The sequence below is a fragment of the Eretmochelys imbricata genome, chromosome 4, assembly GCF_965152235.1.
Source record: "Eretmochelys imbricata isolate rEreImb1 chromosome 4, rEreImb1.hap1, whole genome shotgun sequence".
NCBI lineage: Eukaryota > Metazoa > Chordata > Testudines > Cheloniidae > Eretmochelys > Eretmochelys imbricata.
The window spans coordinates 12,626,000-12,736,328 of NC_135575.1; the positions used below are offsets into that span (position 1 = coordinate 12,626,000).

Below are 110,329 nucleotides of genomic sequence, written 5' to 3' on the forward strand. Positions count from 1 at the left end.
TCTATACAGACCTATGCACTAGTTAGAAATATAGCGCTACTCACATCCTTAACAATAGTGTTAGGGTCTGATGGGTCTCTCATGGATTGATCATCAGTAGAGGGATGGTTCCTGCTGGAGTTTCCCATAGGGAGCTCAATTTTCCTAGTCCAGGCACCCCCTTTTTTATAATGTGATTCTGACTATACGTCATTAGCATTTCTGCACATAGCACACTCTGTGGTTAGGGCATGTGTTAGAAAAATGTGATTACCAGGTATCTTGTAAGTAAAATATTACTTTTACTGTTAATTTTTTGCAATATCACCCATTGGTATATCTTTTCCAGTAATCTTAGGGCATCAGGTTATTCTTTGGTCACTTACTTATATCAGCATTCCTTAACTCTATGGCTTACGTGTAGCTAAGCTAAAATCTTGCAGGCCTTAGCCCAGAGGCCTTGCATTTCAACCCCGCTTACTTAGATACCTAATACATGAGAATTCCCTCTACATACTGATCAATCTTAAACTTCTATAATCCTACAATATAACTCTATTTAGCATACAATGATTATATATAACATAACATGTTAGTTAATTATAATATCACACAATTAATGAACAATCAACTAAAATCATTGGCTACACCAGCTAATGCCCCAGAGCAATATTACTTGTGCTTTGCAAAAATCCAGACTCTTTAAAACAACAGGCACGTTCACATTGCTAGAAAGGAACAGCTTGTTTCCTTGCTACCATATAATATTTCGTCATTCATTATCACCCCCCCAACCTGCAACTCCCACCCAGTATTAACTGTCTCCTGGGTTTCCTGCATAATGGAACTCTGCTATTTGATATACTCCTGATTTTATATAGTGTTTCTTAAACAGGCAAGATGGTCCAGCAGTTAGGGTTCTGGCTGAGACTTGGGAGACCTGGGTTTAATTCTCTGCCACACACTTCCTGTGTGATCTCAAGCAACTCACTTAGTCGCTGTTGTGCCTCAGTTCCCTATCTGTAAAATTAGGATAATAGTGCTGTCCTACCTCACAAGGTGTTAGATTGAAAGGTGCTCAGATCCTACGGTAATGAGGTCCATATAAGTATTCAGCTAGAAAATGTGAGTATGGTTTTGTAAGGATTATGGTTTTAGGGTACATTAGATTATGAGGAAATGTATAGAATTCTGACAGTGTGGTGTGTGAGTGGATCAGAAGAATATTTATAATGCATAGAATTTGAATGAGTGATCTGATTGTTATGAAATGTTAATTATATAGTATTGTAGGGGTAGGTAGGCATAGGCACATTTCTCTCATGATGCAAATAGCATGCATTTTAAGTGGTTAATGCAAAATGCTTGGGTTATAATATGTTGAAATGAATCCTTGGAATAGAAGATAGGCTGTTAGAAATGGAATCCTCACAGCATCGTCTTTGTGTCCTGAGTAAAACTTTCAGGAGCATCATGCAGCTAAAACCCAGTTTAAAAATGTTACACTTGTGAAATGAATGTTAGCACTGTGTGTTCCCACCCAGTCTTCATTACTACAAAATCAAGCATTCATGTCAATCAGCTTTCGCCATAGCACAAGGAAAAAGAGTTAATAGACACAAATGGGCTTGTCAGAAATAAGACTGAACTTCAGAACCCAAAGTTGCAATGTATGCAAATGATAAACAGTGTATACAGAAGTGAGCTGTAGCTTACGAAAGCTTATGCTCAAATAAATTGGTTAGTCTCTAAGGTGCCACAAGTACTCCTTTTCTTTTTGCGAATACAGACTAACACGGCTGCTACTCTGAAACCAGTGTATACCTAAATTAATTGATTCTCTTTCTGTTGACCCTGGTGTAAATCAATAGGGCAAATGTTGTAACCATCCTAATTACTTCCTCCTTACTGTTAGCCAGTAAAATCTATGGGGCAGATCCTGGGCTGGTGTAAATCAGGGTAACTCCATTGAAGTCAGTGGGTTAGATTCTCAATGGAGCTATGCTGATCAACACCAGTTAAGGATTTGGCCCAATCTTCTTTTGTTAAAACCACTGATGCAAAATCCCCACAAGGGACCCAGTTTCCTTGTTTTAACTGGACCACAACATTAGCAATTTTATGGAACCTCAGTCAAGCAAAAGCTATCTGGAATGGACAAGATTAAACACATCAAATATATTTTCAGCCTGTAGGAGCTTTAATTACGGAAAGGCAAAGTGATGCTATGGCAGTATAAACTCCGGTAAGATACTCTTGAGCGTCTTTCTCAGTAGAATGTTGTTTGATTAAAAAATTAAATTTAAACTTTTGATATCACCAATAAAGTCTTCTTTTAATCCTGGGCACCTCGGGTATTTTGAGATTCCAGACGAGCAAGGAGAGGCTGGAATGCTGTATTTTTCACATCATTCTTGCAGGCGTAATCTAATCAGAGGACCTTCCTCTAAATCCCAAAGCTTTCACCAGAAAACAACAAAAAATGCCTTCTGTAGGGATAATTCCCCAGGCTCTCCCCTCCACATTGCTCCTGAAAGGATGTGTGGTAAGACCCAGTATCTTTCTCAGAATAACAGATCATATGACATTTCTACCTTTTAGGCACCATATCTCTGCTCCATCTGAAATATGAGACAGAATTTTAGACTGGAAGACTTTAAGGGCCCAATCCAAAATCCACTAACTTGATGGGATTCTTTCCATTGATTTCACTGGGCTTTGGATCAGGCCATAATGGCATGATGAACCAGATTGCCCCTTGAAGTTGTAGCAAATTTAAGGGGTCCCTGTGTTGCTATCATAGTGTTATGTTTCAGTTGGGAAAAACAATTCTTCCATTTCCCAGGGAGGTGAATTGTCAGGCCTGAATACGTAAAACCTGTCTAACAACGTTACAAATGAGCTAGCTTCTTTTTGTCTCTGTCCATCTTTCACTCCATTTTTATGGTGGTAATGCACATATGAAGGAAGTGTTGCAGACCCCAGAGAGAGCAAATTGCAGAGTTTTAAATCCCTGAAAAGCAGATGTATATAATATGTTAGAAGTAGATCTTACCTTGCTCTCTTTGTAGAGGATATCTCTTGCTTTCAGCCTAGCTTCACCTCTCTCCCACATAAACCCAAGTAATTTCAGTTTTATTATTGCTAATTAGCAACTTAAAATATGCTGAATTGTGCAGCCTGGGTTAGAAGAGCAGAAAACCTCTCTAATGTTGAAGGAATTAACCCAGAGTAATCTTAGACTTCCTGCTTGTCTTGTGTTGTTCATTTTTGACCTTTGCACAGTGTTATCAACCCCAGGCATTCAAAAATCATGACTCAGGCCCCCAGAATAATCAGCCTGGCTTTAAAATCATATTTTAAGAAAATTGGAATCTGTCTATTTGCCTTCTGGGTTTTTTTAACATTTTGGGTCCACTCAGAAAATGCTTTCAAGCTATTCCCTACAATCATGAGAGCTAGAAACTTTTTTTAAAAAATGAAAACTGAGAGTACATAACTCCTGGAAATGTCACATATTGCACAACTCATGATAAAACTACAAGAGTTGACAACACTGTACATCCCAAACAGATGTAAAAGGGCGTTTCCCCAATGCAACACTGTGTATTGTAATATCAAAACTAGTGTGGTATTCAGTAACAGCTGCAGGTACCGCCAAGAGAGGGGTCTCAGGAAAGCTACGAGCATTTCCAGTTCAAGCAGGCTGAGTGATTCTTGGACTGGAAGCTACCCCACATGGGGAGAAGTGATACACACACACTCCCGTACACCTCTCTCTCACAGGGAGGGTGACTGACTGACCTGACCCTCCCTGCCTGGTGCTCTCTGTCCTCCATGCCTGGCTGGGCCCCCAGGATGGACCCGCCTCTCCTAGTATCTGGTGCCACATCTTCCCAAGACAACAGGTGGCAGGACGGCGGGGGGGGGGGGGGGGGGCATGCAAAGTCACATGCCCCCTCTTCCCTCCCAGATTTCTGCCAGAGCTCATACCAGAATGTGGCCAGCAGCAGCCTTTCAACACTGTGTGGGAGGGAAGGTATGGGAGCTGCTTCCAGCCACGGGGGGGGGAGGAGTGGGGCAGGGGAGGGATGACCTGCCCATGTCTTTGCAGAGGTCATCTCTTCCCTCACCCTCTGCTCCCCTGGGGCTGGAAGCAGCTGGTCCCTTCCTCCCCCACAGTGTTGAAAGGCAGCTAACACCCACAAGCTGCTGCTGGTCACCGACATAACCCAACCACCTCCTGTCCCCTGGCTACAGCGCAGGTAGGAAGGGGTTAAGCCCTAAGGATGCATTGTGCACCAGGGCCCAGGAAACCTGACTGTAGGGGCTTCATGGAACCCGACTAGAGAGATGGCTCAGCAGGGGAGGGTGCCTAGGGGATGCAGCAGCCCCGCACTCCCTGGAGGCAGGACCCAAGCCGTCGGGGGGGGGGGGAGGGGGTTAAAGGGGTGCTAAGCTAAGTCCCTGCTCGGGGGTGGGGGGCTGCTGTGGAGCCTGCAGGTTCAGGGTGTGAACAGGCTGGATATCGTTTCCCCCGCCACGCCAGAGTTTAGCTGAGGGGCAGAGAGGCTTCCCCAGTGTGCGGAGCTTTGGTACACGCAGGGCTCGGCTCCTCCTGGCCAGCGCCCAGGGCCAGAGGATCTTGGGCTTTCCCAGGGCACCGGCCCAGCCAGAGGCAGTGGGGGAAGAAAGGAGCCTGCTGGCCAGGCTGTTGGTAAACTGAGTACTCCAACTGGGGGCGGATTCTCCGCACAGCACTGGGAGCAGGACATGCCCCACCCAGGGGGATGTAAAGGAGCAGTGGGGCTGGGGAAGGGGCAAAGCAGGGAGAGGACAGCGAGAGGGGGATCACATAAAGGGCCAATAGGTGGGCAGCAGAGGTGACAAGTAAGCGGACTCCGCCTGTTGCCTGCTCACACTCACCCACCACTGCAGCGTGCAGCCCAAGCCAGCTGGAAACTGGGACGGGGCCCTGCTGGCTGAGAGCCGGCATGCAGCAGGGGCTGCGCTGAGGGACCAGCATAGGGAGTGGCCAGCCCCATGTGCTGCAGCTTTGTCCCTCCACCAGCCTTGCACACCCACCCCCATCGTCGGCCACGGGACCCTCCCACTCAATGCTGGTAGGCAGGCAGCTGGCGAGCAGGGATCCGGCCAGCAGCAGGACCCGCAAGTATTGATGTGGGGGAGACAGAAAATATGGGACAGTTTGCCCATATTTAAGAAAAAGGCGGGACACCTGCAGTAAGGCTTAAATATGGGACTGTCCCTTTAAAAACGGGACGTCTGGTCACCCTAAGTCTGAGTATCAGCTGAGCCTGTGTACAGCTGATCAGATCACAATTTTCAAGGGCTTGCGCAGTGCACACAAAATGGATCAGACACACTCCCTTTTCTCCCCAGGTTCCTTAGGTGATCCAGCCCACCTTTCAGAGAAGCAAAAGTAAACAATCTGAATGACAACGCAAACGTATCCCACACTCTCTCGGCCTTTGCAGTATAATACCTGGATATCAGAGGGCTTCCACGGGTTTTACTTCAGGGGAACCCCTGCTCCTTATGTCTTAGAGTTGATCCTTCTGCGAGAGCTCTGAGTTTCTTCAGTCCCAAGTCTCTGTTTTTCCCGCTTTTAGGCCTCAACAAGTTAAGAAACTACTGACTTTTCACTTCCTGGTTCCACCCTGGACTACGTTTAAAGGGCTAATGACTAAATAAAACAAGCTGGTCTCGACATGTTCCCACTTGTCCTTTGGCTCTCAGCTCCCATGAAGTACCTGTAGTTTCTCTGTCAGGTTCTAGCGTGGCATTGTGCGGCATATGTATCTCCTTCATTCAGTCTTGTCAAGGATGTTTTCTTGTGTCCTTTGTGTTGCACACAATCCTGGCCCAGAAGGAAATGAGGAGAGAGGGAATCTGAATAAAGGAGACAGCAGTGGGGACTAAAGAGGGTGGTGTTTCTAAAAGATCAGCTGTAATTCAACCAGAAGTTGCAGCCCTGATGCAGGAGTGACTGGATAGAATTCTACAGGAGGGCCAGACAAGATGAATGTAATATAGTCCCTTCTGGCTTTAAAATCTATGACTCTAGAGCTATGAGATGGAGGGGGGTGACTCTGCTGGAAGGATATTCGCAGACACCCATCAGTGACTTGTGTAAACTCCATACACACAGCTGGCCATGAAATGGCATGAATCTCCCTGGTGATTAGACACATCCTTTGAGAGAATGAGTGCATCCCTCATGAGCCCCCATAGTCTCTGACCCCTGCCATACAAAGGGGGTGGCCTGGGCAGCTTCTCCCAGCAGGTCACAGGGAGGTGAAGAGAGTGAATGGGTTGTATTTAATACAGGTGTGATAAGGCTGAAGATTCTCCTCCACTCCTCTTGGCCCTTAGGCTTGTTTCCAGTGGCTTGTGCTAGTCCTCTCTACTGGGGTGAATTGCACCTGGGCAGTGGATATGCACTACCTGGCAGGAGTGCTTCCCGCAGCTCTTCCCTCCCACCTCCCCCAGTGTCTCTTGAATGTAGGAAGAGCCTGTTCCCACTGAGCAGGAAAACCCTGCTGCGGTCTAGCCTCTCTTTATAGGGACACTCTGTACCAGGAACACTTTACACCGGGCTGCTCTTGAGGTCCAAACAGGGCCCCAAAACATGGGGAGAGAAGTCCCTGAGAAGGCAATGGTCTGTTTACTTGCAGTACATAATGTAGCCACTAGATGTCTCTGCATGCTGAGTAGAGCTCCAGATGGTGGGAACGAGGATTCCCTGTGGCACTTTAGAGACTTAACAAATTTATTTGGGCATAAGCTTTCGTGGAATAAAACCCACTTCATCAGCTGCATGGAGTGGAAAATACAGTAGAGAGGTATAAATACACAGCATATGAAAAGATGGGAGTTGCTTTACCTAGTGTGGGGTCAGTGCTAACGAGCCAATTCAATTAAGGTGGAAGTGGGCTATTCTCAACAGTTGACAAGAAGGGGTGCAAATCACTTTTGTAGTGCTAATGAGGCCAGTGTAATCAAGGTGACCCATTTCAAACAGCTGACAAGAAGGTGTGAGTATCAGCAGGGGAAAATTAGTTTTTGTAGTGACCCATCCACTCCCAGTCTTTATTCAGGCCTAATTTGATGGTGTCCAGTTTGTAAATTAATTCCAGTTCTGCCGTTTCTCGTTGGAATCTGTTTTTGAAGTTTTTTTGTTGAAGAATTGCCACTTTTAAGTCTCTTATTGAGGGTCCAGGCAGATTGAAGTGTTCTCCTACTGGTTTTTGTATGTTATAATTCTTGATGTCAGATTTGTGTCCATTTATTCTTTTGCATAGAGACTGTCCGGTTTGGCCAATGTACACGGCAGAGGGGCATTGCTGGCACATGATGGCATATATCACATTGGTAGATGCGCAGGTGAACAAGCCCCTGATGGTGTGGCTGATGTGGTTAGGTCCTATGATCGCGTCCCTTGAATAGATATGCGGACAGAGTTGGCACCAGGGTTTGTTGCAGGGTTTGGTTTCTGAGTTAGTGTTTTTGTTGCGTGGAGTGTAGTTGCTGGTGAGTATTTGGTTCAGGTTGGGGGGGCTGTCTGGGTGACTGGTACCCAGGAGGCAAAGCTAGGGACAGGCTACCTGACTGACTGTGTCTGTTGTTGTGTTCCTTGGTAGATGCCTGCTGGCTAAGGCAGACTGACTCTGCGTGCTGTGACATGAGAAAGCAGGCTGGGAAAGGGAGAATGGCTCCCAACAAGGGGGGAAGTTTTGCCCAAATCACGATTTACCACAGGCAGGAGTCGCATCGTCATAGCCCTGCCTCCTACTCCCTGGAAACCCTCCTTTCCACAGAGCACAACACCCTTACCTGGAGACACCCTTTGGGGCTGGCTGGAGATCCCACCATCCATACACACACACACCCCATTTCTGGGCACTTCTCAACACAAAGGCTAATCTCAGCTCCTTGAGAGAGAGGCTCAGATTCTAGTCCTTTTCTGCCTCCTGCTAGCCCTGAAAGTGGGACATGGATACAATTGTCGGGGTTGGAAGTGTGTCAATGTGATTCTTCTTGCGGCTGGCAGGCTAGTCTCAGCCATCCTGGACCAGCCTCTGGAAATGCATGTGGACCAAAGTCTGGGTAGCCCACGAAGGGGAGTTCTTAATCCCCCTTGGGGTCACTTAGGTCCCATTGCTAGCTAGCTGTGAATGAACAGCATCTAAGAACAGTTCCCCTCCCTGCCTGGAGCACACATGGCAACGCCTGGGCAGGGGCACTGTAGCAGTTTGCTTTGCTGTGGGACAAAGATGGAGGTGAGGTGCCCACACGCCTGGGATCTCTGTTTGACTCCTCGCCCCCCTGCTGTGTGATTCCTGCTGTGTTCCCTTCCCCTTCAGGGCTTGACAGGAGGAGATATGTGAGCCTGCCAGCTCCTTGCCCCTGGCTCTCTCTGCCTAGACTGACAGCTGCATCTCCAGCTGCACATGCTTCTCAGTCCTGCCAGGTGTCCTCATGGCATGCTCTGGACTTGTGCATAAAGGACGCGATCAAAATATCTGCCCTGGAGCTGTTCCTTTCAATGGCCGAGAGATTTGCAATGTACAGCTCAGATGGGACAGCAGCGAGCCCTGTTGGAGACAGGAGGTGGGTGCCAGCAGCGGGAAGAAATTCTTTAGCTGCCTGGAGAGGCTCATAGCCACTTTAGACATAGACCTCTTTAGACATGAGCCAAAGTCCTGCGGCTTGCGCTGAATGAGGGAGAGCTGGCAAGACTAAGCGTGTCTCGTGCTTCACAAATTGTTGGGCTCTGGAAGGGGACTGCCTGCATTTGCGACTTTGTTTTGTTTTAATATGGGCATTCTTACTAAAGAGAGCACCTGCTGGGGGTGTTTCGTCTTTCCTTGTTTTAGCCAACTCTCCCATTCCAAAACTGAGCCTCTGACCATGGCTCCGAGGTGACACTAACAGGATTTCAGCCTTGTGGCTATCTAGGGCCACAGTGGGAGTTGCTGGGCCCTCCGAACATCTAGCCACTTCAGTTAGGTGGCCAATGGGAGCTGAGCTCTTTGGAAAATTGGACCCAGGGGCTTTAAGAGGGAGACTCCCAAAGTGCCTCACTCCTCTTTGGGCCTTTGAAAATCTCACCCCTAAATGCTGTCTGTAAACTGACAGTGACATACCTATAAACAAAGGAAACAGGTTTATAAAAGGTGACCAGTATGACATTGTAATGGACTCTTTGGCTCCTTTGTGATCTTTAGAGAAGCCCTAACAGGTTTATTAGTTTTGTTTGTGATACCTCCAGACCCCATTGTGCTAGGTGCTGTACAAACACATTGGAAGACACACATCCCTCTCCTGAGAGTTCATAATCTAAGTAGACAAAGGGTGGAAGAAAGAAGGATTGTTTTTACAGAAGGGTCATTGAGGCTCAGAGAGTCTAAGGTCTTGTCTATAAATGAGGAACAGTTTCTAAAAAATTCTAGAACAAGCCTAATAAGTGTTCAAAGCTACTGTGGCTGCAAGAGGCTTGTCTAGGCTTTGCTTTATCTACACTAGGGCTCCCATTGTTGGTGATAGCAACCGTGGAAAATATTTAGAAAGTTCTCCTACTATAGACAAGGCTTAAGAGACTTGCCCAAGGTCACAGGAAGTCTGTGGCAGAGCCTTGACCATATGACCATCCTTTCTAACTGGTTGGTTGGGTTCTTTTTCTTCTTCTTCTTTCTTTTTAACCTGAGGATTGTTAACTGCATGCTTTGCTGGCAGACTCCTTGGAGGTCTGAGAGTATGGTGGAAGGTTTCTCTTCATGAGATATTTCTTATCCTTTATGGAAGAGAGGGGGATGTTGAATCTTCAGTAAAGACCTCTTTCCTCCCAGGTGTGGGTCAGGCATTTCCTCTGGTTCAATATTAATAGCCAAGCAGAACAATCGGACAAAAAATCCCTTCTCCTCCCAAACGTCCAGCTTTCATTCTCCAGTCCAGCCATGTGGTAACCCAGCTCATTCTCTGCTCTCCAAGGCATACATGGTTAAAGTAAAAAACAAGCAGGAGAAAAAAGCCTCTTTCATGCACCAAAACGAATCAGATCAGGGAAATGACCCCTATTTTCCCCCCTTCACAGGTCATTTTAAAGCAGGGGCAGGCAAACTTTGGATCCGGCCCGCGGGATCGCCCCCCGTCGTGCCATAGGCCCCGTGCCGCTCTCAGAAGTGGCGGGCACCACATCCCTGGGGCCCTGGGGGAGGGGCAGAGGGCTCCGTGCGTTGCCATTGCTGCCAGCCACCGCCCCCTGCAGCTCCCATTGGCTGGGAACCGGGAACCGCGGCCTATGGGAGCTTCGGGGGAGGTACTGGAGGCTTGGCAAGGGCAGCACGCAGAGCCCTGTGCGCCTCCCCCCCTCCCCAGGGGTCATGCGGGGACATGGTACCGCTGCCACCCTGGAGTCGCTGTAGGTAAGCGGCGCTGGGCCGGAGCCCGAACCCCTCCTGCACCCAGCCCCCCAACTCCCTGCCCGCACCTTGCACCCCTCCTGCACCCCAACTCCCTGCCCTGAGCCCCCTGCTGCACCCTGCACCCCCATATACCGCTGCCCTGAGACCCCTGCTGCACCCTGCACCCCCGTGCACCCCAACTCCCTGCCCTGAGCCCCCTGCCGCACCCTTCCTGCACCCCAACTCCCTGCCCTGAGCTCCCTCCCGCAGTCCACACCCCTCCTGCACCCCTGCCCTGAGCCCCCTCCTGCACTCTGAACCCCCCTGCATCCCAACCCCCTTCCCTGAGCCCCCTCATACACCCTGCACCCCTCCTCTGCCCCAATCCCTTGCCCTGAGCCAATTCCTGCACACCGCACCCCCTCCCACACCCCGCACTCCCTCTCGCACCCCAACCCCCTGCCCCAGCCCTGCATACAATTTCCCCACACAGATGTGGCCCTCAGCCCAAAAAGTTTGCCCACCCCTGCTTTAAAGTCTTTTTTAATACACAAATACTAGTAGGGTTACCATATTTGGACGTTCAAAAAAGAAGACACTCCACGGGGGGGGGAATTTGCTCGTGCCCCCGACCCCACCCAAACTCCACCCCTTCCCCACCCCCATTCCAACCCCTTCCCCAAAGTCCCCGCCCCAACTCCGACCCTCCCTGTCTCATTGGACCTCTTCCCCAAATCCCCGCCCCGGCCCCGCATCCTCCCCTGAGCGCACCGTGTTCCTCCTCCTCCCCCCCTCCCTCCCAGCCACGCAAAACAACTGTTTTGCAGCGCAAGCGCTGGGAGCTAGGGGGAAAAAGTGGGCACTCTCTCGAGTGATCATTTACTTTCTTTCTCAAACGATCAACATTCACTCTTTTTCTTGAATGATCAACTCTTCTTTGGGGAAAAATAATAATGGCAAAATCCCAGACATTTTTAGATATTTAAAAATTCCTCCCGGATGGTGATTTAAGAACCAAAGAGCCGGACATGTCCGGGAAAATATGGACCTATGGTAACCCTAGATACTAAGGTCTGATAAGTAGCTGTGCATCTGCAGTCATGTATAAAACCTTTGGAAGGTATGAGCCCTATTAGTCTCCAAGAGCATGCAGGAAAGGAAGCGTGGCCTAAAAGAAGACTGTCTAGACAGAACAGCTTCAGAGGGGATCCATAGGTGTTGGCCACCCCAACTCTGCAGTCATCCTTGCAGACTCTGTTCTCGGCTGGTGTGATGTGATGGCCTTAATACTGTACTGATGAGGAAATGTATGGGGGAGATTTCAGGCCTTGACCCTACAAATTGATTGGCCTGAGGAGCCTCCCATTGAGTTCAGTAGACCTGTGCAGGGGTAGGTAGAAAAATCTGATTAAAGAATTGGGACCTAAATCTCACCCATGAGTTGGGAGAGTTTTCAGAGACACATAGGAAACAGAAACCACTTATAACTGGTCATTAAACAGAGCAGTCACCTGCACCTGGCTAACCATTTTTATTGCACGGTGACCTTCCTTTGTATAGGATTCACTGACTGCAGGGATAACAGAATGGAGTGAAACCACTTCTATGTCTTAAGGAAGGGCATTAATTCTTTAATGGAGCTAACCTCCAGTAATAAACCCAGTAAGCAGGAACGGAAACTGCTTTGGCCCACCGTTGTATGGCTGGGCAGTTCTGAAATTGTAAGTGAGCAGCATGCTGTCTTGTTAATCAGAAAATCTGACCAAAGACTAGCAGTATGCAGACCTCACTGTAACAAGGAATTTCAAAATATTGTATTTCCTTTTGATGAAGGTTTCTTTTATACTTGTACCGGATCCCATCGATTGGACTTTTGAAAGATGCAGAGATCTACTTTTGTATGGTATTGTAGTAGCGTCTAGAGGCCCCATTGTGCCAGGTGCTGTACGCATGCATAGTTAGAGACTCCTCTTGCCCTAAAGAAACTTCCCTTCCAACCCTGATAGTCTATGATTTTATGATTCTAGTCTACACGGACCAGACAGATGCAAAGCAGGAGAAAGGGTTATCATTGTCCCCAGGTTATATAGGGGGACCTGAGGCATAGCAAGAGGAAAGGTGATGATGCCTCACCTTTGGGAGTCAGGCATCCGATTCCCATTAAAGTACAGTGAGAGACTTAAAAAGCTCTATCTATTTATCTTATCCAAAAGAAAATTGAGAGGTAACTTGACTAGTGTAGAAGTACCTTCCCAGGGAGAAAATACCGGGTACTAAAGGGTTCTTTAATCTAGAGGAGAAAGGCAGAAAAGACCCAATGGCTGGAAGCACAAGCCAGACAAACTCAAGTTAGAAATGTCACAACTTTTTAACATAGAGGGCAATTAACCATTGGAACCCAGTCTTAAGGGCAGTGGTGGATAAAGGACTGGATACCTTTCTGGAAGAGATGCTGTAGCCAAAAGACAAGTTCTTGGGCTCAGTACAGGGGTAATGCAGTGAAATGTAATGGCCTGTGATATTCAGGGGGTCAGGCTTGATGATTGAATGGGCCATTCTGGCCTTAAACTCTGAATCTAATTCCCCAAGATATTTTTGAAAATCCCATTTTAATTGAATTACCCAGGCTCACACAGCACAGTGAGTCCATCGCAGAGCCATGCATTGAACCCAGATTTCCTGAGTCTCACTCCAGTGTCTTATCCACACGGCTCTCTTTCCTAGCAGACACCTACCACTTGAGCCAAAAGAAAATCTTTGTGTTGCTTCTGGGATAGACTTTATGGCACAATTGAGCAGCTGTTGTTGCATCCAGTGAAGGGCAGTGGTGTGTAGACCCCCCCACACACATTCTCTCTCGCCTCATTACACGGTTAGCCGAGACGATGGGGTTTGTAGAATGCTGTGACATTCAAGTCTACATGCAGTCACTGGAACTGGGAAGCTGGTGGCTCTCTGATATGCGCTAGCTAGCAAGGAAAGGGGCTGCTCCCCTAGTACATCAGAGCACAGGCAACGGCAGGGTCAGAGCTGAGACAAGGCCCTTTCCAAAAGACTGAGTTGCAGGGGAGCACTGAGTGCTCTGATATTTTTAAAACCAGCAACAGGGCTAAAGAGGGTATTGGATCATTGCCACAGTGCATGGAAAGAATGTAAAGTTACTTAAGGCAGAGTGGAGGAATCAGCAGGAGCTTCTCAGTGTAATCGGAGAGGAGGGGTACGCTCCAACAGGCTAATCTAGTTTGGAATGCTTCAAAAATACCTACCCAGCAACTGTGCTTCCCACGTGACGGACAGCGGGCCCCATGCTGCCCACACTTTAGCAAGTGAGTCACCTGACTCGTGGGAGAAGCCTGTTGAAGCTACTGGGGCACTCCACTTGAGTATAGTCACTCACCAGCTGGTGGCATCGGAACCTCTGTTTGTAAATATGGGGAGCTTCCTGGGGGCTCTGGAGAGAGGCTGCAATGAAAACAACCAAGTGCTTGCAGGGAGGACCTCCTGCTCCAGTGTGCAAGCTCTTTGGTTTGGCTTTTTTAACTCCATCATCTAGGAACACCCCAAATGCTGCACCGAGCTAAATGGCAGATTTAAAAGCTGGCAGATGACTGGACTTGCCTTTCTCTTCAGGGTTAAAGGAAACTTCACTTGCAGCTTTGCAAATGTTAAAGTGCCTGGCAGCCACTGCCCCCTCTAGTAGGCAAGTTCAGGTGAAACTGTGTCTGGTGTAGAAATCCCTTCAAAGAAATCACTGCAACCAGCTACTAACAGGACAGGAACTGACCAGGGTTTGAGTAGCAAACGCTGCCCCTGGGCTACAGGGAGGAGGCAACAATGACGTGATGCCCTAAGCCCCGAACTAGAGACACCGGGTATGTCTATGCTTCGAGCTGGAGCTGTCATTCCCAGCTTGAGTAGACCTATCCACACTAGCTCTAGTCGAGCTAGTGCACTAAAAATAGCAGCATATCCATGGCGGTGGGAGGGAGTTGCCCCAGGTACATACCGGTCCGAGACACTAGCCACATACTTGGGGTGCCTGGCTGCTTTCACCACCACTACACTCTGTTGTTAGCACACTACTTCGATCAGAGCTAGCACGGGTATGTCCCTTCAAGCTCCAGCTCGAAGTGTAGACGGACCTATTGTCAGGCGCTGGTGCCTGGAGGGTGTATGTGACTGTGTAGGATACTGTGTAGACACATCACATGGTAACGGGCTGCTTGCCAGTGGCTGCAGCGTGCAGGTCCATCTTCAGTTCTCACGGCTAAAGCCCTGTGAATAACCCTCACAGACAGAACTGGTGACCTCAGATGACCTTTCTTCCTGCCCCTTAGAGGCCCCAAATCCAACAGGAGCACCTCATGGTTTAACTGGGAATTGGTCCTGCTTCGAGCAGGGGGTTGGACTAGATGACCTTCTGGGGTCCCTTCCAACCCTGATATTCTATGATTCTATGATTCTATGGCACGAGTTAGCTGCTCACCAGATCTGTCCTAAGGGTGTGTGTGATAACCTAGGGTAGAGATCTCCCACATCCGTTTTTTCCTGCACTCAGGAACTGAAGGGCCTTTTACCCAGGGTCATGTGCTTTTTTAATGTTTGTACCAATCGGGGCTGGTTTTGCAGGCGCCAGGGAGCGTTTTGTCATGTCTGTGTGGTTCCCCACCATTATCGTGACACTGACACGTGCGGCCTCAGGTCCCCGCCCCTTCCCTGGACTGTACCATCCCCCATGAGCCTCCCCAGTTGTGCGGCTGCCGGACAAGCAGCAGCTCCCTAACCCCTCGGGTCTCGCTGTTTTGTCTGTGTTTGGCTACATGGGCCATTGTTCCAAGGAAGGGCATACGTTCCAAGTACTGGAATATAATGTCAGAGCAGAGGGATGTTTTGCAGTAAGCTACATACTGGGCAGCATGAACACAGCCAGTGTATCTCGCAGTCCATAGGCCAGTGCAGAACAGCTATTTGCTCTGCTAGGGCAGAACCAGGTGCAAGGTACCAGTTCATACCTGCATCAACTTTTCCTAGCAACCCAAGTTCTGGAATCCAGGCCAGGGTTTCAGCCCGTCTCTGTTACATGCTATGAAACTGGTCAAGGAGTATTTTGTGAGCACGGTGGGTCTGGTTAAGCAAGTTTCCATTGAACCATCATTTGCTTAATACCCTTGAACTAATCTGTCCATTGTTTATGTGGACAGATTAGTTCAAGTCCAACATAATACTTAGTGTTAGCTTAACACCTGCAGAGAGCGTGGGATTTAGCTCACTATATACATGTTTTGATTATTATGTGTATTGCACTGAGTCTTGAACTGAGATCACCTCCTCATTGTGCTAGGCACTGTGTACATGCCCACACATACACTCTCACTCTCACACGCTCTCTCTCCCTCCCCACCCAAAAGCTCATAGCCAAAGAGTGGAAGGGGAGACAGAAGGGATGTGACTCACCCATGGCCACGCAGCAGTTGGAAAATCCTGAGCCCCACTTTCAGAATGCCTCTGCTGCTCCCGTTATTCTCAGTGAGGGAGGAAAGGGGAATTCTCCACTCTCCTCAGTGGGAGCTGCTGGGTCCTGAGTCCTCTTGAAAATCTGGCCAGTTCTTTTAGGTGCCTAGAGGCGGGAGCTGAACCCTCTTGAAAATCCATCTATAAATGCACAGGGCCAAACTCCCTGCTGCCGTCACTCCACTGAAGTCAGTGAAGCAAAACCAGCAGAGAATTTGTCCCATTAATATAACTGAATATATAAGCTTTAGAAATGTAAACTACATGATCCTTAATTGAGTTAGGTATAAAACGGCCCATAGCTGACCTGCTTAAACAGTTTAGCTAGAGAGGTCTCTCAGCAATTCAAAGAATCCAAACAGAAGCTGGCAGACAATATTGAAATCACTGAAGGCTCTGGGGAACCTACATTTGGAAACCAGTAACCCCACTATGTTGAGAGAGGAGAGCTCTCAGAACAGCCAGTGAGCTCTGGAATACTATTTTAGATTATGAAATAGCGTGTGTTGTTTTTAGCAAGCACATCTGCCAGGCTAAGCTTGACAGGTGTGAACTGCTGGGATTTAGTTTGTAATTTTCTGCATGCTAACATGGTTCTTGATAGACCATCCAGCAGCCAAGCAGCTTTGCTGGTTTCTAATAAAGCAAAAGTAGGGCAGACTCTTTAGAAATCCTCTCCCATTTTAAAAAAACCTTCCCAGGTGACATTCTGCAGGGTCCTGTCTTCTCCCAGGACTCTCCTGTCAGTGGATGACAGCGCCGTGGTTACTAAGGAAGGTCATGAGGGACTCTTGAAAGGTCTTTACGGGCCTCATCCTGCAAGTGTTCTCTGTGTGTGGCTACAGGGGAGGCCCATGGACGTCAAGTGCCTCACCGCTCAGGATTGGGGCCAAATGTGGTAGAAAAAATACAGGGGGTTGTTAGGGGGCTTATTCCTTCACCCACTTACTTCCCTGGTCCTTCTCACATGAACAGAGAGCAACAATACCTGAAGTCCAAAGGTGCAAACAATTCGATGTTTACTGGGGTGAACTTCCAGCAAGCATGATTCCAGTTTCCTTCCTTAGTATCCTCCTTCCCAGCTCTGACACCACAGAGCCTTAGACCTGTGTCCCTGTTCCCATTCCTGCCCTTAGCCAAACATGATTCCAATTTCCTTACTCCCATTCCCTGTTCCCATTTCCCCCACCCGCATGCCCACCCCCACCCCCACCCCCTCACTTCCTGATTGACTGCAGACTATATAGTAAAACTTGAGTTCTGCTTAGCTATACCTTAACCGATCATTTTCCTGAAATGTAACTAACCAATCCTCACATGATTATGTAACCAATTATATCCCACCACCTTAATTAGTTTACACCCAGCAAAATTAATTATAGGGCAGACAGGAACAATCACAGAACCAGACAGAGATTATACAGACAAACAATAGCAAAGAGGGAACTATAATGACAAGACAATACAGAAGTGAGGATTTCACATCCCAGCTATTGATAAGTGAGTTCTTGCCAGACAGGATGCTATCAAACTAAGTTTCCTTTTACATTTTCTAGGCACTTCCCTTTCTCTGGAGGTGATAGGCACTATCAGGACAGGTTTGTATACCTAACAGCCCAATAGCACCTTCTTTCAATGTGACTAGTTTGGAATGTGAGGATGTGACCATTCACTTCCCAGCTTATGGCTGCCTCTGCTGCTTAGCCAAAGGCCTTAGCCTAAGAACAGGGCCTCAGACTGTCACAGTAAGAGAAGGCCCTTACACTGGCAGACAGTGATTTTGATTCTTTCTTTTATACCTCTATAACTAGCCAAGTGATAAGAATACACCTAAATTCTTAAAGTACAGGCCTTTGCAGACAGGCCTGAATATCTATATCCTAACAGGGGTAACATTTTCAAAAATGCCAACGCCCATTTTTGGACATGACGGGAGCACCAGGAGCCTACGTGTCAGGGAAAAGCAACAGGAGCTGGGTGCTTTTCACAATTTTACCCCAATCTAAAAAATTTTCTCCACATACTTCCTACAGTAACCAGTGTCCTCTCCCACTGCTGACCCAGACCCTAGTCCTGCAAGTACTTACACACCTGCTTAACATGAAGCCTGTGAATATTCTGAGGGCAATCAATGGGACTCTTCAAGTATGTCAATGTTTGCAGAGGGGGAGGGGATCCGGAACATGGAACCATGGAACATAAGGGTTACAAGTGCTGGAGAAATCACCGGGAGCTGCTGGGTGCTTAGCCCTGTTGAAGATCAAGTCACATTAAATATAGGTGCCCCAAGATGGATTTAGGAGCCTAACTCTGGGCCCCAAAGCTTGACCGATAACTCATACAGTGGCTCTCTGGAGATCGCAGGGGATACGTGTTAATTGACCAAACCTCCTTCCCATGTTCTGTTTCTCAGTTTCCTGTGGTTCTCAGGGCTGGTTTTATTGCCAAACTACATGAAGAGGAACCCTGGGAATGAATAGAAAAGCAGGGTCTCTGCACTCCCTGTAACAATTTATTTAATAGCAATACTTCTACTGAAAGACAGGGGGGGCCCGATTTTTCCCCCAGGACATGTGCAATTGCATGCCTAATATTAATGAATGTGCAACTTTGAGAGTGTGTGTGCAAATCAAGTCTTTGCGAGTGGCTGGCTAGCTGGTGAAGCAAAAACCCATTTGTGCACACAAATGCAACTGCTTGCAGTTGTGTACAGCCATTTTTGAAATCTGCGTACCAAGACCAGGGCCCTGGACCTTGCTGCTACAGCAGCACCGTACACATTGTTGAGAGAACATGTGAAACCTCAGGACAGGGAGAAATAGCATGTTTCTGGCACAGTACATTTCACCACAAGGCATTTCACCACAAGCTCCCCCATTCCCTTCTCATCAACAGCAAAGAGCAGCTGAGACCTACCTACCCTTCCCGTAATCCCATGCAAAGGAGAGCAATCCAAAGCACATAGAGATCCCAACACATTCCCTGCTTAGCTCAGCTGCTGGACTGTCTTCCAACTCTTTCCCAACTCCAGGTTCATGCCACTTCCTTCCCTGAGCTCTTGATGTGGCCTGGGGGTTTCTGGGTTGAGGTCAGGAAATGGCAGCAGAGTCAGCTAATTGCACAAAGCATAGCTCTGGGTGGGAGGAGAGGTGGCTTCTGTTGCCAGTGCCGCTGTTGATTCACTGTGTGACCTTGGGTAAATCACTGCACCTCTTGTGAGGCTTCCCAGGGATACCCAAGGCTGGGAGGCAGCTCGCTACCACCTGCCCTTAGTGTGAGGACCCTAGCCTGGGCCTGCCAGGGGTCAGTTTCCTGACTCCACCAGCCACGGGCAACACAAGCACTCCCCTTCAGGCACACAGGCCCTGTTTTGTCTCAACAGGTTAGCGATAGGCACACCCAACCCCTGAGCCCATCAAGCATCTCCCTGGAGTGTGTAGCCCCTGGCCACTAAACATTCGCAGTATTCACAGATTGGCTGCTTCCAAGGAAATGTGTCCCCAGCTTATCAGTTCCGCCTCAGATCCCCGCTCTGCTTAACAGCCAGTACTGGGATGTGATTATAGTGAAATCAGGACACATTTATTTGACAAAGATCAGAGATTCACGTGATAGCAAGTAGTAGTATTGGAAACAAATGGGTATGTATAAAATAAAATCATAACAGGCATTCTAGACCTTGAGTAGATACTTTCATGTCTTACAGAGCACTGTTCACCCAAGTCCCTGCAGTGTTTTACAGCCAGGCGTGGCTCTGAGCCTCTGTTCATGAGAGAAGTCACATGTCAGCTTGCTTCCTCAGGGAAAGATTTATGGTGTCTGTCTGCACCCCGAGCTATATCAGAACAATCCACTGTCCTCATTCATAAACAGGACGCCCCCTGCTGCTTGTTTTTTCCTGTATATTCCTTTTTGTGTAGACTTCACCATCTCTTCACTCAGCCTCTGGCTCAGGATGCAAATAGGCCTATGCAGTGAGGCACACAGTGACCAGACAGGGATGTAAGCATCTGTTACCCCCTGTCTGAAAGGAAGCTGTCTGAGGCATGTCACTGCCTGGTGCCCCTGTCTCAACTCTTAGGCTTTGAGAACATCATTTCTAGTATTGATACGCAACTCCTTAAATATTGCCCATATGTACATTGCACAGTAATCATGATGACCAGTGGGCTACTGGTTCTCGGTAGAGACTTCGCATGCCTCCCTTTGGTGAATCATTAGCTTCTGTTCCTGGCTCTGCCACTGGCCTGCTGGGTGACCTTGAGCAAAGCAAGTCTCTTCACTGCTCCGTGCCTCAGTTTCTGGATAATGATACTGACCTGCTTGGTAAAGTGCTTTGAGATGTACTGATGAAAAGTGTCATGTCCTCATTTGTAAGGAAGAAGGGACTAACATGGGGAACATGTGAAAAACAAATTATTTTATATTTTACTTCAGCACAGAAAAAGGAGAGTCCAGGAGTGTTTAAGGGAGCTTATAATGTTGCAATAAGGACCTAGCTTCTTCCTTCCTGCTAATAGAAAATAATCTGCTTAAACATATCTGATTTAAATGAATAAAGAGGAAGAGTTCCAGAATGTCTGTGGGATTTATGATGAATCTCATTGACTTTCAATGGGTCTTATGCACCTAAATCTCTGAGGAACTTTGGAAAATTTCTCCTGTAACGCCACAGACTCTTGGACCTAGCCGTTTTGGTCCATCTGTTAGAAGGTGTGGTGGGACACTTGTACTATTGCCTGATAGTTACTGACAGCCTCAGAAAGCATGGGCTTTGGGGGGGTAGTTTGGGTGAGTGCCATAATATCCTGTGAAAAATCTCACTGTATTGGAAAAAGCCTGTTGCAGGATTAGGTGTGTTGGAGGGACAAGTAAATAAAAAGCAAACAGACCGCTCCCCTTTGGCTCGCAACACTGTTTATTTCGGTGCGACCCTGGCTTCAGCTGTTGTGATTGGAGCCTTGTCTATTTATACAGTTGCTGGCATCCTGTGTTCATTGATTATATTTTGATGGCAATGCAGACAGGCGTAATAGCAGATTGAGAAAAGGGCTTAGTTTGGATACATGGGGTGAGGTTTTCATGTGCTCTGCCCCCATAATCGAGGCCCGAGCTTCAAAAGGACTCGGCCCCCATTTAGGTACCTATATAAGGGGATTTTGAAAAGAGCACCCAGCAAATCTGGGCCCAATGGCATGTGCTGGGTCTGTCTGGGAATCCTGGCCTTGATCTCCTGGGAGTGGTCTGTAACAAAGGCCGCTTGTGTTACTGTTACCTATTCTCCTGACCAGCACATGCTGTGCTTAGCTCATGGACATTGTGTGTTCCAAATCTCCTGAGTTCCTCCACTAAGTCTGGGGAAACATGTGCTAAATGCTGGCCTGGAAGCCCTGGGGACTCCCCTGTAAAACTGGGGAAGAGTCTGAGTGTTGCCTCTCTGGGCCAATATGCCGTAACGCCCCATTTTCAGGGTGAAGTGTGATGGATCTATGATGCAAAGAGTAGAGGCATACGTAACAATGGTGTTCTCTGCGGAAATACCACGATCGGTACCGTCTCTGAGGCTACACAGTAATGGGGTTTAATAACTGCAATGAGCACCTCTGCTAGTAGGGAATCTCCTTTCTCATTCTGCGAGCCCTGCAGCTCCCTTCCGAAACCTTGCCCCTGCGATCTACTTGCTCAGACCCACCCCCACTGACTTTAATGAGCCCAAATTTTTGCAAGAAATTCTCACAAGCTTTTAGCTGAAAATGTTGGAAATCTCAGCTTTCGTTGCACTCTTGTTTTAGGGCCAGATTTTCAAAAGCTCAGCGCCCGTTCTCACTGGTCTCCTGCTAGCACTGAGCCTTTTTGAAAACCTGGCTGCTTCATGGAGGGGCCTAACCAGGAACTGAACTCCTTAGGCTTGGCTTTGGTCTATAGAGAGCAGCCAGGGAGAGACCTACCCCCTCTCTGCCTCAGATGTTCCATGGTTGTGTGGCTTGTTCCATTTGCATGTAAGGGGAGCAAGAATTCCTTCTCCATGTGCCTTTGCAATGGTGACACTTGCTTTGTTGGTGTGGATGGTGCCATTGCTCCTGGAGTGTTCCTGGCTCATTGTCCTTGACGTGTATCCATGTGTGTGTGGCAGTCAGCCCAAATGGATTGTCACATGCCTTCCCAGAAGCAATGCACCATCTCAGTTTTGCCTAGAGGTGGAGTAGGACACGGCTCGCACAGGACATGCCACGTGCTTTGTTCAGCTCTGCATCTGACTTGTTTGTACTAGTTATTCAGTCACCACTCCAGGCCATTGGGAAAGGAGCCGTGTTTGCTCTGTGGTGTGTAGCACTATGCTTGCCCCATGTTTCTGATTAGTGTGGTAAGCAGAGTAGTGAGTGCCTAGCCAGGGTCAGCAAACAAGTACCCTGCTGCTGCTCTCTCCTCCCATCCCCCGGCCCCTTGGAGAAATCTGGCCTGCGACATCTCACACTGGACTCGGGCCCTTGCCTGAGCTAGAGCTCTAGGCCACTGGATCAGTGTATGTTTATACAAGTCACAGAATATGGTGAATTCTTTCAGCAGTCTTCCTAAATCTTACATTCTTAGGATGGGGCTATTACATGCTTTTGTCACGCAGTCACCAACCATAAATCCCACCCATCAAGATCCAAACTCTACAGCTTTTATATAAATTCAGTGTTTGACAATTAAAAACCACCATTCCACCTGTGACAGACTGAGGCTCTCCTGGGCAAACCTCGTGGAATTTTCATAAACTTTCCTGAATTAGGTTTAATCCCTTTGGGGTCCATTGCATTAAACATGCCATTGTGTAGGTGGTGTTGTATGTAATTCTTCTAGAAGGAGGGGGAAGCTAATGTCATTCCTCCAGTGATCAGCCCTTTGAAGCCACCCCTGGAGAGGTGGGCATGGATTAGTTCACACTGGATTCTCCAGGGACCAGCAGACAAAAAGGGTTTGGGGATAAATAACTCAGGGCCTTCTTCCTGATCCAGCAAATGGACAGGACACCTGGTCCATGAAGTAGCCCAATCCTAAGGTGGGGCTGGAAGGACTGGGCCTACTGAGGCCTAATAAAGACCATGCTAGTTCTGAGCTGAAGCTGTGGTGAACTTGAAACCACAAGGAGACCTCTTGGATGGGGTTTTTAAGGCCTGTTCCTGCCAGAGGCCTGTTAGATCTGTGGTAAGCTCTGGTAAGCTTATTAGCATGCATGTAGGTTCTTTTGTTGTTAATGTTTTCTCTGTAGTGCTTTTACCTTATGAATAAGGTAGGCTTGCATAGGAAGTGCCGTGTGGTACCTTATAATGGTGGGCAATTGCACTTTTGGTCTCTGAATACAAAAGAAGCAGGCCTGCTTAGGCAGTCTCTCTTCCTTGGGATTTCACAGTATAGTCAGGGGACATGAAGCCTGGAAATACCCAGGGCAGAAGGGATTGAGATGCGGGTCTCCGTTCAAGAGCTCAGTGACCCTGAAGCCCAGAGTGGGTGCCCTTGCTAGACCACAGAGCGAGATTACAGGGGCAGTGCTCTTGAAGCATGAAACCATCATGATGGAAACGTTTGTGGCTTCCGCTGAAGGGGAGTTTCCCTAGAGCGCCCTGTTTGAACCAGACAGCAGGGCAGGAGTTGCTGAATACATGGCAGTATTGAGGGGACACCTTAATAATGCATCCACCCATGACGCTTGCGACAGGAGCCCTCACTGGACCAGGCTGTGGTGATTCAAGAGAGAGGTGGGTGTGTGCTGGGATTGCCAGACCAACAGAAATCATGGAAGGGGTTGTTTGCTGTACACAGAGCTTTTATTTGAGCTACTACTATGTGATTGTCCAAATCTATCCAAGAACTCAAGTGGACAAAAACCAACCAGGATCTGAACAAATTGAACAAAGTGTAAGTTCTAGCTGCCCACAGTAAGAAATCTTTAGCACTTGTGCCCTTTCCAGTCATGTCTGACGCAGATGAGTAATGTTCAAAAAATTCACAAGGCAAACAAACTAGGGGCTATTTATCTTTTTATTATAAATTTAGTATGAATGACCAATGGAAAAAGTCATAACAGAGTACCAAGAATGTTTGTCTATCAAAATTTTAGCAGCATTTAAACAGTACTAGGTTCCCATCTCCATCCAAACACTGTCTTCCACCCCCAGAACAGTAACCTCAGCCTGAATGGCATCAAGCCTTCTAGGCTGAGATTTAAGCCACGCTTGTTCCATGTAATCCTCTGCACTGCTGTGACAATCTCAACCTTAACATGGGTATCCACAGACTCTGTTAGTCTCGGGCCGGACTCTCATCCCCGCACAGGTCATGTCTACACCACAATCTGCAGTGTGATTGCAGACTGGCTAAAAACAGCAGGGTAGGCGAGGAATGCAAGTTTGTACCCAGCCTGCACCGAGGCCTATGCCACCATATCTGTCCTGCTACTTTCAGCCATGCTGGTTCAGGCATGTCTGTCCGTGCTGCAGTCCCACCTCAGACTGCCGTGCAGGCCTGCCCTTAGTCACAATGAGCAGCATCTTATTCCACTGAAGAACAAAGGGCTACGTGTGGAGGAGGGTGCTACCCAACATGCAAACCTGGCCCTAGAGTGTTTGTTAGTAACCATAACACAGGCTGACCCGATAGCCTCAATTACACAACTGTACTCCTGAAAGCAATTCATTCATGGGGCAGGGCCCATTATTATTCATTACTTTCTAATCCCCAAGTGCCAGGCACACTTATTACCTACCTACCTTCCTCAATTTCTATGCGTGACTTTAGAGTACTGGCCATGTAATCACCCACCCATTTCTCTGATATTCTGCGGTGGAGAACTACTGGGGAAGGAGAAGATATTTAAGGCTTGATCTTGCTCCTGTTCAGGTTGATGGCAGGACTGAGTTCAGATTTGATAGGGGTGAGGGAAGATGGAAGATGAATATTTAGTGTATTTCAGATTCAAAACATAATTAAGTTAGTTGACTAATCACATGAACAGTAGTGTTAAGCATACAGAATAACGAGAACAAGCATAACTGTAAAATACTTTTTTGCTAGTTACAATCAAACATGAACAGTACTATCCCAGCTTTGCTGGTGATAGCTTAGTGAAAACAATCTTTACTTAGAAGTGAGAACAAACAGGTACACACACAGGTTGACAACAACATAACTCTAGCAAGCTATTTCCCTGCTTCTTTGGTACTTTCTAAACTTTCTTATCCAAAATATATAAGGGAAATGCACCATTAAAAAGTTACTGTTTGTAAGTATTTACAAAAGCAGTTGCCATATAGTATTGTACACAAAGATCAATCTGATATGAACAAAGTTATCTTACGAAAAGCACTTATGCACATGTTTTGTTCCAGTATCTTTTAACTTTAAAAAAATTCATGTTATGCAATCCTGTACCTCGCTTTATCTTATATCAAATAGACAAGAAACATTTCCCAATCCATACTCTTCTTTAAAAGATTAAAAAAATCACCACTGAAATGTTACATTATGTACAAACTTTACTAAATATTAAATTCTAGGCAATATTTTCACCCCACTTATATTATAACTTAGGTACTATTTCCTACTATATGCATATATTTCTTTAATATATAAGAACGGCACCACATTATATCACCATGTCACCAATATGACACATTGTTATATACAGTAGATAAGAAGTTAGATATGGAAGATGAATCCTTGCCGACTAGCATTTCCGTTGGACAGGTTAGCAAAGGCTTTTCTCCTCCCTCTCCTCCCCCCATGGGTGTTTCGTGCAGGAAGTGGCAATTCAGACATAGGGCAGAATCCCATACATCAAGATCGCCATGACTCCAGCACTGAACAAGCCAGCGACAGGAACTGTCACAAACCAGGCCAGAAAGATGTTGCGGAACAGACGCCAGTCAACAGCCTTCTTTGAACGTATCCAGCCGACTGCCACCACTGAACCAACCTTAGGAGTTTGAGAAGAGGGTTAAGGAGATACAAGGTTAACATCAAAAAGCCTCTAAGAGACTCCTATGATCAACCCAATGCCAATCAGCTGATACCCAGCAATGTAAGTAGCCAAGATCATAAAATAATGCAGACTTCAGTGAAGACTAATGCTTTGTTAAAGGAAGGCTGGAATTTAACACTTGCAGGTTGCTGGGGTTAAAAAAAAATGAAGGAAAAACTCACCCAGCAGCTGACTCTTAAATGTCTTTCATAGTATATGCATCAACTTAAAGCCAGCTTAATTAGATTCCGGTATCTCAGTCAAATGGAAATTAACTCTACTCGTATAAATGCAATTCTATGTGCCTCTGCCTTTTTAGGCCCCAATCCTGCAATGATCTCTATTTAGGCAGAGCACTGCACCCACCTAGAGCCTGTTGACTTCCATAGGCCCTGCATGGGCAAAGGGATCTTACTGTGTGGGGCTCGTTGCAGAACTGAGGCCTTAGATCGAGAGCTCTTTGGTGCAAGGACTGAGTTGTCCTTGGTGTTTGCCAAACATCTTGCACATTTTGGGTGCTACTGAAATCTAAAAAATAAAAACCTATGCAGTCTGCCAAGTATGTTTTCTAGTGTAAAACCTGGGCTCCTGTGCCAACCACTAATCACAGCAACTCTCCTTGTATCAAATGTTCATAGCCCTTCCTACAAATGACTAGACCAGCCTCATGATGTGGAGAATTCAATCAGTGTGGACGTCAAGGCAAGAGGGTGTTAACAGAGAAATACCCTTTGAGGAATAGTTAACAGAAGGGTTTGGCAGATCAACTTCTATGTACGTACTACTGTACAGGAGATAGTTTTTTAAGTATTGTAGCAATGGTGGCTTACTTCAGCGAAGTATAACACCACCTATGGGCAGCAACGGACTAGAGGAATGTTTTATTCATCTCAGGAAATATTGCCCAGAGGATTACGGCAGGATTACAAATTAATAACTGGGACATAGAGTTCCTCTGGCCCGAGAAGTAATGCAATTAATGATGTGGCCACTTGAGGACATAAAACATTTATTAGTAGCGGTACGACTCTTATTAGCTGGGAACTGGAAACAGAAAAGGCTTCTCTGTTAGGAAGTGACTTGTGGGGATCTAGCAGTAACTGGTACATTACTGCATCAGAATAAGACTCAGCAAGGGAGACGGTTAAAATCTAACTTCCTTTCACTACATTTTCAGATCAGGAAATTCACCAGCTACAAGTCCACTTTTTTGAGTATGAAATAAATCGTTTGAGATTGAAGTTTCTTGGGGGTGGGAGGAACCTAACCATTTTAAAACAGTTTGTGGAAACAAGTATGCCCGGGAAGTTTTTCTAAATTGTATTTTCTTTCAACTCCTGAAGCAGCATCTTGGGCCTCCTCAGCTGGTATAAAATCTGTGTAACTCCATAGAAGCCAATGTTAAAATAGCAAGAAATCCTTCCAACATGGAAGAAACAAAAATTCCACAGACTGAATTTAATGGTGTTCTTCAACAATTAAAGGGAAAAGTGAGGCTAGCAGGGGAAGAATTGCTGACAGATCTATCAAACGGGGGCATAATTGCCTGAGGAAAGCGCTGAAAGCCCCATTTGTTAGGGCATTTAAAACTAGACACTATAATATGGACAAACGTGCTGTGTCAGAGAGCAGAGCTAGAAGAACTTGCAGCTCTTCTGTCTCTGGCTGCTTGGAGTCTATGGTCATGAAAGCTGCTGGTCAGCTATGTCCAGCACCATGGTATAGGATTAACTGTCTTGCCATATGGGTGAAAGCCTAAAGAATGGATATGAGCTAGGCTAACAGAAGAGCTTGTGGGCATGCTACCATGTTGTGGCTGAGCATCCTTCCTAAAGGAAGGCCCCAATCCCAGTCGCACTGTTATCAACAGGAATCTTTCCACTGAGCGCAAAGTGGAGCTGGATTTGGTCCTAAATGGCATCTTTGCCTGGACTAGACTGAACCACATTAATTTTTTAAAATAAAAACTTCCTTGCATTTAAAGAGGTTTAGTGACATTGGGCAGAGCAAGGTGTTTTAGGAGAGGGTGAAGAGAGACACTTTCCCTGTGGGAATAAATTAAGAGAAGATTTCACCTAATAAGGTCATGAGGGTATAAAAATCTGTTCAAAGAGAAATTTATTAGCTATGTAACATTTAATCTGAATAAACCCATCAGTCACTGATACACTAGTCTGGGGCTGGCAAGTATTGTAGATGGCCCCAGATGGTTTGCAGTTGTCTAGAGGTGGAGCGGCAACCAGCCTAAATAAAGAAAAACACAACAACAGCAGATTTCTGAATAGCCCCTTGGTCCAAAGAAAACTGTGTCTAGAAAGGATTGTGATGATACATTTAGGGCTTCTTTTTGGGGGGGTTATTTATAGCAATTTTTGAGTTTTATGTAGATGTTTGCTTGCATGGGAAGGACAGGCAAGGAAAAAAGAGAGGAGTTGTTGCCTTGTAAATCAGAGATGTGTACATGTGCACTGAGGATGAGATGGATATAGGAGACAGACTTGTTGAAAGTCTCTGGATAAGGATAAAAGGGGTAAAAAACAAGGCTGATGTCATGGTAAGGGTCCACTACAGATCAGCTAACCAGGAACAAAAGGTGCATAAGACTTTTTTTAAACAACTAACAAAATCATCCAACGCACAGGACTTGGTGGTGATGAGGGACTTCAACTACCCAGACATCAGTTAGGAAAATAACGCAGCAGAGCACAGATTATCCAACAAGTTCTTGGAATGTATTGGAGACATTTTTTTATTTCAGAAGGTGAAGAAAGCAACTAGGGGAGAGGCTGTTCTAGATGTGATTTTGGCAAATAGGGAGGAACTGGTTGAGAATTTGAAAGTGGATGGCAGTTTGGCTGCAAGTGATCGTGAAATGATAGAATTCATGATTCTAAGGAATGATAGGAGAGAAAACAGCACAATAAAGATAATGGATTTCAAGAAGGCAGACTTTAGCAAACTCAGGGAATTGGTAGGTAAGATCCCATGGGAAGCAAGTCTAAGGGGAAAAACAGTTCAAGAGAATTGGCAGTTTTTCAAAGAGACATTATTAAGGGCACAACAGCAAACTATTCCACTGTGTAGGAAAGATAGGAAATATGGTTAGAGACCACCCTGGCTTAACCAGGAGATCTTCAATGATCTGAAACTCAAAAAAGAACCCTAAAAAAGTGGAAACTAGGTCAAATTACAAAGGATGAATATAAAAAATCTCCAGCACAATCATGTAGGGACAAAATGAAATTAAACTAGCTAGAGACATAAAGGGTAACAAGAAAACATTCAACATATACAAGCAAGAGGAAGACCAAGGACAGGGTAGGCCCATTACTCAGTGATGGGGGAAAGACAATAACAAAAATGTGGAAATGGCAGAAGTGCTAAATGACTATTTTATTTGTTTTCACTAAAACGTTTAGTAGTGATTGGACATTTAAGATAGTGAATACCAGTGATAATGAGGTAGGATCTGAGGTTATAGAGAAAAAACAAGTTAAAAATTACTTAGACAAGTTAGATGTCTTCAGGTCAGCAGGCCAGATGAAATACATCCTAGGATACTCAAGGAGCTGACTGAGGAGATATCTGAGCCTTTAGCGATTATCTTTGAAAACTCATGGAAGGCGGGAGAGATTCCAGAGGACTGGAAGAAGGCAAATAATGCCAAGCTATAAAAAGGGGAATAAGGATAACCCAGGAGATTATAATCCAGTCATCTTAACTTCAGTACCCAGAAATATACTGGAGCAAATAACCACGCACATCAGTTTGCAAACACCTAGAAAGTAACAAGGTGATAAGTAAAAGTCAGCATGGATTTGTCAAGAACAAATCATGTCAAACCAACCTGATAGCTTTCTTTGGCAGGGTAACAAGCCTTGTGGATGGGGGGAAGGAGTAGATGTGGTATATCTTGACATTAGTAAGGCTTTTGATATTGTCTCTCATGACTGTCTCATAAACAAACCAGGGAAATACAACCTAGATGGAGCTACTACAAGGTGGGTGCATAACTGGTTGGGAATCCATTCCCAGAGAGTAGTTATCAGTGATTCATAGTCAAGCTGGAAGAGCATATCAAATGGGGTCCTACAGGGATCAGTCCTGGGTCTGGGTCTGTTCAATATCTTTGTAAATAATGGCATAGCGAGTACACTTATAAAGTTTTGGACGATACTAAATTGGGAGAGGATAGCAAGTGTTTTGAAGGACAGCATTAAAATTCAAAATGATCTGGACAAACTGCGGAAATGGTCTGAAGTTAACAGGATGAAATTCAATAAAGACAAATGTAAAGTATTCCACTTAGGTAGGAACAATCAATTGCACCCATACAAAATGGGAATGACTGCCTAGGAAGGAGTACTGTGGAAAGGGATTTGTGGGTTATAATGGACTACAAGCTAACTATGAGTCAAGAGTATATCACTGTTGCAAAAAAAGCGAACATCATTCTGCGATGTATTAGCAGGAGTGTTGTAAGCAAGACACAGGAAGTAAATTTTCTGCTCTATTCTGCACTGATAAGGCCTTAGCTGGAGTATTGTGTCCTGTTCTGGGAGCCACATTTCAGGAAAGATTTGGACAAACTGGAGGAAGTCCAGAGGAGAACAACAAAAATGATTTAAAGGTCTAGAAAACATGACCTATGAGGGACGATTGAAAAAACTGGTTTGTTTAGTACTGAGAAGAGAAGACCGAGAGGGGACATGATGACACTTAAGTACATAAAAGGTTGTTACAAGGAGGAGGGAGAAAAATTGTTCTCTTTAACCTCTGAGGATAGGACAAGAAGCAATGGGCTGAAATTGCAGCAAGAGAGGTTTAGGTTGGACATGAGGAAAAACTTCCTAACTGTCAGGATAGTTAAGCACTGGAATAAATTGCCTAGGGAGACTGTGGAATCTCCGTCATTGGAGGTTTTTAAGACCAGGTTAGACAAACATCTGCCAGGAATGGTCTAGTTATTACTTAGTCCTGCCTTGAGTGCACAGGACTGGACTAGTTGATCTACTGAATTCCCTTCCAGTCCTACACTTCTGGGTCTTTCAAGGTTCAAAAATCAGGATCTTTCAAGGCGCTTTGTAAATATTGTAATGAGCAGTATTTGTAAAGTTCCCTAGTACACTTTAATGCAGAACTCTCTCAAACAGCACTACGTTAAAGCACTCCAGTGAACCTTTAGTACGCACCAGCAGGGTCTACATGGACCAATTAATGTGCAACATATTAGTGCACTTTAGAAATCACTCCACCACAGTCCACGTTACTGCTCTGTGTAAACAAGCCCTTAGATACAAGTAAACATGTCTGGTGTTTATTGGATAAAAAACAGGTGTTTTGTCTGGTTTTGATATTGGGGTGTTTTATCAGTTAAAACTTACAATCAGAACCCCTATGTATATTATATATTACAATCAGAACCCCTATGTATATATGTATATTATACATTTCACACAATTTTTGTATCCGCTTGTATTTCCAATCTATGGTGTAAGACTGACATTTCATACAGTAACCTGGTTTAGTGTGTAAGAAAGATGGAACTTCGAGTTTTTTCTTGGAATTTAAAAAGATATCAGCAATGATGGCATTGGTAAAACCAGCTCTAAACATTATGAAAGTTTAGTTTATTAATAATGATTTGATGGATTAAAGATTAGGAAAGCAGTTAAAACTTCAAAAGAGAAAAACTAAAATGATTTGTGGACATTCGATGACAGCTACCTTCAGATTGGTTTCAAACCCATGCAGTTTGCCTTCATATGCTCTGCTTAACTACAGATGTATAGAACAAGTAGTTCTGCATTCAACAGTGGTGCCTGCTAAAATACACACTTCTGTACAGAGGATGTTTATAACACCCATTTGCCATTGCTATTTCAGTGCTGGACAAGCTAATCAAATCTGCCTGTTACGTTCAGTATAAGCTATTCAGAAGCCCCTGTGTGTTAAATCGTAGGCTTCATGGATTAGAATAAATACAGGCTAACTGCTAAAAGCCTAGTTCGAGTAACTTTCTGGCATGTGAACCAATGGCCAAAACCAAAAGTTCCAGGGTCTGCTGCTACAGTTGGCTCCTTGTAGATGGAACCGGCTTGGCTCACAAATGTTATACCTTGGAACAGCTGAAAGGTACCGAATGTTTAGGGGTTAGTGACTAAAGCCACAGGGACTCTGTGCCTTCCTGGATCTCTCCACAGGGACAGGGGTCTGGCCGTTGCAAAACTACAGATTTTTTCCTTTTAAATTTCGGAGCTTCTCACGGAATAGGAATGTTGCATTCCTACTCGCCATAGTTAGCAATTTAAGCTTTTGTCTGAACACTACATGTTGCACGTACATTGTATGAGAGTTCCCTCATGCTTTATTGAGGGTGCTCAACAGAAGACCACTAAACATATGTTAACTTGACTACCTAAGTCTACAATAAGGTGTAAATGTAACATTGTGAACAGTAAACTACACTACTACACTGGTCAGATTCACACTGCCCAAATTAACATTATGATAAGAACCTTAAACTTTCCACCCTTTTGTGCAATTGCTCAGTTCTTTTGAATGTAATCTTTTTTTTGTTGTTTGTGGTCATCAAAATCTATTTGGTGCATAACATAATGAAGGCAAAATGCAATGATCAGCATTTCTCATAATTTGACTGTTCTAGATTGATATTATCACTGCAAACTCCAATACCTTGCAATGAGTGGAGCTTATTGGAATACCCACATTTGAGGCTACAAGTACCGTTAGCGCACACATTACTTCAATGCAAAATCCACTGTGAAGAAATAAAAAAAGATAGATGGAAATGTTGTAGTATAAGAGTTACATGAAGGAAATCCCATGCCATGCACTTATCAAGACAGTGAAGTATGAACGATGGAAGGTGTCATAGCTTCTGAACACGCAGGAATGCTACAGATCTAGGCTCAAATGGCATGATCAAAGGAAAGCACATCAGCTACTTCTACTCCCAACATACCATGAAACTGTTTAATTTTGCTTGTGATCATTCTCTCTTTAGAGCTGTGGATGATATATTTGTGAAGGGTCACTTTGGGCAGAGCCTACCGAGTTCAAACCCCGTATGCTCCTATGCCCCAGTTACAACTGATTCTCAATCTGAAAATCAAAAATGTATTTTTTACAGTAAACTTTTCCAGTTCTACATTGATGAAAATATCTTTTTTTTTTGAAAGAACAGAACTTGGCCATGCCTCAAAATAAATTTGATTTTGCCTTGCAGAAGAGAACTATTTCAGCTTTTTCCTGCATTGAATCATGCCATTGTACAGCGACCTGAGCAGCAAACTTAAAGATGTACAGTCCAGACTGCCATGACTGCAGTCACATGGCAAAAGCATACCTTGCAGTGTGTAGTACTGACAGGAAGTCCAACATTGGAAGCTACCACAACTGTGAACGCCGAAGCCAACTCAATAGTGAATCCACTGCAGGAAGCATAAGAAAACACTTCACAGTCACTCTTTGTATCAGTTTGGACTGACACCATGCAGTGTGCCAATGTCTTACCAGTATCCTCTTCAATTGTTTACTTCCAACTGAATTGGTCATAGAATTACATTGGGAGAACAATGGACTACTGAATAATGGAAACAATACACACTAGTTATCTGCATTAAACTGATTGCACAGCTCACTGCTTCAGGCCGTTTTATTACTCTACAATCCAGTGAATCATGCTTAATTAGTCATTAGGTTAGCGGCAGCAGAGGTCTAGTATGCATTAAAGCAAAAATAAGAGTCAGATTAATATTTTTTAATGTTATGAAGCACATGAGGAAAAGCTAATTTTGTCATTTCCAAATTTCATAGTTTCCCATGTTAATTAGGACAGCAGTGGAATACTTTTGTCAACTAGACCTCTACAATTCAAATTCACACCACATTAAGTTACAGGGATTTTTTTAACAAGGTAAAGGGTCAAATAAGTTACCATTAGAATCAAATCAAAAGCAAACCCAGCAGTCCACACAATTAAAAATAAAACTAGAGCAGCAATTTCTCAAACTAGATCCTATTAGAAATTCAGGCAATCAAATTAGTAATCTTGTACATACCTCGAAGGTGTGATCGGCGTGAGGTCTTTACCCATAGTCTGGATAACTCTTCTACCCCAGACCCAGAGACCTACACAGATCCCAACACCTCCATAAAACAGCAGCCAGACAGGAGTCACAGCTTCTTGCATTACACCTCCTTGTTCATATATAAGCCAGAGAGCTACCAGAGGACCAATTGCATTGCTGAGAAAATAAAATCATTACATCGGAGTTATAAAAACAGAGGCAAGTGCTTTTCAACAAGTCACATTTGTTGTACTCATTTTTCTCCAAAACTGTGTGGCATTATTCTAATCCTACCGCACGAAATAGATTAAAACTTCGTACAATGTCATTTGTAAGGACGACTGCCGTGTGTGACAAATGTGATCAAAGCCAAATTCTGGACTCCCTTGTTGCCTACATTTCACTGTTGATCACTATGGCAGAAATTGACAGAAGTTTCTATTACGCAAATAATTTTCCAGAAATGCTAGATAGTTGGTAACCTTATAGATGTCGCTCCTGGAGCAACTGTTCTTTCTGCTGCAGTGCAGGTATCAAAAGGTGCTCTATCTGGCTGGACAAGTGTCTCCACAATTTTGTTAAAACAGAATTTTAAATTAAATCCATTTCACCAAAGGTGGGGGAGAGAACAGACACAGATTCATAGGCCAGAGGGAATCATTCGATCTTCTAGCCTGATTTTCTACATACCATAGGCCATAGAACAGAGGTGGGCAACTACTGCCTGTGGGCCGGATCCGGCCCCTCCGGGCTTTGGATCTGGCCCACGGGATCGCCCCCCATGGTGCCGAAGGCCCCGTGCCGCTCTCAGAAGCAGCCGGCACCATGTTCCTGGGGCCCGGGGGGGAGGGGGCAAGAGGGCTCCATGTGTTGCCCTTGCCTCCAGGCACCACCCCCTGCAGCTTCCGTTGGCCGGGAACGGGGAACTGCGGCCAATGGGAGGTTCAGGGGAGGTACCTGGAGGCATGGCAAGGGCAGCGCCTGGAGCCCTGTGCCCCCCGCTCCCCCAGGGGCCGTGCAGGGACGTGGTTCCGGCCACTTCCAGGAGTGTTGCGGGGCCAGGGCAGGCATGCAGGGAGCCTGCCCTGGTCCCGGTGTGCACTGCTGCCACCCCAGAGCCACTTTAGGTAAGTGGCACCGGGCCGGAGCCTGAACCCCGTCCCCCAACTCCCTGCCTGCACCTCGCACCCCTCTTGCATCCCAAGCCCCCTCAAGGATTGAACTCACAACCCTGGGTTTAGTAGGCCAATGTTCAAACCACTGAACTATCCCTCCCGCCCAGTGTTGTTCATGTCCATTCCAATATCCACCCTCCTTCTCCTTTGTCGGAGTAGCTGGCAACAAGTAACTGAGGGGGTGGCAGGTTGACCAGGCTCTATACTGAGCGCCATGAAGGCACGACTCCAGGGGGCGCCCAGGGCGGCCCGACGGATGCTGCTATGGGAAAAATCTTCCAGCTGTCATTCAGGTGTGCACATCTGATTGGAATGGACATGAACACCACATCTCGAAGAACAGCAGTTATGAGAAGGTAACCATTTTGGTTTTTTTTTTAAATTAAATCCAATCTTTGAATGCTCAGGGACGGGCAACACTGGGGCATGGCTGGTGTGCCTCTGTACCACATTAAACTCTGGCTGCAACATCAACCTTTTGTGGCCATTTACAGCTATTACAAGGTAAAGCAGCTGTCAGGCTGCTCTGACATGACACCGTGGACCCAGCTCTGCCCAGAAGCTGTGCCAAGGTCAGAGAAGGGCACCAGGGAGCTTGTAAGCCAGCTCTGTACACACCTCTGACTTGCACTCTGAAAGTATCAGCAACACCAGTATGTGCAACATCTTCTCCTTATGCCTTAATGCTGATGAGAAGTGTTGCCCTGCAGCTAATCAAGGCAGAATGACATAAAAGGGGAGAGACCTAACTCTAAATTAAATGCTGCATCTAAACTCTCAACTCAATGCTGTTACTCTGTGGTCTTTAGGGATTTCTTTCAGTGACTTAAGAGTCAGAATTATGGAAGAATATGGTGACATTCAGGGAAAAATCTGCAGTTTCTAGCAACACATCAGAGTTCCTTGATCAGAGTTTACATCTGCTATGTTGGCTGGCTCAAATTTAACATCCGCATTATTCTGTTGATGTTTCATATTTTCTCATTAGGAAAAAAAATGTAGGAATGTGTGAAGCCAGCCTAAAGGAACAGACATTAAATAATTTTAAATATTTCCTCACCAAATACATGTAGAGGGAACATATTTAACATTTTTATGGCTTAAGTTGATCAGAGTGAGTGTGTCATGATTCTGAGGAGAGGAAAGGAAAGACAGAGCAGCACAATAAGGACAGTGGACTTCAAAAGAGCAGACTTTAACAAACAGGGAAGTGGTAGGTAGGATCCAATGGGAAGAAAATCTAAGGGGGAAAAGGAGTTCAGGAGAGCTGGCAGCGTCTCAAGGCACAACAGCAAATTATCCCAGCGTGAACGAAAGATAGGAAAAATAGGAAGAGGGCAATATGGCTCCATCAGGAGCTCTTTAGTGACCAGAAAATCACAAAGGGATCCTTCAGAAAGTGGAAGCAAGGACAAATTGCTAAGGAGGAGTATCAAAGAATAGCAGAAGCATGTAGGAAGAAAATCCGAAGGGCTAAGGCAAAAAATGAGTTCCATAAAAGGCAATAAGAAGAGGTTCTATGAGTACATTAGGAGAAAGAAAAAGACAAAGGAACGTGAGGTTCTCTACTCAGCGGGGAAGGAAAGCCAATCACTGATGACATCAAGAAGTCTGTGGTGTTTAATGCCTATTTTGCTTCAGTCTTCACTAAAAAGTGAAATGGTGATGAGATACTCAATACAATTAACATTAACAACAAGGGGGAAGGAACGCAAGCCAAAATATGGAAAGAATAGGTTCAAGAATATTTAGATAAGTTGGATGTACTCAAATCAGGAGGGCCTGATGAAATTCATCCAAAAATACTTAGTCTTAAGGAACTAGCTGAAGCAATCTTGGAACTGTTAGCAATGATCTTCGAGAACTCATGGAGGACACATGAGGTCTCGGAGGACTGGAGAAGGGCAAACACAGTAGTTAACTTTCAAAGGGGAACAAGGAGGACCTGCTGAATTATAGACCAGGCAGCCTAACTTCGATACCTGGAAAGATACTAGAATAAATTATTAAACAATCGATCTGTAAGCACCTAGAGTAGAACAGGATTATAAGGAATAGCCAGCACAAATTTGTCAAGAACAAACCATACCAAACCAACCTAATTTCCTTCAACAGAGTTACTGGCCTGGTAAATAGGGGAGAAGCAGTAGACATGATAAACACTGATTTTTAGGAAGACTTTTGACATAGTCCTACATGACATTCTCATAACCAAACTCTGGAAGTTTGTGCTAGATGAAATTACTTTAAGTTGCATATACAACTGGTTGAAAGACCATACTGAAATAGTAGCTATCAAGGGTTTGCTGTCAAACTGGGAGGGCATATCTAGTGGAGTTCCACAGGGATCAGTCCTGGATCCAGTACTATTCAATATTTTCATTAAATGACTTGGACAGTGGAGTGGAGAATATGCTTTCAAAATGTGCAGATAACACTAAAATGGGAGAGGCTGCATACACTTTGGAAGACAGGATTAGAATTCAAAATGACAAATTGGAGAATTGGTCTGAATTCTCCAAGATAAATGCAAAATACTTCACTTAGGAAAGAAAAATGAAATGCACAACTACAAAATGGGGAATAACTGGCTAGGTGGTAGTACTGTTGAAAAGGATCTGGGGATTATAGGGGATCACAAATTGAACATAAGTCAACAATGTGATGCAGTTGCAAAAAAGGCTAATATTCTGGGGTGTATTAACAGGAGTGTTGTATGTAACAGATGGGAGGTAATCGTCCCACTTCTTTTGGCACTGGTGAAGCCTTGGCTGGAGTTCTGTGTCCAATTCTGGGTGCCACTGTGACGGTGCTCCTCATAAGGCTTTATGGAAATCTGCTTATGAATATACATGACATAACTGGAATATGTTCCATGCTACGTATGACATGTAACATATCTATGTAAAGGTCATGATCTACTGAATCTATTAGTCCTATTTGCATGCATGTATCATTTTTGTATTTGAAGTTATGAATATTGGCCGTGTACTGGCTTGATTTCTAAATAACCTTAGTAGAGCATTTGGTCAGTTCCTGGAGAAAGGAATTCACAAAGTTAAATGCCCAGTCAAGCAGCACTTAAAGAACAATGCATCTTGGAAGGCTCCAATCCACATAAGAAGTCTTCCTGGAGACAGTCCAGATGCCAGGTGGGCAATGGCTGCTGCCTGTAAAAACTATGAGTCATGCGTGGACATGTGACTGGCCCAGGTGACTCCAGAACTCCATCTTGGAGCTGGACTTTGCATAGGAGAGAGGAGCGGGTCTCCACCCACAAGAAAAAGTCTATTTAAGCCTGTGGGAGACCCCTCCATTTTGTCTTCAGCTGGCTAAGGAGATAGCCTCTTCACCCCCAAGAAGACCTGAAAGAAACTAGAACAAAACACAGTAACTACAGGGGGTGTGAGTGATTGCTGGACCTGGACTAAAAGGAGATTAGTCTGTAAAAGGAATCTTACTGGAACTGGGAGGTTTTGTCTGTATTCAATTTTATTAGACATAGACTTACGGCTTTTATTTTATTTTGCTTGGTAATTCACTTTGTTCTGACTGTTACTACTTGGAACCACTTAAATCCTACTTTCTGTTTAGTAAAATCATTTTTTACTTATTAATTAACCCAGATTTTGTATTAATACTTGGGGGGAGGCGGGCGGGCGCAAACAGCTGTGCATCTCTCTCTATCAGTGTTATAGAGGGCGAACAATTTATGAGTTTACCCTGTATAAACTTTATACAGGGTAAAATGGATTTATTTGGGGTTTGGACCCCATTGGGAGTTGGGCATCTGAGTGTCAAGGACAGGAACATTTCTGTAAGCAGCTTTCAATTGAGCCTACAGCTGTTAGGGGACATGGTTCAGACCTGGGTCTGGGTTTGCAGCAGGCTGGCGGGCCTGGCTCAAACCAGGCAGGACACTGAAGTCCTAAGCTGACTGGGCAGGAAAGCAGGGGCAGAAGTTGTCTTGGCACATCAGGTGGCAACTCCTAGGCGGTTTCTGTGATCCAGCCCGTCAGAGCCACATTTTAGGAAGGATGTGGGGAAACTGGAGAGGGTCCAGAGGAGAGGAACAAAAATGAGAAAAGGTTTAGAAAACTTGACCCTGTGAGGAACGGTTAAAAAACTGGGCATGTTCAGTCTTGAGAAAAGAAAATCAAGAGGGGAGCAGATAACAGTCTTCAAATATGTTTAAGGCTGTTATAAAGAGGACAGTGATCAATGGTCTGCCACGTCCAATGATAGTAGGACAAGAAGTAATTGGTTTAATCTACAGCAAGAGAGATTTACATTAGATATTAGGTAAAACTTTCTAACTATGAGGGTAGTTACTGTACTGGGATCTGTACTGGGCCCAGTCCTATTTAACATGTTCATAAACTATCTGGAAAAAGGGGTAAACAGTGAGGTGGCAAAATTTGCAGATGATACAAAACTACTCAAAATAGTTACATCCCAGACAGACTGCGAAGAGCTACAAAAGGATCTCACAAAACTGGGTGACTGGGCAACAAAATAGCAGATGAAATTTAATGTTGATAAATGCCAAGTAATGCACATTGGAAAACATAATCCTAACTATACATATACAATGATGGGGTCTAAATTAGTTGTTACCATTCAAGCAAGAGATCTTGGAGTCATTGTGGATAGTTCTCGGAAATCATCCACTCAATGTGCAGCGGCAGTCAAAAAAGCGAACAGAATGTTGGGAATCATCAAGAAAGGGATAGATAATAAGACAGAAAATATCCTATTGCCTCTATATAAATCCATGATACACCCACACCTTGAATACTGCGTGCAGATGTGGTCACACCATCTCAAAAATATATATATTGGAATTGGAAAAGGTTCAGAAAAGGGCAACAAAAATTATTAGGATATAGAACGGCTTCCTAAGAGGAGAGATTAATAAGACTGGGACTTTTCAGCTTGCAAAAGAGGCAGCTAAGGGGGGATATGATAGAGGTCTATAAAATCATGAGTAGTATAGAGAAAGTAAATAAGGAAGCGTTATTTATTCCTCATAATACAAGAACAAGGGGCCACCAAATGAAATTCATAGGTAGCAGGTTTAAAATAAACACAAGAAAGTATTTTTTCACGCAACACACTGTCAACCTCTGGAACTCCTTGCCAGAGGGTGTTGTGAAGGCCAATACTATAACGGGGTTCAAAAGGGAGCTAGATAGATTCATGAAAGATAGGTCCATCAATGGCTATCAGCCAGGATAGGCAGGAATGGGGTCCCTTGCCTGTTTGCCAGAAGCTGGAATTGGGTGACAGGGCATGGATCACTTAATGATAACGTGTCTGTTCATTCCCTTTGGGGCACCTGCCATTGGCCACTGTCAGAGGACAGGATACTGGGCTTGATGGACCTTTGGTCTGATCCAGTATGGCCATTCTTACTATGTTCTTATGTTCATATTTTTGAGAAATCAGGTCACATGCTTCATTTAAGTACCTAAAGGTAAAATGAATGCTTTTGGAAATCTGGCCCCAGTGTACAGCTAAGCTGGGGTTCTATGAATGCTGTGTCACAATGCCAAGGCTAAGACCACTAAAGAAAGCATACTAACTGCCTTACCCAAGGAAAATATACTTTACCGATTGTACAGGACTTTCCTTGATATGGTATGTTGCAATAGGACTTGCTAATTGGTACTTCTCTTACCCCAACCCAAGAAAGCACAAAAGGAAAATGACATTGTAATTATCAGTTTCTAATCACATCTAAGTGATTACAAAACGGAAGATAAATAATTTTTAAAAGTCAAATGTAATTCAATAGATTTAAAATCTAACAGGCCACTACTCTCTTTACAAACTGATAATAGTGAGTAGGATTCTGAGAATGCAGAATCCAGGGATTGACAGTTACACTTGTCCTGGGTCCAGGACTGGCTATATTTACTCCTGGCACAGTACCAAAACACACAGCTAGAGCAAGGGACAGGTTTAAGGTCTTAAACTGTACAAGGCAAGCCACCATGGCTAGGAATTAATCATTTATATTGTTTCAAAACTGGAGTCCCAGCTTTCATTGGAATAAAGTATTAGTGCCTGATTCTACCAAAGTTACCGGGAGTGGAGAGTCCTCAGCATCTCCTAGGAAGCACTGAAGCAAAATGAGATCCTTACACTTCACTTCTCAACTCTTTTTCCCATTTACATGGGAGAAGAAAGAGGTGCCCATGATTCTTTGCCACTCCATCTGGCCCTTGGCATGGGTTCATAAGTGTTGGAGTTAGTCTTTTTCTCTTCAAACTTCTTTTGACAGTCTTTCCATCATATCCTCGGGCTTTCACATCCTTTCTGGCTGTCCTCTTCCTTACATGCTCTCTTTGATGGTCTTTCTTTTCCCATTCTTACCATGTGTCCAGCCCACCTCAAACATGCACTCTCCAACCTATCTATTGCTTAGAGTCCCAAGTTCATCTTTCCCCTAATTTCTTCCATGTACCCTCCACTTGCCTGCCATTCTCTTCACTATATTATTTTCTACTACCTGTATCTTCTTCCATCTAAAATGAGGCCCTTACTCTCACTCCATTATTTCATGAGGAATCAAGCTCTAAAATGATGGGAGAAACACTGCCATAAATGGACTTTGCGTACAGGTCAGTATGAATACTTCCATCCCAAGCAAATAACTCCAAGAACTGGCCTGGAGCAGTGATTAGGAAGGAAGTTTCTTTTAGGAATGCATGACAAAAAAAATGAGACATTCCAATTGCATGGTAAATTGTATTACTTTAAAAGTGATTTTACTGTTTGACTTTAAATTGGGTAAAAGAGTCTTAGTGATTTGGAGAAAGGCCCTAGCAGCAGTAAATGGTTTAAATTAGTAAAAACTCTGAAAAATGGAGATAAAAATCTGATTTTTAGAAGCACTACACTGATTGCAGATTTAATTCATTTTAGCTAAACATAAGGTAATTTAAATTAGCAAAAATATTCTAAGATTCCCATAGGCTGACGTGCTTGAAATCTGCAGGATCTTCTAAGGAGTCATTGTGAATGCTTGAGATATGGCTAAGAATGATCAAGTCAACAGGAGCACAAAGGAAATGATTGGAGCCCTGTAGTGGAGGACTGCAAAAATGATTCTGCCGGGAAGGAAGAGTCACTTGATTGAATCACTTACAATTTTTAAACTAAGACTCCATTGCAGTGCCCACAGTTTGTAGGGCCAAATTAAAGTATTTAGGTGTTTAAGTACCAGATTGGCAGGCCCAAACAGGTAAGTAGATGTCTAAATGCACTAATCAGTACCTGCAGTCTTATGGGTGCAGAAACAGATTGAGGGTACGGCCAGGCAGAAAGTCTGGCTTGAAGGATGTAGTGAAAACTGAGCAGTCCCTCCTTTTTATATTGTTACATAATACAGGAACAAAGCATCAATGAAATTAACAGCAGGTAAATTTAGAACAAGTAAATTGTTGGCTTATAGTGATCCGTAAGAGACACACCACTGACACTTAAAAGCTCTGCTAGCAATTGGCCGGAAGAAAGAAAAGACTTCATGAACTGCAGCAGCCAACATGCTTTTTTGTATTAAAATATAGTTTTAATTAAATATACTTTTCACTGGCAAACAGTATCTCTGACTTGAACAAGCCCAGTCCACAATGAAAGGGTTACCTGCTAGTATCACACAACAAACAGGCACGGCAAAATCTGCTGATCCGTGCTTAGTCCTAGAGGAGTCTGGCTGGGAAGGCTGCTGCTAAGCAGGGGCAGAGAGGAGGGGAATCTGACTGTTGTGCCAGCATCTGGCCACAGAGTCTGATAGGGAATCTTGAGGAGAGGACGATGAACAACTTGGTTTCAGTAGGAACAGATACTCACCCCAGTTCCCCTCTGCCTCACACACCAGGGCACTGGAAATAAGACAACCTAATTTCATCTTGCAGCAGCAGAGACAGAGGAGATGATGTCCTAATGAGTCCTGAAAAGGGAAGACTATTATCCCCACTGGACAGATGGGCAACTGAGGTACAGGAAGACTGAGTTGCCACAGCTGACACAGGAAACCCGTTGTGGAGCAGGGAATCTGTCCCCTCCAACACGCCCAGTCCTTGTGGATGAGATGGGAGGAAAGAAAATCTCTCTCATAAATATAAGTCTGAAGGGACCATTCTGGTCGCCTAGTCTGCCCTCGTGTGTAACACATAGGCCATAGGACTTCTCTGAATCAATTCCTGTTTGAACCAGAGCATGCGTCTTTTAGAAAAATGTCCAATCTCATCTGAGGAAATAAGATAATAAGGGACACACTCTTCCCGCCCCACCCCAATGCACACACAGGCGTGATCCCGTAATCTGACTCTATGCAGAACACAGGTCCTAGATTTCATCCAGGAATTCCTGCAGCAAGCCCAGTAATTTGTGGTGAAACTAGAGTATCTCTTTTAGAGACCCCCAAGGGATGGAGAATCCATCACATCCCTGGGGACCTTATCCATAGCCTACTGAATTCAGAGGAAGTCTTTCTATTAATTTCAGTGAGCTTTGGACCAAGCCCTGGTGAGCTGTGCGCCATGCCTCTGATGGTGCCAGAGGATTAGGAAGGTGTCCAATTTGCCAGTGGGTTATTAGATCACTGGGTCCCCCACCAGAAATCAGCTACAGGCAGGGGAACCCCTTTGTGTGGAGAGACAGTACTGGGAGGCTTCTTGGGGACATCCATCAGTTCAGATTCTGAATGCCTAGCTGGATCCCAGATCTCTGCAAGTGCTCCCATCACCGATGGTTAGGTATTTTTAAAATATCACAATATTATATCGCACACAATATCACAGTATTGCGCTCCTGATCATTAAAATCCACAGCTCTCCGGAAGATGCATACAGCCCTCTCTGGTGGCCAGTAGGGCCTCAGCCCTTCCAACTTGTCTGAGGCCAGTTCTCCAAACAACTGTGGCAACTCTGCATGCAGTCACACTCCTGGGCCACATCTTTTTTCCATACTGCCCTTTACATTCTTGTGTTGACCTCTGAGTGGTCCCGTGTGCTCCCCTTGTGCCTGAGTGCTGAGCCAGTGAAACCTGTACATGCCAAACAATTAATTAAGTTTAACAACATTTTTTCCAGAGCTTCTGTTCTAAAGCATTTATCTGGGATTTAAAATTCTTTAGCTTTTATTCAGCACACACGTACCACGTTGTCACATGGCTCCTGGATTGGCTCACAGTTAGTCCCAGGCCCTGGAACAGATCCAGTGTCGTTGCCACAGCACATTTAAGCTTACAGCAGGGAGGTGGCCTGAACAAAACCACCAGCCAAATAAGGTATTATCATCGCTCTCTGCTTCTTTTAATGGGCAGCCACTATTGCTACTATCCCTGTTGATGTCAGCCCAAAGAGGAGCCCAGAGTGCTGCAAATGCCGAAACCTGAGGCAAAAATCAGAGCTATTTACGGTGTTGGTATGATATTCGCATGTGGAAATATGCATCATGAAGGACTGTCAAGGCCAGATTTCCTGGCTCAGCTATCATGGTCGGTGAGTCCATTCTAACTTGGCTTGGGAGGCAATAAACTGATTTAACCTCTTCAAGGCCTGAATCAAAAGTCTCCCCTAGTCTCTTCTGTATCACGGAATGCATGGAACATATCCATATTATTATTTACTGTGCACCAAAAGTCCAATCAACTATGTACAAAGCATGGGAGAACACTGACCTGCAGGGAGTTTACAATACAATCCACATTAGACATCAGTTGTTACAGTCTATATGTAATTATCAATCAGACTGTACATCACTACAATGCACTTAAATAAAATATAAAATAGAGTGAACATCAAACTTCATACAGCTGATAATTTATAACTTTTCCCCTCTTCTTCCCCTTTATCCTCTACCACACTTGAGGGGTCTGTAGGAAAGGGCCTGGTAGAAGAGACTTGGCAAACAATGGGCGTGTGTTCCAGTATAGGGGGAGTCTTGGGGACGGAGGACAAGACAGGAGTGAGAAACCCAGAAAGGGAGCAGGAGGAGATGAACTGTGCAGAGCCTTGAAGGTGTGGATAAAGAGATTAAATTACAACAGAAGGAAAGGGAAGTTAGCTAAGAGGATTCAAAGGGAGAGAGTGAAAGAAAAGCTTTGCAGCTGTATTTGTAAAGGACTGAAAACAGGTAAGTCGAGAAGCTGAAGACAAAAGAAAAAAGGCTGCAGAAGTCAGAATGTGAGAGAGGGCCTAGCCCAGGGTTTGGGTGGTAGGAATAGGCAGATTTTAGAAATGTTGTATAGGCGATAACCTCGAAAAGGCATCAGATGACACAGGGACTACAGTCTCTTAAATGATTTATTTTCTCCAAATCTCTGGATTGCTTTAGAGGACATCTTGAAAAATGAGAGTTCACTACCTTGCTAGAGTGGAAATTCCCGACCTCTGTGGGGCTAACTTGCAAGCCTGAAGGGATGTGGCTTCACAGCTCAATACTCAAGGGGCTGCTTCTTATCTGGGAATCTGAATCACATCCTTCTAAAGTTCACCAAAGATACAGGTCTGCTTTGTCCACGGGAACTGAGGGGGCTGAAGCAGCTTTAACCTTGGCAAGCCGTGCTGGGGGGCTTAACAACAGCCCTTTGGAAACTTGGACTTGTGCTGAGTGTGCTAAAAATAGAAAGATGTCTGCCTCAAAGAGAGACCAAACAGAAGGGTGCCCTTCCCCTGGGGAGACTAAGTGAGAACTGGGAGAGTTCTGTTCTCAGGGAAACTGCAGTTTTAGCAAACGGTGTCGAGCCAGGAAGCAGCAGCGTAGAAATCTCAAGAGAGAATCCACCAGAAACAGTCCACAAGAATTGCCATGCAACAGCCAGCTCATGAGACAAAGGTTCTCTCTAGGGCAGCATACGCTTCACTGGAAAATGCCTCAGCAGCAAGATCACAGGTCCAGAAATTGCCCCACAAGTTATCTTACTCCGGCCCCAAGGAATTGATTCTAATACCTGGCAGAAATGAGCGTGCTCTCCCTTGGATGAGTAGGATGTCGGTCCCAGGGCATTAGCGACACAAGGTAGGGGAGGTAATATCTTTTATTGGACCAACTTCTGTTGGCGAGAAAGACAAGGAGGAAGAAGGCTGGAGGAAGGTGGCATATACAGACTGAATGAGCTGGCTAAGCCTCATAAGTTTCCGACAATATACATAAGCAGTGTCCACCACAAATCCAAAAGAAGAGTGGAAGCGCTGAGCTTCCCCGACAAAAGGCGAACCACACAACAGCACACATCCTACTCATGGCCACTTCCTGCAACCTAGGGGCGCAAGCCACGCAGAGGGAGAAAAGGCTTCCTGATCAGAAGCACCGTGCCAGTAGCCTGTGTGTGTAATACAGCAGCCCAAAAGCTCATTATCCTTTGCACTGCCATGCTGCATGACACATGGGTACCTAATTTCCTGGCCATTATCACTGCTCAGCCTCCATGTGACTCTGCCTTTCTCACATCCCTCCCTTTTTATTTTAAAGGGTTTCTATTCTGGTATTGTCCAGTACAACTCTATATTTACTGCCTAGATCCCACTTTGGTGTCCTATTCCCTCTCCCCTTCCTAAGCCATCCCCTGCTATGCTGCCTTTTTGACTCCTGTCACCTTATTCTACCCTTTTGTCCTGGTTTAAAGCTCTCGCAACCAGTCCCCACCAGTCTAATTCCTAAGAAAGCCTCATTATTGACATTGAGGGGACCTTTTTTCAACATGGGAGGGCGGGGGAGAAAGAAACCAGAAGAGTTGGTGAGATATATACAAGTTTGCCAGTTCTTGCAGTGCTTATCCCAAACACTGCTTGGGATATACTCCTACACTCAGGCCTTGATCCTGCAGCTGACTACACATGGACACAGTCCTGCATTTGCACTGGGTTTCAGTGAAGTCAATGGGGCTCCGCAGAGGTGTAGGGAGGAATATACCCACATGCAGTCAACTGCAGGATCAGCGCCTTAGATTTGGAGTCCAGAGACCCTGAACCATCTTTTTGTGGTGTATACACAGTGCCTAACGTGAAGGAACCCCAAGCCTTTGCTGAAGCCTCCAGGCATCACCACGATACAAATAACACACAATACTGAATTAAGGAAAAATAGGCTAACAAGCAACAGTTAAATAAATGCCTTGCACAAAATTAAGTGAGGTCTGTTTTGTCCTTGCAATTTTATCAGTCAAGAGACCTTGAAATAAACAAAGTATATGAGAAAAATGTGCACACTCTGACCCCTGCTCTGCAGTCTGATATGGATGGGAAGACCCTAGCCTTAATCACTTCAGCATGGGCTGTGTGGGAATAAGGATCCACATCTATGGACATCCTATGTGACATGGAAGAGCAAAATGCACTCCTGGATCATTGCTACAGTAGCAAGTCAGTCTAAAAAAATGAATGTACTATAGTATACGCAGCCAGTTAAAACCACTTAAATATTTGTTTATCTCCCATAACTACATTCCAAAAATATTCTGAAATAGGCAAAGTGGGGCAATAAAGCAGATCCCAGAACAAAGTATGAATCTAGTCAAAATGAACAATTATATGAAGGGATTAAACTATCAAGTGCAACAAGTCAGACTGTAGAGAGTCTGAGCCACGTCTTTTCTCCTACAGAAGTGCAGACTCTGGAGATCATGCTAGCTGAGATACCACTCTACAAGTGGTCTCATTGAAATGAATGGGAGTAAAATGCTATTCCCCATGAATAAAGGTGTCAGAAGAAGACTCAAAGTTTGGTTTTCATGTCAACTCTTTACCGGCCAACACAAACTGTAGCCAGTTTCTAACAGAATGTTTGATCTTCAGAGTGGAGAGAGGTTAATAGTAGGGTGCCCCACAGTTTAGCACTGGAACCAGCATTACTAAGCGGGATATTTTCAAATGCACAAGAGGCAGCAACTCCCTGGTGGGCCCCATTTGCACCTTGGGAAGTCTCCCTCCCACCCCCCGAAGCTTTGGAAGAAGTAGACAGCGAGCTGGTGATGCTGTTTTGGTTAGTAAAATGAGAACAGAGAAATTCTACATGACTTGAACACAATGAATGATTGGGCACCATAATGAAAGATTAACTTCAATCTAAGTACATTGACAAAAATTGTCTAAACTTCTCATTTGCTGATGGGCTCTGATCTCTGAGTAAAAATAGCTCCCGAGGGCAAGGACTGTCTTTGTTTTGCTTGTTTATATGGAATCTAGCACACAACAGGGCCCTGATCTCTGGCAGGGGCCTCCATGTGCTACAGTTCACCAAAACTTGAACGATTTAGCATAGAATAGAAAAGAGGTTACTGTTATGGGGAAAGAAAATATTAATTGAACAGCCCAAGTCTTTAGAAACATTAGCTATATCAATGTAGTAAGATTCTATAGCAAAGCAATTATGTCACAGGGTTTACATACACCCCTTCTGGGTGCCAAATAATTCTCCAAGCACTGAGTTCAATTAAAAAGCACTCAGCTTGTGAGTTCTCACACACTTACCTGACATCATTACCGCCATGGGCAAAAGATCCAAAGCAGGCTGTTAGGATCTGGAGAAAGTGAAAAAGGAGGTGGACCTGAGACGTGTCCTTCTCCTCCTTTTCCTCTTCTACAGAATCTTCTGGGAGTTGGTTAGGATCTGCTAGGTCCGATGCCAACTTCATTTCCACACCACCTTCGTCTGCCTCAATCTCTGCCTCAGCTACAGCATTGCAGTAGCTGGAGTAGCTATCATAGCGAACTCTCTTTTTAGAATAGGCCACTGTGTCTCCCACCAACTTTTCACTGTCTTCTGGGGTTGATGTATCAACTGCCTTGAAGGATGCATGTACTGGCATTCCACAGATGGCAGCTGTGTAACAAGTGTAACTGTTGTTGCGACGCAGTATCTTGTAATTGTTTTCTTGTGAGGGCCTATCGTTGTTTGCCCTGTCCAGATGTATTCTGTGTAGCAAGTCTTTGTACAATCCTGAGTCTTTATGCACTGTGTGATACACCTGGCCATCACTCCTCACATGACCGCCGTCAAAATTAAAAGTGCCATTGGAAACAGGAGATTTCATGGTGGTTTGCGTCATAGAAAAAGCCCTTCCTGTAAAGGCAGATGGTCAGATTTTATTTCTATCATATGAAATATGAAAGTTCTATGCTTAGCAAGACACCAAAACAAGGAGTAAATGGCTGAAGGGACAGCCATCTGCAGTATATGATACAGAAGTTCATCTCGGATACATGAATGCATTGATCAATTTCAAAACAAACCTGGATAACTTTTAAGGGAATGTCTACAGCTGGGAGTATGGATAGTTTTATGGTTAAGGCACTAATCTGTGCCTCAATACATCTTTGCTCAAGTCCCAGATCTCCCACAGACATGCTGTGTGACTTTGGGCAAGTGCCTTAGACTGGAATTTGGGTGCCTAACACAAGGCAACTTTTAAAATTCTACCCATAATCTCTCTATGCCTGAATTACCCATTTCTAAAATGGTAGTAAATACTTCTTTCCAACTCGCCTTTGTTTGGCTTGTCCATTTAGATTGTAAGCATTCCAGGACAGGAACAGTCCTCTGACTATGGGTTTCTTCAGAGTAAGGGGAAAATGTTCAAAAGCACCTAGATGACTTAGAAACCTAACTCCCATTTTTAAAAGTGCCTAAGTCACTTTTGAAAATGGAGATCTAGGTGTGTTTGAAAATTTTACACTAAATAAATAATAAGTGCCATGCAACTTTAGTGGTAGTCAATCATTGGATTTTGGGAGCATTAATTGATCTCCATAAACTGAACCCCAAAGCTTATGAATAAAAGCATATTACTGTGGGCACTCTAAAAGTATTACAAATAAAGTTGTTAACGCTGCCCAGTTAAAAGTTCAGAAATGGATAAGTTAAAGCTGCTAAAGAAATGTTAGTCAACATATTGAATATCCTGTATTTTTTACTTCTATTAACATAATAAACACAGTGACACAGCTATTTTTAGCTATACCGTATGCTTGTCTACACATGTTTACATTAAATGTAGATTACAGGATTCACAGAGTGGCTAAGTTAACATTGCTGAAGACACCTTAACTTTTCCATTTCCTCACTTTGGGGATTTTAACTATTCAACATTAAAATATTGTTGTTTTGTTTTATTTTTAAAAAGGTCTGTAGTGGTTGTATACATTTATGGAGGTAATATATCCAATTAGTTTGTTCTCACAAGATCAAATGATCCACTCTTAATAGTAATTATACAGGTCAGTATAGACACTGCTTCGGTGTCAATGAGAAAAAGAAAAACTCCCAGCTGACTAGCTAATAGGCACCACTCAGCCGAATGTGCCTCTTAATTGTGAAAAACTGCATTTACTTATATGCACTGCACACTTAGGCCATAACCATACCAACTGCACCATGCCGCATGGACAAACCCTTGCATCCATGTAGAGCCCCATCAAAGTCAATGTGGCTCTGTGTGAGCACAGGGATCCATCCACACAAACCAGCTTGCAGAATCAGGGCTTCAAACGAGAGCTTTATTACACGCATAGATACTTTATGTACATGTGGACTTGTAAGTGTGAGTCTTCTAGTGGATATACTCCAAATGGTCATAAATTTGTAAACTCAAGCCCAAATTTTTCCAAAACTAGCTAGAACAGTATACTCTGAATTTCCATGCTAAATTTGAACTTTTATAGTTCAGCTGCTTTCGTACTCTCTGCCTTCTAAAATGTGGTTTTAAGAATAGGAAGTAAGTATTATTAGGAATAGAAGAATATCCTTTTTCAGCTGTATATAAAACTCAAATACTGCTGAACAACATTTCCTCTGTTTTTTAAATCATCTTTGGAAAACTTACCTCAAAAAAGAGAATATTTTCACTAAGTTGTGAGCAAGCAAAAAAATTGCTAACATGAACTGCTGTCGGAAAACATACAAGTGTGTATATAGTGAGAGGATTTGTAAGAAATTTTAAGTTACAAGGAAAATTATACTTAATATAGATGGATGTAACACATGCCCACGACGAAGATAACCCATCAACACAATGGAAAGATAAGACAGTTCACGTTTTCTTACCATATGGCACACGGGGATGGTTTCCATTTGCTATGCTGCTATCTGACACTCCAGCAGCTTCTGTTATTGGGCCAGTGAGGGGAATTGTGCTCTCATCAGTTGCTTTGACTCCAGGAAGCTCTTTAAAAACAGGTGTCTCCTCCTCTTGAATTTTATCAAGACTTTCATCCGATATCCTTGACAAGGCGGCTTCTTTCTTTAACTGGCCTAAGAAAATGCCAGGGTTACAATTCTAAATTGGATGGTTCGGGTTATTCAAACTTATCTATATTACTGCTGGTATTCCTAACAAAATGCCAGTATCATTAAAAATATAAACTCGAATACAGCACCTTGAGTGGTTTGGTTTCTGTTTTGTTAATTAATCTAGACATACATTCTTTCATGGGAATTTATTACTAGCATATTTATCTTAATTTGCCTCTCTGAGAACCATGAAAATGCCTTGTGCCTATCTACAAGTTCACTAGGTGATGTTATTGAAGTCCTCCAATTTACTAATGCAATCTGAAACTTTCTATTTTTTAAACTCTGCAACCCCATTCAGTGGACATCACAAGGTAGTTTTGTTTTAAGTTAAAAACCTATTGTAAAACAAAAAGCCTTGATTAGTTTAACTTTACAGTAAAATAAAAGAAATGGTTTAAATACACTGTGCAAATCCTTTTTCTTTCCTTTAACACCTATATTTTAAAACCTAAAATAGAATATATTCAAGTTCACAAGGGATTTTACACCACTTGCATTTCATCTACCAAATACTTACTTGCTATTTTTCTCTTCATCCATGGACACACAAAAATCCACACTAGAACAGCAAATACTATAGCTATACCAAATGATATTAGGACTATTATCCATATAGGAAGTACCAGTCCTAGCACTGTGAAGAGAAAAGAAGAAGAAAGTTAAAGGTTAAATGTGCAAAAATGTCAGTTCCTTAAAATATTACAGCTTCAGAACTAAAGATAACACACTGCCTACTTCTGCTGCACCTGTAACAAAATTGAACCCCACATCTTGGTAGCCAATAAGCTCTTTCAGCAGGGCTGGAGTTCTGTTTTGATGCGGCAAGCCTGTACAAGGGAAGGGTTAAACCTTTTGAAAAGGGGTCAGTTTGGCCAATTAAGACCTCAATTATGGCAAAAATGAAATTTCACTTATTTAGCAAATGCCATACACTGCGGTCAAGAACGAACTATTTCTCTATGGTTAGAAAGTTACCGTTTGAAGTGGATTTACAAACTATACTGAAAATAAATGCATCGGAACAGGAATTTCACTTGAGAATATTCAGTGCAACTCCTTTATTTACACTGACTAAAAGAATAAAGAAAAGACTCTTAAAAATGTACAGGCTTGAGTGTTACAGATTCTCAGTTGTTGTCAGCCTCAACACTTAGAGATTTGGGGGCCATACTTTCATGAGTATTTTCTTGGGTACTATTTAGGCATGTATATACCGAGATGCAGAAGAAAGTTGGTGTTAAGGTAGTAACACTGGCAAAGTGGGTGTTGTCTCCTCCTCTGGGGATTGTCCACTAGAGAACAGCAGCTTTTTGTTACTGTCACCAAAGGAAGTAACATCATCAGGTCATCTGCACTGCATGCAAAATGTTCTCAGTCCACAGCCTCCTGGTAACCCATGTGAGAGGGATGGTCAGGTTCACCCACGCATCCATAGGTAACCCTGACTCGTGTGGTTGCACAATGGGATATCTGAAGTCCTAAGATGGCATACACAGGTTTTAAGACTTGGTCCTTAGGATTTCTGCAACAATACACATAAGCCCTGCTCCTACTCCCATAGAAGTCAGTGCAAAATTCCAATCAACATCACTGGTGCTGGACCAGTCCCATAATGAGTGCGAACATCAGTATTTTAGCATACATCGAGACATATTGTCCACTACGGTAAATCTTTGCTTTGGACAATAAACCCTGATGCTCACCTCAACATCTGCTTAATAGGCCACCTGAGTGCCTTGCTCACTAAGGTTTCAATCCTGCAATCCTCAATCATGTGAGTAACTCATACTCACATGAGTAGCCTCACTGAAGTCAACAGGGCATCTTGAGCAAGCTCAATTTGATTATGTATTTAGGAGTTGCAGGATCAGGCCCTAAAGAAAGAACGAACTTGGGCCTTGATCTTGCAAACACTTACCTTTGTGTTTATCTTGAAAACTATGGGAACACTCACATGCTTAACTTAAGCACCTGTGTAAGAGCTTACAGAACAGGGGCCTTGGAGTCTGATTACTTATTTTGCTTTGTCTAAAACAGACCTCGCCCTTCATTTATATATTTCAGAAAGCGTGACAGGAAAGGAAGAATGTTAAGATTACTCTTTTGTTTACATTGTTTATCAAGCCACTGCAGAATGCCTGGCTGACATGCTGTGAACCGAACTAGAAAGGAACATTTCTGGTGATCCTTAAACAGCATGTGCACCAATCCAATTACGAGAAGGGAATAGTTACAGTACTATCCATCAATATCCCCTTCAGAATCCCCGGTCCCTTCCATGTACTATCTGAGGCTTGGTCTACACTTAAAAGTTCAGTCAACATAGCTACGTTGGTCAGGACTGTGAAAAACCACACCTCTCACTATTCTGCCCTAGCCCCCTTTGTAGATGCAGCTATGTGGAGGGATGAACGCTTCCATCATATGTAGCCACCATCGTTCAGGGAGATGCTGTTCCTACACTAACGGAAAAACTGCTGTCGGAGTAAGCTGCCTCTACACTACGGGCTCATGCCAACATAGCTAGGGCGACGTAGCACTGCCAGTAGTCTCGTTGTAATATAGACACACCCTCAAAGGAGCTGCCTTAATGCTACACCAGCTGTGGACAGTTTCTTATCTTGAGGGGAAAATAAAGGAAATGAATTTAGATACAATGGGCCAGACCCTCAACAATGTAGCTCCATTGGGTATGCCAGTTTACACCAGCTGAGGATCTGGGCTGCTAACTGCAGTTTTAAAAAGTCTGATCACTCTCACAACAGCCAAGCAGCATTAGAGGGACTGCAGCACTGTGTCCTCGTTGGCAAAACATCCTGAAAGAATCCAAGTGGGCTGGTCCTGTGCCTCCAAGTGACAGAGAAGAGGGCAGCAATGGAGCTAAGGGTAAAAAGATAAAACCCTCTGAACAGACTGCTTGATCTTCAGATTGTCATAAATCTGTATGTTAAAAAACAAGACAACCATTAAGGTTCTGGGAGACTAACGGAGCGAGATCCACGAATCCTTTGCCTGTATTATTTGTTAACGTAAGAATTAAACATGCATTAAGTTTTTATTATTATTCAACAGTGCACATCAGGACCTGTTAGCAAATACAAAATGAATTAATACTAATGCATGGCAGAACAAAGCTTTCCTTCTGGACTTCACATGCAAGAGATTGCACTCACCTGGTGCCCCTGCGTACATGACGGAAAACACATTAATTGCTACTGTAGCAGCATAGAACGCTGGAAGTGCACGAAGACCATTGGGTACAGGGTCTTCCTGCATAATAATGAGTAAAGAGGAAAAGTCACATGGGTTTGTTATGTACACAAGAAACAGGACTAGCAAAGGTTGAGCAAAAAAAATCACCCACCCCCACAATCAGGTGGATGAATCTTCTGGCTTTTCGCCCCCTACTTCCAACCACTGTGTTCCCTACTCTCCAGCCCAGTTACCCTGGGTAGATGCTGAGGAAAAGATTTGTGTCTGTATGATTATTCATAAAACCTACTTTCATAGCAGTGGTGCCTCCAGTCACAAATAGTATAGCAGCTTGGGGAAGGCAGCCACCATAGCAGTTCAATGGTAAGTAATTTAAATTTATTGGTAGCAGTATTGTCTTGTGGATGGCAGTATTGTCTCGTGGACTGCAGTCAGGAGACCTAGGTTCTGTTCCTGGCTTTGTCACTGACCTGTTAAATGGCCTTGGGCAGGTCACTTCATCTCTCTGTGTCTCTATTTACCCTCCCATCCATTTATGTGTCTTGTCTATTTAGACTCTAAGCTCTTTGGGGCAAGGACTCTCTCTCACTATGTGTTTGTACAGAACCTAGCTCAATGGGGCCCTGATCTTGGTAGGGCTCTAGGTATTACTGGTATCACTGCAGTGACCTATTCAGTGATTTCTAAAAACATATTTCTAGCCTCTCTGTTTAAAACCAAGTGTACACTGAATGTTATCATCTGCTGACAAAGGTTTCTGGATGTGCTAAACAGGTAACTGTATTAAATCGGAGTAGCATATTAACAGTCACATGTATAAATGTAGCAGATGAGTGTAACAGTGAAAATTCAAATAAATCCTTGTGTGCCTCACAAGTAATGCTGTTCACTGTAAAGAGCGGCTATTTACCCTACTGTTACAGTTCTTTGAGATGTTGTAGTCATGGGGGTCTCACTGTAGTTTTGCATGTATCTTACATGCACAAGACCAGAGTTTTTTCGAATACCAGGATCTGTTGGGGCTGTGCATGTACACTGTGCCTCCTCATGCCAGGGCATAAAGGGTAGGTCGGCCGAGACTCTCCCTCTCCCTTTAGCAAAGCTTTTGATATGATCTCCCACCGTATTCTTGCCAGCAAGTTAAAAAAGTATGGATTGGATGAATAGGACTATAATGTGGAGAGAAAACTGGCTAGATAGTTGGGCTCAACGGGTAGCGATCAATGGCTCGATGTCTAGTTGGTAGCCGGTATCAAGCGGAGTGCTCCATGGGTCAGTCCTGGCGCCGGTTTTGTTCAACATCTTTATTAATGATCTGGATGATGGGATGGGTTGCACCCTCAGCAAGTTCGCAGATGATACTAAGCTGGGGGGAGCGGTAGATATGCTGGAGGGTAGGGATAGGGGCCAGAGTGACCTAGACAAATTAGAGGATTGGGCCAAAACAAATCTGATGAGGTTCAACAAGGACAAGTGCAGAGTCCTGCACTTAGGATGCAAGAATCCCATGCACCACTACAGACTAGGGACCAACTGGCTAAGCAGCAGTTCTGTAGAAAAGGACCTGGGGATTACAGTGGATGAGAAGCTGGATATGAGTCAACAGTGTGCCCTTGTTGCCAAGAAGGCTAACGGAATATTGGGCTGCATTAGTAGGAGCATTGCCAGCCGATCAAGGGAAGTGATTATTCCCCTCTATTCGGCACTGGTGAGGCCGCATCTGGAGTATTGCATCCAGTTTTGGGGCCCCCACTACAGAAGGGATGTGGACAAATTGGGGAGAGTCCAGCTGAGGGCAACGAAAATGATAAGGGGGCTGGGGCACATGACTTACCAGGAGAGGCTGAGGGAACTGGGGTTATTTAGTCTGCAGAAGAGAAGAGTGAGGAGGGATTTGATAGCAGCCTTCAACTACCTGAAAGGGGGTTCCAAAGAGGATGGAGCTTGGCTGTTCTCAGCGGTGGCAGATGATTGAACAAGGAGCAATGGTCTCAAGTTGCAGTGGGGGAGGTTTAGGTTGGATATCAGGAAACACTATTTCACTAGGAGGGTGGTGAAGCATTGGAATGGCTTCCCTAGAGATGGTGGAATCTCCATCCTTAGAGGTTTTTAAGGCCCGGCTTGACAAAGCCCTGGCTGGGATGACATAGTTGGGGATTGGTCCTGCTTTGAGCAGGGGGTTGGACTAGATGACCTCCTGAGGTCCCTTCCAATCCTGATTTTCTATGATTCTCTGTTCCCTCATGGTTCCTTTGGCAGCTGATGAGTCACAGGTTCCACGCTGACCACAACATCTCAAAGATCCAGAGTTACTCTAGGGCAAGTAACCATTCTCTCTTCTTCGAGTACGTGTCATTGTAGATCCCAGTACAGGTGTCTGGCAAGCAGCATCTACGCTGGATGGTAGGAGTGAGGCGTTCCAGCTGCATCAGTCAAACAGTGGTAGCAGTACTGCTCTCCTGAGCTTGGCACCTGATCTGGCTGTCCTGTCAAAGGCATAATGTTTAAAAGGAGTCAGTGGCTTGCCTGCAGCCTTGCAGATCTCAGAGACTGGAATGTTCCTGTAGCAGGCAGAAGAGGCTGCCTGTGGCCTGGTAGAGTGTGCACTGATGTTCAGAAGGAGAGACTCGCCAGCCATCTGATAGAAGGTAGAAACACACATTGTGATCCATTTGGAGGTTGTCTATCACTAGATGGTTTGGCCTTTTGATGGGTGCCATAAATGGCCACAAATAGGGAGAGAGACAGCCAGAAAGCGTTGGGCCTATTAAGAAAATAGAGCAAAGTTCTGGACACATCCAAAGTATGCAGCTTCTTGTCTGCTAGAGTCTCGTGCAGGATCACAAGTCTTAATGAGCGTAGAGCACAATCTGCTCGCTAAACAGTTCTGCGAGTCCTCAATTGTGGCCTATACCTCCCAGTACCTGGAGCCAGAGTGTTCCATGCACTGTTATTACAGCGACCGCAGACCTGGCCATTTGTGTCGAAGACATCCATAACTGTTTGCAAGGCCACTTTGATCACCAGTTGACCTTCTCAATACATGGATGGTGGACCCCAGTAACCCGAACAGGGCAGTGGCAGCATACCACATGAATAGGCTGGCTCTTAGGACTGGCATTGGACTGGTCAGTACCCAGACAAGGTTGGTGGCAGCTGAGCCTTGTAAGTGAAGCTGGCAGGTCTTTCCATGGCGGTGACCACTGAAGGATAGGCACAAACGTCTGCTCAATGTATGTGACTCTCCTAGGCAGAAGAAACACTGTGTACATCTTTCTGTGGAATCAGACCATTGCAGGATGGACAGGGTTTGAAGCCCGTCGGTTTTGAGTCCACCATGCTAACTAACCTTGTATGGAAGATGGGGGGAAATGTAATGTGGGGGTGCGAAGGAAGGGGGCCTAACCAATAATACTCAGTCCAGATGAGTTGATCTAGATCATGGCAGTTGTATGTGTAAGAATCAGAAGAGTTCTGACTGCTTGTAGAAGGTTTAGCCAAAGCTTAGAATTAGCGGCTTGGATGCTCACCAGGTTCTCTCTCACTGCCAAATGCGAGGGAACTGAGCGGAGGGTCGTGACCATCCCATCCGTTTTACCCTCATATGGGAGCACGAGGAGGCATGCACAGCCCGGACAGACACTGCTATACAAAAACACTCTGGCCTCACACATGAGGCACCTGTCACCAAATGGTGGGATCCAGGCTGACATGCATTTTAATCCCAAAGTTCTCCACATCCCACACAAATGTGGCATCTCCCAACTTTTATTGTGACATTTATTTATATTAGAAATAAAGGATGAAGAAGCTGAGGTTACTGAAGAGTTACTTGTGCCAAAGGAATTAATGCTGCATCTATTTAAATTTCCTGAATGGTTTTTGTTCTCCTCGTTTTGGGTCTGTGTGACATTGCATCCCACATTTGGGCCACAGCAGATTAGAAGATCTGAGGGAGGCAGAAAATGATAAATAAAGGAGCAAATGACTTCAAGCACTGCTGGCTTGCAAACAAATGCAGACAGAGCTTGTAAATTCCATAATGTGGAACTATTTGGTTTATTGCTTCCGGGATGCTGCTGCCCTCACCTCAACTGAAGCCACTGAAACCCAGCTGCCACTGATTGAGGCTTCCTGAGTACCCAGGATAACATACACCAGAAGTCAAAAAAAAGATGTATCAGAAAACCAGAGCTTAGAATTTCACACCTGTTAAACTCTGTTTTGTTACTTGGCACTAGCTAATTCACTGCTATTAAATAAAGGCTATGCTAGTGCTGTCCTGGTTAAGCAGCATTCATTATAATTTATCATCATTGTGCAAAGCCATTTTCAAGGAGATATGCTGATAAAGCACCCATCCCAGTACGTCATGTCCCAGTGAAGTAGTGTATACTAAAATTAATGCTTTAGATTTACATAGCACCCTTTTAACTCCTTGGAAATGTCAACAACCAAATGGTGCATAGCCAGCAGTACAGCAGTCATGACCTCCATGCATTGGAGTGGAGAGTTGCTAGCCCCTTACCTTCTTTAAAATTAAGAATCTAATCAGCAGAAACAGCAGTCCAGACATCAAACCAGATAACAGTGGGGAAATAAACCAAGAGGCAACTGAGGAAAAAAAGATATAACAAACAATAAGTGGTAACATCCCATGTAACTGAGGAAGTTCTGTATTTATCAAACAGGAAAATAACCAATGGACAATGTTTATGTTGATTCTTCTCGCACAGCTGGCATTGTGATTATATAGCTTGGGTGCTCTCCTAGGATTTCCAAAAGCTTTCAGCACTGGCTTACATCAGCTCCCACTGAAGTTGATGGGAGTTTTACTAATGCTAAGCACTTCTGAAAATCTCACTCGGGATTTCCAGAATAACACTGGAATTACAGAAACTGCACCACTCACAAGAATTTCCATTGCTGAATGCTATCGGAATAAGAATCCTGATCTTTGGTTAATCTTTATAGCCCTGAATCCTGAAAGCTGCTCTGGGTGAGCAGACCCCTGTTCCAGTTTGGAGCTCCACTGAATTCACTGGGACTCAGTGCAGGCACAGGGATCTGCCTGTTAGGGGCAACTCACAGGGTCAGGGTCAGGGCCAACATTTATTGCAACAAGTTACAGAATATACTGTGTGATCTGTGTTCTGTCTATGTTTTGACAAGGCAAATAATTTTTTTGCAATTGTCAAAAGTGCTCAGAACTGACCTGGCTCTTCTCCCACTGCAGTCAGGGGTAAAACTCCCACTGCTTTCCCTGGGAGCAGAGTTAAGCCAGTGCTGAATACTTCTGAAAATCCCACCCAAGAGTGCTTACGGTTTGAGATATGTGGTTTTAAGAACAGACTTCTCAGTGTAAAAGTTTTGTGTACACTGATGTTTCACACTTGCCTTTTGGCTATTTTACCTTCAACAAAAATATAAGAACCGAATTTTTTAAAAATTGTAGTTTCAATTAGTCAAATGCCCCTGTGGTTCACTAGTACCGTCTCCCTAAAAACAAACATAGGGCTAGAGTGTGACTTGGACTAAGTGCCCATGCAGAGTAGTAAGAACCCCCTTAAACTCCTACAGGGGCTACCCTAGATCTTGGGACCAGGGGCTCAAGCGTAGGTGGGTGCTGCATGAATGCTTACTCCCTCCTTGGAGCAAGGGTGTGTGTGTGGGGGGGGTGAGGGGCACCGTGGCTCCACCCCTTATTTGCTCGCCAGTGCAGCTGAGCCTGTGTGTGTGTGAGGAGAGAAGAGAAGGGAGATGTCAAAGGTTGCTGCTGGTATCAGCCACCACCAAAAGTACTACCGCTTGGGAGTTAGCAGGGGAGGAACCGTCAGCCCAGGGAGTGCCCCTGAGGAACAAAGTCTCCAAGAGCTACTTCTGGGGTGATGCAGTTTACACACCACCCCTTGCTTTGGACTGTGCCTCAAGTCATTCTCTAGCCCTTAGTGAACATGACACACACATGCCTTCTGAACAACAGGATTTGAGGGGGATAGAAGTTAAATACAGCACATTACAATCATGAAAGAGTATTTCTGTATGCAGTCAGTGCATGATTTTCCACATACCCTCACGCATAAAAGGAAATGTCAATTACCAATCTTGACAAGCTGCATCCACTGAACACCCTGCGTACCGATTGCAACAAGTGAGAATCCAATGGTAGCACCTACTATGCAGTGGGTCCCAGATACTGGGAGTTTCAAGAAAGAGGCAATCAGCTGCCAAACAGCAGAACCTAGAAGTTGAAGGTGGGGGGAAAATATCAGATATAAACAATGATAATAGCACCAACAATAACAACAGTGTACTGCATGGCTCTCTCAACCACATGCTCACATTCCTCTCCTAGGGCTGCCTACTCCCTGCACCCACAATAGAAACTTGAACAAAACATTCTTTATGATGTTCCGTCAGCCTCTAGAAGGACACATTGACATAGCTTACCTCTGAACTTCACATCTCCTTGAGATTCTGTCTTACAAACAGCACTTCCTGACCACTCCAATATTTACGGACCAGGTTTATCTTTAGTTCAAGTTTGTCCTGTTGTCTAGTTCAGGCTAACGGGACATTGGGGTGGCACAGAAGTGTTTTACTACAGTTGTGCTGCTTTTGGGTATCTTTTAACCTTTATGACCCATTTGATCAGTTTGTGCATAGAGTCAGAGCTAACAAGCATAAGAGTGGTTGCTGGGGGAAAAAACCTCACTTTCGGTAACGACTGCGGATACCCTCAAGCATACAAGGCAAACATAAGAACGGCCAAATTGGGTCAGACCAAAGGTCCATCTAGCCCAGTATCCTGTCTTCTGACAGTGGCCAATGCCAGGTGCTCCAGGGGGAATGAACAGAACAGGTCATCATCAAGTGATCCATCCCCTGTTGCCCATTCCCAGCTTCTGGCGAACAGAGGCTAGGGACACCATCCCTGCCCATCCTGGCTAATAGCCGTTGTTGGACCTATCCTCCATGACCGTATCTAGTTCTTTTTTTAACCCTTTTATAGTCTTGGCCTTCACAACATCCTCTGGCAAAGAATTCCACAGGTTGACTGTGCGTTGTGTGGAAAAAATACTTCCATTTGGTTGTTTTAAACCTGCTGCCTATTAATTTCATTTGGTGACCCTAGTTCTTGTGTTAAGAGAAGGAGTAAATAACACTTCCTTATTTACTTTCTCCACACCAGTCATGATTTTATAGACCTCCATCATATCCCCCCTTAATTGTCTCTTTTCCAAGCTGAAAAGTCCCAGTGTTATTAATCTCTCCTCATACGGAAGCTGTTCCATACCCCTGTGAGACATGAATATCCCAGCATATCCCAAAAGAGACATGAAAGGTTTGACCAATAAGCTGTGGAGGTTCTTGGTCTCAAATGTTGTTGGAGCAAGCCCAGTTACTTGGCAGCAGAACACTGTGGTGCATTTTGGGTGCTTTGCAAAGGTGAGTACTGGAGGGTGCAATGCCCTTTCAACAACACTGACTACCAGGGGGGCATGAAGCAACACAGAGAAGCTCAAAAGTGGCTGAGTATCCCAGCCTAGGTCGGAACACACAATGCTCTTGCTGGGTGACGAGTGGTAAGGCAAGGAAAAGAAAAATCAGAGAAGGAACTAGATTCACAATTAAGGGACAGACACAGTTTGAGCAAATAACTGGAGCAGTGCATCAAGAGAACACTAATGCTAGTTTGTCAAGCTCAAGGTCTTAACATCCAGGCAAATATTCCAGTGCCATTGCTCTCCGGACTGGGAACTCGGCATGGTCCATTCAAAGGCAATGAGTACATCCCATTCATTTGGGCACATTGTTCAATTCGCCAGGAAGCTTTGGTGGCAGAGACGACGTCAGTGGAACTGAAAAAAGGTAGTTGAGGTTGGAAAAGTTGTGAACTTTAACAAAGCTAAGCCCACCAGTACACCCCTCTTTGCTATTTTATGTGAAGAAAAGGGCATTCAACAATGGCTGCTCCTCTTCTACACGGACATTCGTTGGCTTTCACATGGCAAAGTTCAGAATTGCTGGATATTGCTCAGAGAAGACACAAGATTATTCTTGCTGAATGTGGCTGAATACCTTACTGACCAGCACTGTTTTTTTCTGAATGCTTCTGTCCACGGGCAAAGGGTGACATTGGTTCTCAACCTGGGGGTCAGAAGGCATCGGAGAGAGTGGCCACCATACCCTTTGCATATTGCTAAATGGGCAGAGGGTCTGAGGGCAGTTCAGGTATGGGAAAGGTTGAGAACCACTGCAACAGAGAATTAGAGAAAGAAGGCAGTGGGAAGAGAATGCATATTCAAGAGAAAAGGAAGAAAGATAAAGAGACAGATGGGGCTGAGGGAGAGGATTTTTAGGTTTTAGAAAACCAGAGCATGCCAAGAGAGATGATAGAGGGTGGGAATGAGAAAAGGAGTAAGAATAGGGTCAAGAGGACACATCAGCAGGTTATACCGTGACAGTAGGAGACACCCCAGAGTTCAAGACTGGGATTTGAGCAGAAAGAACACTAAGCAGGGGCCACTGCATAGTGGCCTTGCAGGATGCCTCCCCCCAAATCTCCACCCTGACTGAATTCCTTATGCATCTAGGATGCCACTGGTGGATCAAAATGCAGTCTTTCAGTCCTGCCACAGCATCCTGTCTCTTTCACAAGGCAATGGTGGCCTAGGCTGCATCACTCCAGGAGTCTCTGTTGAGTCAAAATCAGAGCAAGCCACAATCTGTGCAGAAAATAAAGTTCAGCTCTTCCTGGAGGTAAATGGTGAGATGTGTCTATTTTACAATCTTACAGGTTTGACACATGGGGTCAGGCAGGTTGCTTCTCTCGAAGCCATAATTATTGAAGCTAAAGCATCAGGTTGCTTGGCCTGATGCAGGCAATTGAGGTCACAAGCTGGGCATATCTCCAAATGCTGGACTCAACAGTCTCTTTATGGCTACAATCCCTTTGGCTCACTTTCTCACAAGTCCTGCTAACTTTGGCTTTTCAGGCCCTGAACATCTTGAGCCAGATTTTATACCCAGAACTGAATTTGTGTTTTCTCTGGTGGCTATAGGATGAAATAAATCTTCCCTAAGTGGGTGGTTGTCTCTTGGACCGGGCAGCTCACCCTAGTCAAAGTGGTCAAGGGTTTCATCTTAGGTGTCTGATAGTAACAGGCCTACCGCTCAACAGCATAGAGACCAGGGTGCCTTGCTGTGCCCTTTGCTACTTGTCACTTGCAGGAGCTGGGGAACCTCTTAGGCAAGCCATACGGACAAATAGGAAGTTCCCTGATTTTTTTCTGGCAGATCAAGGAACTTCTGGTCCCAGGATGGATGCTCTGTCACCTGTGGAAAGCAGAGGTCCTTTGCCTTCCCGCTAACAGGCAAGGTCCTTCAGATCAAAGTGAGGACAGAGTCCAGACTGGCCCAGGTAGAGGATTGAAGTGGCCTGAATTGTCTCTGTGATGGGTGAGGGTTGGCGCATTGACAGAAGTTCATAGGGCTCTGACACGGGCCGCACTAGAGGCCGGAACTCTGCATCCGGACCAAATCTTTCTGTGCCCGGGAGCACCAGCCACAGCACCCCTGCTGCCGTGAGAGATCCCACCTCTCCCAACACACTGCAGCCAGTACGGAGTGCTTTGCAGAGACCCTCAATGACTGGGGAAGGTCTCTTAGCATGTATTGTTACCCAGAATCCCTGTCCCCCCTCTGCTCCGTGTAGCAGGGAAACTCTGGAGGCCTTGGCATGGAGCCACCTGGGAGTTGGGGGCTGTGACAGAAGCAGACAGGAAGCTGCTGCCCCTCTCTCACTGCCTCCTGCCTCAGTCTCTTGTTGGAGCTCAGCACCACTGTTGCATAGCAACACGGCTGCAACTGTGTAGAGAAGCCAGTGTTTGAAGGAGTCCTCTGCTTCCAGGGCAACAGTGCCAGATGCTCTGGAGGGGAAGCTGCCCTGCTGAGCTTGGCAGAGGGCAGCTGGGCGTGTACTGATGCGTCCCAGTCCTGGCACTCTGGGAAAATGCATATTGGCTGATTCAAATTTCCTGCTCTGAATATTTACAGGAGCCTCTCTAGGGTACCTCACAAGAGGGCTCTCGGGCCTTCAGAGTTCACGGGGTAACGTGCTGAAAAGATTATGCACCAGACGAGCCACCTGAAGTGCTGAAACAGAGCACTGTGAGGAAGTTCTGGAGCACCAGGACCAGTGACTTGATGGACGAGAGTGAGGAGAGAGAGGGAAGATGTGACGTGGCAGAGAAAACATTACTGGATTGAAAGATACAGAAGGGCTGGGTGGAGCGGCAACGGATAAGGGACAGGTCGGTGATGCTGAGGAGATAAGGTGATGACCAGAATCGGAAGACCAGAGGGAGCAGTGCTTTGTGAAGACTGTTTTGGCAAGTAGACGAGTTGATCTAGGCTTCAAGATCAAACAAGGCAGAAAGAGCAATAAGGTGGGCAGCCAGTGGCAGACAAAGGCGATCAACATTGAAGTGGAAGGCAAGGGGAGACAAGTGGAAGGATTGTGAGCAGAGAGAGAGCGACAGGAGTCACAAAGGAAGGTGGATGGAGGGGCTGCGTGGTCAGCAGATAATAGTAACAGAGTGGGAGGGGAGAGAAATCAGACTGAGCGTTGTTCAAAATGAGGAAGGGAGGGGCTGGAAGTGACAGGAGCAGGAGAAGAGAAGCCCAGTAATCCTAATGTGATTTCTGGGAATGACTCCGAATGGGGGACCTAAACCATACAAGCCCTTCTGAGGATGGGGACTGGAATTTTATGATACCAATGCCCATTGCTAGGACAACTATCACCTTAGTAAGCACCAGCTCTTCAATATGACCTTTATTGGGAAACTCTGGCTGAGTCTGACCAATCTGAGACATTTAACTCTGATCAACGAACATGATGGCAGAACCCAAGGTACACTTATGAAAATGCTTTAGACAGGTTTGAACAAGAATTTATCATTTTAAATCAGCTATTTCATGATCAAATTTCCCTCTTACAGAGATCGAGCTATTCAATCTTGGCACTGCATATAGCTCAATATGGAAGTCAACTAGTAAAACTAATCTCTCCCAGGACTCTGTCCCAAAACAACTGGCACTTCTACCCCATTGGAAACCCTAGCTGAAACAAGGACCACCTGCTCTGTAATTTATAGGTTTCTGTTGTCCTACTCTAAAATTAGAATAGATGAACTTATAAACTTTTGAGGCCAGCACGTGGGATGTGCTGTGAATGAGAAGACGTGGTAGAGTCTGTAAAAAGATCAGATAGGTCAACCAGATATAAAATTGTAAAATTATGTAGCAATTTTTTTTAATAAATAGAATATACTTGGTTCCCTCCCTGATAGGTCACAAAAACATGTGCAACAAAACCAAAGCTGTGCTGGAATTGTGGCAAGATTGCTAGTGAATACACAAGGTGTGACACTATCCCTTATTTTATCATCCCCAGCCAGCAGAAGGTAGGAGAGCTAGAGAGAAAATAATTGGGGCACTATTAGATGGTAAGACCCAAGGAAGAAAGGTGACCTAGAGATACTTAAGGCAGGAGATTGGGGACCAGAGGGAAATACAATTTGGGTGAGGGCAGAATTAGCTTTTGGAGCCTGCAAAGCCCAAAGTCATAGAGGCCACTGATTGTCTGGACCTGTGCAGCTCAAATGTTGGTCTCTCTCACCAACAGAAGTTGGTCCAGTAAAAGATATTACCTCACTCACCTTGTCTCTTTTAGATCCTGGGATCAACACAGCTATAACACCACTACAAACATTCTCCATCTTTGTCATCATTGTATAAAGACCACAGGCTTTGCACTGCTCCCACTATGACCACCTAGGGCTGGCATTTGAGACTTGTGAAGTCCATGACTTTTGATTTTGGGGGGACCTCAGACCAATCTGCAACTGTGGGTAAATGCTATGAGCATGACTGCTGCAAGTTCCCCCTCTTAGCCAGCTGCCTATCTCGCTCCTGTGCTGTGCACATGGCAGTAGGGCATCCCACAGTGCAAGAGGCAGCTGGGAAGAGTGGACCAAGCACAGGACTGAGAGCAAGGGACACCAGGCTTTCTAATCCCAGCTGTGACATTGTCTTCCTCTGCTGCCTTAGTCAGGTCACCTAAGCTGTCTGCCTGAGTTTCCTATCAATAACACTGGGGTAATAGTTGTGACAATTGGTTGATGCTATACAAGTGGTAAAATTCACCAAAATGCCCCCCAAATCCTACTGGCCTCCAAAGCTCCATCTTACTGGGAAACCAATTCAATGAAACACTGTAAATGCTGGGAACGATGCAGAGTCCAAGGCTAAGTAGCAGAGCCCCACTGCTGCTCTATCAAGTTACGTTTAGGTTTGCCCTGAAGAATCATTTCATTGACCCTCCTCAAATTACTAAAGCAGACCCTGTGCACAACAGTGTGACCACGGTGGGTAAGAGTCCATTCCATGTAGAGAGAAAATTTGTTTCCCAAGCTTGCCCAAAGAAAAGGGAGAAAAAGAAAAGGAGAAAAACAACCTGGTTAAAAGGAAGAGAGAAAAACACAAAGGAAAAAAAGCAATTGGTATGGATAAGAAAGGAAGGAAATCTGGAGAGGAAATCAAGGCAAATAAAAAGAGCATTTGCGGTTAGTGAACTTTATTTCATTAACTCAGAGATTTAAAATGTGGAATTTATTTTTTAAAGCCATCACTGGAGGACAGGAATGCAACAAGTCACAAAATTCAGACTGGCTTATATAAATGTCTTTGCAAATGAGCTTTGTTCTTTGAGCTTCTGGCCAGATGCCTTTGCAGGCAGTATTCAATGCTTACCAATCTGGCCACCTTTGCCTAGACTAGGGGTTTCCAGGACTGGGGTATCAAATAGATACAAATGAGGAAAATGGAGCCTTCCTGCTAAAGGAGATCATGTTTATTAAGAATGTACTGTCAGAAGACATGTGTCACTTAAACTTCAATGCAGGGTATGCTGCACCGGAGCAAGTGGCAGTTTAAATTTATGCAGCTACGTCTGTGCTAAAAGGCCCCCGTGCTGGCAAGTCGAAGTATACAGTGTAGTGGTACTAGCAAACCTAGAAAAAGGCACTATCCTAGATCTAGAGAGACCTAGTGTCTGAGGATTTACCAGACAATAAGTCAGGCACTGGGCCAGAGATATTATTGTACTCTTCTTCCCAGAATTTGGCATTATCTCCACAAGCAGTAGTCATAGTAAGGGGCCGGGGGGGGGGGGGATGATATCCCATGTGACTGACTCCTATCCCTCTTGGCTAGTGAAAGAAAGCAAAGATCTTCTGGGAGCCCATGCCATCTCCCCTTTTGAAGAGGTATCCTGACTCCCCACCCCAGAGCACACAACCTCCTAGCAGTATTAGAGAAACCAGCACTCGATGCTCAGACTGAAGCACCCCACAAAGTGTTTTCTGGAGGAAAAGACAGAGAACAACAGCTGTGTGTGTTAGGCTTTGTGCAGCAGATACTTTGCTGACAAGCACTGTGTGCAAACTGTGGGGAGATTAGAGGAATTAGACAGAAATGCATGGGTGGGTATAGAAGGGAAGGATGATAGAGGTGCGGGAGATTCTGAGGGGAGGAACTCCTGCGTGTGCTAGGTGGGGTGAAAACTTTCATTTAAAAATAAAATGATATTCCCACATAATCAGATGACTTCAGCAGCTGGGGCTTTAAGGAACACATTGCAAGACTGTACAGTGGTTGTAGAGAGAATGTAGGGTAAGATTGGGGTGACCACACAGACCCCCATTTTAATTGTTTTTATACATTGAAAATTGTCTCTTCTGGCTCTCCCTAACCTTTTTAAAATGTGGTTGCATCTGTGCTTATTGCTGTCCCTTCCTATCACGTCTCCAAAGTTCACAGCACTTCTTGTATAGAAACAAAGAACATGGTCTGGGACTAATTTCATTTCCCTCTGAACGCAGTATTTGATCTAACCAAGGCTTAGATTAAAAGCAAACAAAAGCTATGTCAGTAGACAGAAAAAACAAACACGTCTTTTAGTTTTATGAGGGACTATGAATCAGAAGGATTAAAATTACATGAAGTTGGTCACTCCCTAATCTATTATTCCTTTTAATGTTGTTATGGCCCTAGAACAAGTATACAGTAATTATAATCAGTCATGTGGTCAGTGAAGAGTCTAAGTGAATATTTTAATTTTCTAGTAAAATTAACAGTTTGACTAAATCCTCAGAATAGGTATTCACTATAAACTGCCATTTCCTCAAGATTTTTTGTATAAATAAAGATACATAAATGGTGTCTTATCCTATTAATACATTTTCCAAATTAAAAGTCACTTATTCAGTGCCTCTTTAGACCATTTCATAGAATCATAGACTATCCGGGTTGGAAGGGACCACAGGAGGTCATCTAGTCCAACCCCCTGCTCAAAGCAGGGCCAATCCCCAATTTTTTCCCCAGATCCCTAAATGGCCCCCTCAAGGATTGAACTCACAACCCTGGGTTTAGCAGGCCAATGCTCAAACCACTGTGCTGTATCTCCCCCCAATGATTTATTCAAATCATTTTACAAAACAAGCGTTCTTTTTAAAAAATGAAAAGTTATGAACATTAAAGACAGTGATTAGAATCTAAGTAATAAAAAAAGCAAGAGACTCATAAAAGTAGTCCAGGTCTCCTTTTAAAAGAGAAAGAAAAACCAGACATGTAAGTACTGAAAGTTGGAGTGCCTAAACGGCATAGAAAAATGCATGATGAACAGGATTATAACTAGATGCCTATCGTTACTCAAAAATTAAAGACGTTTACTTACCAACCATTGCACTAACTTCTCCTGCCATCAGCAGATCCACAGTACTGTTGTACAGATTAACATCAATGATACCTTTCCGAATTGTTTCTCCTACTTTTGCTCCCAGTAATACTGAGCCAGCGGTTTCAAAAATTGAAGCCAAAATGCAGGCCTGGCGCAAAGTGACCACACCAGAGCCCACAGCAGTCCCAAAAGAATTGGCAACGTCATTTGCACCAACTGAAAATGCCAAAATAAAAGCGACGATAAAACCCACAATGACCATCCATAGGTACTCTTCCATTGCCATTTTTCCCAGTGTGTGCTTGTAGGTAAATGCTTCCCCTTTGCAAATATTTAAATAGACAAAGTTGGAGAGTATTGTAACAGATTTGTAAAGCAGATTTCTTGAAAACAATTAGTTCTCTCTGGAAAGTGCTGGGAAGTGAACAAACTGCTAACTGCTGATTTTTAAACTACTGTCAATACTGTTCATTTGGCTGTGTTCAGTCAGCAGTGAAACACATTCCATATTTTGCATCACAACTGGCACAACTGCAGCGTCCTCTCCTGTAACAGAAGAAAGATTGAAAAAGTGAAGCAGTCTGTCTGCAAAGCTTGTAACAGTATGTCCTTTCAGAAGTAAAGAAATTATTTAAATCCACTAATGGGATCTATTTTTGGCACGTGACAGTGCTAACCATAAAGCAATTCAGACAAGATTAAAACTAGGTCAACTCAAAAGCAATACAGGTTTTTAGCGTTATCAGTGACTGAAATATGTACTAGGTCACTTTGAGAGGATATATTTGTAAAGTTTGTTTGTTTGTTTTTAAATTCTAAGCAAACAGTGTGACTGGTCCTCTCTGAAAAACAAGATGACTTTTTTTTTCTTGTAGTAAGTGAATAGCTTAAAAAGAACCAGATCCTCAGCTGATGTAAGTTGGCCTTCCCCCATTGACTTCAATGGAACTATGTGAATTTACACCAGTTGCAGGTGAGGACCTGGCCCTTAATTTTGAAAACATTTGTTCATTAAACATCACATGAGAAGGCACCCAGATGTCTCCAAATGTTTATCTATTGCTGCTTTTGGGTAGTGGGAATACTTTTAGCCTTATGGCCTTCCAATCACTGGAACATACTGTGATTTTTCACAATGTTTATTTCAGTGTACCTACATGCATCTGTGTGTGTCCAGGTCACAGAACAGAAATTTAACAAAAAAGTTAAAACAGTAAATGTAAGGTTCTTTTCCTCCTAGAGAAAACTGGTTAGTTCATTGAACGGTATGATGCACTACTGGATTTATTATACTCAAATATACATTTTTCAATGGTTCTTGTGTAGCTTTCAGAGAGAGTTCTGACATCCTTTGGCAAAGTTTTATCTTGTGCTACTTCTTCAGATTTTCCGAACAAAGAATGTACAGAAAAGAATGGATTTCAGGAGAGAGAAAAAGCCTGGTTTATTTCTTCACACATACACAATTACGCAAACCTCATCTCAGTCCTCTTGAGCCCTTAAACTTTGATATTGTCTCAACAGGAGCCAATATATGTATTTTTACAAACAAACATTTTTTTAAAAGCTTGATCATTGTCTATGTAAGCCCCCAGATTTTTCTCCTCTCGAATTATCATTGTGAAGGGGAGATGAAGACAGGGAGCCAGGCAAAAAGAAAAATTACCTACCTACCTTCCAATAACTGGAGCTTTCTGAGATGTGTGGTCCCTATGGGCATTCCATTGAGAATTTGCATGCGTTTCATGCACCTGAAACTGGAAGACTTTTACTATCGTCGTCTGTTGATCCATGCCTGCACCCTGAGTCTTCTCATGCTCCGAAGCAAGGGCATAAGGGGCGGTGTGGATCGATTGCCTCTCCACTTCCTACTCTACTGCAAATACCTAGTAAAGGACCTGAAGTAGGCTAGGTAGTGGAATACTCGTAGGGACCAAACGTCTTAAAGAACTCTAATTATCGTAAGGTAAGTCATCTTCCTTCCTTCTTCAAGTTGTGATCCCTATGGGTATTCGCTTTGGGCGTCTCGTTGAGGAACCATGCTGCACTGCAGACTACAGGACCATCGTACTGAAGGATGTGTCTGCTGAAGACAGTTGTATTAGGGCATCATATCAAGTAAAGTTACGCACAGAGCCCCATGTTGCCACGCTACAGATCTTCAGGAGGAGGACACCCTAAAGAGAAGCCACCAAGGTAGCCAGGCCTCTGGTTGAGTGGGGCCTTACACTCCACCAGTCTCCACCAGCTCACAGCAAAGCAGAATTCAATCTGAGATCCATTTAGAAAGTCTCTGTGAGATTGTTTCACCTTTCATCTGCTCAGCAGTGGTAATGAAGAGTCTCAGAGATTTCCTGAAGGCTCTGGCTCTTTGCTGCTGGAAAGCAAAAGCTCGATGGATATCCAGAGAATGGAGCTTCTGTTTTCTATGGTGGTATATGCGTTGGGGTAGAAAACAGGTAGGTGCATACCCGATTTATATGGAATTCAGAGGGGACCGCTGGAATGAACTTGGGGTGTAACACCCACACTTCATCTTAGTGCTTGCCTACATTTGGAAATTTACCAAAATACCTGTTTGGGAGTAAGTGTGTCTACACAGGGGCTTATACTAAAATAACTATGCTGTAATAGCTATTTTGGTAAATTTTCAACTATAGACAGAAAAAACCCTTAGCGAAAATCTCGTGAGAAATTTAGAGCATAAATTTGCCAGTTTTTTACTCTTCTAGACAAACGAATTGCTACCAAAGAGAGAAATCTGAGGGCCAGGAACCATCAGACAACAGTGGTGAAGGGTGAAAGTGACACTCACAAAGCCAAGTTCAGAGTCCAAGGGGTCAACTAGAACACATTACCAACCAGTGACAAAACAAATATGCTGCATGAAGGAAACAAGCAACCAGAGAGTGAGAACCCACAATGTGTCTTTTCATCTTCCCGCTGATGAAAACTAGGACACAATCTATTCAGGCAGTGGCAAAAATTAAACTGACATGAACCTTGCTGTGCATTACGTCTTCCCAACACCTGATTTAGGCTAACATGTTTTAATCTGTTCTGCAAGAGAAAAGGTGAATTACAATTCCTCTTTACAGGGAGATTCAGTTTTAAAAGCACTTTTTGCTGCTTGAATATTAGCAAACATTAAAGGGTAAATTTACCATTTTCTAGGTGCAAATGTAACAAATAGTACCCTTTAGAAAAGTTTAGACGATAAAACATACAAGACAACAGGATTTTCCCCCTGCAGTGTTCAAAACAATAGACATTTCTCTTTAAGTAATCACATCTGATCTGTAATGAAAAGCAAGTTCACTTCTAGCTACCATTAGTTGAGAAGTCTGTCTAAAAACTTAGTACACTGGAGCACGTGGTAGGTTATTCCACACCCCTCAAACTCTCATGTAATCGTGTTTTTCATTCAAAAAGAGTGTCAAGTTTTCCTTCCTGACAGATCTATGGACTTTACAGCATCCCACAGATCTTGCACTCCATTCTATTACCATCAAATACATCTTGTAACTGAAGATACAAGCAAATTAAAATTCACATTAATAGTTCTTATCTTCCCTTGCTCCTCCACAGGCCACAACACTCACACATTATCTATTTAATAACCAGCCATGACATGAAAGGTAGTGTAATTCAAGTGGTTCTAGGCAAAGAACATCCCTATATGGCTCTAAATTACAGGCATAGCATTTGTCACAGGGCCAACTATGATACAAGTTTTATGTTCCAGGGCACCAGAGGTGCCCTGACCGCTTTAAAAATAAATAAATAAAAAAATCCCAGTACACATAGAAGCAGTCAGTATATCAGCCAATTCCTATTTCAGCTACAGCCATCCGGTTAAAGTTTAAGAAGGCTTTAAGCAATTACTTTACAGGGCAGCAGTACTGCTATTCATAGTTTTTCAAGGACTCAGATCAAGTTTAACATGGGTGGGGGAGGGTTTCAGCTTCTGCTACTAAAATTTCCAGAGGATACTTTCATTTATTAGTTCCTACTGTCCCCCTCTCTTCCACTGAAAGGTTAAAAATACTAGCCCCCATCTCAGCTAAAAAATTCCTTTACACATATTTTTAAGATCAAGCTTCTCTTTACTGTTCCTGTTCAAGCCATACAAAATATTAAATATGGGCATTTTGTTCTGTTGGTGAAATGAATTCAGAACGTTTGCAGAAAAGAGTCGCTGACAATACAAACAGCAGTTATGTTTAACTAGTTATTTAAAGAGGTTCCATTCACCATATAAAGAAATCAAAGAAAGAGGCTGGGAAAATAAATGCAAGCAGCTACAAGTCCTTGTTGCTCATTCAGTTTTAAATAAAAAAACTGTTGCTGGAAGAACTGAGATTTTGTCCTGCAGCAAATGAGTAGAAACTTTCTAATCAATCGAACCTTTTTATTGTTTGACACTACAGATTTTAGTTCCTGGACTAGAAGCCAAACAATAAATACTGAAGGATACCAATAATAGATTTTGTAAAGACATATAAATCTTGAAAATTCACCTAATATTTACAGGCTGTTTTGAAGAGAAAGAGGAGCTAAATTAATTCTTCAAGTGACTTCCCTCCTGATTGTACATATAGTCTGAAATCTAAAATAGATATCTTATCACATAGCCACAACTGAACACACAAACTTACATTGGGTAAACAGTTCTACAACTTACACAGCAGCTCCAGGATAAAATTAACTCCAACACAGGAGAGCAGCCAAGACAACACCGACAAAGAACAATGTGTGTCCAGGGATTTATTCACTAAGTGAAAATCTGCCTCCTCTTAACAAGTTATTCTGCTGGGGGCGGGCACTGATAAAACACAACATAACGTCATGATTATATTAACCATACAAACCAATCCAATAAAGCTCATCTTAAAAGAAACAATGTTCTCTTCCACCTCCACCCCTTTCAAAGCACCGGTTCAGAGAGGGGGAAAATCTCATTTTCACAAGTCACTGCTTGGATTTTTAGCACGATCAAGTAGTTTTGAAAAATTACAAGTCTGCTATTCAAAAGCAGGACCAAGCATCTATTTAGTTCACATTATGAAAACTGCATTAACAGTACAAAAGAGATGTTTGCTTGTGTGTAACTTTACTCATGCGAGTAGTAGTTCCATTGGCTTGTATGGGACAACTCAGAGTGCATAAAGTTAAGCATATGCGTGAATTTTTACAGGACTGAGGCCCAAGCACACAAACCTTTGTTATAAAACTTCACATTAAAATACCCAATCAAAATTCCTTGATCCATTTTCCTTAAAATGAAAAACATTCTTATTAATATACATTAGCAAAGATTTAATCCCCAACCCCCAAAAAAGCACCTGGGTTAGCTTTATAAAAGATATTTGCATTACTATTTTAAATTTATATTACATACAATTGAAAACCTGATTTATATGAAAAAATATTTACTGTAAAATTTCAATCATCATGTTTCAGATTTCAGTAAACTTAAACTGACAGTTTTCAGGTTTACCAATAAATTATGTTCTAAATTGAACATTTTGACCAAAACATGTAGAACTTGAGGCATAGTTATGCTCCTAGTCCTAGTCCATATTTAGGTGTCTAAAAAGTGGCCTGATTCTAAAAAGTGCTGAAAGCAAAGGGATTTGCTAAATGCTGAAACTTGGGAAAATCAGGCCATTGATTTCAGGGCCTACATATGGATTTAGGAGGCTAACTATGCAGCCAGTTTTGAAAATCTCACCCTTAAAATGTTTGAATAAAGTACCTTTCCTAGTAAGGAGTGTTTAGAGATGTCTAAACTGGTTGTCTGTTCCCAGATTAAGTTGGTGGTCATAGTCATCCATGTGTAACTTAGCGAATCCAAAAGGTGACTCAGTCTTTACAAGGAGTCTCATACATTCTAGCAAGTCTACATTGTCTTCCACATAAAGAATTAGTAGGGCAAAACTTGAGTTACAAAACGCATAGCCTCCTAAAGTCAAAGATAAAATTCAGTCCTCTCTTCCAGTCAACAATCCCTCACAGACAACATTGCTTTAATTATGTTCAAGATCCAAAATGCTATTAAGCTTGCATTATACTTGATAATTTACTTAAGAAGTCACATCTCTGTGTTTGGTTGTAGAGTCTTTCCTTTTGACTCTGGAATAGCTGATGACTATGCTCACAAGTTTCAGGCGTGAGAAAGCCTGAAGCACCTGGCACTTTCCTATTGGCCTTTCCATACCTATTAAGTGACATTGTTTTAATAATAAAGACCAGGGTTCAATCCTGTAGATTCTTACACATCTGATTAAAGATACTCTCAAGTAGCCCTAATGAAGGGACTACTCATGGTTGAATACACTATCACTATCAATGTTTGTAGGATTGGGCCCCAGGTTTGATAGGGGAGGGAATGCAAAATATCCACTTTTTGGAACAGTCTTTAGCATGTAAAGACAGAGGCGGATTTAAAATATATTCCTTATGTTTATCACTGCTGACCTTTTGACCTCTGGCTTGGTAAAACTCCAGTATATATATATATATCCATCTTGAAGTCTCATCTACCTCTTCTGTTCCAGCTGAGAAGTGAGAATTTCCAAGAATGAAACCCCAAACCCAACCCTAATTCCCACAAACTCCCACACAGTAGAAATGAATGAATGTACCCAGATTAAAATAATTTCTTATGTCTGGTTTAACAGATATATTTACTGCTAATCAAAAAATCAGGACTTCCAACTCCATGGAGTAACTCAGGCCCAAGCGCACAGTTGTCTGCAGTTGTTTTCTGTGCAACTTTCCACACGCTGGTCCTGTCACAGAGGTTATTTTATCCTTCATTTTAAAGTGCGTAGACAAAAATATCTAAACTTTTAGATCAAAGAAAAGTAAACAAACATCTTTAAAGTTTTTGTTCTGTTTAATCAACATCATGGACCTCAGTCATAGGAAAACTCATAATCCCAGAAAGGTTTTCCATCACGGTTAAAATAGCAGTATGTAATACAGCATACCACTGAAGAATGCAATGAATGAAAACAAAAAATTATGAGGAACAGATTTGAGTATGGAAAAACAAACTAGTTCCCATCAAAACTAAATATCTAGCCCATTGAAATATAAAAGGTTTTGGTAGAGTCTTCATCAAATCCATCTATCATAAATTCCTCTAACAGCTCCTTGTTCTAGACAAGATTCAACCATGGCATCTAAGTTACCTTGTAGTTTATTCAGAATCAACAAAAATATATTTCCACCATCCAAAATAACCCAGAATTGTGAAAACTGTCTGCGGCAATTCGTGCTCAATTCTGGGGCATGGGGCTGTATGGAGGAGAACTTTATCAAATTCAAGCCACACTCTTCTTCACAGACTAATAAGAAAAATTTACAATAAGAAAGAAGCTGCTGACTGCACCATCTGCTAATCCTGTGAGTCTACTAATGTTTGGGTTTCTAGAGGTATATTTTCCCTTATATTCATAGGGATTTTCTCTTCCGATACCTGCAGCAGCATCTCAAGATAGGAGAGAAGAAAATCACACAAAGTCCCTCACTTTTACAGCTCTCAAAAACCAGTAAAGCTTTAATAGAGATCTTAAAAGAACACCAGTAACAAGAGTGCCCAGAAGGAATGCCTAGCTGAACAAGGCAAGTATCGTGAAACAAGGGAAGCTGGGAGAAACACCAGCAATGGGTAGAGCCATATATAGACACTGATAAATGTTCAGGTTTTCATATTCCAATCTAATGGATGGTAGCTGATTTTTTTTTAAACGTACTGGTTTGTGCATCAGCAGCTAAACAATCCTGAAAAGGTTTTAGTATAGCATCAAGAGTAACTTCTCAGAATGGACAGTCTATCCAAGTGTTTATATGGGCCCATCACTGTAGTACTGGAATGTCTCACATTAGTTGGGAGCTACTAATAGATCAGTATGTCATATACAGTAATACAGTGCATTTTTTAAAATGAATATCACTGATAAAATCTCTAAAAGCAGACACTCTGAATCCAATTAAAGTTTAGTAGTTCAGTGATATGGGAATTTTCATTGTTTCTTTACCTAGCAAAATAATACTGGTTTAGAATACAGTTGTTGGCTAGGAAGGTGAGTCAGGAGATACTGTCCGTTACGGTGTCTAAAATGTCTGTTCCCTTATAAACTGTAAAACTATTTCCAACACACTAATAAATTCGTCTAATTACATTTATTTACTTGAAAGCAAAATTATACAAATTATTCATTAAAGAACTATACCTATCAACAACTAATCTTATAAAATTTTTATATATAAAAATACCAACCCCCAAAGCCAAGCATTTAGTCATGATGCAAAAAATAACTAACATTTTATTAAGGGTAGAACACCATTACAGATACATTGTTTTCTTCAGATTAGAAAGACCAGCAGATTTCTTATCCACCTTCATCAGAAACACTATTAAATACAGAAAACTATATTAAACTTTAAGATTTTAAATGTACATGTCAGGCAAACTTTAAAGGCCCCCTTGCACATACTGATTATAAACAATGAGGCATAATTACATGATCATAACATATTAGGCAATATCATGTGTAGCTTGAAAATCATTCGGGTAGTGCAGAACATGGCTAGCTGTTATTTGGAGATGCTTCATACAGGGGCCAAGATGTTAAAAAATAAGAACCTAAAGTTACGCTTCTGAATAAGTAACCTGACTTTCAGAAGTCCTGAACACCCAACAGCTCCCACTAACATCAATGGGAGTTGCTGGCCGTTCTGACTTTTGAAAATCACTATTTATTCAAGACCCAAACTTTAGGTAATTTTTGAACAGCTTGGCCAAAGTACTTAGCAATACTTCACATCATACCCGTGCACCATGATCTCCAAGGGCTTCCCAATTCATTTTGAGGTGCAATTCAAGGTGATGGTTTCAACTTCTAAATCCCTATATGATTTGGGCCCTGGCTACTTTAGATCACCTCTCACCCTGCCTCATACTGTGGCTATTGGAATCAGTCCAAGTACCTCAGCAAACAGCCCCATGGTTTAGATGGGAAGAAGCTGATCACAAGCTCTGCTCAGTGAAGAACACTCAACTCTGGAACATGCCTTTAACCTTTGGTCATGCAAAGCCAACGTCCACTGGCCTACGCAGCACATGGCCAAGCTTATCCTGTTTGCCCAGGAGCTTGAAGAGGAACAGGGATTTGAGGAGAAGAGAAGTTGGGAAGTAAAAGTTTCTAGTTCTTTTGGGCTGAACGTTTTGGGAAGATTGATATCCAGTTCAATTTTTTTAAAGTTTATTTGATATTGACATGCACCTAGAGTACAGGACAGGAACATTTTATAAAGTAAATATATCCCGGGGCAAATAGAATGAGAGAGGACTGGAGTTTTTTCCTCAGATTTAAATGCACATTTATAATATTTTGTATTACAAGTTGCTTTGTTAAATATAAGCAAAGCCCGGCTATGCCATGTTCTGTAACTGGTACACGCTGAAAACTTCTCTGGGAATTCAATATGTTCCTATAAAAAGAAAATCTGTTTCCAAAATACAAAGAAGCAGCTATCCAATCATCAAGAAAAATCTAAGTGCAGCGAACTCATACTTTTCTGAGAGTGAATTCAAAGGAAAGTCAGGGTTGTATTAAAGACACAGATGAGATCTATTTTTTCACATTTCCAGAACAGAGAAACAAGAAGTGTTATAGTTCATGGATGAAGGAGAAGAACAACAAAAAAAAAAAGTTATGTGCTGTACGTGGCACGTCCTCTCTCAGATCCTGCCGTCCCTGCTTCCTCCTATAAAGACTGGATCTACATTTCCCTCTTCTTTGCCCATGCTCTTCTCACAGGGCTTGGTCTCAGAAACATCCAGTGCCTGCAATGAAAACTTGAGCCAACTTCTTAAATTTGTGACTCTTCTTCATTCCGACTCATCCAACAGACTTCCATTTCCAAGAAGCTCCTCATCATGAGACCTGTATCTCAAGAAGCAAAATAGGAAACATCACAGGGGTGAAAAAAAGAAGGATGCACAACAACTTTCCTCTGTGTCTTTAATAAAATCCTAACTTTGATTTGAGGTCCTTTTAGGAAAAAGGACTTTTATTTCAAGACCAGAGAGTTCCAATACTGCCAGAATTGGGGTCAACAGTATAATCTCTTCATTTGAGCCTCTGTCCATGATAATATGGTGAATGGGAGGAAAGCTTATGCTATCCTTACATGCCCTGGAGGATGGGATCTATTGCCAAAGCCTCTGGATCTAATCTCCAGCAGCCAGTTCAGCTAAAAGAAATTGCCGACCTATCCACTGCTGAACAAGATTTAAGTTCTTTCTATCCAGATTCCATCTGCAGGACCCCCCAGGAGATCTAGAGTTCTATGCCACAATCATGGTGGAAAACATATTACACACCCCCAAAATGCAAATCTTTCCTCTAGGTTTGCCCACTGTATTTTCTCTTTCTAAGCCTGTCTTCTAGGGGTTTCAGAGTTCCAGGGCACAGCATTCTGATATTTGTATCTTGTAAAACACTGGTGCAAAACAAATACGTAACTGCCACCCAGGCATGTGTTCCACTGACCTTAGAGTAATCTAACCATGAGGTTACAAAGGATTGTATTACTCTGGTGAAGTCCACATCCCAAAATAAGTGTTGCAGGCTTCTGATCTTTTTGCTAGTAGTTCCCCCGATCTACCAACAAAACCCTCAGTTTTATCTCAGCTGGTTTACTCTCATCCAAGTTCTGAGACCAACCAGACTGCAGCACTTTCCAAGTCCAATGAGAGGAAAGTATAGCAATGAGTCACCCAGAGACTGCAGACACCCTAACCCAAAGTGCCTCACTGTCTCACATAGACAGTGAATTTGAGTGGGTGATAGGACAGAACTCTGCAACGTCCCCAGTCACAAACCCCTTTAAGGCAGAGGAGCAGTTACCCAAAACTGCTCTCTAATTCTTTCACAGAGAACAGAACAGACACTAAAACAATTCCATCTGTCCCTACCAGGGGCAAGGTCATCTTTAAACACACATCAGCACCAAAATCCCTTCCCAGGAGAACCACAACACATTCCACCTTATCAGTTGCCATCCCAAATTCCTTAAATTCCAACTCCCATGAGTCTAACCTCCTGAGATTAAATACAAATCCCTCCTTCCCTCTTTAATCTATTTAATGATAGCATTCTAGCCACACAGGGACACTTTGCCCCACAACAGACTGCATAATTAACATCCCTCAACCTGCTCCAAATGACAGAGCAATCATGCCAGTTCCTCTTACACCTCTAGTAAGAAGGGATGAACATAGAGATGGGTTCTCACTCTCTATCACCAGAGGGCTTGTGCTTTGAGCCTTGTAGATTACAGTAGATGAATGTGGCTCGGGACTAATGCTTGAATGGATACAGAAAAAAACCTTGTGATCTGTTCTCAGTGTCCTTTCCAGGAGTCATTTGAGAATCTGCTAGAGGAAAAATCACAATAAATCCCAAGTGCTCAGGTATTACAGTGTTGAGGGCCATATAAGTACCCACGTAGAAATATATTTGCTGAGCACAGAGCATGAATCATTTCTGTGGATTTCTCAAGAATCTCAGGTTATCCAGAGTTGTTTTCTTCAAACAGACTTCTGATACAACCGATCCTCAAGTTCTGTGCCTCGACCAGCATGCCATCTCAAGTAACATGCTGACTGAGAAGAGGGCTACCACAGAGTTCAGGAGTTTAGCAGAATGCCACAGAGCAGAGGCAGACAAAGAGGAATTTTCACCACTGGACTGAGAGGTGCACTTTCCTCAGGTCTAACCTCACCAGCCAGTCTTCCTGCATCAGGGTGTACCTTAAAACATGGATCTTCCACCATGATATATAATTTGCATAATGGGAGAAACTGGTATCTCTCAGTTTTATAACGGCCATTAGTCACACACACGTCCTATTCTTTTTTTAGCACCAGGAATAAACTGCTTACAAAACTGATCTAATTAAAGTATTGTTTTTTTAAATTGCCATCTTCACCTGTCTCAGTGGACACAGGTATGTCTGTCTGTATCCAAGAATCTCAATGGACACAGGTCTCTGTGTGTGCACACACACACATGCATGTATAGAGAGTACAGGATATCTAAGTACATTTTTTGAACATTATATGTGGAAAGACACCCATAGGAAGTATCTAAGGATCTTGGAATAGCTGAGCCCAAATACGTAAGGTTTCAGAGTAGCAGCCGTGTTAGTCTGTATTCGCAAAAAGGAGTACTTGTGGCACCTTAGAGACTAACCAATTTATTTGAGCATAAGCTTTCGTGAGCTACAGCTCACTTCATCGGATGCATAAAGCGGAAAAGACAGTGAGGAGATTTATATACACACAGACCATGAAAAAAGGGGTGTTTATCAGACACATTGTAAGGAGAGTGATCACTTAAGATGAGCTATTACCAGCAGGAGAGTGAGGTGGAGGGAGAGAAAACCTTTCGAAGTGATAATCAAGGTGGGCCATTTCCAGGAGTTAACAAGAAGGTCTGAGAAACAGTGGGGGGGGAGGGGGAGAGGGGAATAAACAAGGGGAAATAGTTTTACTCTGTATAATGACTCAACCACTCCCAGTCTCTATTCAAGCCTAAGTTAATTGTATCCAATTTGCACATTAATTCCAGTTCAGCAGTCTCTCCTTGGAGTCTGTTTTTGAAGTTTTTTTGTTGAAGAATAGTCACTTTTAGATCAGAAATCGAGTGACCAGAGAGATTGAAGTGTTCTCCGACTGGATTATGAATGTTACAATTCTTGTCGGAGAACACTTCAATCTCTCTGGTCACTCGATTTCTGATCTAAAAGTGACTATTCTTCAACAAAAAAGCTTCGAAAACAGACTCCAAGGAGAGACTGCTGAACTGGAATTAATGTGCAAATTGGATACAATTAACTTAGGCTTGAATAGAGACTGGGAGTGGTTGAGTCATTATACAAAGTAAAACTATTTCCCCTTGTTTATTCCTCCTCCCCCCCACTGTTTCTCAGACCTTCTTGTTAACTCCTGGAAATATGCTGGAAATGGCCCACCTTGATTATCACTTCAAAAGGTTTTCTCTCCCTCCACCCCACTCTCCTGCTGGTAATAGCTCATTTTAAGTGATCACTCTCCTTACAACGTGTACGATAAACACCCCTTTTTTCATGGTCTGTGTGTATATAAATCTCCTCACTGTATTTTCCACTTTATGCATCCGATGAAGTGATCTGTAACGAAAGCTTATGCTCAAATAAATTGGTTAGTCTCTAAGGTGCCACAAGTACTCCTTTTCTTTTTGCAAATACAAAGAAGAATCAAACTCTGTCCACTACCTTGAAGCTCAGACCACTGAAGACCTTTAATGATTTTTTTCAAGGAAGGGAAAAAAATTTACTTACTAGAGGGCTGAGACCAACTTCAACCCTCATTGTTGTGCCAATACTGCCAGGAGGATCCTCTAGCTCAGTAAGAAACTGCTGGAACTATTAGCTCTATTAGTGTGCTCTGCCTTACTCTGACCATCAAAAGAGTAACCCCTTTTCTCTTCTGCCCTTTCTGAAATCCCTAATGTTGGACAGAACACCCTTTAAAGTCAGCGTGTACTTCAAACAACAAGGGTGTGTTCTTGTATTTCTCGATAGCCTTGAGAAAACTAGTCTGCAAAGAGCAGCCTGCTTATACAAGATCCTAGTTCTTTGTACATGTGTTATATTACATGTTTGTATTGCAGTAGAGCATAGAGCAATCCTGGGCTCCATAATTATATAAGCGGTTAGTATTACCAAGAAGACAGATAGTCCTCTGGACCCTTTCTTTTAATACCACTTCAACAAAAGCTGTCATTTTTCATTAAAAAAAATATATAGAAAACTGAGCCCACTGTGTGCAGTAGCTTGTCTTGTAAAACTTCAAAGGACCCCTCTCAATCCTTCTCATGGGAATTCTATCCATCATAGCTGATCACAAGAACTGCCATATCAGATCAAGTCTGTGGTCTGTCTAGTCTATAATCCTGGCTCTGACTGTGACCAGTACCAGATGCTTCAGAGGAAGATGCAAGAAATTCTATAGTGAACAATGATGTAATTTTCCCACAGGAGAAATTCTTTCCCAACCTCATCAGTTAGTATGAAGGTTTATATCCCTAATTTATTTTTAATCCTATTTAATATAACTCTGAGTGTTCTCATTATCTATATAAATGTCTAATCCTCCTTGTAAACTCACTAAGCTTTTGGCTTCAATATCATGTGGCATGAGCATGCACTGTATATCAAGGTTTTTAATGTACTGCTTTTCAATTTAATTGAATGTCCTCTTGTTCTTGTAGTGGGACAACAGGTGATGCTATTTACCTTCTCTATTCCCATTCTTCATTCAAAGTCTCCATGCCTCTAATAATTGTCCATCATCCACCACTGAAGCTCCATATTTCTGCTGTATATATTTTTGGATGGGGTGACCCTGCCTGAACACCATCTTCCAGGTGAGCATAAGACACTGGTTTATACATAAACAGCCCACTCAAACTTTAACAGAGGACACTGGATTTAGGCACATTTCCCTTCTTTTCCAACATCTTTAACTGAGTAACAGATCATCCTAAATCCCTTAAGCTCTATCAAGGACTAGTAACACAGACTGGGGTAGAGTGAAATATAATTCCTCTCACTCTCAATCCAGAAGAACCTGATGCCCAAATTTATGAGGCATGTATTCAACCAATTGCTTCTCCCTCTGGATCCACTCATAAGTTCACCTTCCAGCTTCCCCCACATTGTGTATCAGTAACAAGAGTTGGTTTCTAGAGAAATTACCTTAAAATACCTTCCTTAAAAACACTTGCCCCTTGTCCTCCTTTCCCTCCTGCCAGGAAGACCAACAGGTTGCAAGGAATAATCAATAACGGGCCTGGCCCTTCCCCACTGCCCTTCCCAAACCAAGAGGAACAAAGGTCCAATTCACAGGTTGTAGCATAGTGCTGCTCCCAGACCCCACAACCTCATCCACAATAGCTGAAATTCAAGCAGAGAAGTTTAGTGTTGGGCCCTCAGGACATTGCTATTGTCAAAGCAGAATAGCAGTAGTGATGGAGAGCTCTGCTGCTGTCAGCTGTGGCAGAGATACTCAGGAGCAATAAGAGCAACACTGGTTCATCAGTTTTAGGTCATTAATGGACTTAGAATGCTAAAGCTTTGGTATTTGCAGAAACAGAGTCAGGATAAGGAAATCTGTTGCAACACATAGGAGAGGTAGCTTTAGCTGCTGCAATTTTCAATAAGGTGTGTTAGACAAAAAGTTGTATTTCTTACACTCTATATTTACCTAAATCAGAATAAAAAATCCATCTTCCACATATAGGTCATGTAAATGTATCAATTAGCACAGTTATGGACATAAATTTTTCAAAGTCTTGCCCATGCATCGACTTCTAACAATGCACAGCTCATTACCAAAAGAAGGAAAATCCCTGCAAGTTTATTTAGTGGCCCCACTGCTGTTTAACATGGGAGACGTGGGTGAAGAGCATAGCTAAAGACAGTCAAGAACCCCCTTCTCTTCCCACCCCCAAAAACAATCTAAGCCCTCCTCTTCTTCCAGCCCCATCCTTTCTTCATCTTAAACACTAAAGAAATGGATGTGGGAGGCTTATATCAGCTCCCAACTTGTGTTCCTAATCTAAATTTTCCATTGAAGTTGAGCTACAAAAAATATGCCCTTTTTATGCTTAAGTTTTCTATCAGATGTCCATAACATGTATTTACTAAGGCTAAGCTACTGCTTGATTTCATAAAACTAGTGTCACAAACTAATTCTGATATTGTTCATCATGGCCTACAGCAATATCTGAATATAGTAAAAGGGAGTAGGCTAAACGCACTCACAGCTCCATGCTGGTTAAAGTTCATAACAGCTGCTCTATTCACGGAAAGACATCTGAGAAACATGCCATAAATAAAATGATCACATGGAACTCCCTTGCACAACCAGTGTACATCTTTCTATGCAGGAATTTAGACTTCACACCCCACAGTGTCAGTCAAAAACATATTACAGGCTATTCTTTCCGAATGATACAGGCGATATTTTAGTAAGCAGTACATCCATTTGGTGTTCAGTTCTAAAGATAACTTTCTATTCTGCATTACAAAAAAAAATGTCTCTAAGATTACAAATGTTGAGTGCTGTATTTTAAAAACCATCACTAACAATCTGTGGAAAGGGGTAATCAGTCTATACAGTTGCTGACTATATAGGTGCTGACCCTGCCAACACTTATGCACATGCTTTATTTTACACATGAATGTAGTCCCAGGTGTACAATTAGGTACATCTGTGTGTGCAGGACTGGGGCCCTAGTCAGCACCTTGATGAGACTACCCATGTGTACAGTAAAGCATACGTTTATGCAGAATCTAAGTTTGTATTTATATACACAAAGTTGATTTTGCTTCTATCTCTTCAATTGCACTAAACCCTACTAGTTTAAATCAACCCTCTTCAGATTTCACCAGTGCTAAACCAATCCTCCTAAAATGTGTCATTCATAGATCTCTGCCAGGGAGGAGTTTGTTTTTTTTTAAAAGGGATGTGTGGGTGTAATTGACAAGAATGCTGGATAAGTATTTGAAAAATGGGAGGTTTTTCAGTTTTGAAAAGGCTACCAGGTTTTGCCACTGCATATCTTAAATTAATAAAAAGGGCTTACCTCAGAAACTTAAAATTTGGTTTATTGTTTTTCTAATTCAAGATTGGTTCCTTTGACTATTTGTCAAGTCTGTTAGTCTTGGAATTTGGAATTATTTTTATTAAACTATAGTAACACCCTCAATTTTACGCATTCCACACAAAGGTCAAATGAAGAGGTAAGCTTTCATTCTTTAAAAAAACCTAGATCCTAGCCCTTTGTCTTGCCTAATACCCTTCATAAAGATGGATAACACTCCCTACTGGCTGGCTAAATGCTCCCCCAACTTTTCGCCCACTGTGGGAAACAGCATTTTTGATTCCCCCATCTCACAGCAGCCAAAGCCCTTCATTCTTTTCTACTATTGGTATCAGGATCTTTTCCTTCCTTAAACCCTCTGCAGGAGCAGCAGCAAAATCTTCCTCCCTCCACAACCTCCATCAGACACCTGCCCGAGGCTTCAGTAGCTCTGCCCCGCAGTACCATTAAGCTTTCAGTGCCTTCCCCTTCAACATCCCTCCCAAATGAGAGGGAGTCCGCAGAAAGGTAGGAAGGAGTGTTTGCGCAGCATTCAGCATCTGCAGGTGACTCCAGGAAACACCCTACACCTTATACCACTTGTAGAGTAGGACTGGAAAGCAGATGATCTTACCTCCATTCTCATGAGTCCGAGGCACTGAGCCTTCTCTTCCTAAACAGCAGCTGTCTCACGTCCACATCAAAGACTACATCTTCAGTCAAAGAACCACCATGTCAGAGAACCAGGTTACAACATAAGGGCACCTCCTACCATGGTTAAAACACAGTCCAATCATGTAATGTGGACAGAGTAGTCTTTTACTCATCTCCTCAAACTACTGGCATGACCAAACTGAGACCTGGAGTGGTCAGTCTTGTAGCCAGGTCTTCTCACACTACTGTTCTTACAGTGCATTGGGCCAAAGATAGAAGTGAGCTAATACTCCTGTGTTTCCCTCCAACAAAAGTTACTTTCCCGCCCCCCCGGTAGAAGGCATGTAGAGATAGAGTCTTATTCTCTCACATGAGGAAGGTAAGCAGTGGCAAACTCTTCAACTTTCCCCCGCACAGGGGCTGAGCAGCAGCATATTCACCTGAGTGGGGGCATGCAATTGTATCTTGCCCCATGGCTATGGCACTCTTGACCTCAGTGGAATTTTAAAAGAGGGAGTCATGCTTCAGGAAGCAGAGAGTCATGAGACCATGACAAGCCTCCCTACTGAACACATAAAATTAGGCTGCTTCAGAAGGGGAGCACACTGGAGCCCAGCACGATCAGCTGGGCTTCTGGTCAATCCTGCCCATTCATATATACAAGTAAGTAAAATTACCGAGTTATAAAAAGATTCATAACAGTGTCAAAAGGAATCACCATGACTAAATAATTTAAGGTTACAATTTAAGGCCTTCCACACAAGGCATCTGGGGCTGAAGGCGTCATTAATATTATTGATTTGTATTTCTTAGTGCCTAGGAGCCCCAGTTATGACCAGGACCCCACCGTGCTAGGTGCTGTAAAAACGGAGAATAAAAACAATCCCTGTCCCAAAGAGCTTACAATCTAAGTATAAAACAAGAGACAATAGATGGATGCAGACGGGAGTACAAGTAAACCGTGAGACAGTACTGTTCAGCATGATGGGCTGTGGTCTTATCAGGATTGTCTTCCCACTTTCAGAGCTTCCAGTGTTGTTGGGCAATGTAAGTCATGCAGAGGTTTCTTCTGTGGTTTTTACAATGTATCACGTGGAGTCTTAAAACCAAGTTCTGACAGAGTTTAGCATCTGATAAGCACCATGCCCTGGAGCTCCTGTGCCACACCATGATTTTTGAATGGCTTTTGACACAGTCCCACATGACATTCTCATAAACAAACTAAAGAAGCATGGTCTAGAAATTACTATACAGTGGGTGCACATGTGCTTGAAAGATTGTACTCAAGAAATAAATCAATGGTTCACTGTCAAACTGGGACAGCATATCTAATGGGGTCCTGCAGGAGTCAGTAGTGGGTCTGGTACTATTCAGTGTTTTCATTAATGCAGTGGTTCTCATCTCCGGTCCACCGGTTGTTCTGGGAAAGCCCCTAGGAGGCCGGGCTGGTTCGTTTACCTGCCGCATCCACACGTTCGGCCGATCGTGGCTCCCGCTGGTCGCAGTTCGCTGCTCCAGGTCAATAGGGGCTGCGGGAAGCAGCATGGGCCGAGGGATGTGCTGGCCGCCTTTTCCTGCAGCCCCCATTGACCTGAAGCGGCGAACCGCGGCCAGTGGGAGCCGCAATCGGCCGAACCTGCAGACGCAGCAGGTAAACAAACTGGCCCGGCCCACCAGGCACTTTCCCTGAACAAGCGGTGGACCAGAGTTGAGAACCACTACGTTAATGGCTTGGATGATGGAGTGGAGAGTACACTTATAAAATCTGTGGATGACACCAATCTGGGTGAGACTGCAAGCACTTTGGAGAACAGGATTAGAATTCAAAACAATCCTGACAAATTAGAAAATGTGTCTGAAATCAACAAGATGAAATCCAATATGTGCAAAGTACTACATTTAGGAAGGAAAAATCAAATGCATAACAACGAAATGGGGAATAACCAGCTAAATGGTAGTTCTGCTGAAAAGGATTTGGGGGTTATAGTGGATCACAAATAGAATACGAGTCAACCATGTGAGGTAGTTGAGAAAAAGGCTCTGGGGTGTATTAACACAAATGTCAAACAGCAGACCTGGGAGGTAACTGCCTTACTCTACTCAGCACTGGTGAAGCCTCAGCTGTCTCCAATTCTGGGCACCATACTTCAGAAAACATGTGGACAAACTAGAGAGCCCAGAGGAGAGCAACAAGGTTTAGAAAATCTGACCTATGAGGAAAAGTAAAAACAACAACTTGGCATGTTTAGTTTTGTGAAAAGATGACTAAGGGGGGACCAATCATCTTACAACAGACTTCAAATATGTTAAGGGCTGTTATAAAGAAGATAGTGATCAATTGTTCTCCACATCCACTGAAGGTAGAACAAGAAGTAAAAAGCTTGATCTACAGGAAGGGAGATTTAGGTTAGATATTAGGCAAAACTTCCTAACTATAAGGGTAGTTAAGCTCTGCCAAAGGAGGTTGTGGAATCCCCATCATGGGAAGTTTGAAGAACAGATTGGACAAACTCCTGTCAGAGGTGGTCTAAGTTTACTTGGCCCTGTCTCAACACAGGGGGCTAGGCGCAATGACCTCTCAAAGTCCCTTCCAGTCCTACACTTCTCATTAGGTGTAAACTGGCATAGCTCCATTGATTTCAATGGAGATATGCCAATTTACACCAGGCTGAGGATGTGACCCAATTAATTTTAGCAAAGCCTGAAATATGCGTATGTGTGTGTAAGAGGGGGCATATTTCAATTATTGTAACTGGCAGAGTTCATTAGAAAACTTAGAGCTCCTGCAAGGTTTCCAATATGATTGTGCTCACAAACAATACAAATGTGTGGTTTCAGAGTAACAGCCGTGTTAGTCTGTATTCGCAAAAAGAAAAGGAGTACTTGTGGCACCTTAGAGACTAACCAATTTATCTGAGCATAAGCTTTCGTGAGCTACAGCTCACTTCATCGGATGCATACAGTGGAAAGTGTAGAAGATCTTATTATATACACACAAAAAGCATGAAAAAATACCTATTAGCTATTACCAGCAGGAGAGTGGGGTGGGAGGAGGTATTTTTTCATGCTTTTTGTGTGTATATAATAAGATCTTCTACACTTTCCACAGTATGCATCCGATGAAGTGAGCTGTAGTTCACGAAAGCTTATGCTCAAATAAATTGGTTAGTCTCTAAGGCAATACAAATGTGTGACTCCTAAGAACCACATTTGCAGCTTCATTAAATTTATAAACTCTGCCGGCAGAATTTAGGTATGCACAATACTAAGCAAAACCTCCCTATATTTTAGTTATGACCAAAAGATTATTTTTTACCACTCAAACAACAGAAGTGCTTAAGTTAGGATCATAGAATCATAGAAGGTTAGGGTTGGAAGGGACCTCAGGAGGTCATCTAGTCCAACCCCCTGCTTGAAGCAGGACCAATCCCCAATTTTTACCCCAGATCCCTAAATGGCCCCCTCAAGGATTGAACTCACAACCCTCGGTTTAGCAGGCCAATGCTCAAACCACTGAGCTTTCTCTCCCCCTCCCAAGGATAGTTAAGATTAGTTAAGATTATAGGACCTAATTTTCAAAAAAACCTTGCACCTAACAGCTTCTATTTAGGCATCTAATTAAGTGGCCATTTTTTCAAGAGCCTCAGCACCTAACAACTCCCCTGGAGAGCAGCAAGAGCTCCTGGATGCTGAACAATTTTAAAAATCTGACCTGTAATTTACAGAAACTAGTTAATGTTTATAAAGTACTTTGAAGGCGGAAAGCACTACACTTGTTAAGTAGTACATCATTTACCTTAGCTCTGTTACTTTTAGCATTTAATTCAATATTCTCAGACTGACAGTATCACTTCTTAAAAAACCCTAGAGTAGTGTGCAAAAGCAAAGTTAAAAACATTTGCAGCCATAACCCTGAAACATCAATTTTACAGTTGAACAAAACCAGACTATGAAAGCTCTCCTTTACACACTTTCTGTGATTATACAGAACTACTTCTATCTAGATTCCATAACATCTTTTTAAATAGGGCTGAGCAATCTAACAGGAAATGTACTGATCAGTCTCTATGTAACATTCCCCAAAACAAATGCAGCTTACGTGAAACCTGGCACATAGTTTTAAAAGATCACAAATGCGTCCTGTCCAACAAGATCCAATAATCTAGTAAGAATAAAGTCATCAGGAAGATTAGTAATGAGACTTCCTGTATGTTCTTATTAGTCAAGCTATTATGAATTGATTCAGGAAATTTGATTAATCATTTCAACACCAGACGCTGCAATCTTACGTACGTCACTTTGTTGGTATAGCTCTTTGCTACCATGAAAGTAACTACTTTTTTCACATAGTCAATATTGACAATTAACTGGTAAATGTTAAAGACATCTTACAAATGTATACTCTAAATTGTACATGTTTAAAAGTTGCATGCTGGCTGTTTTGTCTGCATTGTTAAGCTTAGAACAGTACTCTCACTCACATCTACCCCAAACTATCACGCAACATTAAATATAATACAGAAACCAAATGATGTAGTGAACGATTTGCTGTAATTTAATGCAGTATTACCCAACAGAGGGGAAAAAAATATAACCACTTCTCTCTCATTCATGGTTCAAGCACCATTCTTCAAAAGCCACTACAAGACGTGATTTCTTTACTGTAAAATATATGTATTCTGGACAACAAGATTTCTCTTCTTCCTCCATCTTAAAATAATCAAACTATCTTGGCTCTTCAAAGTAAAGGTCGTAAGAGCTAAACCTAATCTGCTTTAATATCTGTACCCTGATTCCATGAAAACAAACACAGCTTCATACTATTTCAGAATTTCTGAACATTTCACAATTGCTTCCAGCTCAGTTCAGCAGAAACCTGGAAAATTTTTAGCTACTGTACACAGAAAGGTAATTTTGATTATTAAATTGGAAAGATTTTTTTAATGTTTTATTAAAATAAATACACAAGGAGTATTAGAGATTGTTGATAGACATAGATGCACTTCCATTTTACAGACTAGTGAGTACCATGAAAGGGACTCCAGTTTTCCAAACAGTATTTTTTATCATTTAAAACAAATCCAGAAAATGAAAGCATTTACTCAAGGATTCAACATCTTATTTCTCAGTCTGTAAGCCAGTTCTTTTCACTGATGACAGTGTGAAACTTCTGAAATCCAGTCATGAACCATCAGGACCTTTTCCAATTTCCATTAATGTGAGGTATGTATTGTACAGAAAAGGAATATTCAGAACTCTCTGCTTGTGTGAAGTTGAGTCATCTTCTGGAGGGGTATTAAAAAGAACCATCTGTGGACTCAGTGGATGAAGTATTTGGATTCATTTACTGGATTGTACACAATATGATGGACACTTAACTATTGCCTGCCCATGTAACAATACTACCAACTAAAGGATAGTCATTTTGCTTGTTTCCGCTACATTAATTTTGCAAGCCCAAAAGGACCAATACATCTCTTTGTCCCTTTTTTCCCCTTTTCCTCAAGTAGGAAAGAAAGCAACTTCTCTACTAGCCTGTCTACACTCACACTGGAAATAGGGACTTGGCAAGACCCATCTTTAAAGGGACAAATTGAAACTCGTCAATTTCACAAAAAGCAAAAATTATTTTGATTAACTCTGATCTGCCCATGCTCCCTGGCAACCCTTCTCCCCCAACAAAAAACAAGAAAAAAAACCCCTCCCAACAACAACATTTTTGATTATTTAAAACTTGTATCCCCTGTTATGTGGAAAAACCACAAACAGGAGAAACTGACAAGCCTCCATGGGAAACAGAGTGTACAAAGTGGAAAAAAATATTTTCCCCTGATTTATTTCAGTTAAGGTAACGGACATGTTACTAGTAATACTAATAGGTACAATGTTTTAGATGAGATTTAAGTTTCTAGTAAGATTATATTTAAAAGGTTATGTCAAGACTGCCATATTTCCATAAACTGTATTATAAGGCCATGGTAATCAACTAGCAGCTGTTCCCAAACTTCACTGGTTCATATACTACCTTCTTAAAAATTGTTGTGAAGTGAGCTGATAGAACATCAAATTCACGTCCCACCAATGATATACACACATCTGTTTGGGAATGCCTGAACTAGTGGATAGCCTGTTCTTACTAACACAGATTCAGTGTGAATGCAGACAAGGTCTATGCACAGTCAATCCCACTACACACTGATTTAGCCAAAGATTTATAAAGTGCAGATAGCTTTGACCACCATTTTACAAATAGAAGAACTGCAAATAACGGGTCAGATTGATATCCTGCCTAATAGTATCAGATACCGCAAAGGAAGGCGCAAGAATCCCCAAATTGGAAAATGATGGAATTAACTGTCCATTGAAGAAATTTTAATTCCTGTGATCGTCCCTAGCATTTGTTTTAGATAGGGACTGCATTTCCTACCCATCCAGTCTTCTGATACAGGGACTGATTTTAATGAGAGATTGCACATTTTCATTAACAGCTAAGCACTTTATACTTAAATACCTTCAGAACTACTGGTTATATATCATCCAGTCCTAGTAACTTGTTGCTGTTTTTCCAGTATCTCCTCTTTTGACATGTCAGTCTCTGACAGTATCTCAACTTTAATGCCTAAAAATCATAGGCCTGGGGTAGGTCTGTGATGAAGCCTGATGCAAAGAATCATTAGTTTTCCACAATGTCCGTTTCCTCTTAATTGCTCCCTTTACTCTTTGGAAGTTCATTGAACGTAACAATTCTCACAGGCTTCTTGCTTCTAGATGCTCTTGCTTTTTAAATAATTTCTTGTTTGTATCTCTTTAGATGCTTGCCCTTCAAGCTTCCTCTTAGTCCTCCTAATTTCCATTTATATTTTATTTGCATTTGTTCTTTTCTATTGGTGTCACATGGACTAAGGGTAAATCTACACTAGAAACGCTGCAGATGTGTCACTGTAGCATAGACATTTACTATAGCGATGGAAGGGGTTCTTCTATTGCTGTAGTAAATCCATCTCTCTGAGAGGTGATTATTGATCTGGGGTGGGCAAACTATGGCCCGTGGGCCATTTTAAGCCCGGTCCTCAAGTTTCTGCTGGGGAGTGGGATCTGGTGCTTGCCCGACTCTGGCGTTGCAGCCAGGGAGCAGGGTCGGGGACACTCCATGCAGATCCCGGAAGCAGCCGCATGGCCCCGCTCTGGCTCCTATGTGCTCCAATGACCCCCACCGGCACACCAATGGGAGCTGCAGGGGCGGTGCCTGCGGACAGGGTAGCCTGCAGAGGCACCTGGCTGCGCCTCTGTGTCGGAGCTGGAAAAGGGACATGCTGCTGCTTCTGGGAGCTATTTGAGGTAAGCGCCGCCCGGAGCCTGCACCCCTGAGTCTCTCCCCATGCCCCAACCCCCTGCCCCAGCCATGATCCCCCTCCCGCCCTCCCAACCCCTCAGTCCCAGCCCAGAGCACCATCCTACACCCCAAACTCCTCATCCCCACCCCAGAGCCCGCACTTCCCCCCCACCCCCCCGTTTGGTGAGCATTCAAAGCCCACCACACAATTTCTATTCCCAGATGTCAGGTTTCAGAGTAACAGCCGTGCTAGTCTGTATTCGCAAAAAGAAAAGGAGTACTTGTGGCACTTTAGAGACTAACCAATTTATCTGAGCATAAGCTTTCGTGAGCTACAGCTCACTTCATCGGATGCAAGTTTCCACAGTTTTCTTATTCCCAGATGTGGCCTTCAGGCCAAAGAGCTTGCCCACCCCTGCAATAGATCGAAAGAATTCTTCTCTCTACTGGCTTACTTACATTACACAGGGCAGGACGTTTTTCACAGCCTCAAGCAATGTACTTGGGCTGACCTATCTCTGTTCTGCAGACCTGCCCTAAACTGAACCATCTCCATAATCAGGGTAAAAAATTTAGTTTCCCTAATTCTGCCTGCTTGAATTATTTAACTACATTCTTCACTTAAGGGGGAAAAAAAAAAGTCTCAAGGTTAGTGGCCCGGTGTTTGCTTTCGGCACAATCCCTCCCGGGGGGTGTCAATGGAAGCGAGGCTTTGGCACGATTACCCGGACTGAATCCTGCCCCGCTGACGGCCTTGGCCCTGGCCGAAGCCGCTGCGGGGAGCGTTGTGCTCGCTACGAGCCGCCCCTGCCCCGGGACGCGGCCAGTCCGGGAGGAAAATCTTTGAAACAACCGCTCTGGCTCCGGGGCAAGCCGGGGCCGCCTCGGCGGCGCGCCAGCCGCTGGTCTGAGCCCCGGCGCGGCGCGTTGTCCTGGCCGGGGGCCGGCGGCGTGGCCGAGCCAGGGCATTTGTACCTTGTACCTGGGGGTGCCCCCCCCCCCCTTCCCGCTGCTCCTCTTACCGCGCAGCCTCCTTCGCTCCGTACCCCTCCCCCCCCCCGAAGCGCGAGGGCCCCACAGCCTCTCGCCGCGGCCGGGACCGGCCTGGCAGGGGGCCTGGCGCCCGGACTAGAGTTTCGTGGGATCTGAGGGGCGTGGGGGAGGGGGGGGTGGCGCCAGGCGGGGCCCAGCCGCCCCGGCAGCGAGCGCTCCTGAGGGCCGGGCTGGGGCAGCCCATCGCGCCCCCGAGCCGAGCGGGGACCGGCCCGCTCCGCCGGCGAAGGAGCGGCGGTAACCTGCGCCCGGGGAGCCTGCCTCCAGCCCCGCCCGCGGGAGGCAGGCCCAGGGCCGGACACACAGCCGGGGGGAGGGGCCGCGCCGCGCGCGCGGCAGCTCCTACTTACCGCCCAGCCGGCGCCTTCCAGCCTCGCGCTCGGCGAAGCACCAACAGCGGCCGCAGCGCGCGCGAACCGGATGCGGAAGCGCGGAGGGACGTGAGGTCACGGGCCCAGCGTCACTTCGGGGGGGGGCCCACTGACTAGGCGGCCGAGGAGTGCGCGCGTCTGCTAGGGGTGCCGCAGGGGCCTGAGGGGGCCGCTGCCTCCCGCGGGGGCGTTTCCTTCTCGCCCTCCCCGGCTCCGCGTGAGGCAACTCGGACTGACCCCTCTCGCCCCCGGCAGGCCGGCCCCGGCCGCAGCCCCGTCACGGAGCGTCGCCCCAGGCCCCGAGCCCGCCCGCTGCCCATCTCGCTGCAAGGTGTCCCCGCAGGACACCCCCCTGCGCTCCCGGCTTCGGCGGTGAAGCTCTGGCCCGGCAAGCGCAGGGAGTTCGGTCTGCACTCATCCACCCCGCCGCCGCCAGGATCGAGGAGATCTACCCGGCTCGCTGCGGGCCAAGTAAGCGTAACTCGGGGGCTGCCAACTCCAGGCTTGTGTCCCCCAAAGCCCAGTGTAGCCAAGAAAATTTCTCAGAAAAGCTCGTCAGTCAACTTCCGTTCAATATGTATTTTACTATTAAATGCCAGTAAACCAATTAAAAGACAATACAAAAAACAGTATTTCACATATCCAGGAGTACTTTAAGAAGGGGAAATTAAGGCTGAAAATTAGGAGAAACTTCCCAACATGAGATCTGTTATTATTGACTAATCTTCCAAAGGAAGATCCACCACTTGAAATTTACAAGTAGAAACTTTAGTATAAATACAATCCTTCACTAGCAGAAGGACAGACATAAATAACCTAATAGGTTTCTTCAATCTCTAATTTCTCTGATATCCTACATGTTTACAAGTTTAACTTCCCCTCCCACTGAATATTATTCTACAGATGTGTTAGGCTGCATTTTTCCTGTCAGAATCAGCATTTCCTTCCTCTATCGCTCCCTATGTATTATTTCTCCATCTGCATAGATTATAGTTTATACAGCTCTACTATCGTATTTTAAAGGATACAAGTCAGATTTTCTGTCCTAATCTGATTCTAAGAGACCAAAAACTCACCAGTCTGCACTGGCTGATAATTGCCCCTGGGACTGGGGGAGGACATAAGAACGGCCATACTGGATCAGACCAATGGTCCATCTTCCAACACTGACCAATTTCTCACTGCTCCAGAGAGAATGAAAAGAACAGGCAATAAGTGCTCCAGGGGGAGTCCTCACTTAGTTAGCTGGTTTATTGGGTTCCTCTCTATTTTAATAATCTTTACTACAGCATTACAATATACAGTTCTTTAGCAAACAAGACTTATCTACCATCCTCCTGATCTGAGCTTTCATTAAAGCTTCAACATGGAGGTACAGTATTATAATTATGCTCGCTGTACAGATGAAAAATTCACTTTTTCTCTCCAATAAGGCCAATGATATACAATTCTGGCTCTCAAGAGCTATTCACTTCAGCTATGAATTTACAGGAGCACAATTGCATGTATTGTAAATGTTCTGTTCTGTGTTCCCTGACAGCAGAAGCCAGTGGTGTTCAAATGAGACATAAAACTTGGCAATATTCAGGCACATAGGCACTGCCTGACTTTTCCATGTGCTCCCCTAAGAAACCATCATCAGAGGAGACAGACAGTAGAAACTTACCCAATAAGCCCAACGTCCTCTATTGCCATGTTGCAAAAATACCCCTGTTCAGCAAAGGAGCTGATCACCGAAGTATTGGCAACAGTGGAAACCACTGGAACATGCTGAACATCTCTTTATTATGGACTACAGCCATCTTCCCTCAAGTGTTTCTTTGAGCAAGACTGGAACGTATTAGGTGCTTTCATTTTTAAAGAATCAGCAGATGTTCAGTAAGTACCTAAACAGGCCCAAAGAAAAGTTTCCGAGAAATATATTTATAGGAGAGAATTTTTTAAAACACATATGCCATTAAAGTTCCTTTGAAAATGACTCCATACCAACTCTCCTGTCATTATCAGCACTGTGAAAATTGCTTGAATTCTCACAATTTGAGACTTCATTCCATTGAGAGTTGTACGCTGTCAGTCTGTTTCTGTGGCGGCTGCTGGTCATACTTCCTTGCTGGAAAAGAGTTAAAACATAATTAAATTGTTATCCCTTATACTCTATAAAGGCATGGTGATCACTGGGAAGGTGGGTTTAATAGAAAGACTAGCTCTGGTAGAAGACCAGTCTTGGTCTGTAATTTAAATAAACGTTTCACTGAAGGAAAACTACTGATTTCACAAAATTTCCAATTCATTAAATTTGGAGGCAGTAACTACTCAACAGAAATCAGATGTTACGTTACACCCCGTCAGTTTAAGTAGAACAACCCTTAATGCCACCATTTGTTATTTCGGAATTGAAGACAACAGTAAAGGATGCGAATATATATACACAACACTGCTGGGAAGGTTGTGTGGGCATGAATGAATGTGTTACAACTTGTAACAGATTCTAGCTATTTAGAATATAGTCCCACTCTCTGTGACTAAAAAGCTCTAGAGACTACTAAGAAAAAAAGGATTGGCCAAGTTTATTACCCAGTGGAAACTACCTGGGTAATAAACTCGATTTAAGCCGCTTCTAATATGCCAGTTGTGACCATGAAGCAAAGTATCTCAGCCTGAGATAAACTATAAAGACAGCCCATAACTTCAGAAGGAGTGGGAGAGTTGGGCACTCAATCCAGCTCACATGTTCTGGAAACCCAGACTTAAGATATCCTAATGAAAGACAGGGGAGATGGAAAGGAGAGTTGTCACCCTAGATGGGAAGGGAAACATCTGGGATACATCCTGAAATCTTTCAGTCAGAAATGTGAACAGAAAGGGGATAGGATCTCCCTAAGTTTTTCTAAACAATTACCTCTATATCTTCAAAAGCAATGAAAATACTAGCAAAACTCATAGTGGTGAGAAACTGTATCTATTCCAGTCTGCTCAGGTATCCAGTTGCCAGTGAGCAGAAGTGGCATTATTGGGCAGTGATTTGAAAGCAGAAGCTACTATCAGCATCAGATGTACACAGCAGAATGCAGGATGAAGGCTGCTTCTGAACTTCTCCAATAGGTCAGTGCAGATCCATAACGACTCAATACCTTTAGTCAAATTTCTCCCCAATGACTATCCCAATGGATACACCTTTCAGGGGCCATCTCCTGTGATGACATTGCTCAGACTTACTGCCATTAACCCACCGAGACAGTCCTGGCAAAACCTATGCTGCCAATTTATATATACTTAGAAGTTATAAGGAAACAATGCAAAGTTATGGTTCCCCCAAGCAACTCTAGCTATACTATTGCACACATATGGTATATTTTATTATTGTAGATGGTATTTAAAAATATAAAAGTTAATGCATAAGCACTATAGGGTGAGAAGAGCCTAAAAATACTTACTTTCTTCTAACAAGCCTTTTCAGAAGGTATAAACTGTAATAGATGCACACACTTTGGTTTTGCACTTCCAGCTGAAAAACTCCCATACCTGAAGAATTTTGAAGGATTCTAGCTCCCAGTAGTGGGCTCCCTGATGCTTCTAGCTGCCATGGAAGTTTGGAGTATCAACATATCAAACATATCTCCAACTCTGCAGGGAAAGCAGCTGGAAGGTGACAAGGATCTATTACAACTTGTACCTTATGAAAATAATTCCACCCTCCCCACCTGTCGCGCCAGTTGTAAAATAATCCCCCTCTTGGAGGCTACAAAGTTCAAAGAGGTGTCCACAGAAAGAGAAAAATAGCACCCAAAGGATCAATGAACAAAAATTAACCCACCAATTGCAGTTTTCCGGCACCAATTTGGGGTACATAAACCGCTCCCAGAACCATCATGATAAATACCACACATCTACTATGGAAATATCCCATCATTCTCCAGCTAAGCGGGGTGGGGGGGAGGGGTAGCAGTATGTAAGTAAAGGTATACCACCACCAGAAAGTGCTGAAGAGTTTTCTAGAAACAGAATCTTTTCCCCATAAAACAAGAACTTCTAAAAGGTAAGTGCTCAGAGGAGCATAGGAACCCATTAACCAGAGAACATGACAGACACTGACCCACCCACTCAATTTAGGAACCATCGATCAGTGAGTGAGTTCACCACAAAGATCAGTTCAGCCAGTCTGCAATCATGCTGTTCCTTACCAAGAAAGTAACTCACAATATGTAGGCCCATCAATGGCCATTAGCCAAGATGATCAGGGCTGCAACCATATACTTTGGGTTCCCTAAACCTCTAACCGCCAGAAGCTGGGACTGAATGACACGGGATGGATCACTCGATAATTGCCCTAGTCTGCTCATTTCCTCTGAAGCACCTGGTATTGGCCACTGTCAGAAGACAGGATACTGAGCTAGATGGGCCATTGGTCTGACCTAGTATGGCCATTCTTATTTCTTAGTTTGTGGGACACTAAAAATTCCCACACCAAAAGGGCAGTAGGATATGGGAGATGTGATCCTGTCCTTCCTTGCTCATTCATAGATGAGATGGTGGCCTGATTTTAGAATTGAAACCACCTTTTAAACACCAGGACTCAAAAGCACTAGATTTTTCTTCATCATCTACCCTTCCACAACTGTGTATGGTTATTGCTCATTGGGGTGGGGGAGCTTGTTGAGGCTCAGATTCTGAGGGTGTGCCTGAAATGGGCCAAGTGTCAGTTAGAGCAGCCACTTGGAGCTCTGCTCTGCCACACTGCCTCCTAAGGCAATGTGGGGGTGGCTAGTGCAGCTCTGACAGCTACATGCCAATGAAGAGTTGCCCAACACCAGGGAAATTCCCTGATGACCATTTACGGCCAGATCCCACCCCGCTTGTGCCATCTGAACAGATACAGCTGGTATTGTAATAAAGAATTGGGAACTGCTGTTACACATAAATAATACACATAAAATAATAAATCTTCCCTGGAAGCAAAGTTAGGCCAATGCTGAGAGCCTATGAAAATCCCACCTTGAGCTCTCTGCAGTTATAAGTACTTCTGCTGAACGTTAGTATTTGGAGGTCAGACTAGATGATCATAATGGTCCCTTCTTGCCTTAAGAGCTATTTCTACTTGCCATATTAGATTCATTGTTGACAACTAAAATACCCATACAGGAGGGGCCTGATTCTGCAACGTGCTGCACATGGTGAATTCGCATAGAGGCCCACTGAAGTTACCATACTTCAGGATGAGAGCCTTACATGAGAGTTAACACATGTGTGAGGACAGAACTAGGCCCTTACATTTTCCATAATTGTTAAGTTTCTGACAACGCAGAACCTTGCACCGAATAGCTCAGTGTAAGATTCTGGGTTTTGTTCTACAAAGGGCTATAGTGTCGAAATATTTACTCTATTTTAAAACATGCATCTTTCTTTGACTGTTCAGGAATCTGAACATCTCAGAGGACAGAGCACGATCTTACCGATAGAATACATCTCTAATTGTTGTCTTAAGCGGATTTTTTTCATATTGTCATAGAAGTTTGGCTCTGACGGTGCCTCTGCTGTAGGAGGCACTGTGAATATTCGCATGATCTTCCTTTTATTCCTAAAATATGAAAGGAATAATAAATAACCCGCAACACAATATTTTGAAGTATTTCAAAAAGAGTATCTTCCAGGGTCTTTATTTAGAAGCTAAGTATTAAAAGACTACCTTGAGCACATATTTTAATTGAAGTAACACACTTTTTCTCATTGAAGAGTATCCTAAGAAGGATGGCAGGTGCTATTAAAAGCGAGTCAGTAGCCGTTCCCAGGAGAACGCTCATTGCTGCTTTGCTCCATAACACCCCTCCCCTTTGCAACAGGAGGTTTTGTCCCTACCTCACCAATCATGCTGCTTCTGGATGAAATCCCTCATCATCTTCCTCTTTGTCCATGCTCTATCCCTTCACCACTCTCCTTTTTCAGTACCGTTCTTGCCCCTTTCCCTTTACCACTGTGTCCCTTCTCTGTTTCTGCCCTGTGCATAATTCAGCCGAATGCTAGCGCAAACTCCAGTCCTACCTGCATCAGATAAAGGAATGGGAGGTCACACAAACCACTGAAGCTAGCAGAACACTGTTACTCTTAAATACTCAACTTCCAACACACTCGTCTGGAGTATTTTGATCCACTGATGCACAGACATTGATCCATGAGAGAGAAGCACAGGCATTAATCACATTGAAGGAAGAATAATATAAAAGACGATAAATTATGCCCTATCTTCTCCCCTATTCTCCAGCTGAAATATTCAGAAACAGAGAGGGATGGTAGATGAGATTTTAAATAAGAGGCCATTAGTGATAACTCCCACTCCTGTACACTAAATCACTACATCAATTAGACTTAATGGTGCTGGGCAAGTAGATGAGTGGCAGGAGACCAATTTGTCTCCCCTCTCCAACAGTTGGCTCTCACAGGTTACAAAGACTGTACTAAGCCAGCACACTAATTCTCTTTACTAAAGTACCAAAAAGCATCAAACTAAAACACAGGCCTCAAGACATAAGAAAGAAAAACTGTCCTCCCTAAACCTCAATTCTACTGACACATCTGTTTCTTCTTGGGATCTTCTAGATCCTCCCTATCCTTTCTATTGAAGTCTTGTTCACAGCATCCAGGGAAGCCATGTTAGCACCTCTGTTGCTATATGGCAGAGAGTCACCTTTAGCAAGGTGTTGTTGCTGCTATGTCACAGATTACACTGACAATGATGTAACCTGCTGCCCAGGATGGAAATCATGCTAGGAACAAGGAAGTGCCACAGCAAGGAACTGGAGGAGCAGGAGGAGCATATGGGATCCAGAGTATTAATTTAAGTGAGCCAGTGGCTCTGCTGGATCCATGTTACTCCTGGGGGAATTCTGCACCACTGCACACTCACAGAATTCATGGTCCCACGGATTATTTTTTTCTCCACAGAATATAGATTCTGCCAGACAGGCGCTGAAGTTATGCCTTTCACCCACCAGGGGCCGCTGTGGTGCTAGAACAGAGGGCAGCCTGCTGGAGGCTGCATTCCCCACAGCAGGTCCAGCTGGAGAGGCTGCATTCCCCACAGCAGTGAGGAGGCAGGGAGGGACAGAGCAGGGCACAGGGAACTGCTGGAGGATCACAGAATGGGGTTCAGAACAGTGTTCCCTCTAATTTTGTACATCTGTGTGGCAGAATGAATTTTGTTATGTGTACCAGTATGGAAGTGATGGGGCAGAGGGTTGGGATGCGAGAGAGAGGGAGCACTGGCTGGGGGTGCAGGACGCGGCTCAGGGCTGGAGCAGAGGGTTGGGGTGCAGGCACTAGGGTGGGGCCAGAGATGAGGGATTTGGGGTGCAGACAGCCCCAGGGCTGCAGTGGGGAGAGAGGACTCCCCCCAGCCCTCTCTCGCCACAGGAGCTCGGGACCAGGTGAAGGGTGCCTCTCCCCAGCAGCTCCGGTGGGGCTGGGCTGGGGTAGGGCCGCCTCTCCCCACATGCCTGCGTGGCCCTCGCGAGTCTACAGCGAACGCAGGTTCAGAAGGGCTAGAGGGGGGAAGACAGACTGAGGCACGGATACAGAAGCTAGTGAGGGGACAGCATTGAGCTAGGGGCTGCAAGGGAGGAGGGCTGCAGGGACACACAGGGAAAGGGGCACATATGCATGACTGAATGGGAGAGGCTAGGGGGTCAGCCAGAGTCTACATGGTGGATGCTCCCCAACAATCCTTCCCTCCCTTAAAAAAACTGTTCAATACTTCTCCCACCCACATCCAACAACTCTACAGGTTTAGTCCCAGCCTCCTTTCCTGTCCCGTCCCTGAGCAACTCCATTACCATGGCTCCCCAAAGACTTTGTACTCCTTCTGAGGGGTGCAGGAAATAGATTTCCCTATTGTAGTCTACATGGATTATTGCTGAAAGTTCTGTATTAATATGCCTAGGCAGGAATCTATTTGTCAAGCAACCATTTCCTGAATCTTTTTTTTATGTTTTGTCTGCATTTTTGCATAACATACTTGCAGACAGGTATTTGGAAATACATTACCCAACTAATTAAAACTGGCGGGAGACAGGATGTTTGACAAATAAAATATGCAGAATTTTAAAATACGTTGTGGAGAATTTTTAATTTTTTTGGGGGGGTGGGGGGCACAGAAATCCCCCAGGAGGACCAGGTGCCTGGGTGCAGCCCTCCCGCCCCCCCCGCCCGCAGCGGACAGGCCCAGCTGAGCAGGGCAGGCAGGCAGGCAGGCCAGGCCGCCCCTCCCCGGGGCAGTGCGCTGTGCGGGCGGTCGCTCCGACCGCAGCCCTGGCGGCTCGGGACGCTGGGGCCGCCCCGTGCGAGTCGGGCCCAGGGCGGAGGCCGGGCAGGGGTCCCCTCACCGGCGGGCGTAGACCAGCAGCGCCAGGCTGGCCAGCACCACCAGCAGGTAGACGTTGGTGGCCTCGTTCCAGGCCTCGTGCACCGAGTAGTCGAGGGCATCGCTGTCGCTCATGGCTCCGGCTCCGGCTCCTACCGCCGCCATAGGGCGCCCGGCCAGCGCCGGCCACGCAACCCGGGGGCCCCCCCGGCAGTGAGCGCACGGGTTCAGCCATCACTTCCGGGGGGCGGGGCTAGCCGGGGGGGCCCGCGCGCGCGGAGGGGCGGGGCTCCTGCCTGTCACGGGCGCCAGTAGGCTGCCCGCCTTTGGGGAGCGCGGCCCCTGGGGGCGGTTTCGAAGAGCAGGTGCCGTCGGCCAAACGCCCGTGAAGGATGCTCCAGGGGTAGCTCGTGCTGCCTCAGCATGGGGGGCGGGGGCTGGATTCGATGATTTCTTGAGGTCCTTCCCTGCTTAACGCTTTTACGATTAGCCCAAGGCCTCCAGCTCCAGAAATCACGACTCAGCAAGAACGTCGCGCCAGGCGAGTGGCAGACACGGCGGAATACAGATTACAAACCCAATCCTTATTAACCAAAAAAAAAAAAAAATTTGGCCTTTGCAGCATGGGAGTGAATAGCTCCACCACATAGCATGGGAAAGGAGTGAAAGAATACTCGGCAGTTAGGCATAATTATATTTCATTGAAACATAATAGCCCTACAGTTAGGGTGTTGTGTAAAAAACCAAGAGGAATCTCATTCTTTCATGTTTCAGAGTAGCAGCCATGTTAGTCTGTATTCGCAAAAAGAACAGGAGGACTTGTGGCACCTTAGAGACTAACCAATTTATTTGAGCATAAGCTTTGAGCAGGCGTCCGGTGAAGTGAGCTGTAGGTCACGAAAGCTTATGCTCAAATAAATTGGTTAGTCTCTAAAGTGCCACAAGTCCTCCTTTTCTTCATTCTTTCATGAGATTATAAATTTGGTTGATATAGACAAAGGTAAATGCATAGACGTAAACTATTTAAACTTCTGTAAGGCATTTGACCGAGTACGGCATGGCATTCTCATTAAAATTAGAACTGTACAGCAACAAGAAAGCACATGTGACATGGGTTAAGAACTAACTGACCGATTTCAAAAAGTAGTCAGTGGAGAATCACCATTGAATGGGTGTGTTTCTAGAGTGGTTCCATTGGTTCTAGGACTGACTATGCAACCGTTGTATCAATTATTTGGAAGTAAATATAAAATCACTGCTAATAATATTTGCAGATGACACAGATTGGTGGAATGGTAAAATATGATGAGGATAGGGCAATTATACAGAGATATATTTTAATGAAACCAAATACAAGGTCTTACTTGCAAAATGGAAGACTAAACTCTGGAAAACAGTGATTCTACAAAAATTAGGGGTCATACTGGACAAGCAACAACATGAGCTCCCAGTACAATGCTGTGACAAAAACAGCGAATGTATAAATGGGGAGTAGGGAGGAGCTTTTACTTATGTATACAGCATTGGTGAGCCAGATATTGAAATATGTCCAGTGCCGGTGTGCACATTTTAAAAAGGCTGTTGAAAAATTGGAGAGAGTTTACCATACAAATTATTTGGGAACTGGAGAACATGCCTTACAGTAAGAGACTTAAAGAACCAAATCTGTTTAGCTTATTAAAAAGATTGACAGGTTATTTAATTACAGTGTATAAGTATTTTCATAGGGAGAAAATACTAGGTACAAAGGGGCTCTTTAATCTAGTAGAGAAAGGCAGAACAAGAAACAATGGCTGAAAGCTGAAGCAAGACTAATTCAAATTAAAAATAAAGCAGAAATTGTTAACAGTGAGGGTGATTAACCATTGGATGTAATAGATCTCTAGATCTTCAAGTCAAGACTTGATGCATATCTTCTAGAAAGACTTTAGCTAAACACAGGCTCTTGGGTTCAATATAGGAGTAACTAGGTGAAATGCAGCCCAGGCTCATGGCAGAGCAAGACAGCCAAAGTGCTCTCAACCCATCCATTTAGAAGAAGCCTGCCTGACCAGAAAGGCACTAACATTCCTGGAAAGTCAACTAACCTGTGCTGTATCAGACCTAAGCAGGTTCTGGAGCCAGATGCCCTCCGCCAAGAACAGGCAAGTGTACACAGCTCAGATTTACTAGTACGAACATCCCAGCTGCTCTCAGTTGCCTGAGTAAAACACTAAGAGTGAAAGCTCCCCAAACTCCAACACTTAAATGGTTTTCATTCTCTAAGCTAGAAGTGGAAGTGAATTAGAAAACAGGGAGCACTGAGGTAATATGGTCCTGCCATAAAGCACAACTAAGCCACTGTCTGAGCCTGCTCGATTAAACTCAATGGAAGCCTTGCCATTGACTTCAGTGGGCACAAGATCAGGCTATCAGAGGGCTGCTACATTTTGCACCAAGTAGGATACACGGCAGTAATCCAGCCTGGAGCTGACAAAGACGACATGGATGATTATGGCATTGTCTCCATCCAGGACCACATTCTGGAAGACACTTAAGCATGGACTTAAGTTCATCTTAAGTAAGCACATGCTTACTTTTCAGTGAAAAGTTAAGACTCCCTCTGCCTGCACTGCCTGTTTCAAAATGTTTCTACTGAATCAGTAGGCTATGAACCTGAGACAAGTTAAAACTAACACATCTCAGAATAAAAATTATAAAGCTTGCTATATACCAAAGAAATAGAGACTGGTATCTGCTTCCTGGGAAGAGTGATGTTGCCCACGCAGCATGGGGAACAAGAGCTAAAGAACACCAGTTAGGCATAATTACATTTCATTAAAGCATAATAGCATCCAGTTAGACTGCTGGGTAAACTACTAAGGGGAGTTTATCATCTCGCAAACTTTATTTAAAACAGTTAAACACTGATTCACAGGAAATTTAAACAGTTTCTCATTGAATTGCAGTGTTCTAGGGGGTCTTGTTTTCTTTTTACCAACTTGTTAAAATCTCTTGCTAACTGTCTTACGATAGCTTGCCAAGACAAGGTCCTTGTGATCTGTAAAGGGAGATATAAGGAATAAAAAGAACAATTTTTGTTCCCTCGATTTTGTTTTTGTCATTCGTTTTTCACTAATTCCTATAGGCCCTCATTGAGATCGGGGCTCCATTGTGCTGGGTGTTGATAAACACATGGTAAGAGACAGTCCCTACCACAAAGAGTTGTAGGTGCCTGTCCCATTGATTCCCTCTGAGGATCTGGGCTTTACAGTCTAAATAGACAAGACAAAGGTGGGAGATGAAACAAGTGCAGAGAGGTGAAGTGACTGACCTGAGGTTACACAGGAGGTCAGTGGCGGAGCTGGAAATATTATTCAGGTCTCTTGACTTGACTCCCAGTCCTGTACCCTAGCCACTGGTCTACACTGCTTCTCAATGTACTGTTTTTGGGGTTTGAATTAATTAAATGTAACACTAATTATCTTTAAGGGCCTGTTTCTACACCCCTCCTGCAGCCAAAAAAGCAGGTTTCTGTCTCCCCCTTCTCTCTCTCACACACACACACAGTTTTGTGATTAGTAGCATTATATGTTGCTTTTGGTGGCAGGAAAGGGGCTGGAGTCTGAGCTCTGGGACTGTAGACCTGCGGGTTTTCCTTTACGGTGTAGGCCTATCCTCAGAAAGCCTTCTTCCCAGACCTGCAGCATGTGGCAACTCTCCTTCAGTGAGACAACATGGAACCTGCCATATGGGAGCTGTTGTTCTCCCCGCACCCCCACAGGGCTTTCCCCATAGGGGTTTTGGAGATGTAGGCCCTGAGTCTGGGGCCTGCTGCAGCTTCTTTATAGCAGCTCAACTGCTGTGAAGAGACTTCAAAGCTAGCTTAGCTGACCCAGAGAGTTCCCTCAGTATAGATTCAAGAGAAGAAGGAACCATTGTGATTACAGTGGATGATAAGCTGGCTATGAGTCAGCAATGTGCCCTTGTTGCCAAGAAGGCTAACGGCATATTAGGCTGCATTAGTAGCCAGCAGATCAAGGGGAGTGATTATTCCCCTCTATTCGGCATTGGTGAGGCCGCATCTGGAGTATTGCATCCAGTTTTGGGCCCCCCACTACAGAAGGGATGTGGACAAATTGGAGAGAGTCCAGCGGAGGGCAACAGAAATGATGAGCGGGCTGGGGCACGTGACTTACGAGGAGAGGCTGAGGGAACTAGGCTTGTTTAGTCCGCAGAAGAGAAGAATGAGGGGGGATTTGATAGCAGCCTTCAGTACCTGAAGGGGGGTTCCAAAGGGATGGAGCTCGACTGTTTTCAGTGGTGGCAGATGACAGAACAAGGAGCAATGGTTTCAAGTTGCAGTGAGGGAGGTCTAGGTTGGATATCAGGAAACACGATTTCACTAGGAGGGTGGTGAAGCACTGGAACAGGTTACCTAGGGAAGTGGTGGAATCTCTTTCCTTAGAGGTTTTGAAGGCTCAGCTTGACAAAGCCCTGGCTGAGATGATTTAGTTGGGGTTGGTCCTGCTTTGAGCAGGGGGTTGGACTAGATGATCTCCTGAGGTCTCTTCCAACCCTAATCTTCTATGATCACCTAGTCCAGTGGTTCTCAAACTTTTTTTTTCCATGGACCGCTTGAAAATTGCTGAGGGTCTCGGCAGACCACTTAATGATCTTTCCAAATGTTGTTTGTACTGTTAGCTAACTATTATAAAGTGCTTTGGATAAAAGCGCTATATATAAAAAAAACTTAATAAACTTTTTTTGTTCTACAAATAAAAGCACACAACTTATCTTTTAATATCAGTAGTCCTACCTTTCTAATGTGATGTATGTGCCCTCTCCCCCACCATGGCAGCCCCCGAGCTGGGGCTGGGAAGGAGGGGGGTCTCTCCCCCGCCACAGCAGCCCCTGAGCTGGAGAAAGTCACCTTTTTCTCTGGCCACCACAGCCCTGCACGTCCCAAATTCCCCCCACCCCCTCTTCTCACTCCACTGCCCCCTCCCACGTACCCCCTATTCCCCTCAAGGCCACCACCTCACCTTACATGTGCATCTTCTCCAGGGTCCAGGCACCTAATTATGTTCGTGGCCCTTCATTCTCTTGTGTGCGGCCGCCCAGACGCGCACCTTAGAGGGAACTATCCACGGACCACCTGAATAGAGCTTGCGGACCACAGATTGAGAATCTCGGATCTCGTCTGACTTCCCGTATAACACAGGCCATGGAACTGTCACAAAATAATTTCTAGAACACATCTTTTAGAAAAATAATCCAATCTTGATTTAAAAATTGTCAGTTAGGGAGAATCTAACACACGCATTGGTAAATTGTTCCAGTGGTTAATTTCCCTCACTGTTAAAAATGTACACCTTATTTTCAATCTGAATTTGTCTAGCTTTAACTTGTAGCCATTTGATCTGGTTAGACCTTTCTCTGCTAGACTGAAGAGCCCATTATTAAATATTTATTCCCTGTGTAGATAGTAATCAAGTCACCTCTAACCTTCTCTTTGTTAAGATAAATAGATTGAGCTCCTTGAGTCTGTCGCTATAAGAAATATTTTCTAATTCTTTAATTATTCTCATGGCTCTTCTCTGAACCCTCTCCAATTTATGAGCATCCTTCTTGAATTGTGGGTAGCAGAACTGGAAACAGTATTCCAGCAGCAGTCACATCCTTGCAAAATACAGAGGTAAAGTAATCTGTCTACTCCTACTCGAGACTCCCCTGTTTAGGCATTCTACGATTGCATTAGCTCTTGGCCACAGTGTCACACCCGGAGCTCATGTACAGCTGATTATTCACTATAACCCCCAAACCTCTTTTAGAGTCATTGCTTCCCAGGATAGAGTCCGCCATCCTGTAAGTATGGCCTGCATTCTTTGTTTCCAGATGTATACGTTTAATTTAGCCATATTAACAGACATATTATAGATGAGTCTGCCTAACTTTAATACCTGGAAAGATATTGGAGCAAATTGTTAATCAATTTATAAGCAGCTGGAGGATAGTAGGGTTATAAGGAATAGTCAGCATGGATTTGTCAAGAACAAATCAAGCCAAACCACCTTAATTTCCTTCTATAGGGTTACTGACCTAGTGGATGGGTGGGAAGCACTAGATATGATATACTTTGATTTTAGTAAGACTTTTGGGAGGCATGGATCAACATTCATGTGGCTCTCCCCGTCAGTACCTGGCTTTACGCTGTGGTATCCCAGCAAGCCAGACTGCGTAAAAAGGCCAGGGCCTGGGCTTTGCTTTCTCTCCAAGGGCTACGACCAAGTGTACTGCACACAGTTATAAATTCCCACACAGCCCTTTCTAAGCAAGCATATTTATTAAGATAAAATTATTACAGAGAA

General features: G+C 43.9%; 2 protein-coding genes across 4 annotated transcripts; both read right to left on the minus strand.

Moving 5' to 3' along the window:
* Window positions 1-23,932: 23,932 nt before the first annotated feature.
* SLC20A2 (solute carrier family 20 member 2) lies at window positions 23,933-95,672 on the minus strand. Of its 2 annotated transcripts, none has more exons than XM_077814844.1 (11): window positions 95,609-95,672; window positions 69,507-70,055; window positions 60,843-60,944; window positions 59,232-59,317; window positions 54,664-54,760; window positions 52,008-52,124; window positions 51,242-51,448; window positions 48,670-49,261; window positions 34,005-34,190; window positions 33,290-33,374; window positions 23,933-25,875 (listed from the first exon to the last, which is right to left on the minus strand). In XM_077814844.1, the coding sequence occupies exons 2-11, from the start codon at window positions 69,793-69,795 to the stop codon at window positions 25,711-25,713; spliced, it is 1,926 nt and encodes a 641-aa protein (XP_077670970.1). In that variant the 5' UTR covers window positions 69,796-70,055; window positions 95,609-95,672; the 3' UTR covers window positions 23,933-25,710. The 2 variants fall into 2 exon arrangements, with proteins under 2 accessions (XP_077670970.1, XP_077670969.1); XM_077814843.1 differs by having other exon boundaries at window positions 60,804-60,944.
* Window positions 95,673-96,193: 521 nt separating this feature from the next.
* On the minus strand, window positions 96,194-104,183 carry SMIM19 (small integral membrane protein 19). Of its 2 annotated transcripts, XR_013345852.1 has the most exons (4): window positions 104,002-104,183; window positions 101,080-101,204; window positions 97,616-97,739; window positions 96,194-97,515 (listed from the first exon to the last, which is right to left on the minus strand). XR_013345852.1 is itself a non-coding variant. In XM_077814845.1 (3 exons), exons 1-3 carry the CDS (start codon window positions 104,142-104,144, stop codon window positions 97,675-97,677), a joined length of 333 nt encoding a protein of 110 aa, XP_077670971.1. In that variant the 5' UTR covers window positions 104,145-104,183; the 3' UTR covers window positions 96,194-97,674. The 2 variants fall into 2 exon arrangements, 1 of the variants encoding a protein (XP_077670971.1); XM_077814845.1 differs by having other exon boundaries at window positions 96,194-97,739.
* Between the last annotated feature and the right edge of the window lie 6,146 nt (window positions 104,184-110,329).

What these genes read in the sequence shown, in the direction of transcription:
- SLC20A2 (XM_077814843.1), bottom strand. Translation starts at nt 69,795, where the DNA reads ATGGCAATGGAAGAGTACCTATGGATGGTCATTGTGGGTTTTATCGTC. An exon ending in GATTCTTAATTTTAAAGAAG is followed by an intron (nt 54,761 to 59,231) that starts GTAAGGGGCTAG and finishes ATTATTATGCAG; the next exon opens with GAAGACCCTGTACCCAATGG. An exon ending in CCATCCCCGTGTGCCATATG is followed by an intron (nt 49,262 to 51,241) that starts GTAAGAAAACGT and finishes CTGCCTTTACAG; the next exon opens with GAAGGGCTTTTTCTATGACG.
- SMIM19 (XM_077814845.1), bottom strand. Translation starts at nt 104,144, where the DNA reads ATGGCGGCGGTAGGAGCCGGAGCCGGAGCCATGAGCGACAGCGATGCC. An exon ending in CTGCTGGTCTACGCCCGCCG is followed by an intron (nt 101,205 to 104,001) that starts GTGAGGGGACCC and finishes TTCATATTTTAG; the next exon opens with GAATAAAAGGAAGATCATGC. An exon ending in ATTAGAGATGTATTCTATCG is followed by an intron (nt 97,740 to 101,079) that starts GTAAGATCGTGC and finishes ACTCTTTTCCAG; the next exon opens with CAAGGAAGTATGACCAGCAG.